The 144,179-nt window shown below is 32.3% G+C and overlaps 3 protein-coding genes across 3 annotated transcripts; 2 read left to right on the forward strand and 1 right to left on the reverse strand.

Annotated features, from left to right (window-relative positions):
- The first annotated feature begins 4,385 nt into the window (after nt 1–4,385).
- LOC127721270 (uncharacterized) lies at nt 4,386–33,302 on the forward strand. Its single transcript, XM_052227949.1, has 16 exons — nt 4,386–4,445; nt 8,068–8,144; nt 9,006–9,077; nt 12,212–12,311; nt 14,563–14,666; nt 15,658–15,729; nt 16,267–16,450; nt 18,267–18,352; nt 20,321–20,392; nt 21,630–21,726; nt 22,818–22,912; nt 25,045–25,116; nt 26,924–27,095; nt 28,626–28,699; nt 31,333–31,404; nt 33,201–33,302. Exons 4-16 carry the CDS (start codon nt 12,254–12,256, stop codon nt 33,282–33,284), a joined length of 1,242 nt encoding a protein of 413 aa, XP_052083909.1. The 5' UTR covers nt 4,386–4,445; nt 8,068–8,144; nt 9,006–9,077; nt 12,212–12,253; the 3' UTR covers nt 33,285–33,302.
- Nucleotides 33,303–40,243: 6,941 nt separating this feature from the next.
- On the reverse strand, nt 40,244–58,771 carry LOC127721282 (leucine-rich melanocyte differentiation-associated protein-like). Its single transcript, XM_052227966.1, has 7 exons — nt 58,666–58,771; nt 52,731–52,825; nt 49,733–49,812; nt 49,170–49,309; nt 46,144–46,264; nt 42,626–42,725; nt 40,244–41,357 (listed from the first exon to the last, which is right to left on the reverse strand). Exons 2-7 carry the CDS (start codon nt 52,767–52,769, stop codon nt 41,220–41,222), a joined length of 618 nt encoding a protein of 205 aa, XP_052083926.1. The 5' UTR covers nt 52,770–52,825; nt 58,666–58,771; the 3' UTR covers nt 40,244–41,219.
- Nucleotides 58,772–58,827: 56 nt separating this feature from the next.
- LOC127721261 (WD40 repeat-containing protein SMU1) lies at nt 58,828–84,000 on the forward strand. Its single transcript, XM_052227937.1, has 12 exons — nt 58,828–58,901; nt 64,842–65,052; nt 67,218–67,370; nt 67,775–67,925; nt 68,897–68,985; nt 70,861–71,001; nt 73,483–73,578; nt 73,981–74,108; nt 76,797–76,898; nt 77,425–77,617; nt 81,255–81,407; nt 82,830–84,000. The coding sequence occupies exons 1-12, from the start codon at nt 58,876–58,878 to the stop codon at nt 82,926–82,928; spliced, it is 1,542 nt and encodes a 513-aa protein (XP_052083897.1). The 5' UTR covers nt 58,828–58,875; the 3' UTR covers nt 82,929–84,000.
- Nucleotides 84,001–144,179: the final 60,179 nt, after the last annotated feature.

Below are 144,179 nucleotides of genomic sequence, written 5' to 3' on the forward strand. Positions count from 1 at the left end.
GATAAAAATAGATAAAGATTAAAGAAAAATGGTAAAAATAGATGAAGATTACAGAAATGAAAACCCTCCCATTCAGACCCTCATATATTGTACTGTTCCTTTGTATAGTGGCTTATGACCTAATGTTCTAAATGACCCTTTCTTATCAACTTGGAATAAATAATAGGTGTACATAACGTGGTAGGTCTTACGAAATTTTTGCACTCTTACATTAAAAATAGGCGTACATAATGTGGTAGGTCTTACGAATTTTTAGCGCTCTTACAATAATAATAATAAGAACAATTTTTTACTTATTTACTTATATTTATTACATATACGGAGTCTTTCTTGAATAAACATTTTCACTTTATATACTGAGCGTTGTTCATATCGCGGCATGTGTATATTTTTAGAGAAATTCTTTCGAATGTATTACGACTAATTAGATACATGCATGAACACACAAACTCGCGCGGTTATCGTTGATTTCACAGAGTTGCATATTAAAGACCAAACAGCCTATTCAGTTCTACCAGTGATTTTTCCTTAAAATTTTGTGTGAAGGTATTTCATGATTTAAGGAACAAAATATGATAAAAAAAATTGGGGGTCACCGACTTAGTTTTGTCACTATAGCAACCTCAGTTTCGTGTTTTTCCGAATATTAACAAAATATTTGCTTGTTATTTAAACTCTCAAAAAATCCCATTATATCAAACCTACAAGCATAATTCTTGTTTCATGATAAACAGTAGATTTGTGTCTATCAAATACAGGTTCAAGAGTTTAAGACTTTTATTGTTTTGATCTTTAAAAAAATGATTTATTTCATTCCCGCCAAAAATAAAACGCAAGAATGAAAAATGTTTCAAGTATTAAAAAATATCTACCAGTGATTTTTTCATAAAAATTTCAAGAAGGAAAGTGCCATGTGTACTCTTCAAAATAAAGCAAAAAAATGTATATGTCACCGACCTTTCAAAAAAGTTATTATTAATTTTCATGTTTTTTTCTCGTTCGTTTTGAAGAAAAGAGTTGTCTTTCTTCAGAACATTGAATCTGACGTCATAGTACAAGTTTACCTTGCTGGCGCACTGTTTGAAAAAAATTGCAAATTGGACGTTTGAAACCCACATTTTAATTTTCAAGAATCAAGAATAACAACTATATTCACCTACTTTATTATCCGGTAATACAAGAGATCACATGTATGTATCAGTATCAGATCTCATGATGTTGTTGCCGCACAAAATTAACCTTCAGAAACACCATCCGTCGGAATGAAAAATTGTTCGAAATAACCTTTTACGACGCTTAAGAAAGGAAAGTCTGTTTTTGTCCTCTCCCTCTCATTAGCAAATTCATTGAAAATAAAAAGAGAAATGAAAGATGACACTGGCTAACTTACAGACTATTTGACTATATTAGACTAGATGTGTGGGTTTTTTTGTCGCATCAATTTCAGAACTTCGCCCTAGCGCACTCTTTCGCTACTGTTGACAGACGGACAGACATTAGCACGGACGGACTTCTTTATACCATTATGTGTCCCGACTAAGACGAGCGTATACAAATTATTCCATCTAGTTTGTGGATTCATTATTTCTGCAAATTTAAAATATAAGAAAATTAAAATTATAAGTATAATATATGAATTAAAGTTTTACATCCATTTAACCTATCATAAAATACGATCCCCGTTATTACTACCTCACGTGTTTTGAATAAACGAGACAGTAAATATATAATACAAATAAGTTTTTAATTCAAAAAATGATTTAGAATTTAAGAAATAATTTTCCGTTGAAAACTATAAAGTATTTCTCAAAACAGGATGAAATATTATGAATCTAAATAGCTCGTTTTGGAAATTAAAACAAAGACAAGGTTGTATGTATAGATTGCCGGCCGAAACTTGTTTTCAATCTTTCCAGTCATTGTAGCTTTTTGAAAGTGAGAAATTTTATGTTGGATCTTATTCTTGAAGCAATTGTTTTTGTCATAAGTTAAATTTACAACAAGTTTAGTTTTAAAAACCGTAAATTTTTATTTTAATTCACATTCACTGAGTATATAAATTTCTTATATTTTTTGCCTTAAGCTTCTGTGAGATCAGGCGAAATCTTTATCATTTCTCCTTGAGACAATTTGAAATGAAACAAATGACAAAAGACAATGAACCTTTATCATTTTTATTTTTACTATAAGATTTTGTCAATTAAGCAGTATAGATAAAATTTAACTTCATTGCAAGATCACCATTATTTTACGAGAGTCTTAAAGGAATAAGTTAATCTCAACATGCATACGTTGCCAATATATAGAAACTTCTAGAAAGTATTGTTTATCGGCCTAACCTTCTGAAAACTCAGTTTTGAAAATCACATATTAAGTTAAAATTCTAAGCGTAAGTCATATAAATTTACCAGTGTAAAGTTACACGGGCGTACGAGATTTGCGCCAATTAAAAAAAAAATCGATCTTTAATTTGCGCCGATTTGATTCTTTGAATTTCATTAGCGCCTATTTTATTTTTTTTATCACTAGCCCCGATACTTTATTTGCTATACGAATAAATACATGTACATGTAGTAAACCTAGAATGTATATTGCATGGTAATATATGGATATAAATAGTGTTCCCTTATGTTTGAGATAATTTTGGTCATATTGTTCGAGAACTTCGTTTTGGCACGAGAAAGAAAAGATGGACTTCGTTATTGGCAAGTACAACAAGTATAGAAAAGATAAAATGACAAGAAAGGAATATATCAGATGTATGGCATATAAATTCTCGGCAAGATAATAATTCATTGTACTAGTATTACATTTTTATGGATTTTATTGTGGTGCTTTGAAATGCTGTAAATAGATTTTACTCCGTGATATTAGTGGATGTAAACAGAGTGCACAAATATCTTTTAAATTGACTTATCCTGCTCGACATTCTACTCCCACCTCCCCTTTGTGAGCAGGGGACAACAGTTATATACATGTTATAATTGACAATTCATAACATATGTACAAGTGGCTAACGGAAGAGGTTTATATGATAAATAAAAAAATAACTTTCACCTATAATTTACCTGTACACAATCGGCGCAAGTGAAAGAAAAAAAGTGAAATGCAGATCGGCGCAAATGCAAAAAAGCCGAGTTCAAAATTTATATTTTTATTATTATTTTTATTAGAACGGAGGTTACAGATAGTGTAGTATCTTTTGTGTCCATTTGTGTTTAATTTCCACTAGGTATCAGTACGACGCTTAATTCCACTTTTCTTGGAAGACGCAGTTTTAAGCGTACACCATGTTGGAGTCCGTGAAAAACGCGAAATAGGACGTTATAATTTGACGGTTTTTTTCATGGCTAGAAACAACGTCATAGAGCTTTTATGTCACTACCAAGTTGCGTTAGTTGATGCGCATCAACAATAGGCTGTTTGGTCTTTAAATGTTATCCCCTTGTTCAGAGTATTTATTTCACTAATTGCGAGACCTTCAATTAACCACGAGGTGCCCTAAGTCATTATTTAATTTCTTCATAAATATAAATAAAAGGTGATTTGGGTACACGTCAATGAGACAGCAACCCATAACAAAAAAATCATCAGACACTCGGCGGTCAAACTTATCAACATATGATCATGTGTTCACGCTTTGCATTGTAATCAAAGCTTTGGCATTACATGAATAACACATAGCTAAGAGGGTGATAGAGCAGATTGTTACCCCGAGAAAACATTGTCAACTGAGGCGAAGCCAAGGTTGACAACGTCTTTTCGAGGGGTAACAATCTGCTCTATCACACTCTCAGATATGTGTTATTTAATTTATTATACTGAAGGTTCTGTTATTACTGTCTATTAAATTTCAAATTCAAAGTAATAAAATTATGTCGTCTTGTACATAACCATCATCCGTATTTATTAAAGCGCACACTTGAGCAAGCGTCTCCGTGAAGGGCAATAGAGTATTTGCCATGGGATAAAGTAAATTGTCTCCCTCGTATTAACCAATCAAAATCTGGCATTTTGACATGATGTATGATAAAATCAATTGTCGATCGGTCTTCATATTCTTCTCTCAAACTGGTAATATCAAGTCACAAAACTCATTTGATGTATATCTACATATATAAGTATTTCCCAAATAAAATGACACATGTACAAGTCTTTGAATAAGGAACACAAAATGGTTATCGCTATGCAGGTTATTCAGTGTGCACCACATTTTTTTTATGTTATTACTTCATAGACAGAAAAAATATTACAGCCATTCCTTAGATGAGACGGCAACACAAAGTTTAAAATCAATGTTGTTTTACAAAAAAACCTAATGGTAATATTCTAAGTTTTTCGAACTGTCTTTTTTCTTTAATTAAAATTGATCTTTTGCAGGAAGTATAGTGAAGTCTCACGAATTTTGTTTTTCAACATTGTGTTCTTTTCGTTTGCATATTCAGGTGAGATATTCCTCTGAAATAAGGATAATGATTATTAACTAGATTATGGTATAAAAACATTTTGTATGCATTTTAGCTTACTTTAGATTATTCACAGGTAAAATACAGGCGATCAACAAGTAATAAGTCGGTATAGAAAAATAAATTGTTATTTGCAAGTGGGAATAGCCGGAATATGTATTTTCGAATAGTGTGAATAGGCAGAAGACACCGCATAAGGGAGATACCATTTGATTTTTATGGGGGGGGGGGGGGGGGGGGGGGGGGGGGGCTAGGATGAAATTTGAAAAAAATAGGCAGGACAGGAGTTTTGAGTAAAAAAAAAAAAGCAGGATGAGACACTTGCAAAAATAAAGTCAGGATGACAATTTAGGTTACAAAAAGTCAGGATAAACTTTAAAAAAAAGGCAGGACCGAATAGAGTGAAAAATAATAAGGCAGGACAGAGATTAAAACTAAAAAAAAATGCATGACAAAATTTTTCATCCTAGCCCCCCCATAAAAATCAAATGGTAGCTCCCTTAGCAACCTGACTATTAAAAAATATAAATTAAATTAATCCGCATCCTCATTGCTGATCTTCCCATACTAAATGAAGTGAATGTAAGCAATTATAGGCAACCGTACGGCCTTCAGCAATGAGAAAAACCCATACCATACGGTCGGCTATAGAGGTCCCGACATATCTATGATAAACAACTTATAATATCTACGCTTAACCGCAAATGATATCATTCTACGTTTGCTTTTTTTTTTTTTTTTTTTTACCCTTGCAACCCCCTTGCCCTACCCACCACACCCCTACAACCGATATCTTCTCTTCGTGTAATAATATGTAAAACTAAACTAGATTTAGGCTTTATACGTTATTCTCTATTCTTTATTTTGCTGGCCTATTTTTCATTATATTTTATGTTTTTACCATTTTTCTGCAATTCTCTATTCTGTTAACCCCATCTTAAGTTTGTCTCTTTTAATGTCAATTTGTAACTGAAATATCCATAATCAAGAAAACATGAAGAAAGACAATGATTGTTGTTCACATTAGATCTACAAGATATGATAAGATATTTTTATTCCAATTAAAGGGCCCATGAAGAGCAAAGTAATTTATTACAATGATTTTGATAATTGACACAATAATGTTGATATATAAATATGAATATTATCATCTCAACTCTAAGATGTTAAACCACAGCCAGATCAGAGCCATACACATATTAGTAAAAAAAAAGCATAACAATTATATCTAATATTAACAGGCAAATATTATCAACGGGTTACATAAAAACATATATGTACTATATTTATAGTTTTCTGAGTTCAAAACATTTATTAATATAAATTGCAATAATTTTAAATACCTCTAGGTTTTCTTGAATAAAAAGGCAATTAAATTTGGCACTTGTGCTTAACATTTCGAAATTTTTACAATTTATCAAAGTTTTATCATAAAATTCTTTTCTCAAGAGATTATAAAGGGGACATTGACATATAAAATGTTCTTCGTCTTCAACTTTATCCAAGGTGCATTTTTTACATAATCTACAAGTAAGTTCTTTTGGGGTAAATTTTTATAGTATTGATTTAAATTAATGATCATTTTAAAAAATGTATCATCAAAGTAACGGTATAGCGGTAAGTGTTTTTAAATTTTTTATATATGTAGGACTCAAATCCATGGTGGGTTCCAGATCTATGGCAGATCCCTAATCTATGGCAAATATGACGTCATGCCATCCCAAATCTATGGCAGATTTGTTACAATCCTAATCTATGGCAAGTTTTGTAATTTCCTAATCTATGGCGGATTTTTGTTGTTTCCAAATCTATGGCAAATTTTGTGCATATGGAAAACAAGGCAGTACATATACGATTGATTCCTTTTCTTAAACAAGTGAAAATGTATGAAAACGGAAGCATGTTTATAAACATTTTTGAAACAAACATTCCTATACCATAATACAGACCTCAGGATTAAAATGATGCGCCCCGGAAAAATAAGCGTCTGCTCTTTGGTCGGTTTGTTGTCTCTTTGACATATTCCCCATTTCCATTCTCAATTTTATTAATTTTATGGTACCTGTTTAGTCTATTTATTAAACCAACTAATAAAAATGGAAGTCCCATGACAAACAAGAAAGCAGTTTTTTTATGAAAAGAATCAAACAGTTTAATTTTTCATATAATATTTATTTGAGCGTTAATCAATTTTTTTTTAACTAATGACGATTTAAGTCAAAGTGGTATCCTGTAAATTTCATCTCTCACTTTATATACATTGCCAGGCGTAGATGCTAAAATATAAATTATAACTCCTTTCCTAAAATATCCACTACTAAAAACAGCCGTGCCTTTATTCATCGCGGGATTCGGACAGTACAGCACATCTTCCTTTAAACCATCGGCTAATTGTTTTTAGAGGGAGAGTGTTTCCCTGTGTTTTTGTTTGTAAAAATATGAAATCTGTGAGCCCCGTGTTAAATATTTGTTTTCGGTTTACATCATACAATTAAAAGAAAAAAATTATAAATGGTGTTCAAATCTATGCCGGTTCTGCCAACGTTAGCGCCGGCGACGACGACGTAATTATGGCGTTATTTAATTGTGACACTATATGTTACTCTTTTCCCCGGAAAATTACGCAATTTCAAGATCTGCCATAGATTTGGAGAAAACAAAAAACTGCCATAGATTTGATTTGTAACGTCATATTTGCCATTGATTAGGAATCTGCCATACATTTGGAACCCACCATAGATTTGAGTCCTACATATATAATTTCGACGGCTGTTTCCTTAGTAATTGTTGGTCATGAATTACGATTTATTAAATACTATAAAAAAATTAAGTCTGCTATTAAAGGGAATTATGAGGATCGTAATGGGGGTACCTTCATGACGAATAACGGTAAAAATTCTTGCCAAATGACGTTAACGGTAAATTTCACTTTCTTTTAGACGATAAAAAATCGACAGATTTTGACGAATCACGTTAATTTTTTTCCAAAAATAACGGTAATCATAACTATGTGACTGAAAATCACGATAAGGATATTTTGACGAATCACTGTAACATTTTAACCAATTTGACGCTAACGGTAGCCGAAAATGACGGTATAGAGGGCATTCCTACCCTCAATTATATTGGTGCCATATGAATACCTGCTTAGTATGGCATATTTTGGTATTAATATTGATTCACTCATAGGAATAAACGCATTTATTCTAAAACCAGTTGTTGGCAGGATGTGTTTGTTTATATTCTACATCCACTAGAGATATAGAATGAGGGTTAAGATCTCACAAAACATGATTAACCCCGCCGCATTTTTGCGCCTGTCCAAAGTCAGGAGCCTCTGGCCGTTGCTAGTCTTGTATGTGTTTTTTTAAAATTTTAGTTCATTTATATGCTTTGGAGTTAATTAGTGTGACGTCCATTGTCACTGAACTAGTATACATTTTGTTGAGGGTCCAACTGAAGCCCGCCTTTGGGTGTGGGATTTTCTCGCTGTGTTCAAGACCCACTAATGGCCTTCGGCTGTTTTCCGCTCTTTGGTCGGGTTAATGTCTCTTTGACACGTTCCCCTTTTCCATTCTCAATTTCACTTTCTTTTTTCAAGACAGATATTGTTTTAGCTGTCAGGACAACTCCAATCTAGCTTCTTGTACCAGAGTGATAACTTGTGGTCCACACGAGGTATGTACACGCAATTAAGAGGGTCTGGGTGGGTTAACAGAAAGAAGAATAATGAAGAAAAAGTGCAGAATAAAGGCAAAAAAAATACAAAGAATAGAGAAAAATCGGCCAAAAAAAAAAAAAAAAAAAAATACGGAATGGGGTAGTGCTAAAATATAAAGAATAGAGAATAATAGGCAAAAAATAAAAAGAATAGAGAAAAATGACATAAGAAATTAAAGAATCCAGACCCTCATTAAATATAACATGGGAAATGACTGATATATATTGGTCCAAAGTATTAACATGTATAACCTACCACTTTTATAAAACAGAGGCGAAAGTTACAAAAGGGATATTCAAACTCATAAGTCGATGAAAAACGAGCAACATGAACAGCCCCGAAAACTTGGGATGATTTCAGGTGCTCCGGAAGAGTAAGCAGATCCTGCTCCACAAGTGGCACCCATCCTGTTTATTTCTGTAAAGACAAAAAACTGACACAAAAATTAACCACAAACAATAAACTCCCACACCGTGAGCTTCTGTGTAAAACAATTAAAATTGAAGATGGCCGATTAACATCTCATCGAGACAAAAACAGGTGTATGTCACTTCAATGATCCTATTATTGACAAAAACTCACACCGTAGGTAAATTCCCGAGTCCTGTCAAGTTAATATTGATTTTATTTTGGATGTAACACGTGCGTCTTCAAAATGAAGCAAAGTTTTTGAACAAGCATACACCAAAACTTTTAGATTGGTTAACAAACTCTCAAACAATGAAAATTCAACCAATGACATGACGTTATCTTTATTGTTGAAATAGCATAGCATTAAGAGAGTTCTCGGATAATTAGGTTGATTTGTGTATTTGTAGGAATGTTATATAGATAAAATTATAGCTGATGATGGAGATGTATATTTCAACCAAGGCTGTAGAGACAGACAGGTATCATATGCCATATGAGTGTTGCTCATTGTTGAAGGCTGTATAGTGACCTATAGTTGCTTACAACCACATCCTTTTAGTCTCTGGTGTATAAATGGTCTCTTGTGGATAAATGGTCTCATTGGCAATCAAACCACATCGACCCCTTTTACATTTAATCATAAATTGAGCGTGTCAGATATGCAAGTGCACGTATACATGTACATTTATAAGACTTTGATTGATTTTGGAACATTTAAATTCGAAATGAAAGATGAATTTTGGTCGATGGTGTAGGGTTCTTAAATCAACTTAATTCTTCAAACAGTTACCGACTTTGCATAAAGATTTTTCAACCCGAAATACGTTAACAATTGTATAGGTATTCATTTGCATAAGGTCGATTTCTATCCGACGCAGCTCATATATTAAAACCGTATTATATATTACAAAATCGATAGTCTCAGTGGTCTTTTAAAATCAATTTTTCTATATTGCAAACGAGTGGCAACTGCAGTTAACTAATGTTAAAATTCAGAAAATCATTCTTTTCTAAATAGGAGTAAAACCACCATTGTTTTCCCCTATTAATCTTTGTTAAATTGGCACTCTTCAAAACATTGTGCAGAATTTGTCTTTGTTTCAAACTGGGACACAATATATTGACATGTAATAGTCCCTGCATGTTTCAAATAAAGAAAAACTTGGCATGAGTAAAGTTTTATCCTGTTCAGTACTACAGACAAAATTTCCCATAACATTTTATTGCATATAAGGTAATAACCAATCAAATTGTCACCCCCCTTTCTTTCCTGTTTGTAAACAAGCTTTTAGTAGCCATGTAACCTGAAGTTTCCAATATATATTATAGAAACACCAAATAAAAAAAGAATGGTGCTTTGCAACACCCAAGATATATATTTATGACTCAGAAGTTGGTTTTTTTTTGCAATATGCAGGCCGGGTAACTTCCTACAACTGTCAAATTGAAGGGACTATTTTTTTTCGACCTTTTATTTGTCCTGAAGTTATACTATTTGAGGTTATTATTCAATAATTATGACAAGAAGATGTGGTATGATTGCCAATGAGACAACTCTCCACAATAGACAAAATGACACAGAAATTAACAGCTATATGTCACCGTACGGCCTTCAACAATGAGCAAAGCCCATACCGCATAGTCAATATTTATCATTGGCCCTGTATCTATACGCAGCATATATACAAACCCTTCCGTTCTGGAATTAGTATTAGACATGTGACGTCAGTATTTTGTATCAATATTTTTACAGGAATTTCTTACTTTATGTCCTAGAGTTGTTGAATTTCTTACACTTATGGGTTATGAAAGCTTTTTGTAATTTGCCTCTCCCAACATTTCGTGAAAATGTATAGTAAATAGTCTTTTTTTAAATGCAAGTAAACGTTTTGATAGTTAGTGTTGTGTATTTTCTTCAAACTAAATGATAGTTAATGTTGTGTAGATTCTTCAAACTAAATGATAGTTAATGTTGTGTAGATTCTTCAAACTAAATGATAGTTAATGTTGTGTATATTCTTCAAACTAAATGATAGTTTATTAATGTTGTGTAGATTCTTCAAAGTAAATGATAATCAATTGTTGTGGTATTTACTGTTTTACGATTGTGACAGTTCGACCCATAGCTACCAGTTTAGTCGTCTGATTTGTAATTTTACCGATTGTGTCCTATTCCCGAGTGGGACATTTAGACTGGATGTGAATACACATTGCGGGTGACGCATGCTTAGCAGGAAACGCGTTCCCTGTCGACACATTCGGTTTTGGTCCTATTGGAGTACATGCGGTTTACGAGTTTTGAATATCGGTAAACACTGTCGCCTTAATTTGTCTGAGTGTGACTTCGCAAGGCGGGTGATGTATGCGTAGCAGGAGACGCTTAAAATGACGAATTATCTGGTCTCACTCATCTTTGAGTTCATGTGATTCCCTGAGTTTTGTTTTTTGCCTTGATTTATATTTTTTTCAATTGATTTATTCGATTTGAATATCGGTGAACTACTGTTGCCTTAGTGAGGCCCCTCATGGGGGTGTCCAAGTAATCACATAATCACAATTTTTTTGCCAATATAATCACATAATCATTACTTATTTTTTTAAACAAGATAATCAGATAATCAAAAATACAGTTCTAGATTATCAAATAATCAAATAATCATGAAATATTTGGTCTGGTGATCAAATAATCACTATAAAAACGGCTAAGTAATCACATAATCAAAAACCCCATAGCTCTTTAGTTTACCAATGATAGCTGGAGATAAAATCCTCGATTGTGGCACTAATATAAAGGAATTATATTAAATAGGGGATCAGATAAAAGATGGAACCCTTGTCTTCTGAAATATTTATGGACCATTTTTTTCTTATCCTCTGCTTTTATAAACTTAAAGTGAACTCAGTGCCTTTTTTGGTGGCATTAAAATTCATTTAAGCTCACAATAACTTTTTATGGTATGTAATCCGGTCAACTATACAATAATTTCCTCTGATAATTACTGGCTAGTGACTTGTGTTCTCTTTTAGCACAAATAGGACGAATGAACTTTGAAGTTGTCACTTAGTTGTAGTAGTTAAAGTGCAACCGTTATTTTAATTCCAGTTATATATCTATTGATGAAAATTTTCATAACAGGAAATCTAAATAAAGCTATATCCTTATTTTCATACCTGTACAGGAGTTCTGCCAACTGGGGTGGTGATAATTTTGGGTACGAACAGGCCACCATATAATAAAGGCGTCATACAGCAGTTTTTCCATACAAATTGAATTTGAAAACATTCGTTTGTTATTTGTCAAGTAGAAAGTTGGTAAACCTCAGTTGTAAAAATTAAAATAACAAAAATACCGGTCGCCAAGGAAAATTCAACATGTTCAAAACGGAAAGTTCCTTATCAAATGTCAAAATTAACAGCTCAAACACATCAAACGAATGGTAAACAACTGTCATATTCCTGACTTGGTACATGCATTTCCTTATGTAACAAATGGTGGATTAAATGGGTGTTATGGGGCAAAATATTTTACCCTGTATCGTAGAAAAAAAAGGAGTCATTTGACATAAATTCATAAACCTCACCTAAATACATCTTTAAATTCTAATTGATACAGGTATGTCAAACTACACCACTGGGTAAAAGAAGTGATACTGTAATGTGTGATCAATGTTGCGATTCAGACTTCTGTAATTTCAAAGGTTGTAATGAACAGGGTAAGTTTAAATTGACTACAAAATTAAGAGTAATACTGTTACCGTATTGGTTGATCAATGTTGCGATTCAGACTTCTGTAATTTCAAAGGTTGTAATGAACAGGGTAAATTAAAACTGACTAAATATTTAAATATATACTGTTACCGTATTGTGTGATCAATGTTGCGATTCAGACTTCTGTAATTTCAAAGGTTGTAACGAACAGGGTAAGTCAAAGCTGAGTACAAAATTAGAGTAATACTGTTACCATATCGTGTGATCAATGTTTCAATATTTCAAGGGATGGGAACAGACTAAGATAAAAAAATAAAACATATCATAGATACCCAGACGAGCGCGTGCGTTTTGTGAACATAAATCAGTGTTGCTCAAATCAAAATAGTTGGAGGGCCAAATCATATACGAAGTTTAAAAGCATTAAGGTGGTACCTAACACTACAGGGAGATAACTCTGTAAAAAACAGCTAAACGTTTTAATTACGTTGTATTGTTAAGGAAATATTAAGCTTCTCAATGATCAAAATCAGTGTTTGTCAAACTGCTATATAACCAACGAAATTTTTCTGATAAAGTGGTTGGTTCAAATTTTTTGAAATTTTTATATTTTTGTCAAAGGGTCAAAGTAAACATTTTGTCAAAATTTTATGAAAATTAAACGAGCCAAATTAATATTAGTCAAGGTGTTGGGTACCACCGTAAAACCAGAAATTCCGAAAAATTTGTGCCAAAAATATTTTAATATCGAATGCATAACTTAGATTGATACTGATATCTATGCTTTGATTGCAGCATTTTCAATAATTAAGGTCCCCAAGGGTGACTGGGGAATAGAAGTATGGTCACCATTGGTCTTCCTCCGACCGGCAGTAAAACCCGTGCTAAAGTGGGGCGTCCGTTTGGCTGTGCGGGATGTACAAATTTGCAGCCACGTCCGGTCAGAATGGGGACGTTAAATCCGATGCCTCGTGTAAAGAGAGTGCCACGCTCTTTGCACGTTAAGAACCCTTGCAACAACTCTTTGAGGGGTCCGTAGGTGACCTGTTGCAAGGCTAAATTTCTGTCCCTATCCAATATACCCTCATTTCCCGTGGCAGTCTAAATTTCTCCTACCTTAATCCCTTAATCTATTACAGAACCTACATATTGTATTTATTGTGAACTTGTTCTCGTCCTGAATATGCATGAAATATTTGCCACTGGACGTTAAGCAACCAACAATCAATCAATCAATCAATCAATAATTAAGATAGTTATCATCAAGTAATATACATATATTAACTGGATGTTTTTACTTGATCACAAGGTGTACATAGTAGAAATTGCAATCAAATTCAGTGCACAGAAGCACTTGATACCGGTAAAATAAACATTCACAACACCTGCCAAAGGAACTATACCACATTAAAGACAGTTCAGTGTTACTAATATCAAGCCCAACGAACTGTGGTAAAAACAGTAGGCTTATATACGGATGACGGTTTACCTGTAATTGATCTTATACCATACAGCTATTAGTATAAGGTTGTTTGTGATGTAGAATTATAATTGTAATGACAGTGTAGTTTCATTTACTAGTATATATACTAGTTATTTTTTGAAGAGTCAGACATTTCGAATTGAAATTTGGAGAAACTCCTTTGACATTTTTCCCCCTTTTTTGTTCTAATATATTTTGTATGAAATTCGTTTCCTTTTTAAATTGACAGGCCTGTACGGAATCGTGACTCTACATATATAAATGTTGACTATGTTTCATTAATGGTATCTGCGAAGTACCGTCCAATTTTTCTTATACTAGTACAATATGACAAAAAGGAGAAATTTGATAAACGTCGACGAATGTGGCAACCAACGAAACTAGAAACTAGAAGACACCAGGAGGACAACATATCGTTTTTAAACGAAGGTGTCGGACAGACCCTTAAAATGTTCAAACATTACAATTCATCACTATCAAGATCCCGATCAGTGTCAAACCATTATGTTTAGTATGGTCCGGAAAAATTGTAGAACATATTTGTTTGACCAACGGATGATGACTATAGTGTGGAATATAGAAATTAAAACCAGAACAGAAGCGTCAACAGATTAGATCGTCTAAACATTAACCATTAAGCACACGAAAATCATTACTAATGACATAGATCCATCTGTATTTAAAATCCACAGTTATGAATTTTTGACAAAATCTCTGTTTGTTCAAATCTATCTAGTAAATATTTAGTGATTAAACCATTTTCTTTATTATAGGAATAAACGCTGATCACTATAATCATCTATGTTTAAGTTGTGGGGACAGCAAGTTTGGCGCTGACAATTTGTGTCATAAAGTTGGCCTATGCGCAGTAGGGCAGGTAAATCATACCGCTGACATGTGTCGGCACAGTTCAGATGTTTCCCTCAAATAGTTTTAAAGAATGAAATGAAAACAACACGTTATAAATTTTATGCGTCCGAGGCGTTTTTCTAGTTTGCCTTCATCAGGAATGCTCAAAGTCGAATATTTGAAAGCCAAGGACGTATGAGAACCGAGACAGTTGAGCTATATGACCAACAAGAAGCTGAACTATAGCCAAATCAATCAAAGATCAACTTTGCCTGAGAGAGTTTCAACCTTAGTTTCTTTATAATTTAAAAATTGATAAACGGACAATTTTAGAAAGGTTTGTTATAAATGATGTCAGTTTCGAAGTGCTGACTACTGAACTGATGGTACCCTCGGGGACTGATAGTCCAACAGTAAAGGTATCGACCCATTTATAGTTATGTTTTTGTCATTAAGGACAGAGGTGTTAACTGTATATAAACAGTTGACTTTCGGGTCAAGTTGGAAAATAAATGACACCAAAGATCAATTTAGGAGTTGATTAAATGTTCAGGATATAATCATTCTGCAATTTGTAAGCATAGTCAAAATATGAATTTCTGTGCCAAAAACAAAAGAGTAAAAGATAGAGGTAATATTTCAGCAATGGTGAGAAATCACACTCAACGGTACAATGATGTCTGTAATACAAGCGAATTAACAGCCATGTTTTTAACTTCAAAATGCAAAAATAAGGCTGTGCCAAACCAATGATTATTCCAAGTATAATGACGACAAATATTTTATCTTATATATAATCTAGCTTTAAAAAACTCATTTGGTATTAACATGTAGACAAAATAGTTCTTTTGAATTAAAAATAAGTTTCCTATATAGTAATGTAGTGGGAAAATGACAATTGAAGGTATTTTTGTTCGGATCTTTCATTTTGCTTGTGATTTTAATTTGACTTATAAACATCAATTAATTCTTTAGAAAGACTTATAGTAACATTATGATGTTCTTTCATATTTTTACAGAAATGTAGTGTTGTACAAAAAAGTGATTTTAACGGACAGTTATTGTTCCAATTTGGATGTAAATCTGATTCAGTGAGTAGTGGTTTATTAACTATTTACAATATTGAAATTTTAGAGGCAAATTTCACCGTCGTGGTGAATTTAATGAATACTTGGTAAAAAGTTGTTATCCGGTTACGACACCAAAACTGCTTGATTCGAAAGATCAGATTTCTATATTTTAAAATTCTTCATAAATTGGCAGAAAACTTTAAAGATAAATTTGAAGTCTTAATTTTGAAATGTTATTTTGTTGTTGACAGCAACATTACGTTAATAGCCTTTCAAATAGGTTTTTAACTATTGATAATGAAAAATAGTCTAAATCCAAAGACTGTAAAAACTTGGATATTTTCGGATAAGATAAGAAAATGAGAAAATCGCGAAATCAAATAGCTGCGAAATCGGATGGAGAAGGCTAAACGAGAAATTAAGTCTCCGCTAAAATAAGTCGGTTTAAGATATATTATCAAAAGACTTTATTATAATAATTAGTTTTTGTTTAATTTCATTATCATATAATTAGGACATTTGAAATTTCCGCTCGTTTTTTTGTTTGTATGGTTTTAGGATTGCGCATCTATACAGAACCCGAATAACTGTAACAAATGCTGTACTGGTCCTTTCTGTAACTATAAATGTTCATCAGGAAATTCTAATATTGGCTCACTACAAACACCGAGTACAACACTGCAATGGAATGTTGTTCCAGTCATGCAGAAAACGACTCCTACATACTTAGAGCCCGCATATAGTACGTAATTAAGGTATCTCTAATTCATACCAGATTAATCCTGTTGCTGAACTGTTGATTATTTTTATTTAATCAACGTTTGTTTGATCTCAGTTTGTCATAGGTCAAAATTCTATTGTGACGTCAAATTTTCTTGCTTTTCTCTTAAATTTTGTGGCGTCATGAAAAAAGACGACCACATAGAAAGAACACATCCTTGTGTAAATCATTCGAAAAGAAGGATAATAACATATCGTCTTAAAATCATTAGAGAAACAGATTCCACCACCAAATCTCGTGCAATACGATATTAATCCTCGACAGTTAATTTTAAATATTCAATACGCTCGGCAAGCCTCGCGTTTTAAATTTGAAAATTTAACTGTCTCGAGTGAATAAATATCGTATCACAATCGATGCAGTGGTAGAATCTATATTTCTCTTTTGTCATCCTGTGGTTATATTTCTACCCATGTAACCAAGATACGAACGCAAAGAGGTGTAGGATATACTGTAAACCAATTAATTTTTGCGAGCGATTAATTTCGCGACTTTCGCGAAAAGAAAAATAACGCGAATATAAATCGCCGCGAATATGTTAAACTTGGAACTTTCCTTATTTAACTACACAAAGCAAGTTTGAAAATCGCGAAATTAAATCGCCGCGAAATGGGCTAGTAAAGACTAAACGCGAAATAAAGTATATATCCGAAAAATTAAGTTGGTTTACAGTACGTCAAGGAAAAGACAACTCAACAACATAATACTTAAATGACATATCGATTTCAACACACAGTCTTCAAATTAAGGCGACAGTAGTTTACCGATGTTGAAATCTCGTAAGGCTAGGATAGACTTAGGAGATAACTGTATTGTATTTTAAGCTTGGCCTTCGTAAAACGTAGATTTTACTGTCGCAAATTGAGTTTACGTAGCGACGCGTAGCAGAGCTAGGTAAACGGATATTTGCGACAGTAAAATCAGTTTGTCACATTGACCTATTATGTCTGTTTTGGTTGCTCACCGAACTAATGCATTTTAAAAAGGAACTATAATCATCTGGGATACAAGTGGGAGCATTAGATAGTTACAAACCTGGTTTAATCTACCATTTTCTTTGGATATTGCATGTACTAAGCCAGGAACATGACAGTCGTTTTCCATTCGTTCCGTAGGTTGATAAAGTCTAACGTTTGATTTTATCAGTAAACTGTTAGACTTTTCTTTTTTTTTAATTTAACATCATGGAGTTCGGTATTTTTGTAATACCTTCTGCAACCATACTAAATCTCCTCATTTTTATATTAGTTTGTATATTTTATGAAAAGGGATGGTGTGGTTTCCAAGGTGTATTTGAAGTAAATTAATGCTATTCTATTTAGCACCTAGTTGAAGATCTAAGACAATCAGCTTGTTTTCTCAATAATTGACGGACCTTATCGGCTGATTTAAACGGTTCTCTTTAATACTCACCCGTATTCATGGCAAAAAGTAAAATAACAAAAATACCGAACTCCGAGGAAAATTCAAAACGGAAAGTCCGTAATCAAATGGCAAAATCAAAAGCTCAAACACATCAAACGAATGGATAACAACTGTCATACTCCTGACTTGGTACAGGCATTTTCTTGTGTAGAAAATGTGCTTGAAAATCAATTTGCGGTAGTTAAATAAACAATAATAGACATGCATTTTAGTCTTAGAATTCATTTGTTCCCAGTTTCTTCACGAACAAAAACTATACTAGTTTGTTCCTGAAATGGCGTAGAGTCACCATGGAAAGTTTGCAATAAAAGATTTGTAGTACATATCATTTATCATTGATTATAATTTTCAGGTAAAAATATTACATCCTGTTTCTCATGTAAAGATATATCATCACCAGCTGACTGCACAGAATTTACTCATTGTGGTGAACACGAGGTAAGCATAAACATGTATACTTATATCAAACTTCATTAAAACATTGTGCCAAGCTAACTTTACTTATGGATTCTTGTGTAAAGTATATATTTTTAGCATAACTGACAGTACTACAATAATATGAACATATCTTCTAAACATCTGTTGTTGTATTGATAAACGACTTTACTGTATGTTTGGTACGATTGATACTTTATATAACGTCGTCATGAAAAAAGTAAAATAACAAAAATACCGAACTCCAAGGAAAATTCAAATCGGAAAGTCCTTTATCAAATAACAAAATCAAAAGCTTAAACACATCAAACGAATGGAAACTAATCAACGATGATTTAATGTTTTCTAACAAGTCATTATTGATGTGCCAAATATGCATCAGGGTATCATTTCCGATGGAATAAAGACACAGGATTTGAGAAGAAATACACTAGATTATACCGTGAATAGAACAGGGAAACAAAGATTAGCTATAAAAAAATATACGAAGAAAAATATTCCATTTTTGATAACAGGAAAAAGGAAAGTTACATAAATTGTTAATTGGTACAAATATATCAATAAGTAGACAAAAGATTGAAGATCAACTGAAATTGAAAAGAAAAATGGTAAAGCATCGTCTTGGGATCAGAGAATTAATGGGTACCGATTGGTTAATCATTGGACATATCTTAATGTAAGATAAGTGATAAGTGACATCAACACATTTTACCTTTACATTAAATGTGAAAGAGAAATGGTATGATAACTGCCGTTGACGAGTATTTGGTAGGAATTGGGTAAAAATACAGAATCTGTTCATATGATCATGCTTCGTTTACAATGCCTTTAAGATAAACCTGGGAAAAGGATTTACATTTCAATTGGATTGTATTTAAAACAATCGGCTACATATTTATTTTTACTGCCATGAAAAACGTTTCTTAAGCGTAGCCAATCAACACTGAGGTTGTGAGTTCGAATCCCGCACGGGGCAGGTCCACTCAACTCTAATCTTAATTGACTCGAATTGTCAGTTTTCCTACCGAAGGTCGGTGGTTCTATCCAGCCACTCTAGCTTCCTCCGCCAATAAAAACTTGACCGCCACGAAATAGTGCATTAGTGTTGAAATTGGCATTAAACACCAATCAATCAATCAGTCATAGCAAATTTGCAGCAGGCATACCTTTCCACAGGCTTTTTTGAATGTTCACATGTTTTCTTTTTTGTGTTTTGTATGATTAGAAGTTGTTTGTCTTAGTGTCGTATTTTGCTTTTTTGCCATGGCGTTGTTAGTTTATCATCGACTTATGAGTCCGATCATACCTCTGGTTTCTTTCGTCTAACTTTCACAGTCCTTACAAAAGAGATGATTACAGTTTCTAATTCTTCAATTATTATTTATATGTAGCAACATTCAAGCACACCTTCATACGGTGCATATGTATACGTGCTGATATTCCAGAGCTTGCGTTCTATCATGATTTCTTTGATAAAGAATAGCTGATAACATGAAAACGACTTAACCAAGGGTTTGAGCTGTAAAATTGAAGTTATCCCTGGGAAAGTTGAACAAAAACTGTCATTTGGTTGAACACTATAGAATATCTGTGTCACAGATGACCACGGATATGTCCCACTTGTCGTAGTGAAAATCTCGTCCTATTTTCCTCAAATACGACTTATATTTACTTGCCATGACAGATCACACTTGTGATGCAAGATATGTTTATCATTTCAGAGCAACTATGATCATCCCCTGTTTTGAATGTTTTGAAGGGCTTCATTCTACACAGGCTTTAGTTTTCAAAAATGTGTTTTGTTGACTGCTGTTTGTCTTTTCGTTAGTGGTATTGTCTGTCTCCGACTTGTGTTTTGCTTTATTTTTGGACTTTTAACGTTTTTCTAATTGAGGTTGATTGAGGTTGTCTGATCCTCACAACGTATTTTTCTAAAATCAGCTAAAGGGAAGTAATTTTTGTTTATTTCAGCAATGCTACATCCAGCAGTCAGTTACATCTGATGGTCATGTTTTTTTCTCTGGTGATTGTTCACCGAAAACAGTAAGTGAATTCTATTAATCTCGGTAGGTTATTCCTTACATCGGGAATAACATCATCTATGTTTTATATAAAAAGAAGATGTGGTATGATTGCCAATGAAATAACTCTCCACAAGAGACCAAATGAAACATAAACAAATATAGGTCACCGTACGGCCTTCAACAATGAGCAAAGTCCATACTGCATAGTCCGCTATAAACGGCCCCGAAATGACAAATGTAAAACATTTCAAAGGAGAAAACTTACGGCCTAATTAATGTACAAAATAAAAACGATAAACAAATAAGTAACACAGCAACAAACGACAACCACTGAATTACAGGGTCCTGACTTGGGACAGGCACATACAGAATGTGGCGGGGTTAAACATGTTAGCGGGCGCACAACCCTCCCCCTAACCTGGGACAGTGGTGTAACAGTACAACATAAGAACAAGCAATAGAAATTAGTTGAAAAGATGGATACAAATAGTATGTACGTCTTTTTTTAAATATAATAAATGAAGATTCAAGTAAAAAAAAAACCGGAAGTAGTTTTTGTTTACAAACTGAAGATACCTTGAATATGCACGAATAGAAGAAAGGGTAAAAGAGAGACGAAATATACCAGAGGGACACTCAAACTCATAAGTCGAAAATAAACTGACAACGCCATGGCTAAAACAGACAGACAAAAGTACACAAAACACAACATAGAAAACTAAAGACTGGGCAACACGAACCCCACAAAAAACTGGGGGTGATCATAAGATCTGTGATATTTGTGTTATTTCACATTTACAATTGGTTGCCCTTACTTAGATAGTGAAATTCCAGAATGACTGTATAAGTATGTCATGAATGACATAAATTCACATCTATTGTATGTTTCTACACAAACCTTGTCATTATTATTGCAGCAGACAATAGACTATTTTCATATTACTGACTTTTTACTCCGGATTATATAATGTTCCGACAGGTAACCTTATCTGTGGTAGGACATTCTAGTACTCGGTCAAGTGGGAACGTTTACTGTTTCCCGATGATTTTGTCGTCTAAAGAAAAAATAAACAGTAAATTTCCCCTCTAAATTGTACCGATTGCAAGCTTGATTTACTTCTCTAAGTTGCTTTTATTTGACCGAGTACCAGGATATCCAACCACAGAAAAGGTAACCTGTAGAAAAAATATAGACTCCGGAATCAAAAATCGGTAATAAGAAAAAAGTCTTTAAATTTTTCAATTATATGTTACAGTCGTGCTACCCACTTAATTCTAATCAACTGAGCACAGTCATTTGCCATGAATGCTGTAAAACTGATTTTTGTAATGTTAATAGATGTGGCCATACAGGTAATTGCATGTGTGCAATAAGCACTAACTTGCTACATGCTCTGCAAATCTTGATATTTCATTCCAATTTAATTCATTTTTACAATAATGAAGTAAGAAGATGTGGTATGATTGCCAATAAGACAACTCTTCACCAGAGACCAAGTGACATAGATGTTATCAACTTTTTGGTCACCGTACAGCCTTCAACTATGAGCAAAAAGCTTTCTTTGTGTATACACACTTTTGCGATTGCAATTAATATTCTAGTATTTTTTTATAATAATTGTCAATGATAACCATGTGTTTGCTATTTTGAGAAATTTACAATTGATTAGGCGTTTCACATTCGCGAGAACTAAGGGTTATTTCAATTATTGTACCCAAAACTTAAAATCATGCCAATTCATAGGTTGAATTTTTATTGTTTCAGTCCTTTTCAGGCAATGACAAACTTTTCGTGTAACTAATATCATGTTTACTTTATTTGACAAGGATAACTTAGGTGTTTTCGTATGTTTAACTGTACCACCTGTATTGTCACTGTCCTTGCAAGATTTGCCATCTATAAAAGTTTTAAAGGACAATTTATACATCAAGATAAGAAAGAATATATAGACATAAGTTTTTTTATAAGTGATATTTCATTACGAACAATAGTTGTAGGTTTCATTATAAAGTATAGTAACGAATATTGAATAGTTAATAAGACCTAACGTCTTATATGCAAATTATCTGATATTATATAATTTATACCCTCAGAGATATATTAATCGATATGCAATTGAAATTGACTGTATTCATTTGGCTATAGGATGTAAACTCTGTAGTTTGGCTACAGAGTATCCAACAACGTAAAACTTTACCAGAACAAAAACAGAAAAGAAATCGTCTTATTCTTAGTATTTGAATTACACCAAGATGCCATAAACAAATGATAAAATAAGATTAAATTGCCGAAAGACACTTTCCTTTGTTATTTATTATTTTTGCATTAACCCTAATATATTTGTGTAAACTATAAACACCTAACGCACTCATGGGTGTATCTAAAATACATACAAGTTCCCGTAAAAACCCATGCCTCATAATTTCTTTTCTCAATTCTTCAGTTTCTTTATCTGACGAATCTCATTTTTGTGTAACATGCCAGGGAGTTAAAAGACCAGAAGACTGCAAGAAAGTATCAAGATGTACAACTGATCAGGTACTCAAATACATTGGCTTATATTATTGAATACTTGTATTTCAAAGTGTTAGTACTAAATGGAATAAAATCAATCTAAATAAAAAAAAAGAATAAAAAACACTGAACTAAATTCAAAAAGGGGAAGTCTATAAAAACTGACAAAATCAAACGCTACCAATCAACGGAACAAGTGAAAAACAACTGCCACATTCCTGACTTGGTACAGGCATTTTCCGAATATTTTTTTATTCTTGTTAAACCTGGTTTTATAGCTAGCTAAATTTATAATAGTTGTTTATAGTTCCGTTATATTGACAAAATTAGGTAAGCCACCAAAACAGACATAATGAGGTTAATGTAACAAAAATTGGGATCCAGCAGTCAAAACTGTGTAAACATACATCACAGATATACAACACAACTGACTAAAAAAAATCAAACAAACATAAAATTAATCAAACAAAGACTCCAACAAAAGAGGTGTAGTAAATAGTCATAACTCATCATAGATGCCAAGACACAAATTTTGTATAAAGTCGTATATCCAGTGAATATCCATAAGATAATGACAAAATTGATTAATCGTTGTTTGCTTAACGTCCAGAAGCAAATATTTCATGCATGTTCAGGACGAGAAAAAGCAATAGGTAGGTCATGTATGTGATAGGGCTCGATCACGATGAAGGGCGTGCATTTTGGACTTCCCCTGGAAAATGGGGGTATCTTGGATATAGGGTCAGAAATTTAGCCTTGCAACAGGGCACCCAAGCATACTCCTCGTTGAGTTGTTGAAAGGTTTGGAACGACTTTTACGTGTAGAAATCGTTGCACTATTTCTTTACGAGGCATCGGATTTAAAGTCCCGAATCTTGAATGGACGTGGCTCTGAGTTTATACATCCTACACAGCCAAATTGACGTCCACTTTGGCAAGGATTTTACTGACGGTCGAGTGAAGACCATAAAAGACCAAATCTTTATTTCCACGTTAGCCTTGGGCTGGAAATGAAAAGAATAGTATTAGTTTATATATCATATCATATTAAAAACGCATTGCAAACCCAACAAGTAAAAAGCAAATGGAGTTCAAATTATTTATCCAAGTCAACAATCGCAACCGCTGGAACAAAGTTAGCAGAAACATTACATCTAATTGGAATGTTGGAGTACATAATGATTAAAACAGTCACTAAAATTTGCCGTTTCAGAATCTAATGCATTATGGGTAATCTTTTAAAAAGCGCGCACCACGCTGTTATCTAAATGCATAACCTTATTTTCATTTTGATGTACGTACAATTAAATTACATATTCCTCTAATCCGTAAGATTCTGAAACTGCGAATAACAGATTGAAACAGATTTTTAAAAGCAAAAGCAATTCACAAAACATACTCAATGGAAGACAAGTAACCAGTTTCAAATACATTTGTAAGCGGTTAGCCGCGATTTTCCTGTTCGTAAAATTTGATTGCCAACCATATACCTTCGAATCATAGGAGATACAGCAATGTCTACCCAGTATACTCTGTGTATTTGCATTTATTTGTGAAATATGCAATAAGAAATCCAATAACTTTGCTGGTTCACCTGAAATATACCCCAGTTTTTTGGTGGGGTTCGTGTTGCTCAGTCTTAAGTTTTATATGTTGTGCTTGTGTACTTTTGTTTGTCTTTTGGTCTTTTTCTTTTTTGGCAACGGTATTGCGAGTTTATTTTTTACTTATGAGTTTGAATCTTGCTTTGGTTCCTTAAGCTTTCGCCTCTCTTTTACATGGATATATTCATATATTTTCCAGCGACTGTCCTAAAAAATGTATTTCTTTGGAAAAATGTTTCGGAATTTTTCCTTCTCAATGCGCTTCAACTTCGTACAACTTTTAGCCTTTAAATTTATTTTGATTCGAGCGTCACTGATGAGTCTGTTGAAGAGGAAAATACCGTCTAGTGTTTCTTATCATAAGCCTGGTATCTTTGATGATTTTTTTTGTATGCTTCCTTTATTGTTTTAGATCTAATAGCTTGTTTTGATTTATGCATAGAACCTATGTATTTTGTTCAATAAGAGTCTTTTATTAATTGTTCGTTTATTATATACATTTAACAAAGTAATTGAATCCACCGTCTTGGTCATTACATTGTGTATTTATAGATATGCATGATTGAACAAAGTCACGATTTGAATGGCCAAATAACACTGAATATGGGATGTGTCAGAAAAGATGTAAGTTAAATGCTAATCGTTTGTTGATCTGTGAATGTCGTTTGGTGTTTACGCATCACTGTATTGCGGTCTTCGGTAGCCACTTACGAGGTCCGTTCTGAAGAATTATACGCGTCTTGCCGGATTTTTTTTTATGAATTAGAAGAATCAGTAGTCCACCGATATTCAAATATCCCTAATGTATGCAGAAGATACAAATCAATTTTAAAAAACAAAACACACATCGCCATTAAGTCATAATGTGTATACCACTGTATTAGATACGAAAAGGTAAAGTGCATGATTCACCCGTCAGTGGAAACTAAATCTAACTTGGTGTTATCTAAGACCGCGTTAACAAACATGTCTCTCGCACTAGCTATAGTGTTAGACTTGTAAAAATGTATATTTCTCATACAAGTATAAGAATAAGTATTAAAGAAGCATATCAATGTCATGAGGAATAAGAAAAAAATAGTACTTTTTTAAGGCTTATAACATGAAGGAACTAAAAACAATTCTAAAAAGGATCTTCGACAGAACGAACAGGGTTGATGTTTTATGTGCCGCTGACGGAACAAATTACTGATACCTAATTACAATCACAGTGCTTGTAAAGTGTTGGTTTCTGTAATGCTCGTTCACAACTTCATAACCCTGCTAATGCAATTTGTTTAGTTTAGATAAACTGAAAGAGATATTGGAGATTCCCAGATACGTCAATGAAAAAAATGTTAACTGTAGCTCTTGACATATTTTAAAAACGATTGACAATTGCCGGTTACTGTATACTTTCCTCGGATGCATTCTGATTTGTGTTGGTGTGTTGTTTTCTTTTGGGCTTAAAATCGACTTCACATTTCATTCATCCGACATTTATTCTCTTCTGTTTGGTGGTATGTATATTTGGATTTGAAAGTGTATATTAATGAATCGTAATAGTAATGTGACATCAGAAAAAAACATTCCCTTTTTATCAGTATTTTAAAACTCTTATTATCATTTCATATTCTTCCTTTTAACCTTTGTATTCGTTCAAATGTTGTTTTTGTGTGCGGTCTATTTTATTGAAGAATTGAATGGCTTTTTGCTTCTTTTTATAGATAATAACTGTTAAGTGTCTTTAATTATCAGCTGTATTTGTACGAGGCCAAGAAACAGTGCGAGCTTCAACGAGCTATTTCTCCTGTTTCTAGCCGATTACAAATACAGTTGATATTTAAAGACACTAAACAGTTATAGTCTTTATCCTGCAATTAATTTTGTACATTTTTTCCATCCCAATCGTTGAATTTGTTTTTGAAAGAAATCGACATGACTTAAACGCGGACCGCAATGAGGACCCCAAACTGAACTGTGATGTAAACAGTAATTTCACATAACCGTTCGCTCGCAACCGATGCAGGATACCAGGAGACTATATACGTCTAGTATACGTATTTCGCTTCATGTTATCTGTACACCTGTATTAGTATAGTAGAAAGGTCCAATGCAGGATAAATAACTTTATTGGCATGTAAAGGCGTTGACCGAAGCACATTTTGTATGAAGTGCTAAGGCGCTTCATATTAAAAATGTGCTCACGATCAACGCTTTTACAACCCTATAGACTGATTATAAAAAGAAGCATGAAATTCTTATTTTATTCTTGTTTGTTTTTCAATGCAGTATTTTTAATTTGTCATGGATAGCTCGTGCAGTCATAGCTTTTGTATTTGATACGGAAAAAAAATATGACATTGGAGTGCCTCACTGTTGTCGTCAGCCAATCAAAATTAAGGATTCTAATGAAATATACACGTAATGTAATTATTTTACGTTTTTGAAGATGTGTAGTAGTATACCCTCATCACAATGTAGCGGTTGTTGCAAAGGAGCATACTGCAATACAAATTGTCAAACATTTACTCAACATCGTAGTCAGCAGTTATTTACTCATCCGCCAACAAGTATCATGACACCACTTCCGGTACAGACAACAACACAAATTCGTTCTTTTGGTATGTGGTATGAATAGACCCCTTTTTTGTACATACGAACATTTCGGATAGGTCAAAGTGCTTGTGAGTACTAGAGGGTAACACTTGCCTTTATTATGGAATGTCAGCTTGAAATTAAACATTACATTGTATCAAATTATAGTCAGCTTTAGTTTATCGATGCTCAAATTTCACAAATCCGCTTAGAAGATACTTATTAAGGTAACAGAGAATCGCAAAAACTCCAAAACGAGCGAGACAGGGAGCATTTACAGGATAAGGATATGCTGCTATGCATGCATCTCCGCCATGCGAATCCGCTCTGAAAGGGGCACTAGCTGTCAAAATCATGTTCACCGATTTGACTCAAATTCTCATATTTCATTTATATCATACTAAAACACATATCCAAATTATAATAAGTCTTAAATAAACAGTTAACAATGCATATACTAGATAATATATATCAGAATTTCGTGTGTATTTTAGTCTAGACGCCATCTAATTAACTAATGAGATGACCTCCGAAAACTACCGACGGTCACATAACACGATATAAACATAAATATAAATAGATAGCGACCTCGTGCAATTGGATTGATCTATGTTTGTTTGATTAAAAAAAATAAGTTAATTTTCGATTTTACCTGTATAAGAATGATTTTTTGTGGATCGAATCAGTCAATCAAATGATTTACCTTTGTTTCACTTTCAATGTTGACATTCATTTCTTTTAATAACTGAACACGCATAAATCATGCGTAATCCATCTCTAGCTAAGGGGTTAAGTTGAAGTTCACATGAATACGGATTCAATGAGGTCGAATTATTCACTTGCAAGTGAATAATTCATCATCGATGTTATATAGCTTATTTTGACAAAATTGAACCATACTGGCTGCTAAAAGCGAAGTACTATTTCACTATTTCACTTTCATTAATGATTGAACAAAATAAATCATAATTTAATTTTTTATATATTTCGTAGCTAGTGCCCCTTTAATGAAAATGTCACAATCATAGAACACAATTGGTAAAATAACAGATTAGACTACTATCATAGTATCAAAAGATCTGAAACAGCGAAAACAGGTCGCTTGTGTGTTGAGTAACAGACACATTGTATCGATTAACCAATTCGTGATGGTGACCATATAATTTGTAGTCTCTATTTAAAGTATTTTTTCTCAACTCTGTTGGAGCAGTTTTTGTGAACTTTCAACTTTCAACCTATTGATCACTCAGACAAATTACATACGTGTAACAAGAGGAATACAGTATTTACATATACAAGGAGTTCACCCTGTATAATAAGATGAATTTGATTGATTAAAAAAGAAACTTGCACAAGTTGACATACATTATTATAGCGGTAAAGGGAAATTACTCTTAACACGATTTCTATCATTAAAAAAGTATCTCAAATTTTCTTTATTTCACTCCATAAATTTATATTTATTTACGAAGTTTATTGTGACGTTTACATATTAGCAAAAGTTTTAAAAAAAATAAATAAAACAGTGTCTAACGAGACTGTATTTCCTTTTTTAGTTAAATGTTATTCCTGTGAGTTTGTAATTCAATTGAGTGAATGTCAAACTATGATTAACTGCAATCCAGGGGAGGTAAGTATTACACTTTGGAGATAAGTAAAATGGCATGCGAGAGGTGAGTAAACAATCCTTGAGAGGTGAGGTTAAAAAACTTTGGTAAATCAAAGTGTAGATTGTGGCGACAAATCTGTTACCTATAAGAGATAAGAGAAAACAAAGCTACGTTCCATGTAGTTTATCAAAGATACCAGGCTTAAAATCAATTAGCTCTAACCATTTTTGAGACTATGAAAATAGCAGTAGATAACAATGTACGAAGAGTGAGAAACAGACAGCTAAAGAAGTTAAATACTATAAACTTTTTAAATGACTCACCAACGATACAAGGCGGCAGTTTCTCAGTTATTAAAATTTTCAGCATCTTTTCCTTGCTGATAGGAAAGATAAGAAGACATGAAAGATAAATAAGTATATGAAAGATAAGAAGACATGAAAGATAAGAAGTTTAGAATAACTATACCAAAAACACGCGTTTCATCTGCATCAGACTCATTGGGGCGCTAGAATCAAATCAGATGAAAGACCAAAATCAATTACGAAAACGAAAGCATCGAAAACACAGATTCCACAACAGGAGTAGGCCCGGTAAGACCCCTTTTTGGCCCCAAAATATAGCATTTTTACAAATTTGTTAAAATGTAAACTTTTAGCTATTTATTGGAAAGAAGAAGACTTCTGTTTCATAAATATGGGCTGTTTTTTTTACAATATAATGCACATCCATCAGGTAATAGCATCATAAATTCATGCAATATTACTGAAATCTTCACAATTTTAGCATTTGTGCTAATTTTAAGACGGTTTTTTTCTGAAATGGAAGTGGCCGCATTTGTGTTCAGTCTTAATATTTAAATATATGTTGTATTTGATGATAAAACATAACATATAATTATAAAGGTTGAGACTGAACACGAATGCGGCCACTTACATTTTAGACAAAAAACATCTGAAAAGTGACGTTTTATGGCATATTTGACAGATTTTTCATATTTAAGCTTAAACTTGAGCGTCTTTATAATGACCAAATCAGTCCAAATCTTTTACATACACTAATTGAATCGACTGAAGTAGAAACTTAAGTGTTTAAAAAAAGTCAAAAACTTCCATTAGATGTACTTCGAATATTAGGCCAAAACTAGCCTATCGGACCTTCTCCTTTGTTCCAAATCTGGCAATTGTCATCTTTGCCTGTGCATAAAAACTAAAAAAGAACCATAAAAAAGTCTGTATCACAAATAAAACCAAGGCGTCGATCTGTTAAATCGGTACTAACCAAAAGAATAAAAGTGAAACACAGCTGGATAACAACGACCGTAAGCGGAAAAATCCAGTACAATAACATGAAATCGACTGCAATATATACATTTGTACCAAGTTACCATGTTACATGGGGGTTAACGTAGATTAGCCAGCAACAAATTCAACAGCAGTACACAACCAGAGAATATGTCAATTTACATAAGACCTTTATTATAACAATATAACGTCACAGTACCCAAATTGCACCCATATAGCAAAAATAGCAGCGGAAATCTTACAAGTTTTCTGAAAGACTAAACAATTTGCAGTTTTATGATTTGACATTATGCACGTCTTTCAGCTAAATAGCTAAATATATTTCCACATGCAAAAAACGTTCATAGTATACATCAACACATTAAGTTTTCACCGGAAAAGGTAAAATCTACGAAAACGTCGCAATGCGACTCCCGCAAAAAGTCAACTTTTAAAAATTAGTAATTAAAATATGTTACAGGCATCTATTAAAAAAATTATAGTAAGCATGGAATATTGTCAAATTGTTTAAACATTTGGAGAAATAAAACAAGACATCAATTATTTGATTTTTACGGATGTGAATTTAAGCATGAATGCAATTTGGGTACTCCTCATTACAGAATCATGGATCGTTTAGAGGTCGATTCAATCCAATTTTTCTATGATTCAATATAGATTCAAAATTAAATTGGTAGAACTATTTAGTAAATAAGGATACATCTGCAAAATAAACACAGAATGGAAACTTTTGTCTGTATCATAAATGAACGTAGGTGTCACTTTATACGTAGTAAATTCAATATGTCAAACTCGTATTTGCTTAGTTTAAACAGTTGTGAAAGAAAGGTGAAAGATACCAGAGGGAAATTCAAACTCATAAGTCAAAAATAAACTTACAACGCCATGGCTAATAAGAAAAAGACCAACAGATAAACAATAGTACATAGAAAACTAAAGACTGAACAACAAAAACCCCACCAAATCTGGATTGAACTCAGGTGCTCCGGAAGGGTAAGCAGATCCTGAAACTCTTCAAAGATAAGACTTATAATTTATACGCCAGGCACACTTTTAGTCTACGTAAAATTCACAAGTGGCGCTCGATTTAGAAAAGTTGGAAAGCCAAACGAAAATAGAAGAGATGCGAAGGATACCAAAGGTACATTCAAACTCATAACTCGAAAATAAACTGACAACACCATGGCTAAAAAAGAAAGACTAATAAAAAGACAAACACATTGAAAAAACTGTGTTCCAATTAAGAAAGTGAATTCCAAATATTTAAGTTAAAAAAATCAGAACAAATTTCAAATTTAAGTGATTATGCAGAAATTGAAAGTATTATGATGTTATTATCTTCTATGCAGATTTGTCAGCTAAAGGAATTTACAGGTTCGAATGGATTGGTGGCATATCGCATGAAATGTGCTGACGAAAAGGTAAGTAAAGGTCACGTAAAGGTCATTTTCTTACTCTACAGTTAATTGTATATTATTCTGCTGTCAATAGATCTGCTTTTAAATAAATAAAATAGATCTGCCAATCCAGCAAATGAAAATACACTGATATTTAACTTGAATTTAATTCTTTCATTAAACTAAAGTAATTCTCATACTGTGGATTTATTTATTTTCGTTGATATTTGATTTCGTGATTTTGCTAATCTCTGCATACATAGCCTATTGAAAATATGTTATTCGTTGAACATTTGAATTCGTTGTTCACCTGTACCCACGAAAATTAGTATCCAACGAATTATTATGAATCCACAGTAAACGCCGACTTTGTTCGGTTTTTATCAGAAAAAGATCCACTATGATATAATATATCTGTTTGTTTTGTTCACACGTTGTTGTCAACAAAATGGAATATATGCGACTGTCAAACAAGTGAGAAATTTCGCTAGCTATAAAACCATGTGTAATCCACCATTGTCTACATCAGAAAATGCCTATACCAAGTCAGGAATACGACAGTTGTTTTCTATTCGTTTGATGTCTTTTAGCTTTTGATTTTGCCATTTGATAAGTTTTGAATTTACCTGGAGTTCGATATTTTTGTTAGTTTACTTTATAAACTGTTTCTTTATGAATAAACTTTTGTGAGTTTGTTTTTTCTACATTGGCTAGAGGTATAGGGGAGGGTTGAGATCTCAAAAAACATGTTTAACCCCGCCGCATTTTTGCGCATGACCCAAGTCAGGAGCCTCTGGCCTTTGTTAGTCTTGTATCATTTTTAATTTTAGTTTCTTGTGTATAATTTGGAGTTTAGTATGACGTCCATTATCACTGAACTAGTATACGTATTTGTTTAGGGGCCAGCTGAAGGAAGCCTCCGGGTGCGAGAGTTTCTCGCTGCATTGAAGACCCATTGGTGGCCTTCGGCTGTTGTCTGCTCTATGGTCGGGTTGTTGTCTCTTTGACACATTCCCCATTTCCATTCTCATTTTTATTTTGACACAGAAACGTGTTTCGCCTATATGTAATTTTGAATGTATAATGCAAATGTTGACACCAAATTGGCAATATTTGACCTTGTGAACTATGCAAAACATTCGAAGTCAATAAACCATGACTGAAGGTGCATGGTAAAAAAAACCTCCGTGCGAATTTTATTAAATCATATAAATACAAGTGCATTCCAAATATCATTGCCTAACATTTAGTGGTTAATCTGAAACTGATCTAATCACTTACTAACAAATTTTTACCGCGCCCGTCGACAACAACACGCCCAAGTCTTCTTTTTCTACTTTGTCGAGGTCAGACAACAATACTGAAGTGAAATAGAGATCTGTCAAACGGATTGTTGTAAATTTTGAAATAGAATCAAGGAAAAAATATATAGCTTATTCATACAACCAAAAATTCTGGAAAGTGAAGCAAATCATCTGGTGTTTTTTTCAAGAATATGGTGTGGGGTCATCAAACTCTCCAGTATGAGACGAGACGATTGTATATAGCATACACCGTATCCCTATTCCTATGTTTATATTATTCAACCTGTGATCAAAATATGTGATAATGAATGAGTTTATCGACTATATTCTAGAGTGTATCTTTTGAAAAATTCTGAAAAAGTGCGACATTTTTATCATACTTATGAGGGCCGGGAAAACACGCTGAATTTTCGAGTCTCACTGATCTGGGAACAGTATATCTAACGTATATATGTTCCTGCACTGATCAACATCATATCTTATTTATTACAACTATCTATTTTAATATTATTACAGACATGTTGGCAGGGAGGACAAAATACACGAGTTGGGTGTTGTAAATCTGAAGGATGTAATAACATTGCAGATATTTTACATTAAATTCGGTTTAATTGATAATTGATTTTGATTCTTTCTAGTTTATATCTAGTTACCAGTTACTCTCTCTCTCCTATAAAACCTTGACTGCAAATAAGCTTGTTTTGCCCATTCATCAAAGTGGACACTGGTGACAAAAAAATATCTCATTAGAAATAGAGTTTTTAAATATTTGCAAAAACGCTGCAAATTTTGCTCACTTATTATATTAACATTGTTGGAATAAAAAATTATTCATAGATGGTCAGCTACAGACAGAATTACTCTTTCCATGCAATGTTTAACAATTTCATACAGAAATTTTGTTCAGGGAGGGAATCAAGAAGTTTTTAAAATCCTTCTGATCACCAAGATTTTACAAAATATTTGATTTCTAGTAACTTTTTAGTCATCTGATTAATGTGTAGTTCATTGCGATTTGAAGTGAATAGACACTTGTCTATTGTTGAAGACTGGATGTTGACCTTAAGATGTTTATTTATTTTGAAAGTAGACCTAAAAGAAGACAACTAGTGAGTGAAAGTAATAGAATCAATTCTAATATGACGTGCTTCATTCGCTCTGTAAACAACAGCGAAATAAAATTCTCGATATATCTATACTTAGCGATTCAGCGATGTACATATTAATGGCTGTTACTATATACCTCCAACGTCAATCCACATGTATCGTAACTTATGTGCAAACACTATATGGATTTCGTTGTGTTCAAATTGAAATTGAAAAAGAAACTACAGAACCGTTATTCCTATTCTAATGCATTAAAAGAATTAATGCATAAGATCTAAAAATGTGTATAAAATTATAATAAAATAAAATTTCGCGAAATTTCATGAACGATCTTGGCACATTAACGTTATGTCAAAACATGACGTCATACGAATGAAAACTCTCAAGCTGAAGATTATTCCGTTACGTGTACGCTCTAAATTCGGATAATATCGCATTAAAATAGAGTTTTGAGGTAGGTGTTGTTTCATTTTCTATTCTATTGCATCATTCACACATTCATGGATTTCAGCAAGTCAAGATGGCGACTCTCTCCTTAGTTACGACATATCAACTGTGGATTTGACAGTAAAATCTTGAAATAAAAAGTATCAATAACCAGCAAACTACATTTGATAGTAAAAGCAAATACTGTAAATTCAGAAATTATTGCGATGTTTTTATTATTGCGAAAAATGCGACAGGGTTATAACCGCAATAATTTAAAATCGCATTTAGAAATTTGTTAAATGAATTAAACAGGATTTTTCTCAATATCACAAATCTTAAAATCGCATTTTAGTCTAAAATGACAAAATCGCAATAATAGATTTACGCAATAATTTCTGAATTTACAGTACTTCAAGGAAACACGCTCTACTGAAAAGCGTAACAACTGCGCATCACTTGTATTCAATTTCCTTAATACTTCTCAATCATATACTATACCATTTGATTGAATGGGCTCTTACCATATAATATCATTGTAACAATAAGATTTATTCAATGATTCTCTAAAAATAATTAAAGGATTCAAGATAAAGCTAATATAATAATTGGTAATATTTTCTGCAGAACCTGGTGTCTCCCATTTGATTGTTGCTGCTAGTGTAAAAATGAAATGTTGATTGCCCAAAACATAGTCCATTTAGAAGTACAATTACAGAAAAATAGATAATAATAATAAGAGAAGAGTTTCAATGTCCCCTGCGTTGCACATATTTTATCTATCCAAGGATCAAGGACAATAACTAAAAAATACACTTTTTTGTTCTTTAAAACTGCTCATAAATAAATGCTTCAGAGGAAATTCAATGTGATTTCCAATATAATTAATATTTCCAAGGGGGCATAACTTGTTAAAAATATTTGATCAGCACTTATTTTCGAAAGTATCAAAGACATTGCTGATATAAACCTATGATATAATTTCATAATATTCTGGCAAGAATTGTACACATGAGAGCACTAACGACGCAATTTTCTGTATAATTAATGTTTCCAAGGGGCATAACTCTTTTAAAAATAATTAATTGGCACTGATTTTCGAACTCGACCGAGACATTGCTGATATTAACCTATGATATAAGTTTCATAAAAATCTGGCAAAAATTGTTCAAATGTGAGCGTTAACAGGACCGGATAGACGGACGGACGAACGGAAAGAGCCCCCCCCCCCCCCACACTGTAACGCGTTGCGCGGGGGACAATGCAATTTTTTCTTGATCTCGAAGAAACTTATTGCAAACATTCCATGGATCAAATGGATCAAAATAAAGTCTTTATAATGTATACTTCGACTGCTGTAAATGTAAATTTCGAAAAAAAAAATAAGTGAACTTATAAGTAAAATAGGAATAAATGAAATATTTTTTTTAAATTTTGATTATTATCTCTTAATCATAAAAACGCTTTTGCCAAAGATTCATAAAATTCTTAAAGGATGGAAATGTTAGTGTTGTATAAAAAAACACGTTAAACCCAGACTGCAACTAATTGTTAACTGTACAAAAATGTAGTCATTTTACAAGAAAAATACGGAAAATTAATTTTACTCTGGATACTACCTTTTGTTAATAAAAAAGGTTCTGTCAAGTTGAATTAAGTTTCAGCGAAGTTTTGAACAACTTATTGATGTCTGTAAACTTGATATCTGAAGGTAAATCCAGAAAAGCGCTTCGGACGCAACAAATTATTAAACATGTTGTTTTCAATTTTTTACATCACTGGGTCAATACCTCTGCTGGTGGACTATTAGTCCCCGAGGGTATCATCAGCTCAGTAGTCAGTACCTCGGTACTGACATGATTTAACAAACTTTACTAAAATTGTCCGTTTATAAATTTTGAAATTATTAAGAAACTAAGGTTTCAACTCCCTCAGGCAAAGTTGGCTTTAGATGAATTTGGCTATTTATTTTGGGTATTTTTGACATATAGCTCTTCAACGGTTTCGGTACTTATACATCTTCGGATTTCAAATGTTTGACTTTGAGCGTTCCTGATGAAGGTAAATCCAGAAAAGCGCTTCGGACGCAACAAATTATTAAACGTGTTGTTTTCAATTTTTTAAGCGCAGAGTGAAAGAGAGGCGAAAGATATCAAAAGGGACATTTAAACTCATAAGTCGAAAATAAACTAACAACGCCATAGCGAAATAAGAAAAAGACCAACAGACAAACAATAGTACACAAAACACAACATAGAAAACTAAAGACTGAATAACACGAACCCAACCAAAATCTAGGGGTGATCTCAGGTGCTCCGGAAGGGTAAGCATGCAGATCATGTTCCACATGTGGCACCCGTCGTGTTGCTCTTGCCAGTACAAACCCGGTGAAAAGTCACATTCGGGGAAAAAGAGACGGGGTTGTAGTTATGAATATTGAAACATATCCGTCGTCATCTGTGAAACAGATATTCCATAATCATGGTCAACCAACTCGTGATGGCGTCCGTAAGATTTATGAAGGGGTGATTTCAACTTCACCACTTGGAACTCTTGGTTTAATAGCTTCCTTATGAGCAGCAACTCTCTATCAAGGAAATCATGATAGGAAATACGAGCTCTAGAATATCGTATCAACTGGGAAATATATACTCCGTATGCAGGCGCTGCTGGGATGTTGTACAAAGGAATGTTGAACCTAATCGTTGAAGGCACCAACACAGACGATGAAATGCATTATGTCTCACTTCCGCAACAAAATGTTACAGACTTGACAAAATTTCAAGAACCAATTCTTTCAAAAACATGAACAGGTAAGGGCTTATAGTTATACAGGAAAACATGTATGGAAAAGTTGGACACCATATTTTATATTTCTTTGGTAATAGGGGTGGAAGCAAATACAATTATATAACAAAGGAAAATAAAAAGTATGAGCATTTGGATTTTAAAAAAAGTGTTATCAAACTGCCTTTCCATTTTTTTCCTAGAATAGCTCTAATAGGAACTTCAAAATTCAAATAATAGTACCAAATGACAAATGGTTAACAAATAAAACAGAAGATTTCTTGTTTTATTGTCATGTAAAGCTAGTATATACAGATATCTTTCAAACATGTTGCTGTTGAATCCAAACAAACTAGTCATTAGCTTCATTACTACAATTAATAGCAGTGCAGAAAATAGTTTACATAGCTTTGTTGTTCATATCTTTATATTACATGTAGGAAAGCCTTGACCACTTTTATTCATAAATGGATAAGCAAATGGGGACACTATATCTCCAGTGAATAAATAACATTCATTTTTCCTTCTGAACTATAAGAAAGGCATTTTTAAATGAAATATCATTTTACAAATTACATAGGAAAAGGGGTCTCTGATATATAACTATTTGTAAAATATCTGCTAATTATATATGCAGAGGAATTAATTGAAAAGTGTAAAAAAATTATAATTATGAAACATTTCATTAAACACATGTTTTGAAAACATTAAAAGAAAGGTATAGGGGCTGGTAAAAATTGCTGGGCAATAAAAGATAATAAAATGCTCAGAAAAAGGTACAAATATTGCAATAAAATAATTGTGAATATCGTAATAATTCAAACTGAAAAGACTAGAATCTGCTTGATGCAATGCACCTAAGCCCTTCAAAACTATGAAGCACATGATAATTTCTAAACCATAACAAATAACAATAAATGAATAACAAATATGGACAAAACATCAAACATAACAGGATATTACACAATAAATTTTATCTGACTGGGACTGAAATTTACTCATTCTAAATAGCGGATATTCTTTTTAAAAATATTTCTAGAAATATCATTTTTTATATGAGCATTTATAAGAAATAATTAGTAAAGCCTTTTTAAATATGTAGCAACCCTGTGATTTTGTAAATATGAAATGTAACTTTAAAAGGAATCAGATCAAATTTATCATCTTACACTTCACAATAAAAGCATAAGCAGGTTAAAAAGAATAAACATTACCCTGATCTGTAAATTATTATTGTGTCTCTTTAATGACATTTTAACTCTGTCTGGACTTGCATGGCTGGTGATTCATGCATAGGGGACACACCAAGTTTCGTTTTGTGTGAAGTTCATGCAATTTTGTCGCATTTTTTTTTATTTATTTGTTTTTTAATATCAGTTGCTGATCCAACCATTTTCAAAAGAGGTTTCTAACACATGCAAGTCATATAAAGAGAAGGCGTTCCAACCATATGTCCCCATACAAAAGCGTTAGTTGTCACACAAAAAAGGGAGGGGGGTGTCCAACCCCCAAAACACCTCACTGGATCTGCCACTGAATATATTGAAAACAAAATTTGAACATTGGTAAACTGTTGTTGTCACTTATTTCCTGTTGACAAAAAAATATGAATAAAAATCTCTCATTTGTAGAAGAGTACCACTAAACTGTGTTTAATTAATGAATGATTGATTGTTGGTGTTTAACACCACTTTCATCACTATTGACTATATTGCAGCTGTCAGTTTTTATTGGTTGAAGAATCGGGAGTACCTGTAGTGAACCATGACCTTCAGCAGGAAAACGGACAATCCTAGTCAATTAAGATTGGAGTTCAACATACCTACCACATGCCAGGTTTGAACTCACAACCTCAATGTAGACAGGCTAGTGATACAATAGTTGAACTACAAAGACCACTCGGCCACCTTTGAGTTCATTCATAATTTGTATTCACAGTAACACTTGTATTTTGAAAATAGCTTTGAGACATTTGTTGATAATATAACGAATTTCGAAATGAAATGATATGAAAATAATACAAATAATGCAAAAACATGCACAGCACACATATATAAATGTCTTGTGTGACAAAAATGGCTACCATAAAAATTACTGTAAGTTCATTGCGATTGTTAAACAATGAACAAAAATGTGAGACCAACTGTTCGCGATGTCAGAAAATGCTACATTCAAATAATGCTATGAAAATTTCAAATGGAGTTTTTATTTTTACAAAACCTTTCCTTTGCAATTTACAACAAAAAACATAACAAATTTTTTGGAATTTACAGTCTAAAAAACCACACAGTGTGTTGATAAATTGTGTAATCAAATAAGCTTACAATAAAAATGTCAAAAATACATTTGATTAAATTAAATTTGCCCTTCCATGCATCTGAAGATAAGATCAATTAAGGTCATTTTCTTAGAACCATAAATCATCTTAATAGTGGTTCTAGGGAAATTAACTTTAAAAAAATATTCTCTTGATGTACATGGAAGAGTAAATTCCGTTTAATTTAATATATTTTACTAGCTGAAAGCTTGCATTTTGAGAATATTTGAAAATGTCACTTTCGGTCTCATGATTGAGTATATTTTGATATGTCAAAAATAAAATACTTCGCCAAGCGCAGCTGGATACGACCGCAGAGGTCCAACCCTGAACAGTTGGGGCAAAAATGGACGCAATATTCGCGCTTGATACAGGTCTGAATTTGGATTGTAATTAAATATTTGACACATAAAAGGTTTCTGACACAGAATAACTGTAGTCAAAGAAAGTAGAATTGGTTATATGATTTGAATTTATATTAAATTTTTTGCTTTTGTGCAATACACTTTGCTGTTGCGAATTGACCCCCCTCCCCCCACAAAAAAAATAAAAAATTTAACTCCTTTTTTTTTTGCTTTTGTGCAATACACTATGCTGTTGCGTATTAACCCCCCCCACCCACAAACACATTTTTTTTTGCAAAAAAAATAATATTTGAAGAATTTTTCTTTTTAATTTCTGAAATCTGTAATGGATTTTTTTGTAAAAAAAATAAATGATGCAATGTTTGCAGATATTTTTACTGATCTTCCTTTATAAATATGCATTTCTTTAAACATAACTTAAAAGCAGTGTGAGGGAGGAGATGAAAACGTTGTATTTGGATTACATCCCTTACACTGCTTTTAAATTGTCTTAATTGTTCATTAACCATTACTTTATACATAATTTAAAAGCAGTGTAAGGGAGGTAATTCAAAAACAACAAAAAGACAGAAAATTCAAGAAAAGAGTTTAAGTGCCAAGTTGCCTAAGAATCAGTCAGAGGTGAAAACATGAAAAACACAAACCCATTCCAGTTTACATTAATTTAAGTTTAGAATGTATAATGTTTCATGAATATATCATTCCTTTCCTTTTCCTGTTCTGGTATTTTAAGATTTAATTTGGTTGAAATGTACTAGAAATTAACAATTAAGGGGAGCTAAATCAAAAATTTGCTATCATTGTAACCAAAAGTTATCTAGGGATTTCTCAAATTACCAGACACCTAGAAAAGAAAGACCTACCTGTTATAGCTCATGATGAGAGTAAATTCAGAATAGAATGATTAGGTCAGCAGGTTATTTTCTGCAATGTTTTGAAATTTTCGAAATAATGTAAATTGCTTAAAAAGACTGGCACTAAACACAAATGCTTTGAACAGCTTTAGGGTGTATGTCAATATGACAGCATCATTAGGGCAAACAAAAGTATATGTGTGGTTCCAGGTACATCCCGGAAAAAAAAAAGGGTCGGTAGGTCGGCAATTTTTTTGAATTTGAATTTTTTTTTTGGATTGTCAAAATCCTGAAAAAAATTGTGTGATAGAGTCAGATTCCCTGTTGAAAGTTCGCCATTTTCCATATGTTTGGTTGAAAAATAAACAGATATGTTACATTTTTTGTTAATTTTGTTGCATTCCGTTAAGAATTTGCTGCATTTTAGCCATAGTGGATACTTCTAATGGAAACTCAGATGACAGAAGTCTTTGAATTTAATTATCTAAATTCACATTCCACAACATTTAATCGTTCAAAATAATTTTTCAGAAATGGAAAGAAAAGATTTAGGATCGGGGGTTTAAACTAAGGTCAGTTGGGTAACTGGAACCCCACATATACTTTTATTTGGCCTTAGACACAAAGATAAATTTGTTTACAAAAAACAAGACATATCACACAAATAAATAAAAACATGCTATTGAGTATCTTCCAAAGTATTCCTTTCTTCTACTCTATTCATGTTTGAATGTCCACCATTTTCAAGGTTTGATTGTCCAACATTTTCCATACTTGCTTTTTTCTTTAAAGATGTTTTCCTTTTTGGTTTTGAGACCTGGAAACAATGCAAAAGTTATATATAGATATGATCTGCTTTATCTTTTTGGGCAATAAAAGCTATAAAGATGGATGCCTAAATGTTTCAAATCTAATTCCCTGAAATGTCAATTTAATTATCTAGTTCATGATATACTGAAATCCTTTTAATGTACATTATTTTTGTACCCTTCAAGTGTTTTGTTTCACTGATCGTTATTTAAAAGGGAAGGATTGAGACTTTGATTACCTGTGTTAAGGGTGTTTGCTATTTCAAAATAACAAGCTTTTTTAAAAGACTGTTATAAATTGGTAGTTAATAAATACATGAAATAAGGGAACTAAAAAAAGCAGAAAAAAATGAAAGATCTGTTTCCTTGTTTTTGAGATATATATAAGCCATTGAAAATTAGGGGAGAAAAGATTCTCTTTAGATTTTGCATACATTGAACATTGCCACCTTTTTTCTTTCAAAAACTAAGAAAAAATAACAAGGATTTTATATAATTTTCAAAAATGGCTTTTAAAACTATATGTAAGAAAGTAATGATAATAAAAGTAAGGGTTAGCAGGCAAAATGTCTAATGGCACTACATGGATAAAGCCAAAGGATTCCAAATATTTGACAAAAATTCAAAAACAATATCAGAAAATATCCCTAAATTATTCACTACAGACACTTATCTACTGTTGAAGACAGTGGATCGCGGTGATCCATTTTCATTACTATTCAAATAAGACAAAGTATACTCATACCACATCTTCTTATATCTACTTAAATAAGATTCAATATATCACCACTTCATTTTAAATCATTTTGTGGACTGATTGTATCACCACAAAGTTTTACATATCTGTGAACTGACTGTACTCACAGCTTGTATTAGACAAAAGAGGGACGAAAGATACCAGAGTGACAGTCAAACTCACAGATCAAAAACAAACTGACAATGCCATGGCCAAAAATAAAAAGACAAACAGACAAATAATAGTACAGATGACACAACATAGAAAACTAAAGACTAAGCAACATGAACCCCACCAAAAACTGGGGTGATCTCAGGTGCTCCGGAAGGGTAAGCAGATATATGTCACCACAGAGTCCTAAATCATTTTGTGGATTGAATGTACTCAAAACTTATTTAACATACAACATGTCACCATTGAGTTATTTACCATTATGTGGACTATCAAGTTAGCACTGAATTTGAAATTATGTTATTGACTGATTGTACTCACAACTTATTTAATGAGTGTTCAATCATTTTGTTGACTGACTGTACTTACAGATCGCCTATATATTCTCACTGCCTCTTCTCTTTCATTTGGTTCTATTTTCTTGTCATCTAATATCTCTAACCTAGGCAGCTGGCTAATAACATAATATCTAAAAATAAAACAGGTTATTGAATGTCTATTAATAGAACAGACAATTTAGTTTCTAAAAATAAAACTGACGACTCTCTTACAATGTAATTTAAGGTGGAACATACTAAATGGATAGTTATTTTATTCATTACAATTTCAGTATATAGCATTTGACTTAACTGGCTTAAAACACAGTAATTAAAGATAAAGCATATGGATTTGATCTTTTATTTATTACATACATGTAATGTTTATTTATAAAACATGGTGTTTACGAACTCTAATGTTGACTGCTGTACCCCTATTTTTTGACATTTTTACCTATTATGTCTGTTTGTTTTATTCACACATTGTTGTCAATATAATGGAATTTTATGCAACTGTCATACAAGTGAGAGGTTTAACTAGCTATAAAATAAAACCAGGTTTAATCCACTATTTTCTACATAAGGAAATGCCTGTTCCAAGTCATGAATATGACAGTTGTTTTCCATTCATTAGATGTGTTTGAGCTTTTGATTTTGCAATTTGATAAGGGACTATCGGTTTTGAATTTTCCTTAGAGTTCAGTATTTTTGTTATTTTACTTTGTACTTTAAATATTTGATTATTTTTTTCTCAGAGTTGTGTTAGATTCATGTTTCAAAAGAAGAACCTCTGTCCCAGGTTAGGGGGAGGGTTGGGATCCCGCTAACATGTTTAACCCGCCACATTCTGTATGTATGTGCCTGTCCCAAGTCAGGAGCCTGTAATTCAGTGGTTGTCGTTTGTTTATGTGTTACATATTTGTTTTTTTCGTTCATTTTTTGTACATAAATTAGGCCGTTAGTTTTCTCGTTTGAATTGTTTTACATTGTCATTTCGGGGCCTTTTATAGCTGACTGTGCAGTATGGGCTTTGCTCATTGTTGAAGGCCGTACGGTGACCTATAGTTGTTAAATTCTGTGTCATTCTGTGAATTCATTTATTTTCGTGGGTATCAATTTTCGTGGATTCAGGAAAACTTGCACTTTCGTGGATATTTGAATTTGTGGTTTTGATAATCTCTGCATACAAAGCCTATAGAAAATTTGCAATTTGTTATACATTTGAATTCGTGGTTCAACTGTACCCACGAAACCCACGAAAATTGGTATCCAACGAATAATAATGAATCCACAGTATGTCTCTTGTGGAGAGTTGTCTCATTGGCAATCATACCACATCTTCTTTTTTATATAATATTGAATGAATCATTAGAATTGAGAATAGAAACAGGGAATGTGTCAAAGTGATCTAAGGACAGAAAAAACAGCCCAAGGTTACCAATGGGTCTTCAACGCAGCAAGAAAATCCCTCGCCTAGAGGCTTGATATAAAAACATTCCAATAGAAAACCTGGCTTTAGATTTAAGAATCACTGTAAATCCTAATTATTATTATTGTGATAAAAGTTATTTTGAAAGAGTTTATTGGTGTGTAAACTCAATCAACTACCTACACTGAATTAAGGTGGTACCAAACACCTTGACTAAAATTAATTCGGCTCGTTTGATTTTCATAAAATTTTGACAAAGTATTTACTTTGACCCTTTGACAAATATAAAAATTTCAAAAAACTTGAATCACACACTTTATCGGAAAAATTTCATTGGAAAAATAGCAGTTTGACAAACAACTAATTTTGATCATTGAGAAGCTTAATATTTCCTTAACAATAGAACGTGATTAAAACATTCAGCTGATTTTTACAGAGTTATCTCCCTGTAGTGTTATGTACCACCTTAAGTCCAAAAGAAAAATTTGTGAATTGGAACAGAAAAATGGTGTTGATTAAGAAAATTTGGGACAAAAAGTAATTGGGGGTAATAATTATAAAAAACATAAAATATTTTCAATAAATGTGATAATATCACCTTTATATGGAGTAAAACAAACAAAAGAAGTTAATTACCAGATCTTCAGAGAAGACGTTAATCTATATCTAATAACAATTGGGAGATAAATCCATTCACTACAAGGTCTTTAGAGAAGGTTAAAAAAATATCGAATGCCAGTGGGGAGATAACTCTATTCATTACGAGGTCTTCAGAGAAGATGTTAATCTATATCCAATGACAACTGGGAGATAACTCCATTCATCAGATGGTCTTCAGAGAGGACGAAAATATATATCCAATGTCTGTGGGGAGATAACTCTGTTCATTACAAGGTTTTCGAAGATGTTAATCTATATCAAATGTTAATGAGGCGATAACTCCTTTCTTTAAAAGGTCTTCACAGAAAAAAATATAAGTCCAAATGTCAATGAGGAGATAACACTATTCATTACATGGTCTTCACAGAGGACAAAAATATATATCCAATGTCTGTGGGGAGATAACTCTATTCATTACAAGGTTTCCACAAAAGATGTTAATCTATATAAAAGGTCAATGAGGAGATAACTTTATTCTTTAAAAGGTCTTCACAGAAAAAAATATATATCTAATAAAATTGAGAATGGAAATGGGGAATGTGTCAAAGAGACAACAACCCGACCATAGAACAGACAACAGCAGAAGGTCACTAACAGGTCTTCAATGCAGCGAGAAATTCCCGCACCCGGAGGCGTCCTTCAGCTGGCCCCTAAACAAATATATATACTAGTTCAGTGATAATGAACGCCATACTAAACTCCAAATTGTACACAAGAAACTAAAATTAAAAATAATGTCTGTTGTGGCATAACTCTATTCACTTCTAGGTCTTCCCAGAGGATGAAAATATATTTCAAATGTCAATGAGGAGATAAATCTATTCATTAAAAACAGAAAATCTTTATCCAATGTTAATGGGAAGATAACTCTATATATATAATGTAAATTTAATTTCATTATAAAAAATATACTACATTTGCAGTGAATAGCTTACTGTTCATGTTTTATTCAGGTTTTGATTCATTGGTTCCATTTTCAATATGAAACACAAATAAAATTTCTAAAGATTACCCTTGCATCTTATAACCCTTATATATTGCGGATTGATTGATTGATTGGTGTTAAACGCCACTTTCAACACTATTGTGCTATTTCGTGGTGGACAGTTTTTATTGGTGGAGGAAGCTGGAGTGCCCGGAGAGAACCACCAACCTTCGGTAGGAAAACTGATAATCCTAGTCAATTGAGATTAGGGTCTAGTGCACCTGCCCCGAGCAGGTTTCAAACTCACAACCTCAGTGTTGACTGGCTAGTGATACAGTAGTTCTACTGTTTAGACCACTAGGCCACCAAGGACCCTATATATTGCAAAATAACCTCATGTGATCCCTGTAAAAATGAAATATATCCTGTATTAATGAAATATAATCAAATATTGTGTCGAACTAATAACATAATTTATCTTGTAAATACCTCCACATGATCCCTGTCAAATGAAGTTATTTTAACTGATGGAAGATAACTCTATACATTATCTTACCTATAATCCATAAATTGTTGATATGTTCCACCATTGAAATAGCTTGGAGCTGCTTCATTATTCATCATGGATAAAATTTTCATTTTAGGACAGTTTTTACTAAGAGTTGATATAAATGTACCTGTAAATTAAACAAAATCATTATCAGTAACTTGATCTGGTCAATAAAGATTCATCTTTATAAGCTTCACAAATCAGAGGGATCTCCTGTAATTGAAAAATAAATTATTTCTTACTTCATAAATTTTTGTATTTTCTTTTTCAATAAACAAGATAAACATATCAGTAAATCTTTTGAATTGTATGTTTTATAGCTTAGTATAAGGTTTTGCTGACAGTTGACAGCCATACAGTTCCCTATAGTTGTTACCATACTCGTCATTTTGTCTCTGGTGGATAGTTATCTCATTGCAATCATACCACTTCTCCTTATGTTTATATAAAATTTAAATTCCAAAAGGCAAAGAAGACTTCAGTCAGTTTTGTAAACTGTATTCTTCTTGGGTTATTTTCAGCTAAATTGCTCCACACATATTTATATATATTTTCCTTTTAGATCTTTTGACTGACCTGGGACAAGAAATATGCAAATCCAGCAAATTATGCATGCATGTTTCAATGATGTTTACCCAATATATCTACACTTCCTATTATTTACCAGGTGTTACTTAAGGATGTTCGCTCCTCTTGTTTTTGAATTTTTGCCAGATATTCGGAATCCTCTAGTTTTACCCATGTAGTGCCAATAAAAGTTTTGCCCGCTAACCCAAACTTTTCTTTTCATAATTTTGTTACATATTGTTTAATAAGCCATTTTTGAAAATCTTATAAAATCCTTGTTAATTTTTCATAGTTTTTGAAAGAAAAAAGGTGCCAATGTTAAATATATGAAAAATCTAGAGAGCCTAGGTTCCCTTCATATTTTCAATGGCTTATATCTCCAAAACAAGAACACAGACCCTAAATTTTTTTCTGCTTTTTAAGTTCCTTTATTCATATCCTATCAATTCATAACAGTCTTTTAGAAAGCTTGTTTTTTTGTTACAGAGTAGCGGACATCCTTAAATAAAGTAAGTTCATAGCCTAGGTCCCTGTCATCTGCTATCATTGAGTTATTCTGTACTTTTTGTTAGTACAGCATTTAATTTATAAAGGAGGATAATAAAAAAAGATTGATTTTTTTTTCATTTGTTTTAAACTGATTTTTATGGTTTGTTCTTATGTTGTGCTGTTACACCACTGTCCAAGGTTAGGAGGAGAGTTGAGCACTCACAAACATGTTTAACCCCGCCACATTCTTTTTGCGCCTGCCCAAAGCCAGGCCTGTAGTTCAGTGGTTGTTGTTGGTTCATGTTTGCCATATTTATTTTTCGTAAATTGTTTTGTTATAAATTAGGCCGTTAGTTTTCTCAATTGAATTGTTTCATATTTCTCATGTCGGGGCGTTTTATAGCCGACTATACGATATGGATTTTTCTCATTGTTGAAGGGCATACGGTTGCCTATAATTGCTTTCATTCACTTAATTTGAACTTTGTTGGTGGATAGTTGTCTCATTGGCAATCATACCACATCTCCTTATACTCTGGGTAATTAAGATACTAACAGAACCAGTAATTCAGGCCTGATCACAAAGAACATACAAGAAAATAGTACCGGTACATATCATAAACAAAATAGTTCCTACACATAGTTGGTAACTTTGTCAAAAAGTAAATTATTCGGGTAGTTTTTTTTATCAAATGCAGGGGTTCAAATTTGCTTTGAATAATAAAAGGTCAAGGACCATTTAAAATTATCAGTGAAATGTCCTCCATATGAAATTCAATGGTTTTGTATAAAGCATAAGTGTAAAGAATGGTAGGTACTTGACTTTTGTAATTCAAAAATGAAAAGCCCCCTCCTAGAAAGACAGGTCCTGGACTTCGGACCCACACTAATTTGAATCCTTGAAATGAAAGCTAATGGACTTGGGATCATTGTAGAACCCTTGCTGAAAGTTTCTCTTGAATAATAAAATAAATACTAGTATATGAAATTATGATAGGAGGCCATATTTGCCCTGTTACTCAGATCAGAAGTACCCAACTTCCATGAACCAATGTGCTCTAATATGCAATTACAGCAGGTATGTTGAATTTTTCAGCACAAGTCAAGATAAGGTATAATTTTGCTATGAAATGACTGCCACTTCATTTGAACTTAAAACAAAATAGCTATAAATGTTTGAAATTGCATTTAATTAGACATTATTTAACATAGAAAGCAAAGGGGCTGTGAATTAGTGGTTTTATTCCTCATTCGTACTTGAAGACCAGATATGCTTTGTGGTGTCTCATTTATTTTACTTTTGCTGTTGTGCTGCTGTCTCATTGGTGTTTACTCCAAATCTCCTTGTATCCACAATGCCATGTATGATGACAAGAAATTTGTGTGTGGCTCTAAAACTTAACAGTTACCGTGGATTCGTTTATTTTCATGGGTACCACTTTTCATGGTTTGCAGAAAACTTTCATTCACATGGTTATTTGATTTCGTGGTTTTTCAAGTCTGCATACAGCTCTTTAGAAACGTTGTAATTCCTTGAACATTTAAATGTGTAGTTTACATGTACCTACGTAATATATGTATATGTAAATTAGTATCCCACACGTAATAATATCAATGAAATCAAAGTTGCTGCATTTGTGTGCACCTGTCCTAAGTCAGGAGCCTGTTGTTCAGTGGGTGTTCTTTGTTGATGTGGTGCATAAGTGTTTCTCGTTTCTCGTTTTTTATATAGATTAACCATTGGTTTTCCTGTTTGAATTGTTTTACACTAGTCATTTTGGGGCCCTTTATAACTTGCTGTTCAGTGTGAGCCAATGCTCCATGTTGAAGGCTGTTCTTTGACCTATAATTTTTTACTTTTTACATTGTGACTTGGATGGAGAGTTGTCTCATTGGCACTCATACCACATCTTCTTATTTCTAGTAAATACAACCTGTCAGGAACAACTTTTTTGTGATGATAAATTTAAACTTACCAAGATTTGATATTTTGTTATGATTGACCCATAATGTATGAAGGCAAGGCATCTTGGGTAATTTGACCTGTGAATTGATTCCATTGTGATCTAATATAAGCGTTGTCAAGTTTGGAAAATCTATCAGGAAGCGTAAGTCTGTACTGAAGGTCAAGGATCATAATACAACCAGTCATAAATGATAATTAATTTTCTAGTCATAAGTTAATTCAATATGCAGGAGATAAACACAGCTCATGTTGACCTGTCAATTGTGGGCAGCCCATTCCATCCATCTAAAATTTAACTGCAGATGCTCAGTCAATGTTTAAATATAGGTATATTGTCCAAAAAATTTGACATTTTAGGAAAAGAGTTTGCTTGTAGAATTCATAATTTGAAATATCTTTGTTAACATGGAAAAATTGCATGAATTCTCATCTGACTTGTAGTTTTTGGTTAAAATAAACATGGGAGGTAACTCATGACATCAAGTATTATAATATCCGTTAGTCAGAAAATTTTGATTTGTTTATGTCATAGTTGAATTATCAGTTTTTTTTTAGGTTTGCAGTAAAGGATATGAGATCTTGTTGTTTGTCAGATCAAGTTCCTCTATTTCAGATCCTTGTTTTATCAACTGTACTGGTATTTCTGTTAAACCCTGAAAAATAGTAAATTTGTTGGCATGCAGACATGTCTCTATGATATATGAATTTCTTATAAATACACGAAAACAAACCCATCTGATATCATTGCTTTTGAAGTTTATAGAATTTATTGAAAAATTAAATGCAAATATATGCAAATGTCACACCAAGATACTGCAAAAACTGATTTTCAGTTGAAACACTTTAAAAATTTGATTTCACACACAATTGTATCTTAATTTTTTTTTTTGTTATTTAAAAATTTGGTCTTGATGACAAATCTTTGATAGGCTAAATATTAAATTTATCACAACTTTTTCAGACTTTAATGTGCTTTTTCGAGCTGAACATAAATTTTTTTTTTTATTGCACTTTAAGGATGTACTTAGGTGAAATGAAAAAAAATCTAGAATTTAAAATTGATACTATAAGTCAGAAGAGCATTAGTTCAGGAACAAAATAAACTAAAAATAACTAAATTTAATTTTTAAAAAATGACGGGAAAAGGCTGACTAAGACTTTTACCTAATATATGCATTGGTATTATTTGGGTCTCAAATCCAAAGAAAAGAAATCTAGAATCTGCTTAAATTTTGGTAAATGACCTTTTATGAGCTATTTAAGTCTTATATGAACAGAAAAATGGGTGTTATAAAGCAAAATATTTTACCCTGTATCGTAGGAAAAAAACCAAGGAGTCCGAACATCTGACAAAAATTCCTAAATCTGACTTAAGTACATCCTTAATTCATTTCCTTGATATTCAATAAATCATTACAAAGATACCCAGAGTTATGTTGTAATCAGGGTAAGTAGTTTTATAGCAGTTGTGCCATAAAGTTGTGTTTCATCATGTTCATTGTACAAAAAAATAAAGAAAATTAATGATTGCTTATAAAAATAAAATGCTTCGCTGGGCACAGCTTGATACGACCGCAGAGGTCGAACCCTGAACAGTTGGGGCAAGTATGGACACAACATTCAAGCTTGATACAGCTCTGAATTTGGATTGTGATTAAATATTTGACACAGCATAGGTTTCTGACACAGAAAGAATGTGGTCTAAGAACTTCAATTTTTTTAATTTACCTATTATGGTCCAATGTCCAAAATCAAAATACATGGTTAGATTCAGTATATCAAAGAACCCCATATATTCAATTTTTGTTGAAATCAAACAAAGTTTAATTTTGGACCCCAACTTGGACTAACTTGAAAACTGGACCCATAATCAAAAATCTAAACACATGTTTAGATTCAGCATATCAAAGAACCCCAAGAATTCAATTTTTGTTAAAATCAAACTAAGTTTAATTTTGGACCCTTTGGACCTTCATGTAGACCAATTTAAAAAACGGGACCCAAAATTAAAAATCTAAATACACGGTTAGATTTGGCATATCAAAGAACCCCAATAATTCAATTTTTGATGAAATCAAACAAAGTTTAATTTTGGACCCTTTTGACCTCAATATGAACCAATTTGATAGTGGGGTCCACAAATAAAAAATCTAAATACATGGTTAGATTCAGCATATCAAAGAACCCCATATATTCAATTTTTGTTAAAATCAAACAAAGTTTAATTTTGGACCCTTTGGACCTTAATGTAGACCAATTTGAAAACTGGACCCAAAATTAAAAATCTAAATACACGGTTAGATTCGGCATAACAAATAAATAAATGTGGTCAAAGATTTTACAAATCTAATGTGCCATACTGGTCTTCCTTTATAAATATGCATTTCTTTAAACATAATTTAAAAGCAGTGTAAGGGAAGTAACCAAAACGTTGTATTTGGATTACCTCCCTTACACTGTTTTAAATTATCTTAATTGTTCATTAACCATTACTTTATACATAATTTAAAAGCAGTGTAAGGGAGATAATTTCAATGATGTATTTGATTTATCTCCCTTACACTGCTTTAAATTATGTTTTGTACTAAAGTATTTGTCCATTAATGAGGACAACCTTGTTTTTCCCCCTTTTTTGCCCCTAATTCTTAAACGGTTTGAGCAATAACCCCCCAAAGCAAATCCTAACCATCCCTTTGTGGTATGGAAACTTGTAGTATAATTTCAGAGAGATCCATACACCGTTACAGTTATTGTCTGGAAACTAGAAAATGCTTATTTTTGGCCCCTTTGTGGCCCCTAATTCCTTAACTGTTGGAACCATAACCCCCAAAATCAATCCCCACCTTCCTTTTGTGGTATTGAACCTTATGGTAAAATTTCATAGAGATCCATTCACTTAAACTAAAGTTAGAGTGCGAAAACTAATGCGTCTTCGGACGATGGCGCGGGACGACGACAACGACGACGACGACGACGCCAACGTCATACCAATATACGACCACAAAAATTTTTTTGCAGTCGTATAATAAGTTGGTTTTAGGCATTAGTATATTAACCTGAAAAAAAAAAAACATCAATCTGTATTTCATCTATATACAACTTCTAATTTAAAATCAGACCAATATCTATAAACACACCAAAATGTCTTGACAATTGCTTTATTGTTTATTTTTTTTTAAGATCAAAGACAAAGGAGAGGCGAAAGATACCAAAGGGACATTCAAACACATAAGTGGAAAATAAACTGACAACGCCATGGCTAAAAAAGAAAAAGACCAACAGACATATAATAGTACACAAAACACAACATAGTAAACTAAAGACTGAGCAACAGGAACCCTGGGGTGATCTCAGGTGCTCCAGAAGGGTAAGCAAATCGTACTGTCAAAAGAATATAAATAGGAAGGAAATGCCTGCTCAAACCTTTGTTCTTAAAAACCTTGTGTACAAACCTATGACTTATTTCAAGTCAATATCTGTAATGCTAAAGAAATAACCTGGAAAATTGATTTATAAATGTATTATAAGAATTACAAACAAACTTTAGACTGGTATCCATTAAAAAAAATACCTGGTAAGCTAAACTGGTTCTTTTTTCTGACATCTTCATTTTATTTAATCCATATGTTCATTCATCACAAAGATCACAAACATTTTCAATTTTATCTGAAAAAAAAAAAATAGGGAATAGGATCATAACCAAATCATTGTAGAATATAAAAAAAACTATAGACAAAGTATTATACTGTAATTAATTTGATATTGATTACAAAATCTCTATATTACTGTTTTTTTTTCGGTTTTCATTTGTTAATGCAGGATTTTGAAAAGGCTGGTTAAAGTCTTTGGCATTTTTTTATGATTTGACAAAAAACAGCTGATTCTAAGAAAACATGGAACATTTACTTCATAATGTTCAGAATTACATTACAATTTTTTAAAAATAGTCCATAATCCTTCCTAATTAATTTTCTATATGTATAAATATAATTTGGTTTCTTTTCTCTTTGGGTTACTGTCTCAGAAACTTGCAACCTATTGGTCGAAGACCAGTTACAGTCAGTTTCCAATTACCATTACCATGATTACCTGGCAATTTATGCAAATACGAATGTGTTGCATAAGTATGACATAGTGTTTGGAAATTATGAAAATTATAATCAATTAATCAGAGTACATGGACAGCAAGCTCAATAGATATAGGAAGATGTGGTATGAGTGCCAATGAGACAACTCTCCATCCAAGTTACATATCATAAAAGTAAACCATTGTAGGTCAAGGTACGGCCTTCAACACGGAGCATTGGCTTACACCGAACAGCAAGCTATAAAGGGCCCCAAAAAATTACTAGTGTAAAACCATTCAAACGGAAGAACCAACGGTCTAATCTATATAAAAACGAGAAACGAGAAACACGAATGAACTACATAAACAGACGACAACTACTGTAATCAGATTCCTGACTTAGGACAGGTGCAAACATTTGCAGCGGGATTTAACGTTTTAATGGTACCAAACCTTCTCCCTTTTCTGAAACAATAGTATAACATCACAACATAGAAAAACACACTATAAAATATCAATTGGAAGGCTCAAATTCATTTTTAATTTGGAATAATTTTTTTTTTAAATAAGTATGCAAATAATGTTGACATTTAATTTAGAAACAATAGTACTCATCCGTATGAATTTACAAGATGTGAATGAAACATTAATAAGACAGCATATGATACTTGTACATGTCATATTCAGAAATAAAATTACCCAACATGCAGGACGCAGGACTGTGGACATGAACCTTGCATTTTTTTCTGCTTTTTAAGTTCTGCTATATATTATGTATATACATGTACTATCAATTTATAACCGTCTTTTAAAAAGCTGGTTATTTTGAAACAGAAAAGCAAACATCCATTCCTTGTTAGAAAGATTGTTGCTTGACTTATGTCCAGTGGCAATTATTTCATATATATATATATATTAAGAAGAAAGAAACGTTAGACCTTCCCCATTAATGGCCAGAATGTTAATGACAAAATGTTTGGTTCATTTGAATACCTTCTTTTTTTCTGAACAACAACAACAATATACAACATTAATGTCCTGATTAAGTGGCAGCTATCATTTAGTGGCTAGATTCATAAGCGAGTAATAAACTGGTTCTCATATCCATAAAATACTGCATCAAAATGGCCAGACTAACAATCCTCCTTTATTTTCAAGGGAGACCAGTATTGTACTAGCTGAAGTTACCCTCTTTATATCATTATTATATATATAAATCAAATTATATCATTAGTATATATAAATCAAATTATATCATTAGTATATATAAATCAAATTATATCATTATAATATATAAATCAAATTACAAGTAGATCATTTATTGTTACTATGTTCCAAAGATCTCATAAACATGTTTAACCCCGCCGCATTTTTGCGCCTGTCCCAAGTCAGGAGCCTCTAGCCTTTGTTAGTCTTGTATTATTTTTAATTTTAGTTTCTTGTGTACAATTTGGAGTTTAGTATGGCGTTCATTATCACTGAACTAGTATATATATTTGTTTAGGGGCCAGCTGAAGGACGCCTCCGGGTGCGGGAATTTCTCGCTGCATTGAAGACCTGTTGGTGACCTTCTGCTGTTGTCTGTTCTATGGTCAGGTTGTTGTCTCTTTGAAACATTCCCCATTTCCATTCTCAATTTAACTGTTTACTTCTTCTTCTTCCGAATACGGGAGTAGACTCCTAGGTAGGAGTGTAAAACTTCCCGGAACTTGTGTGCTATGTACATATGGACTTAATTTAAAAATAATATGACAAAGAAAAATCATTAACAATAACATATATACATTATGTACAGTGGCTTTGTAGTTTAATAAGTTGTTGTGGATCCTTCAAATGTTAGAGTGGATATGCCACTTTTGAAGGATTCCAGGGTGTCAGACATACCTATTGCTTCAGGTAGTGAGTTCCAGTCCGAAATAGTGCGAGGATAAAAAGAAAATTTATAGAAATCTTTATTTGTTGATATTTGCCTACCGGTAAATTTATGTTTCCCCCTAGTACGTCTATCAGATATTGTTAAATTGTCCTGAGGAACTTCCACTAACCCCCAATTTATTTTATATAGCATAGTTAATCTAGCTTTTTTCCTTCTTATTTCTAAATTTTCCCATTCCAATGATTTAATTAAATTTGAAACTGCTCCAGGTGATCTGTCTTTATAATCATTGAAGACAAACCTGGCTGCCTTACGCTGTACCTGCTCAACCTGAGTGATGTGTTGCTTTTTGTACGGATCCCATACAGGGGAAGAGTATTCGACGACTGGACGGACAAGTGATGTGTACGTAAGGTTTTTAACCTTACATGTGCAGTTTTTTAAGTTCCTACGAAGAAAACCTAAGGTTTTATTTGCCTTACAGGTAATATTGTTTATATGTGTTCCCCAATCAAGATCATGGCTTATAGTTACACCTAAATATTTACTGTCTTTTACTGCTTCTAAAACATGATTGTGCAATATATAATCAAAAGTGGAAGGTTTACTTTTTTTAGAAATATGAATAACATAACACTTCTCAGGATTAAAATTCATTTGCCAGTCCTCTTCCCATTGTACTAAACTAGATAAATCTTTTTGAAGTAATTTGGCATCAGAACTATTATTAACATTTCTATACAATAAACAGTCATCTGCAAAAAGTCTTGCATTGCAAGTTACATGTTCGGGTAGGTCATTAATAAAGAGTAAAAATAATGTTGGGCCTAAAACTGTTCCCTGAGGGACACCAGAATCAACAGCTAATTTTGAAGATTTAACACCATTTATTAGTACCTGCTGTTGCCTGTCAGCTAAAAAGTCATTTATCCAATTTAAATTTTGATTCCTAATACCATAAAAGTTTAATTTCTGGGCTAATCTTTGATGGGGGACTTTATCGAAAGCTTTGGAAAAATCTAAAAGTATAACATCTATTTGGTTACCATGTCCCAATGATTTTGCAAGATCTTGTAAACTGATGATAAGTTGGGTCTCACAAGACCTTTTACTTCTAAACCCATGTTAACTATCATTTAATATGTTATTTATTGTAAGATGTTTCCTTATGTTGCTTGTTATAATGTGTTCTAGAATTTTGCAACATATTGCAGTTAATGAAACTGGTCTATAATTAATAGCGTTATGCTTGTCACCTTTTTTAAATATTGGTACAACATTAGCCTGCTTCCAATCAGTTGGGATTTTACCAGTATCAATAGATTTTTGGAAAAAGAATGTCAAAAATGGAGACAATTCTTCTGCAAAATTATGTAAAAAAATGCTGGCAGATTATCAGGGCCAGTGGCTTTGTGTGGATTTAAGTTTTTAAGTAACTTTAATAAGCCATTATTACTAATAAATATGTCTGGCATAGTGGGGTTGGGACTTGTACCTTTATTTAGCATAGAGGATGTATCTTCGGTAGTAAAAGCCTTTTTAAATTGTTCATTTAGGATGTTAGCTTGTGTATTCGGCTCACTATATAATAAGCCATCCTTTCCTCTTAATGGTGAAACACCAGATGTTTCTGTTTTTTTACTTTTTATAAATTGCCAGAAAGATTTAGGTTTTTCTTCTAACTGGGGGCTAATTATTTCTTGCATGTACGTGCTCTGGGCTCTTCTTATTTCTCTTTGAGCAGTAGCTTTTAACTTTTTATATTTATCTTTATGTTCTTGTTTACCAGTTTTTTTAGCTTTGTTGTAAGCTTTACGTTGTTTTTTACATAAATGGTCTATATTCCTATTTGCCCAAGGGTTGGTGTACTTAGATTTAGTTATTTTGCTTGGTACATTATCATCTATTATTTTATTACTACCTTCTTTGAATTTATTCCATAATTGGTCAATATTTAAATTTTCATTAGCCTGAGATATAAGTTCAGATATAAAATGAGATGTTATGTCTTTTATCTTTTTAAAATTAACCTTTTTCCATAAATAAATTTTATGTTGTGATTGTTTAGATCTTTGGGGCTTGCAGATTGCATCCACTAATACAATATCATGGTCAGATATACCTGGTATGGATTTTATTTTTGTTATCAATGCAGGTTGGTTTGTGCAGAAAAGGTCAAGGATATTATCTTTCCTAGCTGGAAAATCAACCATTTGTTCAATGCCTAAGTTGTTCAGCATATCTATAAATGCTTCATTCAGCTCCTTAGTATACAATGAGCCAAATATATTTTGCTCTGGCCATTTTATGTCTGGAAGGTTAAAGTCAGCACCAAGCCAGACATGCCAGAAGGTGGAATTTTTAAATTTTAATTTAAGTTCATTAATTTCAATGATCATTTGTTTGAGATAGTCTATATCATTTTTATTTGGTGGTCTATATGCAGAAATAATAACTAAGGATTTAGTATCAGTTATATTAATTTGGGCAGCAATAAGTTCTACATTTTTGCTTTTATATACTTCTTGGCAAATAATACCTTTTTAATGGCGATTTATACACCTCCACCTTCATTTCCGACCCGGTCGTTTCGGAATACATCTTCAAATAGTGTGTTTGGAAAAATTTCAGAAGATAATGCATCTTTGTTTAGCCAAGTTTCATTACCAATAATAATATCTGGTTTAGATGACGTTAATAAATTTTCAATTTGAGGAACTTTATTTTTACAACTTCTAAAATTGATCTGAAGAACTCTTAATGAGTTTTGTCTATTAATATTCTTATTTTTTAATTGCTGCGTTACTGGTGGTTTTGGTCATTTGTTGGTGATGATGTAGCAACTGGGTCTCCAAAATTTTCATGATTATCATTTATATTGAAGCTTAAGGAAAAAGCTGAACTATCAGAAAGTACTGAATATGAGTTAGGGTTCAAAATAGAATTACCTGATGAGAGGTATGATTGAAAAATGGTTCTAGAGTGATTAGGAGTATCACAAATCGGGCATATCCAAAGTGCTGTCTGTGATTATGAATTTCCAAACTTTTCATACATAGATGGACTTATATTTACACATCCAATATGACACCATTTATCGCAGTTATCACTAACAATAGCATCACTGTCCCAGGTACACTCATGCGAGCAAATAGAGCATGGATAACTGGAGTCATTCAAGTTTGATGGGCCAGGGTTGGTTTCAACCTGGTTGCTTAAAAGAATTCTAATCAAAAGATGAATGTGGCGATCTGATTTGCCAAAAACACATCTATTTTTAAAATTGGACACATGCAAGTGCCAGTAATAAATCTGGGTAGATACCTCAATTGTTGTGTCACATTGAAGGCTGATAGTGATACCCTCATATTTGTTGGATTCTAGTATATTATATATGATTTATAGCAAATCACGACTAAGCTATGTTTAAACATTTTGACAGAGTCTTAAGTGTCACAAAAATATAATCAGTGAAGAGAAGGATGGTGACTCTCATACACATTCATAACATGTTTAATGTTTACAATGCTTCTATTCAATTATTATCATAAAAGTAATATTTACGTAAGTTGTTGATTGTCGCCTAAACAATATTAAAGTCGAATTATTGTGTTAAGCAATTTAATTTCAGTGATGGCCTAAGTTGAACTGTCTACCATTTTGAACAAAATTAATGTCACATGATTTACGTTGTTTACATGTCGTACGTGCGTTTTAAAAAATGGACGTAAGAAAAGTTCTTTAATCTTTCTAGGAACATTGATCAAATTAAGCATGGCTGTCGAAATCGAGCAAAGAGAGTAAGAGATCACATTTGTTTGTTATTCCATCATTTTATTGATGCATGTCACTCTTAATTTGATGCACAGGAACCTGTGCATATCAAGCGATAACACTGCAGGACAGACTCCTCTTTATTCCGGTTTAGGCCTCCAATTTCGAGTAAAAAAACAACTTCAGCTTCAGTTGTTTACTCTTAAGCAGCACACATTGTTAAACATCTGCATTATTGTACAACAGCCTTAAGCTTCTCCACCATGGAAGTAAAGTAGTTTTTCTGCTTGTGTAACACATTTATTTTGGCGAAAATCAGAATGTTTTGATGTATGCTAATAGTCGCTATCAAGTAACAATATATCGTCTCGTATTGTGTTTTCGACCGTCTTACGTTTTCGACCTAATTCTACTTTCACTTCCTGTATGCTGCGCATGCCCGTGTGACGTCACATTTGGCTGCTATATTTAGTAACAATAGCAAATAATACCACGTGTGGTGAAGATGTTTCAAGTAAAGTTATTATAATTAAGTATTTACGTTATTTTATTTGATATCACATTTTTGTACCTTTTCGCTTATACTATTTTTACCTTCGACAAGAATCTATCAAAAATAAACAAATATTCTAGAAATATGGCCGAGGACTTTTAGCATACGAAGTTAACATCAAGGTCATTACGTCACATGACTGTCATGTGGTTAGGTGATATACTTAAAAGTTATTTTTAATACGGAAATGTGGATGATCCTTACAGCTTTTTGCTGAAAAAAATAAAATATCAATTAATTTTAATTCACAGAAACAGCAGTCTGTCAGGGGAGATTACAGACAATACTCACCAACCTCACTTCACAATGCCTTCACTAAAGTATATTGAACAGAAACATGACTGTATACAAGGTCCTACAAGGATCTACAAGGTTTCCAAAGTGCCTCATGTGAAATGTGTACAACTAGTCAAATAAAGATATCAAAATAATATTTTATATCTTATAGTTGTATCAGGCTGAGTTGTATATGTCACCATTTAATTCATTAAATCATAAGTTTGATCGATCTATAATGAACTGAAATAAAAAAAATATTTAAGATCAAAATATATTTTAGATACAATTATTTAATGTACAAGTATACTAGTGACTCTAAAAAATATTAGGCATGTATATGTTCAAACATATTAAAGGGGAAATATTGATAAATATGTAAGTAGGTCGAAAACACAATACACGAGGATACTGGAAGTGAAAGAATATATCCTCGTCTGATGGGTTTTCATGCTATTAAGAATGCATTATGACGTCACAATTTCCATTGAAAAAGCATGCATAGTACGAATTCATATGACGTACGAAAACATATGATCTGACCATACTACTTAAATGGTTTCTTTGAAATAACATACAACCAATCTGTGAAGTTCATGCTTTCACCACTTTTTATTATGCCCCCGCCGTAACGGAGGGGGCATTAAGTTTTACCCTTGTCTGTCTGTACATCCGTCCGTACGTCCCAAAGTTGGTTTCCTTTCTCTAACTTACAATGACTTAAGTTTGAATCAACCAAATTTTATGAACTTATACACAGGGTTCTCACTAAGGATTTTTAAAGGCGAGTCCAGGGACTCATCATTTTTGGCCATGGTGAGTCCAACAGTAAGAAGAAGATATTTTATTGCAATATGATTTACAAGTCCCCTACCGACGAAGTCGAAGGGGACTTTAGGTTTGCACTCTGTCCGTCTGTCCATCTGTCAGTCCGGCAACTCAGTTTTCCACACTTTTTTCTTCGTTCTTGAAGATATTGATTTGATATTTGGTATACATAGTTTTATCATGACAAGTTATAGATCAAGTTTGAATTTTATTCCAGTCTGATGATTTAGTCCAAAGTTATGGTCCAACATCTGCATTATTGTACAACAATACATAAAAAACTCCATATAAACTAATGTTAGAGTACTATGTTACAGCCCTCAATTTAGTCTACTGAAATGGTCGCCTGGGCGACTTTAAAAGCTGATTGGCGACCAAAAATTCATAACTGGTCGCCATTTAGGTTATTAGAATATTGAAAATCTGGCGACCGTAAATTTTTGGAAAGTTTGCCCTGATCAGAGTCAGATTTAAAAAAATCGTCTGAGCATTTGACAGTTACACAAATTTTAACTGTATTTCAAGCGCCTTTTGGATTTAAGCTTGATCTTGTCAGTGATTTATTGCATCAGGTAATTGTAGTTTATTTGTAAGCAATTTGTTGTCGTTGACTTACTAACAGGATTTATATATATCTGTCTTCGTATTTCGCACTCAGTCACAACTTGGACTATTACAAGCCGCTAAAAAGAAAACCATGGGCATTTATAGATTGTGTTTATTGAAAGCACATGGTCGAGCCTTGTTCTTGATTTCTTCAGTAAACAGATGGAAACAAGGTTGGCGACAATTTTGTAACTTGTTATCATACATGTAGATTCAATAAAATACTGGCCACAATTTTAATATATAGCAAACGATTTCAGATGTTCACTTGACCGATCGGGCAATCACCAGTGTTTCTGCACAAATTTGATGAGATTTTTACTATACTTGGGCTTTGGGCTACCGCTTAACGTCACAGACTGTTTTAAAACATGTACAATGTCAATGAATATAATATCAAATAAATATTGTGGTTTTAAACAGTTGATTTACAAAAACTATTTTTACACTCGTCAGCATAAAAACACAACAAAAACTTAATACTTTTATTTCAAAATGGTTGTTTAGCTATAAAAAAAATGTAGGCGACCTTAAATTATTTCCTGGCCACTGAAATTTTGAGTTGGCCACTAAATTTTTATGTCTGGTGGCCAATTGGCAACCTCATTTCAGAAGCTACTTTGAGGGCTGTCTTAAACCATACATGTATATCTGTACAAAAGGAGATAACTCATTTTTTAAAAGACATTCCTTGGTAAATTGTTTGAGGAATTTTGTGGCAGGTTTATATGTTATTTTGTCTAAACTAATTTTCTGAATGCTACATGTATATATATATATATTTTTATTAAGTGAAATCCTTTAGTTAGATACATTTGTAATAATCTATTTTTATTAAGGTATATACATGTATTTCATTACATTACATTGTGTAGATAAAAGTTGTTGACATTTTATAGATAAGTTACAAATCTTTATTAGTTTGTGACAAATGAAAGAAAAAATATTTGGAACTATTAATTATATTTGATTGTAATTTGAAAATAGATTTACATTGTAATTCATTCATTTTAGAGAACTATTAATCATATCTAATGTTAGAGTGTTATATGAATTTCAATCTTTATGCATTTTTGGACTCATCAGTTTTGAAAAATGGTGAGTCCAGACAGATTTTCATGAGTCCAGGACTCATAGACTCGCCTGAGTGAGAACCCTGTATACACAATGCTTATTACCACAAAACACAGATTAAGTTTAAATTTTGGTGGCGTCACTTTTACCGTTCTAGAGTTATGCCCCTTTTCAAATGGAAAAATTGCTGAATTTTTCGTTTCCATTCTCTAACTTTAGTTTGCCTTTATAACCAATTATTATGAAACTTATACACAATGCTGACTACCACAATATACAGATCAAATTTGAATTTTGGTAGTGTCATTTTTACCGTTCTAGAATTACAATGTATGCCCATTTACAAATGGAAAATCGCTGAATTTTTTCGTTTCCTTCCTTCATACCTGCCAACTTTTGAAAATCTCCATGGGGGTTTTAGTGCGTGACAACAATTTCAAAGGTTACAATTTTTTGCGGCGTTTTTGCGTGTGCTGTTTTGTGCTCTAGAAAAAATGCAATATCTTTTTATATGGTATACTGATGATGTCAGCTTATAAGCTTTTTTCTTCTTTTTATTTGCATGATTCTAGTCATTATATCAGTAGAAGAAATGAACATGTAGCTAGAATACATGTACCAGGATATATTTTCTTGTGAATGTATAAGAATATTAAATGATTGTTGACTTTTCCCAATTTAAAATTATGCACAAAGAAGGACATTTACTTGGTCCTTGTGAAAAAGCATGGTACATATTGTGCTTTCAATTATTTGGTAATTTAATCAGGTTGGAAACAACCCCTCAAATGAGGGGTAAGCCCTCAATGTAATGACTATCCCTTTTATGTGGGGTATATTTCAAGTGATAAAAAATATTTTTTTGTAAAAACCACTTCTTAGTACAAAAGAGCACATATTTATATTATTTGATGAAACTTTCCCCAAGGAACTATACATCTATCTGGAATTATATGGTCAAAACATGTCCTAGAATTTTGTAAAATACATGGACTTATATCTTCTTTATTTTTAAAAATAAGTGGATCCCTCTTTTAGAAAAGTTGTTCATTAATATAATTAATTCTCCCTCTTTTAAGTTAAAAATAGCTAAGTTTTTCTTTTTTCTTTTATACAACAACAAAAGTTACCCCCTATCTGGGGGACTGTCCCTCATTTAAGGGATATCCCTCATTTGGGAGGTTGTTCCCAACCTGTTAATTACAAGAATGATAACACTGTAGTGTAACTTACAGTAAGGGTAATGTCAATAAGCTACTATTTATTATGTTTATGGTAGTACTGCATCATTGAATTTTGTCAATCAGCCATGCTTTTACTCTTAAGCTGTGCAAGAACCTTCTTGAAGATGAAGATTCACCTGCCATATTCACGATTTTACAATTCTGACAAACACAGAGGAATCCAAACAAGTTCAAAATTTAGCATGTCCAAATAATCATGAGAGAGAACGATTTTGATTGGCTTATTAACTTGATCATGAGAAACACAGATTTTGATTGGCTGATCACATTTGTCTTCCCTTGGGAACAGTTCAAAATCGAGAACAATAATTTTTTCGTGTAGATTTTCACAAAATCGTGTTTTAGAGCTTTTTTCACGATCACGATCGTGCAATCGTGACAAGGGGTCAAAATCGTGTAGTACACGCCTAAATCGTGAAAGTTGGCAGGTATGTTCCTTTAACTTAAGTTAGCCTCAACCAAATGTTATGAAACTTATACACAATGCTTATTACCACAAAATACAGATCAAGCTTGAATTTTGGTGGTGTCACTTTTACTGTTCTAGAGTTATACCCCTTTACAAATGGAAAAATTGCTGAATTTTTCGTTTCTGTTCTCTAACTTAAGTTTGCCTCAACCAAATGTTATGAAACTTAAACACAATACTTATTACCACAAAACTCAGATCAAGTACAAATTTGGCTAGTGTCACTTTTACTGTTCCTCAGTTATGTCCCTTTATAACTTACTTTATATGATATGCAAGCAGGGGCATCATCTGTGTCCCAATGGCCAGCTTACAAAATGTACATGTATATAGTGTTCTCGATGCAACCTTATATACAAATGCCTTGACAGTTTCACAGTAAAAAAATTTTTTGAACAACTGTTGAAAGAACTTCTTGTTGAGAACGAGGGGAAACAATTCCAGACCGACTTTTATTTTTGGGCATGCAACTGAAAACACCTATTTTATATTTTTTTTCCTCAAGATTTAAGAAATTATCAATTTTCCACAAACAAAAAAAATTGGATGAAAACAGATTTTCTATGTATTGCGCAACAGCACAGTGTATTGCACAACAGCAAGAAATCTTCAATTGAATATAAATTCAAATCATATAACCAATTTCAAGTTCTTTGACTTATATTTATTTTGTGTCAGAACCCTATAATGTGTCAAATATTTAATTACAATCCAAATTCAGACCTGTATCAAGCTTGAATATTGTGTCCATTTTTGCCCCAACTGTTCAGGGTTGGACCTCTTTGGTCATATCCAGCTGCGCTCAGCGAAGCACATTTTTATTATATATTTGGATTGACTAGGTGAAAAAAATCACTGTGGGATCAAAACTGTATCACTATGGTCAGCACTTTACTTTATTTTGGATTTTTTTCAGTGTTGTTCGTCTGATTGAACAGTACTTGAAGGAAAATAATTTACTACGGACACTAACAGTTCTACAAGAAGAGAGCGGGACGTCACTGAATACTGTTGATTCTGTAGATGGATTCGTCTCCGACATCAACAGTGGTCACTGGGACAGTGTTCTCCAAGCCATACAGACACTTAAACTTCCTGATCAAAAACTCATAGATTTATATGAACAGGTGAGTTCAGAGTTCAAAACAATGGTACTGGGGCTAATGTGCCAAAAGGTATAAAGACACTTCAAGTACCTGATAAAAAACTCATAGATTATATATAAACAGACAAGATTGTAGGTCAAAATGTTCAGTGTGCTACAAGCTATGTAGGCACTTTTTTCGTTTCTCGTTTTTGTCGAGCCTTCGACTTTTGTCGAAAAAGCGAGACATAGCGATCCTACATTCCGTCGGCGTCGTCGTCGTCGGCGGCGTCCACAAATATTCACTCTGTGGTTAAAGTTTTTGAAATTTTAATAACTTTCTTAAACTATCCTGGATTTCTACCAAACTTGAACAGAAGCTTGTTTATGATCATAAGATTATATTCAAAAGTAAATTTTGTAAAAAAAAAAATCCATTTTTTCCGTATTTTACTGATAAATGGACTTAGTTTTTCTGCCAGGAAACATTACATTCACTCTGTGGTTAAAGTTTTTGAAATTTTAATAACTTTCTTAAACTATCCTGGATTTCTACCAAACTTGGACAGAAGCTTGTTTATGATCATAAGATTATATTCAAAAGCAAATTTTGTAAAAAAAAAATTCCATTATTTCCGTATTTTACTTATAAATGGACTTAGTTTTTCTGCCAGGAAACATTACATTCACTCTGTGGTTAAAGTTTTTGAAATTTTAATAACTTTCTTAAACTATCCTGGATTTCTACCAAACTTGGAAAGAAGCTTGTTTATGATCATAAGATAGTATCCAGAAGTAAATTTTGTAAAAAAAAAATTCTTTTTTTTCCGTATTTTACTTATAAATGAACTTAGTTTTTCTGCCAGTTAACATTACATTCACTCTGTGGTTAAAGTTTTTAGAATTTTAATAACTTTCTTAAACTATCCTGGATTTGTACCACACTTGGACAGAAGCTTGTTTATGATCAAAAGCTAGTATCTAGAAGGAAATTTTGATAAAATTTTGTTCCATTTTTTCCGTATTTTACTTATAAATGGACTTAGTTTTTCTTCCAGTCAACATTACATACAGTCTGCAGTTTAAGTTTTTAAAACATTTATAAGATTCATAAATTATCCTGGATTTTTACCAAACTTGGACAGAAGCTACTTACAATCAAAAGATAGTATAGAGAGGAATATTTTTAATTTTTTTTTCCTCATTTTTGTTGAGCCTGCGATTAACAGCAAAAGTAGGCGAGACACTGGGTTCCGCGGAACCCTTACGAATTTTTTATATAGATTAGACCGTTGGTTTTCCCGTTTGAATGGTTTTACACTAGTAATTTTTGGGGCCCTTTATACATGTAGCTTGCTGTTCGGTGTGAGCCAAGGCTCCGTGTTGAAGACCGTACTTTGACCTATAATGGTTTACTTTTATAAATTTTGACTTGGATGGAGAGTTGTCTCATTGGCACTCATACCACATCTTCTTATATCTACTAACATGTAAAATATCAGAAGTCAAGTTACAACCTATACAGTGACTAAATCATCAAACAAACGATCACGTCAAAAACTTTTGGAATTGTAAAACAAAACTAAAATTATTTCGTGATGGCAATGCAAGGTGCTGAAAAATATGTTGAAATGTTGAATAAATGTTCTAGAGCATATATTGTTACTGTTAGCAATAGTTTACAGATAATGTCATGGTAAGTCACAATAGATACATTTTCAGTTCATATATTACGAAATGACATATGTGACACAATTCAAACGAGTAAACTAAGTTGTCTGCTCTATGGTCAGGTTGTTGTCTCTTTGACACATTCCCCATTTCCATTCTCAATTTTAACAACCAGATTTATGTACAAAATAATGAATGAAAAACAAATATGATATACAGCAACAAATGAAAACCACTGAATTACATGCTCCTGACTTGGGACAGGCACATACAGAATGTGGCGGTATTAAACTAGTTTGAACATGTTGAAGGTGCCAACCCTTGAAGGTTATTTCAGAAACATTTGTGTTACACAGTCAGGGAAATCAGAATAAGTTGTTCACTAAGCACAGATACCTCTAAGACTAACAAGATTATTTTTGTAATGTTGGGTTGCAATGACGCATACCCCACATTTCCTTCCATTCATATAAAAAAGGGAGTACTACATTATTATGTGAAAATATTAAACATTCATGAAAATATTGTTATTTTTAGATTGTATTAGAGTTGGTAGAATTACGTGAGCTTGGTGCAGCAAAGACATTACTTCGTCAGACAGATCCCATGATCATGATGAAACACAACCAACCAGACAGATACATACATTTAGAAAACATGTTGGCTAGGTCATATTTTGATCCAAGGGAGGTAAGTACGACCAAACAAACAGATGCATGAATTAAAAAAAAAAACATGTTGGGCGATAAGTAAAACCAGACAGACAGATGCATACACATGATTCACTTAAAAAATCAAACAAGGGAGGTAATTATAAGTACATACAGTCAGAAAGATGTATTCATTTAGATAGCATCCTGTCTATGTCATACTTTGATCCAAGGGAGGTAATTATAAGAACAGACAGTCAGAAAGATGTATTCATTTAGAAAGCATGCCCCCTATGTCATACTTTGACACAAGGGAGGTAATTATAAGTACTGCCAGTCAGAAAGATGTATACATTTAGAAAGCATGCTGGCTATGTCATACTTGGATCCAAGGGAGGTAATTTTACCTACCAAAACACCCTTTGATATGCATATTTCTTGCAGGCATATCCTGAAGGCCAGACAAAGGAAAGAAGAAGACAAGCCATAGCCCAGGCCTTGTCAGGAGAAGTAAATGTTGTTCCACCATCTCGTTTGTTGGCTTTGCTGGGACAGTCATTGAAATGGCAGCAACATCAAGGATTATTACCTCCAGGTAAATCTACAGTTCACACAAATGTAATACCTTCACATGTGAAGCAGGATCTGCTTACCCTTCTGTAGCACCAGTCCTTGGATTTTGGTGGGGTGAAAAGGGGGGGGGGTCCTGTTGATCAGTCTTTTGTTTTCTATGTAGTGTTTGTAGATGGTTGGATGTCATTTTTTTTTTTTTTTTTTTTACCATGATTTCAAAGAATTCAATAGCTTATTTATTTTCACTATGTAATGAATGTTAAATTCTCATGATGATTAAAAAGAAATGTGATGTCCAATTTAAAGGATACATGTAGGTACAGGACACTTTTTCTAGAAGTTTGATCATCTCTGTGCCCACTCCCATAAACACACAGCTGTAGCGCACCAAGTAAAATTTAATTGGTTTGACCTGATTCAGGATCAAGATAAGTAATCTTAGGTAATTGAGACTATTGAGACTGTTTTGTTGTTAATTGTATCCATTGAAATTTAACTAGGTGAAACAGAAGGCTAGTCGGTCTTTTTTGGGTGTTTGCTTCATGTACCAAAAGAAGGAAAAATCATCTCATTTTGGTATCCAGTTTTTGCACTGAAAATTTTGAATACTCAGAATTGAACACTATTAAGCACCAACCAATTAGGGCTTTTCCATTGAATAATATATGGTACCCAGGGAAGGCACTTTGAAAAGGAGGTTACCCATCTATTGAGTCAATTTTAGAATTTCTTTTACTCTTTCACATGCAAAAACACCCACCCATAGATGAGATAAAGAAATGCTTTTCCTTGGTCTTGTGTATGTTTTTATTGAATAACTTAGTCAATCAAATTGAAGCATAGTCTGCTCTAAAGTGCATTTAGAACATAAATTCAGATTATAATACTAAACCTGTAGCAAAAAGTTAATTATTATTATTGCACTGTCAGCTTTGAAGAAAAATATTGCTAGTGAGCAACTTATTTCAATAACTTTCTTATTTAAATTTTAAGGAACCACAATAGATGTGTTCAGAGGAAAAGCTGCGGTAAAGGAACAAGAAGAGGAAAAATATCCAACACAGCTGAGCAAAACTATTAAGGTAAAGGAAAAATGCTATTATTGCATACAGGTACATATATGTGCTTCCAAAAAATTTTCCACTGAGAATTTCTTCTAGGTAACATATGCAACTAAATAAAACAGAGCTGATAAAGAACAAATGTAGTACACAACTGAGCAAAAGTTTACAACTTAGAAAAAATACTATTCACACCTGCCAGAACAAAACTGACAAAAGAAAAAATACTATACATAACTGAGCAAATCTAACAAGAAAGTCTGAAAACTTCACATCTGAGCAAAAACAGCAAGGTTAAACTTTTATACATTTACAACTATTTGAGATAAACTACTCAATTCATTTGTGTTTAAGGGATTTAAATTAAGTTTAACATATATAACCCACAATGTGGAGTCGATTTACAAAAGAGGTCACCACATTTTTGTCGAGCCTTCGACTTTAGTCGAAAAAGCGAGACATAGCGATCCTACATTCCGTCGGCGGCGTCGTCGTTGTCGTCGGCGGCGTCCACAAATATTCACTCTGTGGTTAAAGTTTTTGAAATTTTAATAACTTTCTTGAACTATCCTGGATTTCTACCAAACTTGGACAGAAGCTTGTTTATGGTCATAAGATAGTATCCAAAAGTAAATTTTGTAAAAATAAAATTCCATTTTTTCCGTATTTTACTTATAAATGGACTTAGTTTTTCTGCCGGTAAATATTACATTCACTCTGTGGTTAAAGTTTTTAAAATTTTAATAACTTTCTTAAACTATCCTGGGTTTGTACCAAACTTGGACAGAAGCTTGTTTATGATCATAAGATAGTATCTAGAAGTAAATTTTGTAAAAAAATAAATCCATTTTTTCCTTATTTTACTTTTAAATGGACTTAGATTTTCTGCCAGGAAACAACACATTCACTCTGTGGTTAAAGTTTTTAATATTTTAATAACTTTCTTATACTATTTTGGATTTGTACCAATCTTGGACAGAAGCTTGTTTATGATCAAAAGCTAGTATCTAGAAGGAAATTTTGTAAAAAAAATAAATAAATTTTTTCCGTATTTTACTTTTAAATGGACGTAAATTTATGCCAGGAAACAACATATTCACTCTGTGGTTAAAGTTTTTAAAATTTTAATAACTTTCTTATACTATTTTGGATTTGTACCAAACTTGGACAGAAGCTTGTTTATGATCAAATGCTAGTATCTAGAAGGAAATTTTGTTTTCTTCCAGTTAACATTACATTCAGTCTGCAGTTAAAGTTTTAAACAGTTATTTTAAATCATAAACTATCCTGGAATTTTACCAAACTTGGACAGAAGCTTCTTACAATCAAAAGATAGTATCAAGAGGAATATTTTTATTGATTTACTTCCTCATTTTTGTTGAGTCTGCGATTAACAGAAAAAGTAGGCGAGACACTGGGTTCCGCGGAACCCTTACGAATTTTTAACTTTTATTAAGGGTAAAAATAATTTATATTATGGAGCAAATCTGTAAAAGTAAAATTGTACTAACCTTGACAATGGAGCAGTTATTTGCTTTAAATACTATTACATCTATGACATAAAATGTTAAAGTATTGCACATTTAACATTCAAATATCACACATTTTCACATTCAAATATCACACATTTTCACATTCAAATATCACACATTTTCATATTCAAGTATCACACATTTTCATATTCAAGTATCACACATTTTCACATTCAAATATCACACTTTTTCACATTCAAATATCATACATTTTCACAATTCAAATATCACACATTTTCACATTCAAATATCACACATTTTCACATTCACATATCACACAAATGAGCAAAACATTCAGTAAAAATTATCCACATGACATGGTTATAAATTGTAATAATATCATCTAGTTTTCTTTTTGTTTCAGTTTGGTCAAAAAGCTCACATTGAATGTGCTAGATTTTCTCCTGATGGTCAATATCTGGTCACTGGGTCAGTAGATGGATTTATAGAAGTTTGGAATTTTACTACAGGCAAAATCAGAAAAGATTTGAGATACCAAGCACAAGTAAGTCTTTTATGAGGGCCTAGAAAGCTTTATCTTTCATGAGGGTCTAGAGATGTAATACCACCATTGATTTTCCCCTATTAGTCTTTGTTAAATTTGCACTTTTCAAAAAATTGTGCAAAATTTATCTTTGTTTCAAATAAAGAAATAATTGGCATGAGTAAAGTTTTATCCTGTCCAGTACTATAGACAAACTTTCACATCACATTTCATTGCATATAAGAAAATAATCATCACTGGAAGTTAACCAATCAAATTTTCACCCCTTTTTTTCCTGCGTAGAAGCTTTAGTAACCATGTAATCTCAAGTTTCCAAAATATTCTATAGAAACACCAATTAAAAAAATAATGGTGCTTTGAAACACCCAAGTTTATGACTCAGAAATTTTTTACTGCAATGAAATGAAAAATTAATTTCCTACAACTGTCAAATTCAAGGGAATATTTTTTTTCGACCCCTTTTCGTATGCAACCGATTGTGAAGTACTATGATTTGGTGGTACTACACCTAGACAGCTATATCTTTCATGAGGGTCTAGACATCTATATCTTTCTTGAGGGTCTAGACAGCTATATTTTTCTTGAGGGTCTTGAAAGCTATACATGTGCTAGATAAACTAAAACAGAAATAATCAGTGCTTTTATTGATGTATTTCATCCCTTAAGTCAGGGTGAGACTGTAGACATTGAGCAAAAGCTAACTTTTGACTGCAAATTTAAGACGGTCCTTCATGTCCTTAGCATAGATTTGAGCTGAATTCAATTATTGATTTTGAAGAAGATACCAGGGAGACAATAAAAAAAAACTATGAGTGGAAGAAACAATATAATGGCCAAAACTATGAGTGGAAGAAAAACAATATAATGGCCAAAACTATGAGTGGAAGAAACAATATAATGGCCAAAACTATGAGTGGAAGAAAAACAATATAATGGCCAAAACTATGAGTGGAAGAAACAATATAATGACCAAAACTATGAGTGGAAGAAAAACAATATAATGGCCAAAACTATGAGTGGAAGAAAAACAATATACAGATATAATGGCCAAAACTATGAGTAGAAGAAAAACAATACAATGGTAAAAACTATAAGTGGAAGAAAAACAAACAATATAATGGCCAAAACTATGAGTGGAAGAAAAACAAACAATATAATGGCCAAAACTATGAGTGGAAGAAAAACAAACAATATAATGGCCAAAACTATGAGTGGAAGAAAAACAATACAATGGTCAAAACTATGAGTGGAAGAAAAACAAACAATATAATGGCCAAAACTATGAGTGGAAGAAACAATAATGGCCAAAACTATGAGTGGAAGAAAAACAATATAATGGCCAAAACTATGAGTGGAAGAAACAATATAATGGCCAAAACTATGAGTGGAAGAAAAACAATATAATGGCCAAAACTATGAGTAGGAGAAAAACAATACAATGGTAAAAACTATAAGTGGAAGAAAAACAAACAATATAATGGCCAAAACTATGAGTGGAAGAAAAACAATACAATGGTCAAAACTATGAGTGGAAGAAAAACAAACAATATAATGGCCAAAACTATGAGTGGAAGAAAAACAATACAATGGTCAAAACTATGAGTGGAAGAAAAACAAACAATATAATGGCCAAACTATGAGTGGAAGAAAAACAAACAAAATAATGGCCAAAACTGAAAAAAAAGAAAAAGACAAACATCAGTTCACCAGACATTACACAGAAAACTAAATATTTAGCAATTTGAATCCATACTAAAAACCTAGGCTGATCTCTGAGGTGTTTTATTCTGCATTTGTGCAATTTGCACTTTAACCTTATAAATGTTTGTGATATACAGTAGTTAAATGTATAACACTTTGTGATAGAGAGGCAAAAAATACCATAGGGACATTTAAACTCAAAATCTTAAATAAATTGACAACGCCATGTCTAAAAAAGAAAAATACCAACAGATAAACAACAGTACACAAAACAAACACAACATAGAAAACTAAAGTCTGAGCAACACGAACCCTACAAAAAAACCAGGGATGATCTCAGGTGCTCCGGAAGGGGTAAGCAGATGTGGCGATCCAAATAAGATGTTTTTCAGAAGTAAAATGAATGCATGAGATTTAACAGTTGTGTAAGAAATTTATATAGATTCCTTATGAGGCCACCCTTAACAAATTCTTTGTTTGATGTTGCCTACCCATGCCTTGTAGCGTTGGGTAGGTAGGTTGGGATTTTATTTTTTTTTGCCAACAACATAATTTACATGTTTTGGACAAGAAAACAACGTTAGAGCAGGAAAAAATCTTTAAAAAAAAAATTTGAAACGATTTGTGTCATAAAATTTTTTGAGTAGGCTGCTTTTTAGGTGGGTAGGTAGGCAACATCAAACAATTTTTAATTTTATTTTTGACTCTCTTGTTTTCAAATTTCACCAGTTTTGTAGTTTTAAATATGTATCCTTTTATAGGTTTTTTTTTTAATTTCAGGATAATTTTATGATGATGGACGATGCTGTATTATGTATGTGTTTTAGTAGAGATGCTGAAATGTTAGCCACAGGAGCACAGGATGGTAAACTCAAGGTAATTTTTGTATTGGTTGATTTTGGAATTCACAATTTTTCATTGAAATTTTTCATTTATGATTTTCTGTATTTTCATTGATTTCAATTTGGTTATCTTTATTTCCATTGGTTCACAATTCAAATTTTAGTCATTTTATTGGGTTTTAAAAAAAAAAAATTATTTTCTGTCTTTTTGTTCTTCACATTCTTGTGTTTTGTAATTTCCTTCAGAAAACTAAAAGAAACCCATCAAAGATAGTTCAATATAATTCTAAAAAAAACCAAAGGAAAATGTTTTTTTTTTGTCTTGAGTTATGTTGAAATTGAGAATGAGACACCAATTAAAGATATGCATAACTCATTATTTAGAAAAATTATTTAGTATTCTTTTGTAGACGAACATGTATTTTACAAATTTCAGGTTTGGAAAATTTTGACAGGACAATGTCTACGAAAAATAGAACGATGTCACACAAAGGGAATAACATGTGTAAACTTCTCTAAAGACAACAGTCAAATACTGAGTTGTTCATTTGACCAGGCCATAAGGTAAGAAGTCACAGAGTTTCATTATGTTGTTAAAATCAAGATTTTCCATATAGTAAATACAGTACTTTCAAAGGGGAATAAGGGGGGGGGGGGGGGGGGGGGTGATCAGTATTAAACAAAAAAACAGGGAAATTAGATAAAAAGATAAATGGCGAGTGATCTATTTTTTAAAGGAATAATTGACAGTTCAAAAACCTTCTCCTATCCTGTCATTTTGGCTCTACATTCCTGGTTATGATAGTGTGCTTAACATGTTTTTCATTATTGTATTCATGAAAGTTATACTGTAAAATGCACTTTAAATGTTTGTATGTTTATTGTCCCCCATGTGACGCATTGCGGGGGACATAGAAATACCAGGCGTCTGTCCGTCCTTGCAACTGTCCATCCAGTCTTGTTCAGTGTTCTCCCCAGGGCCTTAAAGGACAGAGGGCCCGCGATGTATAATTTTTTACCGTGGTGGTATCGTTCTTACCGCGATGTATTATATTTCTCCGTGGTGCTAAAATTTTTAGTTAAAAAATCGAAAATCGGTAAAGTTTTAAACGACTTGTTAAATCTTTACCATGCTGTATAAAATTCCAGGTGAAATTTGACCAGTTCAAACCAGTTCAGATTGTTTACACCTCATGATCGATTTACCTTTATGAGGTTAACCTTTGTTGATTGGATTTAATCGATGTAATTAACACTTGTAAAATGATTCTTTTGTGTTTTAATTAAGAGATCATAACTTTATGATCGTAGATAACTTTTTTATGGCTTCACTCACCACCTGACAAGTCGGCAAATACTTTGTACACAAACTGTGTCGACCCGATAGTTGTACACACTATGGTACACATTTTGTACATTATAAAGTTGGCTCATTACGTATACTTGACCATTATACACTTCTCAATACTTATGTAATAGTATTATATGTCTCTGATTAAACCATGGCCAAATTATCTTTAATTTTGACATAGTTTATATTGTATGATATTCCGGTTTCAAACTATCATAGTATCTGTCAACAAGTAATTCAAAGGGGACAGATCACATGACCCAGTTAGTTCACATAGAATACCCAAGATTATTACAATTAACTGCAATCTATTCTATTTTATAAATAAAATTCATGACTGTACCTTCAAACTGGATATCTATATCCATATGATAATTAATGAATAACAGTAGTGATTTGCAAATTTTATCCATAAGCACATGTTAAATCTATTTATATCTACTTCCTGTCATTTAGGCGGGAAAATAGGGAGTCTTAGTTGTTGACATTGAATAGGGTTACTTATAGATCTATAGAACTAGGATAAATTTATAGATTTAGAAATTCTTTTTAAATGGATCATGACAAAAAAAGATTTAGATTTCAGTGCAGTATTAAGTCTGTATCTATGTTTGATTATCACTAAAGACAAGAAAAGTTAATATTTACATGAAATCTAAGGCAAAATGTTTTGAAATTTATGAAAAATTTCTTTTTATTAAAATTTAAGAAAGAAACTGGTTCAAATAATAATACAATATTTATTCTTGTTAATTTTATATCTCCTTATGACAGGAATCCTTTCACAATACAACATCTTTCATTCTAGAAATACGAAAGTTTTTTAAATTGAACATTTTTGTTCTCTTTTGAATGATATTTTATTCTTATTGATCATTGATTTTATAAAAGATTTAATAACTTTAAATTTAGATGAATATTTTGTAATGTATCATGTTTTATTTATTTTTAAAAAATATTAAAGTATACATGTCAAACTGTTTATTGATTTACTTCTTTTTTACCAATAATTTTCAATGTCTACATAACACAGTACCACAGCATTGAAACAAAACAGGAGACATAAAAACTACAGTTACTAGAAATATAGCTAAGCGACGCGACGCGACACAACTTATTGTATGAATCATTTCACCAAGCAGTCCACACGCGTTACCCTGGTGCTATCCAAAAATCCTGGGGAGAACACTGTTGTTAGCGCTTTCACATGTACAATTCTTGCCAGATTTATATAAAACTTATATCATAGCTTTATATCAGTAATATCTTGGACAAGTTCGAAAGTCAGTGCCAATCAACTATTTTTAAAAGAGTTATGCCCCTTGGAAATATTAATTATATGGAAAGTTTCATTGTTAGTGCTCTCATGTGTACAATTCTTGCCAGATGTTTAGGAAACTTATATCATAGGTTTAATCAGCAATGTTTTGGACAATTTTGAAAATCGGTGCGGATCAATTATTTTTAAAACAGTTATGACCCTTGGAAGTATTAAGTGTTTGGAAAATTGCATTATAAGAACTCTCATGTGTACAATTTTTGCCAGATTTTTATCAAATTTATATCTAAGGTGTAAATAAGCAATGCCTTAGACAAGTTTGAAAATCAGTGCTGATCAATTTTTTTTTCAAGTAGTTATGCCCCTTGGAAATATTAATAAAATTGGAAATTGCATTGTTTTTGTTCTCAAGCCTTTATTTCTTTAAGACATTTGTAAAAAGTTTTAAAGATAAAAAAAAGAGTTTTTTTTATAGTTATTGCCCCTGGATACATAATATATGTGCAACCCAGGGGACATTGGAACTTTCATTCAAAGTTATTTTGTTTAGAAGTTTCAATAGAGACTGGTTATTGTGATACAATTCAGTAAACATGTTTCTAAACAGTGCTATCTATTTCAGAATCCATGGTTTGAAATCTGGCAAACTGCTGAAGGAGTTTAGAGGTCACACATCATTTGTAAACGATGCAGTGTTTACACAAGACAACCATCACATACTGAGGTGAGTCAAAAGTCAAATGTAAAGAGTGCAAAGGTCACACATCATTGTAAATTAAATAATGCTGTGTTTCCCAAAGAAAGTCATCACCAAAATGACATACTGAGGCATGACAGAAGATAAAAATATAAGATCAAGGGTCACATTATTTAATGATTCAAATGGCTGAAAAAGATTGAAGTCTTTATATGACCATTAATGGCCAATTTTAAAAGTTTGGTACCATTCCTATATATAGATTTAATTTCTATTTTGAGTGACTCTAAGCTTAAAAACTATTGAAAATAGTTCTAGTAGATGATTCTTTTTCTTATATCAAAAACAATATTAAATAATTAAATAAGTTGAATAAAAGGAGAAAACTACCATTTGAAACCATTTGTAATTGACTTCCTATTGGTAAATTTACAACTTACAGAACTTTATGATCCCAATTTAACTATTTTTTACAAATAACTGAACTTTGAGATGACCCCCTTTAATTTTGCATCAGACATTTTGAAACATCCCGAATGTAATTATTTTTCAGTGCCAGTTCAGATGGAACAATAAAAGTATGGAATCTCAAAACAACGGAATGTTCCAACACATTTAAATCTCTTGGCGGTACAGCAGGAAGTGACACCACGGTTCATAGTGTACATCCGTTGCCAAGGAATGCAGAACAGTTTGTCGTCTGCAACAGATCTAATACAGTTGTTATTATGAATATGCAAGGCCAGGTATGTCACATGATGTCATACTGTGGATTTATTTATTTTTTTTCGTGGATAGAAGAAAAAAGGAATTTTCATAGATGTTTGATTTCGTGGTAATGATAAATATAAAAAAGAAGATGTGGTATGATTGCCAATGAGACAACTCTCTACAAGAGACCAAATGACACAGAAATTAACAACTATAGGTCACCGTACGGCCTTCAACAATGAGCAAAGCCCATACCGCACAGTCAGCTATAAAAGGCCCTGAAATGACAATGTAAAACAATTCAAACGAGACAACTAACGGCCTAATTTATGTACAAAAAATGAACGAAAAACAATTATGTAACACATAAACAAATGACAACAACTGAATTACAGGCTCCTTACTTGGGACAGGCACATACATACAGAATGTGGCGGGCTTAAACATGTTAGCGGGATCCCAACCCTCACCCTAACCTGGGACAGTGGTGTAACAGTACAACATAAGAACGATCTATAAAAATCAGTTGAAAGAGGCTTAACTCATCAGATGGATAAAAATACAAATAATACAAATACAAGTCTGCATACACACCTATAGAAAATTTGTATTTCGTTGAACATTTAAATTCATGGTTCGCCTTTACCCATGAAATCCACGAAAATTGGTATCCAACGAATAATAATGAATCCACTGTATGATGTTTTTCTTTATTTCATTGTTAATTGAATTTTATACACTAGATCAGAAGTAGAGAGTATACCGTTTAACCTCTGTTTGTCTGTTCATGTGTATATCCATCACATGAATTTTCGTAGCAATTTTCTCAGGAACTGCTAATTACAGCACCATGAACTTAAAAATTGTGACGTGATAGGTTTCACAAAAGTAAAACCTTGTATTTTAATATCATTTGTATGCAGCATTTTCTGAAATTGCAAAAATTATGTCACATTTTTGTCCAATCACTACAATAATTGCTGGAAAATATTTTGAATTTACAGTAATCATAAATCAATGATTCATATATAAGATACTGGCACTGTTTATTTATCATTGCCAGAAAAGATTTATTTTAGTAAACTTTTTCTCCAATAATATAAGGCACATCTTATTCAGAGTAGTTCTGATTTTGACTGTTTTGTTTAAACCTGTATTTGTTTTACTAGTAATGCTCCCGTTGATTTATGGTGTTTGAGCCCTTCCAATTTTTTTGGCTTCTGTGTGTTTGGCAATCATACCACATCTTCTTTTTAGCTCACCTGACCTGAAAGGTCAAGTGAGCTTTTCTCATCACTTTGCGTCCGTCGTCCGTCGTCCTGCGTCCGTCGTCCGTCAACCGTCGTCCGTAAACTTTTACAAAAATCTTCTCCTCTGAAACTACTGGGCCAAATTTAACCAAACTTGGCCACAATCATCATTGGGGTATCTAGTTTTAAAAATGTGTGGCGTGACCCTGTCAACCAACCAAGATGGCCGCCACGGCTAAAAATAGAACATAGGGGTAAAATGCAGTTTTTAGCTTAAAACTCAAAAACCAAAGCATTAAGAGCAAATCTGACATGGGGTAAAATTGTTCATCAGGTCAAGATCTATCTGCCCTGAAATTTTCAGATGAATCGGACAACCCGTTATTGGGTTGCTGCCCCTGAATTGGTAATTTTAAGGAAATTTTGCTGTTTTTGGTTATTATCTTGAATATTATTATAGATAGAGATAAACTGTAAACAGCAATAATGTTCAGCAAAGTAAGATTTACAAATAAGTCAATATAACCGAAATGGTCAGTTGACCCCTTTAGGAGAAATTGCCCTTTATAGTCAATTTTTAACAATTTTTCGTAAATCTTAGTAATCTTTTACAAAAATCTTCTCCTCTGAAACAACTGGGCCAAATTAAACCAAACTTTGCCACAATCATCATTGGGGTATCTAGTTTAAAAAATGTGTGGCGTGACCCGGCCAACCAACCAAGATGGCCGCCACAGCTAAAAATAAAACATAGGGGTAAAATGCAGTTTTTGGCTTATAACTCAAAAACCAAAGCATTTAGAGCAAATCTGACATGAAGTAAAATTGTTTATCAGGTCAAGATCTATCTGCCCTAAAATTTTCAGATGAATCGAACAACCTGTTGTTGGGTTGCTGCCCCTGAATTGGTAATTTTAAGGAAATTTTGCTGTTTTTGGTTATTATCTTGAATATTATTATAGATAGAGATAAACTGTAAACAGCAATAATGTTCAGCAAAGTAAGATTAACAAATAAGTCAACATGACTGAAATGGTCAGTTGACCCCTTTAGGAGTAATTGCCCTTTATAGTCAATTTTTAACAATTTTTCGTAAATCTTAGTAATCTTTTACAAAAATCTTCTCCTCTGAAACTATGTGGCCAAATTAAACCAAACTTGGCAACAATCATCATTTGGTTATCTAGTTTTAAAAATGTGTGGCGTGACCTGGTCAACCAACCAAGATGGCCGCCACGGCTAAAAATAGAACATAGGGGTAAAATTCAGTTTTTGGCTTTTAACTCAAAAACCAAAGCATTTAAAGCAAATCTGACATTGGGTAAAATTGTTCATCAGGTCAAGATCTATCTGCCCTGAAATTTTCAGATGAATCGGACAACCCGTTATTGGGTTGCTGCCCCTGAATTGGTAATTTTAAGGAAATTTTGCTGTTTTTGGTTATTATCTTGAATATTATTATAGATAGAGATAAACTGTAAACAGCAATAATGTTCAGCAAAGTAAGATTTACAAATAAGTCAATATAACCGAAATGGTCAGTTGACCCCTTTAGGAGTAATTGCCCTTTATAGTCAATTTTTAACCATTTTTCGTAAATCTTAGTAATCTTTTACAAAAATCTTCTCCTCTGAAACAACTGGGCCAAATTAAACCAAACTTGGCCACAATCATCATTTGGTTATTTAGTTTTAAAAATGTGTGGCGTGACCTGGTCAACCAACCAAGATGGCCGCCACGGCTAAAAATAGAACATAGGGGTAAAATTCAGTTTTTGGCTTTTAACTCAAAAACCAAAGCATTTAAAGCAAATCTGACATGAAGTAAAATTGTTTATCAGGTCAAGATCTATCTGCCCTGAAATTTTCAGATGAATCGGACAACCCGTTGTTGGGTTGCTGCCCCTGAATTGGTAATTTTAAGGTAATTTTGCTGTTTTTGGTTATTATCTTGAATATTATTATAGATAGAGATAAACTGTAAAAAACGATAAATGTCGGCAAAGTAAGATCAACAAATAAGTCAACATGACCGAAATTGTCAGTTGACCCCTTTAGGAGTTATTGCCCTTTATAGTCAATTTTAACCATTTTTTCGTAAATCTTAGTAATCTTTTACAAAAATCTTCTCCTCTGAAACTACTGGGCCAAGTTAATTATAGATAGAGATAATTGTAAGCAGGAAAAATGTTCAGTAAATTAAGATGTACAAACACATCACCATCACCAAAACACAATTTTGTCATGAATCCATCTGCGTCCTTTGTTTAATATTCACATAGACCAAGGTGAGCGACACAGGCTCTTTAGAGCCTCTAGTTTATATGTTCTTATATTGATTATTAATTTTTAAAATTTTATGATTTTAACCATATAAGCTAACCTTAATTAATCAAATTCAAATGTGTGGTTTTTAATTCCAGATTGTAAGAAGTTTTTCCAGTGGTAAGAGAGAAGGAGGAGATTTTGTTTGTTGTACGTTATCTCCAAGAGGAGAATGGATCTATTGTGTTGGAGAAGATATGGTGTTATATTGTTTCTGTATTAGTACAGGCAAACTAGAGAGAACTTTAACTGTAAGTAGTCACTACATCCCTCCCCTTTAGTTTGTATGTTAGAAATCAAATGGACATAACTTTGTGAGAGAAGACTTTGGTCATGTATAAATTTATTACCTTGTTTAGAGAAGGGAGGACATTTTGTAATCACATTGTTGTCTGTTCTTCCATCTGTTCATCCAACAAATAATTTCGTCACACATTTCTAAGATACTACTGAAAAGAATGACTTCATATTTTGTCAGCATCTAGACAGCAATGAGTTAAAACGTGTGAGGACTTTTTGGATCTGTCAGACACCTATAGCCTATTAGCTGATTCTTTTGATTTTTGTTTTCAATATATTTAAAGATCTTTATATTTTTATCTCTAGTACTACTGTAAATTCAGAAATTATTGCGAGGTTTTTATTATTGCGACAAATGCGACAGAGTTGTTAACGCAATAATTTAAACTCGCATTTTGAAATATTTTATATGAACTAAACAGGATTTTTCTCAAAATCGTAAAAATTAAAATCGCATTTAAATCTAAAATGACAAAATCGCAATAATAAATGCATGCAATAATTTCTGAATTTACAGTACTTAAACAAAACCACTTCATATATGGTCTGGTTACTGTGAGGATTTGAAAGTAAACACTTATCATGACTGTATAAAAGATTTGATAGAGGTTGATTTTGATAGCATTAGATAGTAAAAATATAGAGGAGTTAGAAAAAGGGAAAGGTGAATACAGATTGATTTTTGATTTTGATTTTTGGTGTTTTAACGCCACTTTTAAGCACCGCTTTTGGGCTATTTCGTGGCAGCCAGTTTTTATTGGTGGAGGAAGTGCCCGGAGAAAACCACCCACCTTCGATAGGAAAACTGACAATCCTAGTCAATTAAGATTGGAGTCGAGTGCACCCTCACGAGCGGGGTTCGAACTCACAACCTCAGTGTTGAATGGCTAGTGATTACAGTAGTAACTACTTAGACCACTCAGCCACCGAGGCCCCTAGGTGAATACAGAATATTATCAATTAGCCAATTGGAAAAAAAAAAGAACTATGAACCAACTAACGTTCATGACTTTCGGAAGTAAAAATTATGTGAACATAAATCTTATGAAAAACTTGGATTTTCTTTATAAAAAAAACATTCAGAAAATCCAAAAATTGCAAAAACGAATTACAGTGAACTGATAGAAAAAAAGTAAAAGAACAAAAATACAGAACTCCAAGGAAAATTCAAAACGAAAGTCCCCAATCAAATGAAAAAGTCTAAAGGGGAAATAAAATTTCTGGGAAAATTAGTTGGTTTTCAGTATATGGGGTTGATGTTTTTTTAAGACAACAATCCCAAATACTCAAAATACACAAAATATCGATAATTTTTAAGGGAGTACACAATAAATTGCATGACAAATTATTCAAATTTTTGTCTTTCTTTACAGGTACATGAAAAAGACGTAATAGGAATAACACATCATCCACATCAGAATTTACTGGGGACTTACTCAGAAGATGGACTATTAAAAATATGGAAACCTTGATCAAAACATTTATTAATTAATGTGACTTTTGTTTGAATGACTAAGTGAAGAAAATGTGTTTGAGATGGTCCCTGTAGTGTTTAAAATGTGGATGATTTATTTTGATTTAAGATGTAGAATGGACAAGAAAATATTTTAAGATTTTCTATGATACATGTATGTTTAGAATATTGAAAATCTTACTAATATGTTTTAATTACATGTACATGTACTATGAAATATTTGTAATATTCATTAAAAACAATTTGAGAAGGTGAAGGTAAGGTGGTTAACAATTGTCATATTTGGAAAAATTCTGATTATTTTATATTTGCTGGCATGGTGTGAAAGTTGGTAAAGAATTTTTTTGTTGGAGTTTTGGAACAATTTTTGTAAGAATCAGAAAACATTGCTTTTTCACATAGTATGGTTCTGTCACAAAATTTGAACTGAAATTAAGATCAGGGAAATCCTATAATTTTTTTTTGCACATTCATCAGAATGGAATGGATGGATTATAAGAGCTAATTAGGTATATTAAAAAAAAATAATGAGTTCAGAACTAACTGTTGTGTTTTTATAATTGCAAAAATTGTGAAAGGATACTTTTAACAAAAGCAAAAAAAAAATGGAATTTCCTTAATCTTGCATTTTTGTCCATTGTTCAACATTTGCAATATTAAAAAAAACCCAACTGAAAATGAAAGAAAAAAAGAGAATTTTTGCCAACTTGAGGTTTATCAGTCTGAAGTAATTAAATCATTTTCTGTAAATTCAGAAATTAATGTGCGGTTTTTATTTATGTGAATAAATATATAAATAAATATATGGGTGAGTATTGCAATAATAAGACCTGGCATTCTGAAATCTAGCACATATATCTGTTACAGATTTTTCTGAAATCGCAACAATTTATCTCACATTTTTGTCCATTCCTCAAAAATCACAATAATAAATGCACGCAATAATTTCTGAATTTACAGTACTTGATTTGAAGGATTTTATCATTTTTGTTGTCACTGTAAATATTCATTATGTATAAACAAATATAAAGAGTCGTATAAAATGTCAATAAAAATAGTGGATATTTGTAGTGTGCTTGATTTTTTTTTTTTCTCGCCTTGAAGAAGTTAACAAAAAATTGAAACGTAGGCGCGCTGTTTCTGGTGGCAGCAGCAACAATGTATAAGTTTGTGATTAGGTCAGTTTCAGGGGAACCATTAGTTGTAAGTCAATGAAATGTGGAATGGATTTGTATTAACATGGAAAAATCTAGTTTCCATGCAGATTATATGGCCCGCCCCTCAGTCATGGTCAATTGACTTTGAAATTTTGCTTAGTTTACTTTTAATTTTTCTCCTGATACAAGGGATTGATATTTGGCACAACTTTTTAAAATTTTAGGTTTATAATGCTACTCAACTTCGTATTTGAAATGCCCTTCCAACCTTTTTTAACATGAGCACCATGATGAGCCTTATGTAGACTAAACGTGCATCTGGCGTACCAATTATAATATAAATAAGAAGATGTGGTATGAGTGCCAATGAGACAACTCTCCATCCAAGTCACAATATATAAAAAGCTAACAATTATAGGTCAAAGTATGGCCTTAAACACGGAGCATTGGCTCACACAGAACAGCAAGCTATAAAGGGCCCCATAATGACAGGTGTAAAACAATTCAAACAGGAAAACCAACAGTCAATCTATATAAAACATGAGGAACAAGAAACATCTATGAACTACAACAAACGACAACCACTGAACAACAGGCTCCTGACTTAGGACAGGTGCATACAAATGCAGCGGGTTTAAACGTTTTAACCACAAGGGGGTACACATTAAAACAGTGAGAAGAGATATTACACAAAATAAGTAAACATTGAATTACAGAAATGCATTACAAATTGTGTCAATAGGTCAAATTAACATGAAAGTACGATTTGAGAGTACTCGCAATTACTAAAAGCCAAAAACAATTAAGAATAAAAAATCATGCATCAGAGACTAAAATCAATTAAAACACATCCCAGGGATTTAGTGTTTTAAATCCATGGTCAGTAAAAGAAGACATGACTTGTGCAATGCCAAAATAAAAGTATCGACAGGCAGTAGGATCGTTAGCATTTAACCTTATAATAAATATTTATCATGTTATATATAAATACAGCAATCTCTAAATAGAAAATTGACGTTGATGTGTATTTATATATATCAAAAACCATTCTAAAAGAATACAAATTTAGTTCTGTTTTAATTTGTTGATGACTAAATCGATGTTAGTGCCAATGTAAACAATATTCAAAGATCTTATTACAACATTAATAAGATAACCTTTACTAATAAGTTTGTTTAAGGGTTCGATGAGTTTACACGGATCACATAGTGATTTACGAATTTTAAGTACAAGCCTGGAATCTTTGATGAATTTTTACAATGTCTGGTGATCATAGATAACAAAAACAAATTCATTTCTATGTTTCTGAGATTTTCTATCTGACCTCAGGCTGATCTTTATCTGACGAGAGCATGGACATCAAATTGTCAGACACCTACTTCCAGCTTGTTAACAACATTAATTTGAGAAATGAAACTGATATTTATTGTCATTTTGGAAATTGGTGTTGTTGTTAGATTATTGAAAATCTGTTAAATTTCATTCGCATCTTTCCTAAAATCTTGGTAGCAATATGACAAATAACCAATGAGAATAACATAAACATATTGGGGAAACTGCTGACTGCTACCTGAAATAGAAAAACAATATCTATATCTTTACTTCATTTCAACAAGATTTTCTTCCTTAAATGAAGATTTAAATAATTCTATGAAAAATAGCAGTCGTTGTATTGATCTTTCTTTCTCCCAGGAGAAGTTGACCTTAACCGGTTTGTTTAAAACTTTTTAGGTAACAACCATTTAAATTTGAGTGGGGAGTGTATATGTTCCTGTTTTATTTTGACCTTTGTGTTCGTAACACGCAATCATCAAATTTGTTTTTCTAAGAACTTAATATTCATTAAATGTTAAAAACTCTCATCGAATTTTGTTTTCTTCAATTTTTTAAACACACCCCCTTCAGAATTTAATGGCCGTTCCCTTATGCTCTGAAAAGTTTTGTACATTTTGCTTTCCAAACGTTTGATCTCGAGTGAACCTGATGAAGGTTATGCCAGAAACACGTGTTGTGTGCAAGGAAATGATTTTATAGCACACGTATCTGTAAATGCCCAACAAACAACGTTCATCGCAGTACGTTATTTTAAGCCTCTTGTTCGTATATCTATGTTCCATATCTTTCGGGTCAAATCTGCATTTAAGTCATTCTGAAAAAAGTACTTCAAATTAGGATCCATATACTCAGTATAATCTAAACGCCCTCATTCCTTTAGTTTAATTTACCTACGTTTTTTATTCAACTCGCTAAAGTTTTTATTTACTACATCAGCCATTTTGGTTGATTTACAGCATTTTTAAACACAATCCAATTGTAAAAAGAATTTACTACTGTCAATAATATCAATTATTAGTTTTTTGTCTCGCCTTTTGTGTTTCGTATTTCATGTATTTATGAGTTCTTAATGCGAGTATGCGAGACTTAGGTATTGCTATCTGGCGGCAGCGACGTAAACTATTTGTTTGAAGCTATATATTTTAGAAGGTAGAAGACCTGGATGCTTCATATCTTGTATGCAGATACCTTATGTTACGAAGTTTCTGTCTGTAATATGTCCAATGTCTTTGACTTCATTTTCATGTTTCAGCGACTACATGAAAAAAAATCTTGAGTTTTTTTGTCATGTGAATTTCTCACTTATTATGAGTAATAGGATAACCATATTTGGCATATGGGTTCATTGCAATGTCTACATGTCCGTCAGACAGGGTTCACCTGACCTCGACCTCATGTCATGGATCAGTGATCAAGGATAAAGTTACGTGGTTAGGTCCGCTTCTCAAATACTATAAGCAGTTGGTCAGCTATATGTGGTGTATGGAATGACTGTAATGGGTATATGTCTGTCTGGCAGGTTTTATCTGACCTTGACCTCATTTTCATGGTGAATTGGTCAATGTTAAGTTTTTGAGGTTTGGTCTGTTTTTAAAGTACTATAAGCAATAGGTCAACTATATTTGGTGTATGGAATGGTTGTAAGGTGTATATGTCTGTCTGGCAGGTACCATCTGACCTTGACCTCTTTTTCATGGTTCATTGGTCAATGTTAAGTTTTTGTTTTTTGGTCTGTTTTTCAAGTACTTTTAGCAAAAGGTCAACTATATTTGGTGTTTGGAATTGTTTTAAGGTGTATATGTCTGTCTGGCAGGTATCATCTGACCTTGACCTCATTTTCATGGTTCATTGGTCAATGTTCAGTTTTTTTTGGTTTTGGTCATTTTTTCAATTATCATAAGCAATAGGTCAACTATATATGGTATATAGAAAAAATGTAAGGTGTATATGTCTGCCTGACAGCATTTATCTGACCTGAATTTCTGTGATGTTTTTAATTAAAGCTTTATCTTTAAGACTTTCAACATAAAATCAATGGTCAGTAAAGCAGGCGAGACATTTCAGCGTGTGCACTCTTGTTTTAATTTTCGGTCAACTATTTTCATAACGCATATGATTTTATTTGTGTTTCGTATTTCATGTATTTATGAGTTCTTAATAAGGATTGATAAAATTGTTTTTGCATATACCGATCTACTTCGCCAATTACCTTAAATCTTCCCCTTAATCTAGCTGTGAATTCTGGTCAACTAATATAGAATTTGATATGCTTCAAATAGTTTATATTTCTTCCTGTTTCCGATGTCTCTTCTAATGCTCGCGTGTGTTATTAAACTTTCCGCGTACATGGAATTGTTTTATATGACAGTGAAAGACCTTAGTAGAACTGGTAAAAACTCAATTAATTAAAAACCTCACCTGACGTTAAAACTGATTGTTTTGTCATTGATGAGGAAGTAGTATCCATCAGTTCTGAAGTTAAAAAATGTAAACAGTCACTACATGTTGTCTGATATAAATATTCTTGCATGTGCATTTTCGCGTATTATGGAAACCTCAAGTGCAAATTTTTTGAATGGTTTCTGTAATGAACTACTGACTATACGGTATAGATTTTCTCATAGTTTAAGGCCATACAGTGACCTATAGTTAGTAATAACCACATCATTTGGACTTTGATGGACAGTTGTATCATGGGCAATCATACCGCATCACCTTATTTTTATCTGATGTCTAACTTTTCTATTGGGTCTTATGCATTTGTTCTTGATCATAATGTCACATGGATTTTTTTATTTGCAGATCTCACACTATCGCTCGCGTTGAACCCTTTTTTCTGAATTTTACATGTTCCGACAAGGCTTCGAAATGTTCTTAAAAGTGTGTCCTAGTCTTTCTGACTTGTAAATTGAATCATATTTGTGTAACATTCATCGTTATACAACAAATACATACATAGGGGGTTATAAAGAGGGAAAGGAAATACCAAGTGGGAATAAAAAAAAACCATGTCACGTCGAAGATAAACAGAAAACATCATGGTTAAAAGAATAAAAGACAACTGACAAGGAATACACCATAACCCCTACACAAACAATTTAAGAGAAAACAAGAAAAACGTACCACTGCTACTAATCTTAAGGAATAACTTAATCTCGTCGTTGTTGTTTCGAGCTGTCAGAGAAATATCAGCCTCTTTTTCATGAATGATGTAAGTTTTCATAACTTCCTGCTGGTCACAAATTTCATCATTGTTGGAAATTTCCAGTGTTAAGCCATCACATCTGTTAGTCACGTGGTTACATTGGCCAGTCACATGATCACATCTACTCAAATTTGATTGAGGAAATTGAACGTCAATAACATGTAAAAGAAAACTGAAATGTGAGGTCACGTGCCATTTGCAGAAAGCATCACGTGGTCGCCATTTCCCATAGAATGGCGTGATGATAAAAGAGGATGTGTTAGACAGATTTATATTTTCACCACAACCTGAAGAAAAAAAAATATAATTAAAACACCTATGACTTGTATAACTGCTGTTTTTGTACTTTTTTGTAGAGACAGATCAGATTAGTAGATCACTGTCTTTGGTATTCGAAGACCAATTATCTAATTCCCGGTATGTCATTGACGAAATGAGCACGCCTGTTTTGAGATAAAGCAGATGGTTAATCAAAATTGAGAGTAATATACATACATATAACATTCAAAATGGTTCTTGTTTATATGTACTGAATTTGTCAAATTTTTGTTGATTTTATCAGAGTATTAAAAATTTCAAGGCTCTATAATACATGCAACTATAAAGATAGACCAGCCGTTTACCAGAATATGCAAACATGTGACCTGTTTCCGAACTGGTACCACCATCTCCATTGCAGCTCATCCAAACTTCAAACCTGGTACCTGGATATTTTGTTGTATCAATTACATAAGAGAACTGCTGTTTTGATAACAGTATTTTGACTGGTTTCGATGTGTATTCATTCTCATAAAACAAACTGTAGCTTTGTATGAAATCTGTTTTGTATAAAGGTTGTTCCCAGGTGACCATCATACCGTAAGTGGCTGGTTTTATGGATATATTTCGTGGTTTGTCTGGGGGTGTTCCTTAAATTAAAATTGAAAGCATTATGGACTAACGTAGGAGAGGATTCGTCTTTTTTTTTTTAACTATCTGGTTTAAAAAATTTTGATTTAAATATGAGCTATATACACCTTGTAGAACATGAATTGTGAGAAAATATTTGGCAAAGCTTGTTTTGCTCAGTCCCCACTTCTCTGTTTAGTACGTGTTGTTTGTCTGTGCGCCTTTTTGGCCATGGTATTGATTGTCTGGTTTTCTACTAGATATGATTGCCTTCTTCGTATCGTCTTATATTTTGAGAATTCTCAAAACAGCCAATTTATATGAAAAAATCTTTCTCTAAAAAATTACCGCAAACGCTACTGATGTGCGTAAAGAAAAGAATATGAATTAACCAATATCATGATTGATGACGAAAATCGACTATAAGATGGCTGAGACGGTAAAGTAATGTTCATAAATCATTCTTATCGTGGGATAGGGTTCTTAAAAGTGCAATTTGTTTCTCATTTGATCTTTTATCAGATTATGAATGCCATATCTCTTCTGTTTGTTTTTTTCATGATTTTTTATGATTTTATGAGTTAAAATAATATTACTATTACCTACAGCAGACACACTTAGTATAAATCCAATTCCACCAATATCGCCATCACTAACAAACATTATTTTGACAGTATTACTTCGCTGAACTATTTCTTTATTATATAAACTTCCGCAAAATGTAGAATTTCCCACCTGGAGATAATCTTTTTTACATCCATCAGAATGTTCTAAACTCAGGGTATCTATGTTAATCTTAAACCAAAGAGAGGCGCCCGTGTTGAAAGACCATGTGCATTGGACATTCGGAAGATATGAAGCCTGGCTATGTCCAGGGAATATAATAATCTTCGACTGTCTTGGTAAGATGAATTTAGACACACCACAAGCTGAAACAATCACAAAAAATATATCAAATCTGCACAAGAATGAAAATTACACTTTATAAATTTGCGCTTTTCCGAATTTACTTAGATCATGAACGATCAAACCAGCAAATAGAAAGTCATGATTAAACGGAATATAAATCAGAATAGCAAACTCAACTTAATACAGCGTTGCCTGATAGAGTTGGAACCTTAGTTTCCCTTTTTATCAACGAAGAATATACGAAAAGTGTGCTATAAGTTATGTCAGTACCGAATTCCTCTTCATGAAGCAATAGAACAGCCTTTCATCGAATCACTCATCTTCATTTGCATAGTGTTTTGCTGACCATCAAATCAAACCTAACTTCACTTAAAGTAAATAAGATATAAGTATAACCTGTTTGACTGAAAGATAATTTCTTTATTTATAATAACTAACTAATTTAGATGTATAATTGTATCTATTATGTAAATTAGTTTTAATTTAATGGCATTATAAAGTTTTTAAATTGTTATTTCAACTTTTTCAATATATTAATATTTTTATAACAGGTTTTTTATTAGTTGTCAGAAAAATATCATTTGCTGTTGTCTATCCATAAAAGAGGGACGAAAGATACCAGAGGGACAGTCAAACTCACAGATCGAAAACAAACCTTGGCCAAAAATAAAAAGACAAACAGACAAATAATACTACAGATGACACAACATAGAAAACTAAAGACTAAGCAACACGAACCCCACCAAAAACTGGGGGTGATCTCAGGTGCTCCGGAAGGGTAAGCAGATCCTGCTCCACATGTGGCACCCATCGTGTTGCTTATGTTATTACAAATCCGGTAAATAGTCTAATTCGGAAGGTCACATTCGTGAAAAGGGAAGGGTATTGTAGTTACGACATAAGGAACATATCCGATATCATCTGTGAAACGGTTATTCCATAATGGTCAACCAACTCGTGATGGCGTCCGTAAAACTTACGAAGGGATGATTTCAACTTCACCATTTGGAACTCTTGGTTTAATAGCTTCCTTGTGAGTAGCAAACCTCTATCAATGAAATCATGATAGGAAATACAAGCCCTGGAATATCGTATCAATTGGGATATATATACTCGTATGCAGGCGCTGCTGGAATGTTGCTATATAGAAATGGAAAGTTCACAATTGGGAAGCTGAAATCATCTCTTTTGTCGTTTTGTCTTTTGGTTCTCATTGGAATTCCGACAGTCTGTTGAAAAACACGTCCTCCAAACGTAACAAACATAAGCTATTTGGTCGAAATTTTTTACCTAAATTTACGTATTATTCAAAGGTCAAGACGACAACAAAATTAGATTTTTGAGAATTAAGATGCAATGGGCTACGTAATATTCATTTCGCAATAGACTATTTTCATATTACCGACTTTTGACTCCGGATTATATAATTTGTCGACTGGTTACCTTGGACATCATGGTACGCGGTCAAGTAAGAGCAACCAAAATAAGTAAAATCAAACATATAATCGGTGTAATTTGAGGGGAAAGTTTACTGTTTTCCGACGATTTTGTAGTGAAAAAAAAAAAGTTGTACCGATTGAACGCTTGGTTTAACTTCTTTAGCTTGCTCTTACCTGACTTGGTACCATGATGTCCAAGGTAACCAGTCGACAAATTATATAATCCGGAGTCAAAAGTCGGTAATATGAAAATAGTCTATTACACATTAACATTGTACCGAAAATTTTGAATCCAAACTTGTAAAGGATCTTACTTTGCTAAAAAATATTAGAATCAAAAGAGAAAGAATAAGGAAACCGATCACAATAAATGTACATAAATGTTATAACTGATATCGATAGCACCTTTAACCATAACTGCCATAAAGTTTTTTTTTTTCAAAACGCAAAGTCTCTCGGTGCGTCAACTGATTATTAGCTAATTTATATGTCGATACTGCTCCAGCGCATATTATAATGGTCCGTATGTATAAGTGAACTAACCTGCGCGAATAAAAACTGCCATTGAAAAGTGACCAACTCCGCCGTTCGTTTCTGATGCTATCTTGAAGGCAAACATCTGACCTTGACTTTCAGCTGTAGCTATGTTAAGATAAGTTTTGTTGGGGCTTATTTTCATCATATGATCGGCCGAATAGCTACCTATCTGGTATTTAACTATGTAGTGTTGAATAATCCCCGGGCGGTCAATTGGACGCTTCCATGATAAACTAATTGAAGAACTTCTTGTTATTACATCTATACCGTGTGGTGGATTCGTTGGTTTATCTGAGAAAAATAAATATACATAAGAATATGACCAAATATCGAAACTCCTGAAAAAATGTTAGTTTTACCAGAAGTCGGATGAAGTATAGTTCGACATTTTGATATTATCTAATGTTTGTTTTCCAGCTCAATGTGCATCTACTTTGTGAGTACAGACAAATCAAAGATGCAGGGCATATGAATTTTGACATAAGATATGGAAATATTGGAACTTCCGAAGGTTTAAATCAAACACGAAATTGTGCCAAATACGACTAAGGCCATGCATGCCTGTGAGTAGATAAACTTGAGTGTTTCAAATAATTCAAAATTTACGTCAGATGAATATAGGAATGAAATATTTAATCTCAACACAAAGTGCTGACCGCTTGGCTGGTGCAAACTTTATTTACAAATTGTTTTAACCTTTACCTACCAACAGTTGATACCATAAAGCTAATTCCACTGCCATCAATTGCTGTGCCAGATTTATGATCAATTTTTAGCTTTGCTGTCTCTTCTATCCACGAAAAGTATCTAGATTGTTTGCATGTCACATTCCGGTTAGCTGTTATCAGGGTACTATCTGTGCAATCATTATGATTTGTTGTTATTTTTAGCCAGTGAACGTTAGATTCCACTTCTACATTCCATTGACAAAACGTGTCTTGATCATTGTGTTTAGACTCCAAAACAAAACTTTCTTGTGGTTTCAAAGTAACGTTGTTTACGCATGCTGTGAAAACAAAAGATATGAGTACAACACGTTCTATTTCAAAACCGCCATCATGTCCGCTTGTATATAACAAAGGTTTGAGGAAAAACAAAACCAAACGTCCAAACAGTGTAATTTAACATTGCCTAAAGTAATAGAATAACAGGAGGCAGAAAATACCAAAAGGGCGACCAAACTCGAAAGTCAAAGATAGACCGATAAAACCGTTACAAAAGACGAGAAGACAAGCAATAGTTTATAAAACACTACATAGAAAATTATAGAATCAGCAAAACGAACCTTACTGGGAGATCTCCGGTGTCCCGGAATGTCAGCAGATCTTGCTGTACGTGATATAATTTTAGTATAGCACAATTACATAATTTTATTAGTGTTGAATGAAAATGACTGAACTTAAATCCAATTTTAAGCTTCAGTTGGCATTTAATTAATTTGACATAAAAAATAGGGTTTTACTATTCATTATGACAGATGAGGAATAACGAAAGAAATAAGAAATAGAATTACAAATTACAAACAATATTTACTAAACATTGCATAACATTCAAAGAAAACACGCCAAGTATTTCAATATGTATGACAAAATAGTGCAGAAGAAACCAAAAGGGCAAATAAAGAAAAATAAGTCGTGGAAACAGATGACGAACAGAAATAAGACAAAGAATCAAGTAGCAATCAACAAAATCCTACACAAAACAACTGAAATTTTAGCAACTCAAACTCAACCAAAAACCGGGAGTGTTGGCAGTTAATACTCCACTAGGTAATGCTTGTATTGTAAATCAACAAATTGTCACAAGCGATTTATTTTCCCGACTTTCGCGAGTTAAAAATAACGCGATAATAAATAGTCGCGAATATATAGAACTTGGGTCTTCTCTCATATAATTACATCAAGAAAATGAGTAAACCGCGAAAATAAATCGTCGCGAATATGTAGCACTTGGGTCTTCTCTCATATAATTACAACAAGAAAATAAGTAAACCGCGAAAATGAATCACCGAGAAGTCGGCTGAAAATTGCTAAACGCGAAATAAAGTATCCTCGAAAATAAGTTGGTTTACAGTATATAGCAAGAGATGATCAACACATCGAGACAATTGGCCTCACTTGGACGTTATGCCTTTTTCTTTTTTTGTCACTCCCGTCTTAGTCTATCTACATATAGACCTTTTTATAGTTATAAACAACACGACGGATAGCACGAAAGTAATAAGAACTGCTTTCCATTTCAAGCCCTGAGTTTAACCGTTCCCGATTCTTTGTTCAGGTCTTTTGGTAAATGTTTTGATTTATGTGTAGTATTTTCTGATATTTCGTCTCTAACTATCTATTTTTCTTACCAGATCGAGCATCAATTATCTCTGTGTGTGTACTTTCACCATACTGCGATCTCAAAAACAATGTAATTCCATATTTCTGGCCCCTGTTTTTCGATGTATCTATCACGTGAACAGTTGTATTAGATTCAAGGATCACTTCCGTCCACGTGCCATTGAACGGATAAGTGAAATATGACATAACTACTGTGAAATCAAAGAAATCTGTAGACTGTAGATCCCATGAAATGTGAAAAACTTTGTTTGATGTTAGAATGGATATGTTTTGCGGAGGATGAAGAGCTGGCACAACTGAAATAAAAGGATTTATATTGAAATTTTTCTTTCAAACTGAATATACAGGACAATACCGTCACTAGATAGAAACAAGTGTGAATAAATTTCAAATAACATTGAATAGAAAATAAGGTAAACATACGTCACAGAATGTTTTTATTAAGGAAAAGAAACCACGGAATAAGTGTAAAATATATATGCACTTCTCTCCAAATAACGGTAACTTTATTATTCTATTTGGTTAACTTGCAAATTTTATGATTGAATGGATGTTGCTCGCTATGATTCTATAATTACAGGATCATCTTCATGCAAAAAAAAAAAAACAAGACAAAAATGCAGAGTGGATGCTTTATTTTGTCTGACCTTTATTTATCCCACATGATCATATTGCTCGATTTTAAGAGATAACACATTTGATGAATATAGAAAAAAAAAACATAAAAATCTAGGCGACCATGACAATAAAAACATAAGTTAACCAAGAAGCACATCTAAAGGTCACCTTAACGTTCTTCAATGATGGAAAATAATCGTAAGTATGTTCGCTCCTCTGTTTCAAAATAACAAGCATTTCAAAAGACTGTTATAAATTGATAGAATATATATAACGGAACTTAAAAAGTAGAAAAAAATAAAAGGTTCGTGTCCTAGTTTTTGAGATATCATTAATTGAAAATTTGGCTGGAAATGATTCTCTCTAGATTTTTCATACATATAATATTGGCGCCTTTTTTCTTTCAAAAGCTTTGAAAAAATAATAATGGTTTTATAAGATTTTCAAATGTGGCTTTTTAAACTATTTGTAATAAAACAATGAAAAGAAAAGTAGGGGTTAGTGGCCAAAATCTTTAATGACACTAAATGGATAAAACCAGAGGATTCCGAATATCTGACAAAAATTCAAAAACAAGAGAAGCGAACATCCTTTATTGAATAGTATTATATTCACACACAATGTTTGAGAATTTTGACCCATGTTCAGATATCCTATTTAGTTATTTACCGTTTTACTTGTAAGATGGTGGATCTAAAAAAAGGAAGCCAAGTTCATTGAGTGAGTTCCTTACCTTCTACAGAAATGTTATAACTTTTCATTTCTTGTCGGTTTTGATGAAGTATCTGCATTGAGCTGTTGTAAACTGTCAAATATTCATTCCAACAAATATTTCTACGATTTACAGTAAGAACACTACTACATACAGAGGTTAGATTGTGTGTTACCGCTAAAATTTTGTACCAGACATCTGAATGGCTGCTAACGTGCCATATACATACAACTCGAGGTAAAATATCTTCCGAGTTACCTGGTGAATTAAATGATATCACGTCCCCTACTGTGGTGTTTCCATAGGATTGACTGCACACTGAAATAATAAAATAGCTACATAATTGCAAAAAAAAAGCACCTTGATTACTTCCAAACTATGCCTTTCTTTTCCAATTTCGGTATTTGTTTTCTGTTTATTGACTACAATTCTTAATTAGGATAATCGATCACATGACGAGGAGAAGGCTACTAAGTATCCAAATGAATGTGGTAAAATTTGGCAATACTTGTTGTAACTTTTCACAATAGAAAACCCTGCAATTGCTAAGAGAGTAGTTATGACGTATGTAAACTTTCATAAAACATTTCTACTAAACTAATACAATGTATAAGTTTGTTGAATTTTCTATTTTGTCAATTGAAAATTTAAAAATACTAGTATATCAGTAACGTTTATCTTTTTTCAGACGTCACCGACTGTCCTAGACACACTAGAAATGCTATAGCCCATAGTAACACCAACGCTTTTTAATGGGCTACCAGACTATCAAAGACAATTGCACTTGAATTTTTTCAGATAAGCATCGTACCTTTATATCAACATTTAATTGATGACAACCTCATTCAGGAATCAGGTAAAACAATTCCAGTTTAAATATTTTTATGATATATATCAAAATGCTAATACTAAGTTACATTTCAAGGAAATGAAATTAAAAAAAAATGTAATTCTAGTAAATTTAATTTAATATTATTTTTTTTTCATTTCCCATTAAACCTGACATGTTTATAGAAAGTTACCCTATTCGAGGGTCATAAAATTTACTGGAAATCGCGCTTCCAAACTCCAAAACGGTGGCGAAGTCTTTTTCCTACAATCACACTTTTTCGGAGTTTGTCGCGTTACCACAGTCAGAAACGAGTGATAAAGTCTTGTCTTACTCACTTGTCCTTAGAAAACTCAGCCCAATCACATTTTCTCGTCCGTTGCGTGTTCGTTCAACTAATGATAACTTGTACATCGATCCAGGGTGTTCCGAAGTGATTGTTGTTTTCGTGTCTCCTTTGTCCACATCGATGACACGATGTAAATGTGTACCCATGATATCAAAAACAAGATAAAATGTCGAGTTTGGTCGGTTTTGGCTTGGCCAGGAAACGGAAATGAATCCCGGATGTAGTTGTGTAATAAGCGGAAATATGGACTCTGCAGAACAAAAATATGATGAGAACTGGAACTTGTATTGTAAGCTGGGTCATTGTTTTAAGAGAGCATAAAAGGAAATCAAGCTAAAGATGACTTTTGAGTTATTTCCTTACTAGGTTAACACAAATAGAACAACTCTGGTTTACAATTTGTATTTTATAGATGCAGTTTTACAGTCAGTTATACATGAGTGGTCCTTAACCTGCCATAAAAAAGGAATAATAAAAAACACAGGAAAAAGTAAAGAAAAAGGATCAAACTGAACTTGTTGATATATCTTTAAAAAGTCATGTTTAGAGATTATCAAATAACACCCAATAGTGTCGTTTAACGGAATTTACCTTGGTTAAAAACTATAACTCTATAGCTCAGTTATGTGTTTGCAATAATCAATTCCATCAGTGGTTTGCAAGTATTCATTTGAAACCGAACAATATATTAAATGTCACTAAAGATTAGAATATACTTTGATAAATGTATAATATGAACATACAAGTGATCTAGTTGTAACTTCTGAGCATTGAGTTTATCTTTACAACATTTTAACAATGTCAAGATGAATAACAGCAATAATAGCGCTATATTTCCTAGTAATCTATCCTTTAGTACTTCAAAATCCATTCACTCCGGTATAAATCTTTTGACATTTGACTTTCTTCATTTTCTGACCTTTTAAAAGAGTGACAGCTGTCGTCCACCAGCTACATTGGAAAGCTGTCATGTCTTTACTACAAAAATTTTCATTTTATATACATAATAGACCATATGACGAGGATGAAAGCAACTATATAAGTTACTGTGTGAGCATAACCCATACCGTGTAGTAAGACTTAAAAGGCCCCGACATGACAAAATGTAAAATAATTTAAACAAGAAAAACAATGACCGGATATACTTTTGACAATAGACTATTTTCATATTACCGACTTTTGACTCCGGATTATATAATTTGTCGACTGGTTACCTTGGACATCATGGTACCAAGTCAGGTAAGAGCAAGCTAAAGAAGTAAAACCAAGCCTTCAATCGGTAAATTTTGGGGGAAAATTACCTGGTTAATATTTTTTTTTCACTACAAAATCATCGGAAAACAGTAAACTTTCCCCTCAAATTACACCGATTATATGTTTGATTTTACTTATTTTGGTTGCTCTTACTTGACCGAGTACCATGATGTCCAAGGTAACCAGTCGACAAATTATATAATCCGGAGTCAAAAGTCGGTAATATGATTGATTGATTGTTGGTTGCTTTACGTCCAGTGGCAAATATTTCATGCATATTCAGGACGAGAACAAATTAACAATAAATATAAAAGGTAGGTTCTGTAATAGGGGCGTCCGGGATTAAGGTCGGAGAAATTTAGACTGCCACGGGAAAGTAAATTGGATAGGGACAGAAATTTAGCCTTGCAACAGGTCCCTGCGGACCCCTCAAAGAGTTGTTGCAAGGGTTCTTAACGTGCAAAGAGCATGGCACTCTCTTTACACAAGGCATCGGATTTAACGTCCCCATTCTGACCGGACGTGGCTGCAAATTTGTACATCCCGCACAGCCAAACGGACGCCCCACTTTAGCAAGGGTTTTACTGCCGGTCGGAGGAAGACCAATGACGACCATACTTCTATTCCCCAGTCACCCTTGGGGAATCGGTAATATGAAGATAGTCTATTAAATAAGGTTTGTTCCGTTGGTACATTGAAATATAATTTTCAAAACGATAAACATTTTTTTCATATTTTTGATTGCCTAAATAGTGCAATAGCGCTTATTACTAGTATCCGAAATATGTGTTCTTAACACTGAAACTCGAATTATACGATCACATTGATATTGCTCCGTCTGCTGCACAAGAAGGAAAATGATTGCCTACCGAAGTAAGAATTTCAGAGAGACAAAGGCCGCATCACACTGTTCATGCGAAACATCTATTGTGTACTCAAGTTTTATCGTTGACATCTTTGAAATAAAACTAATCGATTATTTAACATGCAGTAAATTCTAATCAGTAGTTAATTAACAGCCTCAAGTATTCGCAAAATAAACGCATTGATATTTTCATAATTAGTGTTCAAAAACGTAATTAAACTTGTTTCAAATTTGTTTATGCCTCAGTGCAATAACGGCCTTATTTGAGAATTAAACTTTAGAACAACACAGTTCAGTATTTACTATATGATTTAGTTTTATGAATAATGCTTCAATATCGATGATGAGTTTAATTTTCACCTAATGTTGCCAATGTAACGGAACTAAAAACAACTGTCATATAAATGGGAGGTTTAGCAAGCTATATAATCAGGTTTAACCCACCATTTGCTTGTTAAAATGTCTGATCTAAGTCAGGATTATGACAGCTGTTTTCAATCGTTCCGTTGGTTGATAAACTTAAACGTTCGATTTTGTCATTTTTTATTGTCTTCCCCCTTTTTGAATTTACATCGGAGTTCCGTATTAATGTTTTTTTTTCTTCTCCCTTTTTTTGTTTTATCATGATGTTGTTTATTTTACTTTGATACTTTTACACTACATTCTTACTTTTGCGCATTTTTATTTAGTTTTTAATTATAAAAGAAATGTTACTTGTAAAACATTAATGTGACAAAGCCCCAACAAGACATATTGTTAGAATCTGTTTTTCATATTTGACTTTTTAAATACAATTCCACTTGTGTTTATGTATTTTGGGCTCTAAGTGTTCTTGAAAAAATCAATTCATAGATGCGCAGCAAAGTTGATATTCATTTTCACCTGTTTCTAGGCTGGCTCACTTATTTTGATTATGTACAATATAATTTCCTGATTTTGGCGCAACAGAATATTCATTTTCATCCTATTTAAGGTCATATCATTTATTTTGAGTACTTACCTGGCAAGTACATTAGTTTACAAAACCCTCCTGACCCCCTAAGAAAATTAAATAAAATCGTTCCTTAATTGTTTTTTGTTTCACAAGCCACAGAACATGTAGAATGGAAGAGCATAAACAGTATTGTCTTTCAAATACTTACTATTAGTACTAAAATGGCTGTCTTTAGAACTGATTTTTTCCCCCAAGTAAACTCCTCATTATTTACTTCGAAAATACTTCAGCAGTATTATGTGTTTCGTTTAAAAAAATGTATAGTTTTACTTATAAAATTCCAGTGAGATGAATTTTGCTTACCAGTATATGAAATGAATATTAGCAATGTATCTATAACAAAAAATATCCGTATGAAACTATCCATTTCCAAATTTATTTCAAATTTTATCTACAACACATACGACCGTCATTTGGCGTTTTTATCAACAACGTATACAGCAGGTGTTTTAACATTTTCTTAGTGAAGATACACTTGCATACAAACTAGTATCTTAAATATTAGGTCAAATAAAACAATTCAATTTTGATATACACAACAAAATTAATGCTTTTAGAAAATAATCCAAAATTTTGATAGCAGAAACATATCTTAGTCGCCTCGTTCTAAAAATCATTGGTATGTTTATGTTTTCCAATTTAATATATGTATGAAAGGCTCAAAAATAACACAGACAGTTGTAAATGCATACAATGATAACAAACGTATTACTGATTTAAAAAAAAGTATAACATAAAATACCGAACTCCAAGATAAATTAAAATAAAAGAAGTCCATACAAATTGACAAAATCAAACGTTATCAATCAACGGAATGAGTTAAAACAACTGTAATATTCCTGACTTGGTACAGGCATTTTCCGAAGAAAATGGTGGGTTAAACCTGGTTTTATTGCTGCTAAACCTCACACTTGAATGACAGTTGTTTATAGTTCCGTTATATTGACAAAATTGATTGAGCAACCCTAAAAAACATAATAGGTAAATATGACTAGAATTGGGATCTAGCAGCAAAATCACAATTGACTTAAACATTCAAACAAACTAATCTAACCAAGATTCTGCTTCATTAAATAAGCTGAAAATATACACAGTAAATATCAATGATTTTAGGGACTTATTATTAGAGTTAACCATGTCGTCAGTATTATTATAAAACTAACAATATGTATCTTCATGAAGGCATACATCATAGAGTCTCTATGAAAGAAATCTCAAAGTAAGACAAAAGCTTGTTTGTGGGGTTAAAACAGATTCGAATGAATAGAATAATCATAGACTGTTAGTACTAAAAAGTAAAATCCCAATAATGTCATTTTAGTTCTTAACCGACTTTTAATATTGTATGCAGCAGAGGTAACTAAATTGTTTCCGAAGTTCATTCATTCTAAGTTTAATGGGTTTAGATATGGATTAAAGTCATTAATACAGTAATATCTTTTTGTTACTTCATTGATAAGAGGCAGCAGTAGTTTACAGTAATATCTTTGTGTTACGTCATTGATAAGAGGCAACAGTAGTTTACAGTAATATCTTTTTGTTACGTCATTGATAAGAGGCAACAGTAGTTTACAGTAATATCTTTTTGTTACGTCATTGATAAGAGACAACAGTAGTTTACTGATGTTCACATCTCGTAAATCTATTTTGATTATAAACATCAACTGAAAACTGAATCCCTGCTAGAAGAGTTTTTGCGTTTCCAGCAAAAAGCGTTCTACCTTTAATGGATTGAGAATGTGTTCGTCGTCAGGATAAGCAACGCATATTATGATAGACTTATTACCGGGTTTGTACTAGCTTGAGCAACACGACGGGTGCCGCATGTGGAGCAGGATCTGCTTACCCTTCCGGTGCACCTGAGATCACCCCAAGCTTGGTGGGATTCGTGTTACTCAGTCTTCAGTTTTCTATGTTGTGTTTTGTGTACTATTGTTTGTCTGTTGGTCGTTTAGCCATGACGTTGTCAGTTTAATTTCGAATTATGAGTTTGAATGTCCCTCTTGTATCTTTCGCCTCTTATATGGATGCTGGCAAAATATAAACAGAGTTACATGGAGTAATGTTATAATAATGTAAACATGCAGGCGTTGAACTGAGATAAGTAAACGGCATCTGATAGAAAAGATGAGAAATGGGAAGTGATGGGGAAACTGAAATCGTCATGTTTGTCATAAATCCTAGTTTTAAGTTGTCCTTCTGTGTCAATTTCAAGAAGTAGAAAAAGACCTATTACATTTTCCACGCAATAAAAAGAATTTCGTAACATTCTGTTTATCTGAGAGTAAAATATTAATCCATTTCGGTATATAGATTTTGCTGTCGTGTTTTCTGTTTTTCTTATGTTTAATTTTTAATCAAAAGAAGAGAAGTTGCAACCAAAACAAAGGTATACTCACAAATCGACAACACCAATTGATTCCAAACTATTTTATGCATGATTACTAAAAAAAGACAATGCATTATTAAATTCGTACTTCAATGCATGTTCAAAGTAATCTAAATCTTGATTTAAAATAATGTACAATAGAACGCCTTATGTCGTTTTAACACTTGATATATCAATCAATTTCGCTTTTAAGTATTATCAATTCAGTTTCAGTGCTTCTGTACTGGCAGGATTTATGACGTAATCATCTATTATTCTCCGTTGATATATTTGGAAGATATAAACAAGTAAAGTTCCAATTCTCTCAAGCAAAGTTGACCATAGACGATTTTGGCTATTCCTTTGAGGCCATATAACTCATAAAGTTTCTATGTATCTACACATCATTGGTTATTAAATTCTTAGGTTTCAGCATTTCTGATAAAGTTAAATCCGGAAAAGCGCTTCGCACGCATGAAATGTATGAGATGTAATTTCCATTGATAAGATAAATGAATTGAATGTAAGCTTGACCTTCGTCAAACACAATTTTACATTAGTCAAGTATAAAATAGAGTCTGGATGGGGTTTCTTCAATTCTGTTTTCTTTATTTTTTAAGGCAATTTTTTTCTTTTCTCTAGTTTTTGTACACCAATCTCTATTCTTTATATTTTAGTAACCCATTATTCTCTATTCTTTAAATTTGTTGCACATCATTTTGCATTTTTTGCCCATTACTATCTATATCTTATAAACCCAATATAGACCCTCATGGAAGAAAATACATCTATTTTCGTTTTCAAAGCAAAATAACCAAAACATTATATGTTATTTATTTCAACCATTTTTATAATGTAAAATCACAAATTGTATATTGCAGACAGGTAAACCGTGAATAACATATGTTGCAAACTAAATAGTCGTTTAAAACAATTTCTATAAGAACAACTAATCACTTGATATACTTTCTATGCATTCGATAACTTGCTTTGAGTTTTCAATGTTGATGTAGAATATCGCTGCTGAGTAAATATATGTCGTCTAAATGTTTGTTTGGTTTAGTAGTTTACAGAGAGATTATCTTGGAAAGTATTTATGAGATTTGTTTGCTCGTTATAGTATATTTTCGTTCTGTATTCTTAAATATACCGAATAATTAACGTCTTATCTTTCAGCCTCGAGCATCACTGAAGAGACATTTATTGTCGAAATGCAAATCTGATTCAGAAAAATTGGTACCTATAAAGTTATTACTATTAAAAGCACTAAAACTAGTCATGCTGTACGTCTTACATACATATATTAACTACAGTTGTTTGTTATCTTCTGTTCAAAGCAAGAAGAAGCTGTTCTGGGTAACCTATTAAGTATGAAAAATTGCAGTTTTATATTTTTCGACGTCAGTTCCACAGTCCTGAAATACACAGTTTTTAAACCACAAACAATAACAGAGTTTAAATGTACAGTTTTATTTCTATAATGGACTAACTGCTCTTCTATTATAGAATTTCAAATATTAAAATCTAACATACGACACGAACGACTGTCATTTGGCGTTTTTATCAACAACGTTTACTTATGGTGTTTTTACATTTTCTTATTCAAGATACACTTGCATACAAACTATCATCATAAAGATCGAGTAAAATAAAACAAGTTCAATGTTGATAAACACAACAAAATTAATGCTTTAAGAAAATAATCCAAAATTTTGTTAGCAGAAAAATATCTTAATCGCCTCGTTTTAAAAATCATTGGTATGTTTATGTTTTCTAATTTGATAATTTTATGAAAGTCTCAAAAATAACACAGACAGTTATAAATGCATACAATGATAACAAACGTATTACTGATTAAAAAAGTATAACATGAATACCGAACTCCAAGATGAATTCAAATAATATGAAGTCCATAAAAACTGACAATATCAAACGTTATCAATCAACGGAAACAACTGTAATATACCTGATTTGGTACAGACATTTTCCGAAGTAAATAGTCGGTCAAATCTGGTTTTATTGCTGCTAAACCTCACACTTGTATGACAGTTGTTTATAGTTCCGTTATATTGACAAAATTGGTTGAGCAACTCAAACATACCTAATAGGTAAATGTGACTAAAATTGGGATCTAGCAATCAAAATTGTATAAACATATATCACAACTGACTAAAAAATTCAAACAAACATACAAATTAATCTAACCAAGATTCTCCATCATTTAATAAGCTGAAAATATACACAGTGAATATCAATGATCTTAGGGACGTATTATCAGTGTAAACCGTGTCAGTGTTAAAATTTAATTTACAATATGTTTCTTCATGAAGGCATACAACATAGAGTCTCTATGAAAGGAACCTTAAAAAATAAAATGACAAAAATACCGAACTTCAAGGAAAATTCAAATCGGAAAGTCCCTTATCAGATGGCAAAATTAAAAGCTCAAACACATCAAAAGAATGGAAAACAACTGTCATATTCCTGGCTTGGAAGAGACATTTCCTTATGTAGAAAATGGTGGGTTAAACCTGGTTTTATAGCTAGCTTCAATAGTTATCAATGCATCATTTGTAAATTATTAAGTCAGGTATTTCGTTACAATAAATTACTTAAAACATTTACTAAATTCTTTCATAGATACAAAGATTTGATTTGTGAATTTCGCTGTACCTGTAGAAAACTTATTTAAAACGGTATTTCACATCCTAAATTTTACGGTAATATTGTACTAAAAGCGCGGACATCACTATGTGATCCGTGTAAACTCATCAAACATTTAAACAAACTTATCAGTAAAGGTTATCTTATTAATGTTGTAATAAGATCTTTGAATATTGTTTACATTGGCACTAACATTGATTTTGTCATCAACAAATTATAACATAACTAAATTGGTATTCTTTTCAAATGGTTTTTTGGGATGTATAAATACACATCCACGTTTATTTTCTATATAGAGAATGCTTTATCTATATATAACAAGTTACATATTTATTATAAGGTTAAATCCTAACTATCCTACTGCCTGTCGATACTTTTATTTTGGCATTGCACAAGTCATGTCTTTTTTGACTGTCCATGACGTTAAAACATCCCAGGGATGTGTTTCAATTGATTTTAGTCTCTGATGCATGATTTTTTTATTATTAACTGTTTTTGGCTTTTAACTAGCTTTCAGTAACCGCGAGTACTCTCAAATCGTACTTTCGTGTTAATTTGACCTGTTGACACAATTTGTAATGCATTTCTGTTATTCAATGTTTCCTTATTTTGTGTTATATGTCGTCTCCACATTTTTAATATGTAACACCTTTGATAAGTATTTAGTATGACGATAAATTTTCGCTTCCGTACTCGTACTGTAAACTACAAATTTATTTATTTTGTAAAAAAATGTTTCAGTACTCCTTATGTCGTAACTACAATACCCTTCCCTTTTCACGAATGTGACCTACCGAATTAGACTATTTACCAGATTTGTAATAACATAAGCAACACGACGGGTGCCACATGTGGAGCAGGATCTGCTTACCCTTCCGGAGCACCTGAGATCACCCCCAGTTTTTGGTGGGGTTCGTGTTGCTTAGTCTTTAGTTTTCTATGTTCTGTCATCTGTACTATTATTTGTCTGTTTGTCTTTTTATTTTTGGCCATGGCGTTGTCAGTTTGTTTTCGATCAATGAGTTTGACTGTCCCTCTGTTATCTTTCGTCCCCCTTTTCCTTCTTATTTATATTAGATACGGATTAAAGTCATTATTACAGTAACATACTTTTGTTACGTCATTGATAAGAGGCAACATTACCGATGTTCAAATCTCGTAAAACCATTTAGAATATAAACAACAAGTGAAAACAGAATCCCTGCTGAAAGAGTTTTTGTGTTCATCGTCAGTCTAAGCAACGCATATTATGGATGCAGACAAATTTTATAGAGAAATAGATGGAATAATGTTATATTAATGTGAACATGCACGCGTTGCACTGAGATAAGTAAACGGCATATGAAAGGACAGATGAGAAATGGAAGGTGATGGGGAAACTGAAATCGTCATGTTTGTCATAAATCCTAATTTTTAGTCGTCCTTCTGTGTGAATTTCAAGAAAAAAAGACCCATTATATTTTCCACGAAATAAAAAGAATTTCGTTAAAATTCTGTTTATCTGAGAGTAAAATATTAATCCCTTTCGGTATATAGATTTTGCTGTCGTGTTTTCTGTTTTTCTTATGTTTAATTTTTAATCAAAAGAAGAGATGTTGCAACCAAAACAAAGGTATACTCACAAATCGACAAGACCAATTGATTGCAAACTATTATATAATTACTAAAAATCGAAAATATATCATTGAATTCGTACTTCGATGCATGTTCAAAGTAATCTTAATCTTCATTAAAACTATTAAAAATAGAACACCTATTGTCATTTTAACACTTGATTTATTAAACTCAGTGTCAGTGCTTTTGTATTGACAGGATTTATAACGTTATTTTCCATTATTCTCCGTTGATATAATTGGAAGATATTAAAAAGTAAGGTTCAAATTCTCTCAAGCAAAGTTGACCGTAGACGATTGTGGCTATTCCTTTCAGACCATATAACTCATAACGTTTCTACCTATCCACACATCATTGGTTATTAAATGCTAAGGTTTCCGCATTTCTGATAAAGTTAAATCCGGAAAAGCGCTTCGGCGCACGAAAATTATGAAGTGTAATTTACATTGTTAAGATAAATGAATTGAATGTAAGCTTGGCCTTCGCAAATCATAATTTTATATTGGCAAAGTATTAAAGAGAGTCTGGAGGGGGTTTCTTCATTTCTGTTTTCTTTATTTTTAATGCCATTTTCCTATTCTCTATTTTTTGTCCATTAATCTCTATTTTTTATATTTTAGCAACCCATAATTCTCTATTCTTTTTATTTTTGAAACCAATTATTCTCTATTCTTCATTTTTTGCCATATTTTTCTCTATTCCTTAAATTTGTTGCCCATTATTCTGCATTTTTTTGGCCATAACTATCTATATTCTATAAACCCCATATTGACCCCCAATGCAAGAAAATACAGCTATTTCAATTTTCAATGCAAACTAATCAAAAAATTATATGTTTTTGATTTCAATCATTATTTTGATGTAAAATCACCAATTGTTTATTCCGCATAACACACAAAAAAACACTATGAATCATAAATACTCTACATGACGGGAATAAATTTTAAGCGAAAAGGAAATTTTTTTTATAATTGGAGACCAATATAATCCAATTTTCAAAATGGTGGATGGCCATGATTGCAGACAGGTAAACTGTGAATACTATATGTTGCAAACAAAACAGTCGTTTAAAACAATTTCCATTAGAACAACTAATCACTTAATATACTTTCTATGCATTCGATAACTTGCTTTGAGTTTTCAATGTTGATGTAGAATATCGCTGCTGAGTAAATATATGCCGTCTAAATGTTTGTTTGGTTTAGTAGTTTACAGAGAGATTATCTGGGAAAGTATTTATAAGATTTGTTTGCTCGTTATAGTATATTTTCGTTGATATAAACCCGATCTGTATTCTGAAATATACCGAATAATTACGTCTTATCTTTCAGCCTCGAGCATCACTGAAGAGACATTTATTGTCCAAATGCAAATCTGATGCAGAAAAATTGGTACCTATCAAGTTATTACTATCAAAAGCACTAAAACTAGTCATGCTGTACGTCTTACATACGAATATTAACTAAAGTTCACACTGTGTACATAAATTGTTTGTTATCTTCTGTTCAAAGCCAGAAGAAGCTGTTCTGGGTGACCTATGATGTAAGAAAAATTGCAGTTTTTATATTTTTCGACGTCAGAACCACAGTCCTGAAATACACAGTTTTTAAACCACAAACAATGGCAGAGTTTAAATGTACAGTTTTATTTCCATAATGGACTAACTGCTCTTCAATTATAGAATTTCAAATATTCAATTTTAACCTACAACACGTATGACCGTCATTTGTCATTTTTATCAACAACGTTTACTTATGGTGTTTTTACATTTTCTTAGTGAAGATACATTTGCATACAAACTATTTTCTTAAATATCAGGTATAATAAAACAAGTTCAATTTTGATAAACACAACAAAATTAACGCTTTTACAAAATAATCCTAAATTTTGTTAGCAGAAAAATATAAATTGATTGAGCAACTCAAACAGACATAATAGGTAAATGTGACTAGAGTTGGGATCTAGCAGTCAAAATTGTATAAACATATATCACAACTGACTAAAAAATTCAAACAAACATTTATCAGTGTAAACCGTGTCGTCAGTGTTAAAATTTAATTTACAATATGTTTCTTCATGAAGACATACAACATAGAGTCTCTATGAATGGAACCTAAAAAATAATAAAATAACAAAAATACCGAACTTCAAGGAAAATTCAAATCGGAAAGTCCCTTATCAAATGGCAAAATTAAAAGCTCAAACACACCAAACGAATAGAAAACAACTGTCATATTCCTGGCTTTGTAGAGGCATTTCCTTATGTAGAAAATGGTGGGTTAAACCTGGTTTTATAGCTAGCTGCAATCGTAATCAATGCATCATTTCTAAATTATTAAGTCAGGGATTTCGTTACCATAAATTACTTAAAACATTTAGTAAATTCTTTCATAGATACAAAGATTGTTTTTGATTAGTAAATTTTGCTGTACCTGTAGAAAACTTATTTAAAACGGTATTTCATATCCTAAATTTCACTGTTATATTGTACTAAAAGCGCGGACATCACTATGTGATCCGTGTAAACTCATCCAACATTTAAACAAACTTCTCAGTAAAGGTTATCTTATTAATCTTGTAATAAGATCTTTGAATATTGTTTACATTTGCACTAACATCGATTTTGTCATAAACAAATTAAAACATAACTAAATTGGTATTCTTTTCAAATGGTTGTTTGGGATGAATAAATACACATCCACGTTTATTTTTTATTTAGAGATTGCTTCATCTATATATAACATGATACATATTTATTATAAGGTTAAATCCTAACTATCCTACTGCCTGTCGATACTTTTATTTTGGCATTGCACAAGTCATGTCTTCTTTGACTGTCCATGACGTCAAAACAGTAAATCCCAGGGAAGTGTTTTAATTGATTTAAGTCTCTGATGCATAATTTTTTATTATTAATTGTTTTTGGCTTTTAACTAGCTTTCAGTAACCGCAAGTACTCTCAAATCGTACTTTCGTGTTAATTTGACCGGTTGACCCAATTTGTAATGCATTTCTGTTATTCCATGTTTACTTATTTTGTGTTATATCTCGTCTCACTATTTTTAATGTACCACCTTTGACTTATCTCTTCATTTTCTTTACGACAAATAAGTTTTTCTTCTGGCAGACAAACCTCTAAAATATTGTTATTTGGATGTATGACCTAAGAACTCGGAATTTATTGCAAAACTGGGATTTCAATGTAAAGCCTGACACAATTCACGAAAGAGGAGATTTTTCAAATCATAAACAATCCTTCTCTCCTTTGGTATTAATATAGAATCTTCAATCTCAATACTGGATACTCAAATAAACAAAAATCCTTATAAAGAACTATGTATAGCAGAGTCGTTAAGATGTTTCAATCATTCTTTTTGCAGTAAAAGATGGCATTAAGAAATATTGCGAGGAGGTATATTCAACAAGCGGTGTCAATCAGAAGTGGATTCTTAAAATTCTCAAGATCTGCTGAAAATCTTTAATCCAATTCTAAACAACTTTGAAGTAATATTAAAAGCGTATAATTTTTCTTAAGCTTGCTATACCCCATGTACAATTGAAAGATGAAAAACTTATCAATTCATTGAATAAAGATTTTCTACACATGGGAATCGTATTTAAAAACTTTTCGTTAAAGGCCATAAAACATTTTGCGAAGAACCGCACGGATTGCAAAAACCCAACCAATTACACCGAAGATGATATCATCAAAATGTCCAACTTTTTGATCGGCAACATGTTTGTTGAGTTATAAATAGATTGATATTTCAACAGACAGTCGACGGTATTACAATGGGTAATAATTGCACGTGCAATCGACTGACATATTTGTTTTTATACTCATATGAAGCAGGTTTCATATGAAACATTCTTCGAAAAAAACACCTAGCAAAAATTATAATTTTCTATTTGTCAACTTCCCATTTCTTAGCAGTAGCATACCCTCCTTTTGATCCTTTTACTTTTACATATTTCACGTTACGCCACTGTATGTGCATGCATATGGAGCTTCATTAGCAACAGTTTGCTCCTTACACAAAACCTGTTCCAACAGAGTTATGAGGAAAAAACGAGACTTAAATCGACAGTGCATAAGTTTTAAAGTCTTCTCTTGAATTTGCTGACCAATATGTTATTATACCAGTTTCTCAATTCACTAGGGAAATGTTTTCGCAGTCTTATTTTATATCTATATTCTAGAATGAAAGATTAAAGGTAAAAACGTAGACCAAGGGTGTAATTATCTGAAAATGAAGCATTTAATCTCAAATAAGGATAAAATAAAATCACAAAAAAACTGAACTCCGAGGAAAATTCAAAAAGGAAAGTCCCTAATCAAATGGCAAAATCAAAAGCTCAAACACATCAAACGAATGGATAACAACTGTCATATTCCTGACTTGGTACAGGCATTTTCGTATGTGAAAAATGGTGGATTAAACCTCAAATCAAATTCCATTATATTGACAACGATGTATGAACAAAACAAACAGACACAATAGGTAAAAATGTCACAAATAGGGGTACAACAGCAGCACGAACCCCACCAAACTGTGGGTAATCAACCGCATTGCTCTTAAATTCTAGGGCACCAAACATTCATCCCTTTTGTTGGACAACCATACCGTGGAATTTGATTGAAAACAAACAATTTTTTTCAATTACTTACAGACACAGCATTTTGTTTGAAACTCAGTTTTCTCTCAACTTCTCAATTAATTTCTGAAACTTTTTTTTTCTCAAAAAAAAATCAGAATGAAATATTTTATGATATAAACATGACCTTCCTCTCAACCAACCAACAACACAAAAAAAAATGAATGGTCGGGTTCCAAAGTTCAGCTTAAGATACCTCATTCAGTAGACAAAATGCAATTCTAGACACGCGATAAAAGTTTTTGATAGCATCATACCAAACAAATTATATAAACGGTCGATTTCCTATCAAGATTGAAAAATGTTGAAATATAGTAAAACAGTTTACACATAGATTAGTAAATTCAATTAAACAGTTTTTGATATAATGATTACTACGGATCATACCATTTGCTATATTCTACGCCCATTCTTATAAATACCAAGTACTAGTATTATTTCATTGGTAAATCTAATCAATAGAAAAGAGCCAAATTATTATTCTGACAATTTATCACCGTGTCATTCAGATAAAAATGAGACAATAGACAGCGACTTTTAGCCGGTTTGTAGCCTACAGAAACGCAGAATGTGGTTTGCATACAGTATACAAAACAATCAATCATTGCAGTTACAATAATATCATGTGCACTGAAATCCCGCAAAATCTTACATCTAGAAATATGACCGTCAAAGAGTTTTTCCTTTATGTTACAATGTATAATCATTGCTGTAAAGATCAAAACAATTCCAAGTATGCGATTTATTTTTGAATTACATGCTTGTTCCATGGCAGCGTATTTGTATCTAACTGATGATTTCTACAATTTCATGCGAATTAAGGTGGTACCAAACACCTTGTCTAAAATTAATTTGGCTCGTTTAATTTTCATAAAATGTTGACAAAATATTTTCTTTGACACTTTGACAAAAAATATAAAATTTCAAAAAACTTGAACAACACACTTTATCGGAAAAATTTCATTGGACATATAACAGTTTGACAAACACTAATGTTGATCATTGAGAAGCTTTAATATTTCCTTAACAATAGAAAGTGATTAAAATGTTCAGCTGATTTTTACAGAGTTATCTCCCTTTAGTGTTATATACCACCTTAAGACAGCTTTCCTATTTACACACAAATCTCGAAGCATGAGACTAAGAAGCTCTTTATCTTTCCTGAATAAATACTAAATAGATAGTTTTCCAAAATTTTTATATACGAGAAACATTTGTATATCATCTGAGCTTTGAGAAGTTTTCAGATATGGGAAAAATAGTAAATTCTGTAAATAATACGTCGCATGGTCACCATTTTTAAATTCTATGCTAATTCAGGGCAACATCAAACAAAAAAATCCTCAAATAATTAATTGCAGATCGGCATTACGTTGCGTTAAATCATGAAATGGTTTATGAAGTGCTGTTAGTGAAATCCTTTCAAGATACAATTACAAATTTGCATTTTAAAAAAGATTTCATTAAGTCCGTTTTGCAGAATAGTATCTAGTGTTGAAAACAAATTAAACATGTAAGAAAGATTGCATCTAGGAATCCAATTTACTTAAGAATAGATATTCTACTTGGTCTTTAATATACTGTAAAATGTAATGATTTATTAAAAAAATGTAGAAAAAACAACTTTATTTATTTTATGCGTCCTAAGCGTTGTATCTGTTCCCTGTCTTACATTTTATATTTGAGAAATAAAACTATAGTTAATTTCATCACTCGCTAACGTTCGGGATGCAACCCATGTGAAAATATCAAACAAATCTATAAGTTGTATGTATTATTTCTAAATAAGTCTTTCAGGAGATTACTGTATTGCATTTTAAGCTTGGCCTTCATAAAACGTAGATACTGTCGCAAATTGTGTTTACTTAACGATGCGAAGCGGAGCTATGTAGACGGATATTTGCGACAGTAAAATCTTTACGAAGGCCAAGCTTAAAATACAATACAGTTATCTCCGTTCGTATGCCACATATTGAAATAAATTCCATTTGAATAAATATTTTGGCTTAAAAATGCCATAAATGAAAAAGTCCGCTAAACTGTTACATCGTCTAAGGTATCTTAACAATGTTACGTCATAAGTATACTCTCGATGTCAAACATAAACATTAGTCTAAGACGTATTTATACTTTTCGTACGCTTCTGAATGGTTTAAATATTGACTTGAAGAATTTGAGGCACAACATGTGTCTTTTTGTATATTTTTTGAGAAATTACATACCAAAAAATATTTGGAATTCAAAACGGTGGTTTTTTCTCAGTCACCAATAGGGATGGAGAATGTTATCCTATCCTATTATATTTTTTGTTGTTGTCATAAGTAATCAATACTTGAAAAATAGATGAATTCGTTTATCTTTGAAATATAAAAATAAGATTAAGACTATTTCTTTAGATTATAATTACTAGTATGTTTTTTTTGTCAGATTAAAAATATTTTCCAGCACTCCCCTTTCACGTTTTTTAATTTTTTTGTCATATGAAAAATATTAGCAATCACTACCCTTTCACCCAATTTACAATATAAACTCATCCATAATCTGTATGGGAACTCATCTGTTAAGCTATTTAAAAAGTAATAAAAATCTATATAGACAAAAGTATGGCTAGTCCACCAAAAAAAGAAAACGAACCCCAAGTTTTAAAATAGAGTTTTCTGGAAGTAATGAAAAGAAGGCCGAGATTCTTGAAAAAATACTGGACATTAGGAATATATTGACTCAAAGGTTAAACAAACCTACAGGACATTTGCAAGTTTTAGAAACTTTATTCGAGATGTGGTGTAGTCAGGAAGTAGGAAATGCATCTGATGAACAATTAATACATGTACCAGATCCTTTACTAAGTACCTACGTTAAAGCTAGGAAAAAAGATGTTAACCAAAAAATATTCCGTTGTGCTGAGGACTCACTTAACGTTACAAAGAAGAAGTGGAAAGTCATACCAGATACTGCAAAGACAACCTAAATATAGAGAAATGGACAACAAGAGGACATGTAATTATGACAAGAATGAAATTTGAATCCTCTCACACTTTTTTGTGGTCTTCTTTGCCATACATGCAAAACAAGGGGTACTTGGTGAATAACAGAGTCCAACATGGTCTGATCTGTAGTGGAATGTTGCCATCACATTATAAAAAGTTTGTAGATGGTGCAGGAATTGGGAAAATTAATAAGAAAAAACTAAATAAGTTCTTCAACTCATATGACAACCACATCCAAACAGAATACCACAAGTATACAACAACAGCCTTGCTTGAAGATTCAGTCTCGTATGATGATGACAAATTTGAAGAAATAGATATAGTCTAACTGACGCAATGCATGACTGGCGTAAAAACGCTAAAGATGCAAGTATTGTTGCGATTGGTGAGAAAACCCACAAAGTTTTATCTTGTCAACAAGTTACAAAAGCTGACGATGTTGTGTCTCAAAGACATGAACGTATCAGTACCGTTAGCGTTAGCATATTTGGTCCTTTCAACTAAGTGACAAAGTGAAACCTGTCTCAACTCATGTTCATTGGGCAATCAGAAGTTGTAACAATGATCCAGAGAAAGTAAGGCAAAAACAGGCATTTGTTGTGTGATACTTCTTCTAGATGTAGAAATGATAAAAAATATGAACCATCAAGGATAGTTTTGAATAATCCATTAGTCGAAATTTGTTACTTGGAGTACTTTTAAATTCCAACTTTTTTAAGTATCCTCAGGATTGTGTTTTAGGAAAAGACACATTTTATGTTGAAAGTTTCAACAACGTTATAAACATATATCAGGATAAGCGTATTACGTTTGGTGACAAACAGTACAATTCACGTTCAAAATTGACAGTTTATCAATGGAATGACTCCTGAATTCATATGTTTCTACGACTCTATCATTGAAATTCTTCTGATTGTTAACTTTCTATTTTATCAAATATAACGTATAAAAAGATACAATTTTAGAATGGTTTATACCTCTCCAAAGTTTGAATCTCAGTGAAATAGAATCCAATTATTCCTCTGACGTAATTTTACATCCGGGTCATTAGGATGTAACGTCGAAAGTTGGCAGAGCTTCCTGTTGGGTTTGTAATTAACAGAAACACATAATGATGTTTTCATACAGTTGATAAAACAATCATTCATATAGGATACAAATATATCATGTGTTGTCATATTACGCTGAATTCTATAACCAGAAATTCCGCTGAATATTTTCTCTTTCATTTCACAACGTGACATCATTATAATAATTCCGAATATTAGTAATGTTCCCAACATGAATTTCATGTTTGTTGTTAGATTCTTAATACTGCATTTTTAACATGTTTAATAAGCACTGAATATCCGTTCACTTGTATTTTTAAGGATGTATATACAATTATTTTAAGAGAACTTAACTCTGATGAAAATCACTGGTACATTTGTTCCAACCATTTTTCATAAATCAATTTATATTTGAACCTTTTACCCTCAGTATTCGTTTCGCCTAAATTTAAAGGTTTGATAATTCTTTCAGATTAATAAAGCGCCTCTGTTGCACTAATCCTTGCCAGTTAAAAAAATCATTTTTTGTGAAAATATGTTGATTAGAATTCAATAGCACAACCTTCATGCCATCCATGTAAAACATCTTATTACAACATATTTTCCTTTAGAATCAATTCAACTTCATTTCAATCTTCTATTTTCTTAATTAGTATTTACGGAATCAGTTCAGTGATCAAACTGCGGTATTGTAAGAATTTACACTAATAAACAATGTAGCGTTGTTTTTCTTTTTATGCTTTTTCAAAACAATACAAAGCTACGTGCCGGGAAAAATCCCGTCAAGTGTAAACTAGTTAGTAGTTAGTAGTTAATGCATGTATAATAAACGCATCCTTTAAGCGTAAAAACATTGGGTGAGTTCAATTTTTCTTATATAACTTATCAGTCCGTATAAATTTGACATGCAAAATAATCACCTCCTGCCATACACTCATTCTCCAATGTATAATTGCCACTTCCCTACATAGACCCTGTAATAAGAAATCCATTTTTTAGTTGTCTCCTTTAAGAGGAATATAAATTTTTATTGACAATGGAGGGCAAATGGAAAGAAATAATTTATCTGTGAGTAATATGTGTAACCTTTAATGTTTTCAAATCTTTCAATAACATTAAATTTTTTGATAATCTGAAAACTTCTGATACCAGTAGTTATTTTCCTTAAATATTGGTTAAAACGCCAATACATGTATTTCACTTTCGAGTTATTATGCAATGCGTGGGCTGAAGCCATTTTTGTCCGGTATAGAACAAATCTTCGATTGATGTTAAGATTGTGTAATAACAGAACCAAATCAGTAATCTGATGAAGACTCTGATGGATAGTTGTTTCCTTGGCAAGCATAACATGTCCATTCATTCTCTCATATTTAGACTTGGTAAAATGATTTCTTTCATTTATAATTCCATATGTCGACATATAAACATCTTCAGCTATGTATTCATTTTTTAATGTGTGGTCAGATATAAAATGTATTACTTATCCTGATTCACCCCATATGTCGACTGTGTAAATATCGCCTGCTTAAGCATGTATAGGGGAAGCGTAAGTATTTATTCTTGCATAGGCGACAATACTAACATTTTCTTAAGTTACCACTTTTTATAATAAAAACCTGGATAAACAGTTATGTGTGATATTAGTACTTTATTATTCAGTTTTGGATGGTATTTTTACCATCTTCGAACGGAGCTTGTTTATGGTATCCATGCCTACGGTCATTTTACATCAAATTTGTGTAATTTGGAAGCCTTTTCGAATAATTATCAACAAAATATTTCGATATGTTTCAAAAATTATATTTCAAATATAAACACTGCAGTTATTCATAAATAAATACAAAAAATGTATTGTAACCTTACATCCAAAAACAGTGCTCCTACATTGACTTCCTTTGCCTTGGGTATACGAAAGGCCAACCTAAAGCCGAGAAAATGTAGTACTACTTTTTTCCCTATACTGTGACATAAAAAATATAAAGAATTCTTATGATACCATCAATGCAAAACTGATTTATTGTGAAACTATTTGCCATGAGAAATACTTGCCTGTCCCTATTACTTATAGAAACATGGATCATTTTATGTCCCCATCCCTACATTCTGGTTTAACTCTTTCTGTACTTCTTTCAGATAAAGCATGATAAAATACCTGTATCCAATCCCATCTGTTCTTATTTAAAAAGAATAGTTAACAGTACTTTTAAACATATAAAAATAACTGTTCCATTCAATTTATATCCATTTAATCCAAAAAATCACAGCATAACACAAAATCAAGATTGGTCATACTTATCTCCATGCCATGCTTTAGTATATGCCATATTGTGGTCCAAAATTTCAGAGCTTGTTATGTCCATTATTCTGTCTTGATATGATAAAGACAAAGATGTTGGACACTAAAAACATTAAATATGCAAAAAACACAGCTGTAAAATTGCATTTTTTGGCTGTATTTATCTACAAAAAACTGAATTATGTCACATGGGAGTATTCATTACCAAAACATAAATCTTTTCATTACATGTGACTTATTCTTTTCGTATATGTAAGACTTGTGATATCCCTCCTTAGAACACACTATACCCTTATGTGAGAGTAAAAATCGTCCTTCGTAGACATTATACGTGTATGTGAACCTTATTTCCCTTTGAACACACTTAACATGGACGTGAGGCTTATCTCCCTTTATTCACATACCGATTATGAAAACTTAAAGAGCTTTTGGGACTGCCAATGAAATTACTTTCTCAACTCTTTAAGTTTAAGTACCCCAAAGACCAATAGACACTGATTTGAATAACTTGAGAAAAACCATACCGTACAGTAAGCTAAAGAGGTCATGTGATGATAATATTTGAAACAATTCAAGGGTGAAAACCAATAGCATGATTTAATCTTAGAACAATAAACCTTTAAATATTGTAGCAGAAAAAAGTAAAATCACAAAAATACTGAACTCCAAGGAAAATTCAAAAAGGAAAGTCCCTAATCAAATGGCAAAATCAAAAGCTCAAACACATCAAACGAATGAATAACAACTGTCATATTCCTAAATTGGTACAGGCATTTTCTTATGTAGAAAATGGTGGATTGAACCTGGTTTTATAGCTAGCTAAACCTCTCGTTCTATGACAGTCGCATACAATTCCATTATATTGACAACGATGCGTGAACAAAACAAACAGACACAATAGGTAAAAATGTCAAAAATAGGGATACAGCAGTCAATATTGTGTTATCATGTTAATTACAATAAAACAAACAAATGTAACAAAGAAGCACAAAAAGGCATACATCAAATTTAAAATCCTCAGTTTGCATTTTTTATTATACGATTTTATTTATCTATGTAAAATCCATCCATAAAGGATGGAAGGTTTTAAGTACTGGCGTAGAATCGCGCGTTTGACGTCACACAGGTAGATATAAAATAATTTTGTCGTTCAAAGTATGACGGGATACATATAAGTACAGAGTCACGTCAAATGGATATCACAAAAAACAGACTTAACAGTAAAAGTAATATTAATAAAATAAAATAATTTTGTCGTTCAAAGTATGACGAGATACATAAGTACAGAGTCACGTCGAATGGATATCACAAAAAACAGACTTAACAGTAAAAGTAATATTAATAAAGACAAATAAAAGAATACTATAACACGTTATCAAGATGATAAACAACGTCAGTACGCAGAATCTATACTTCAAGACCATCGTGTATTATTTGTGAAGTTGATACGGAATATTTATCAACAAGGTCTTAATTGGTACCTTCCGATGAACTTTTTTAGAAAAATGACGAAACGTTCTTTGACATACCCCTGGTTCATCAACTTTCTGCTCAGACACTGGTGACGTTTTACAAAGTCTGAGTAGAAGCTGCAAGCTCTTGAATACCGAATAAGTTGGGAAATAGGCAGCAATCATCGATAATCACCTGATTACAGGCTCTTTACTTGTGAAGTTTAAGGCTCGGGCTAAACATGTCTCTAACTTAACCTAGAATAGTGGTATAACAGCATGAAGAGTATAACAACAGAATAAACTGTAGAAATCAGTTAAAAATTTGCAGGATTCATCGATACTAAACAAAAAACAATTAATAAACAATAGAAAGAACTGACCTAAGAGAAATCAGTTTCCGAATTTAGTTAAAAGTCCAATTTCAACTTGTTAAAACAAATAAAAAAAAAAAACAACGCACCTCCATGTTCTTCAATGAAACAAACTTCTATCTAATACCAACCGAAAATTTCAGACAACGTTACACAAGGTCCTTGAATGAAAAAACAATGTATCTATCACATGACTAGTTGTATTAGATTCGAGGCTCACTTCCGTCCGCGTGCCATTGAACGGATAAATGAAATATGACATAACTTCTGTGAAATCAAGGAAATCTTTAAACTGTAGATCCCATGAAATATGACAACAACAACACATATTAAGTGCAAGTCTTTGTAAGAACCAGGCAATTAAAAAAAAAAAATCAAAACATGGCCGAAAACAAACCACCGACCTAACCATCCTATTTTGAAGCTACCTTCATCCGGAGTTAGAAATGGCAGGTCTTTTATTTCTGCGGGTCTGGTAATTCGAGAAATCTCTAGATAACTTTTGGCAAATTGCGGAGTTAGCTCCCCTTAATTGTTAATTTCTAGGGCATTTCAAACAAATCATATCTTGAATTACCAGAACAGGAAAAGGAAACAAATGTTATATTCGTGCACCATTATACATTTTGAACATAAATTAATGTAAACTTGAGTGGGTTTTTGATTGTCATGTTTCACCACTTCCTGATTCTTAGGCAGTTTGGCACTTAACCAAGAAGTACATCTATAGGTCATCACAGTTACGTTCTTTAACGATCGAAAACAATCATTATTGAATATTATTATATTCTTCACACGCCGTGTTTGAGAATGTTGACCCATGTTTGATATCATATTTTGTTGCTTACCGTTTAACTTTCAATTGTTAGGTAGTGGGTCTGAATAAAGGGAAGTCAAATTAATTTATTTGAGTTTCTTTCCTTCAACAGAAATGTTTTAACTTTTTATTTCCTGACGGTTAAGTATCTACATTTAGCTGTTGTAAACTGTCAAAGATTCATTTCAGCATATTTTCCTATACTTTTATTATAAAAACTGGATTTTGATTATTATATATATCAATTGTTATTTATGTTGTGTACTTATTCTGATTTTAACTTGAAACTGACTGTTTAAAGATAATATGTCAATCAGCATTTGATTTGATTTGATAATAAATCACGTAACGAGTAGTATCTAAATGTATTTTGTAAAATTTGATAATACTCGTTTTAACATTTCACAATAGAACTGAAAAACCTGCAATTGCTTAGAAAGAACTGTTTTGATTTGGGTAAACTTTCATTTAACATTTCCACTGAACTGACATAATAATTCAATTCAATTTGGTAAATTTTGTTAAATTGTCTAGTTTTAAAAACCGGATATATCAGATACATGTATCTTTCTGCAGGCGTCCCTAACTTCCCTTACACTATATATATATATATGTTTGTAAACCCCGTGTATCACCAACGACTTTCATTGGACTGCCAGTTGCATAATATTTCAAAGCCAATTACATTCGAATTTCTTCAGGTATAGCATACGACTATACTATCTATAATTAATTCTGGACAATTTCATGCAAGAGTCAGGTATGAATTGAAAAACATCCCAGTTTTAATACTTTCATGATTTGCATATATCAAAATTAATTGTCATTGCTACATTACATTGTTCATTGACATAAAATGAACAAAATATAATTATTTTTTATTCAATTTTGTTTTAAGATAAAAGTTCATTCCCTATGAAACCTGACATTTTTTTGGAAAGTTTTTACCATTCAAAGGTTAAAACATTTACTGAGAACTGTGTTTCATAGCTGCGAAACAGTGGTGACGTTTTCCTACAAACAAGTGTTTCCGAATTTGCTGTGTTACCACCGTCAGAGTTTAGTTAAAGAGCCTTACTCACTTGCCATTAGAAAACTAAGCCCAAACACATGCGTGTTTGTTCAACTAGTGATAACATGTACATTGATCCAGGGTTTCCGCAGTTATGGTGGTATTGGGAGATGGGCCACTGTGAATAGAGAGTATAAAGGGAACTCAAACTAAATATGACGATGTCGACTGTCATTTTTTTCTAAAGTATTTCTAAAAAAAATTCATAACTATAATTTCCGACCGTGCGAGACCCTCATGGGAACCAAGGTCGTTAAACACCCCCATAGTAGTAGTTACTATGTTTAGAACAGGCTTTGTTTACAATATTTTGTAGGTTATAAATGCAGGTGTACCGTCGCTCATGCATAACAGGTCCTTAGTCTGCTTTAAAAAGAAACAATCAAAAGCAGAACACCCTTTGAATACAATAAATTTTGTTAAATATACAGTTGTACCAGCGCTCATGCATTACAAAAACTGTGTTGGGAAAGGGTTGGACGCCCCCTTAAATGTCCAACCCGACCACAATCTGTATGTGCCTGTACCAAGTCGGGAACCTGTAACTCACTGGTTGGTCGATTGTTGCTCTATAGCATATTTGCTTTTTCGTTTATTGTTTTGTACACAAATCAGGCCGTTAGTTTTCTTGTTTGATATTCCTTACATTTGTCATTTCGGGGCCTTTTGTAGCTTGCTGTGCTGTTAGGCCGTACTTTTACTTACCATAGCTGACCTCAACGTCATTTGGTGGTCTCTGATGGAGATTTGTCAAATTATACCACAACTTATTATTTTCATATCAGTTTGTGATAACTATTAACATGTGGATATACCTTTTAAAAAAGACAAGTTTACTGGTTATCGAATAATATCAAAAAGTGTCTCTTAGCGGAATGGACTTTGTGTAAAGATGATAGCTCTAGAAACTTATATTATTTCTCACTACGGCTAGAACAAAATTTTTTAAAATTTAGAACACTAACATACAAGTGATCAAGTTTTAACATGTGAGCAAGTCAGTTTATCTTAACACCATTTTAACAATTGTCAATTTGAATAACAGCAATAATAGTGCTATATTTCCTGGTAATGTAGCATCTAGTACATCAAAATCCATTCATCCGTTATAAATCTCTTGGCATTTGACTTTATTCATTCTCTGAACTTCCGAAAGAGTGGCTGTTGTCGACCTCCAACTACATTTGCAAATCAGTCATTTCTTTACTACAGAAATGTTCAATTTATATCCACGAGAGACAAAGGCCGCGTTCACACTGCGAATGCGAAACATATCTGTTGTATACTCAAGTTTTATTGTTGACATCTTTGAAAAAAAAATAATAACATTTTGAAATTGTTTTACGTCCATTCAATTCTATATTCATATGTCAATTAACATCATCAACTATTTGCAAAATAAACGCATTGATACTTCATTATCAATGTTCAAACGCTCAATTAAACCTGTTTTAAACTTGTTTAGGCCTCAGTGTAAATACCTCCTAAAAGAGGGACGAAAGATACTAGAGGGACAGTCAAACTCATAGATCGAAAACAAACTGACAACGCCATGGCCAAAAATAAAAGACAAAAAGACAAATAATAGTACAGATGACACAACATAGAAAACTAAATTCTAAGCAACACGAACCCCACCAAAAACTGGGGGTTATCTCAGGTGCTCCGGAAGGGTAAGCAGATCCTGCTCCACATGTGGCACCAGTCGTGTTGCTTATGTTATTACAAATCCGGTAAATAGCCTAAATTGAGAATCAAACGTTAGGACAACACAGTTCAGTATTTACTTTGTGATTAAGTTTAATAAATAATGCTTCAATATCTATGATGAGTTTGCTTTTCAAGTTATATTGCTAATATAACGGAACTATAACCATCTATCATACAATTGGGACGTTTAGCAAGTTATATAACCAGGTTTTACCAACCATTTTTTTGTTGTAATGCTTGTAAATGTCACGGACGCAATCACGAGTTGATTGACCGTTATGGAATATCCGTTTCAAAGAAGATAAAGGATATGTTCTAAATGTATATAAATTGGATATAATTCCTCTTATGTTTATGTATTTTAAACTCTGAGCGTTCTTAAATAAAGTTGAATTCATTGATGCGCAACAAAATTGGTATTTTTTTTCACCTTTTTCTAAGCTCGCATACTTATTTATATTTATCTTTATTTCATAAGCCACAGAACATGTAGAATGGAAGAGCATACACAGTATTGTCTATCAAATGGATGTATGAAACCTGGACCCGGAATACATAAAGTCACTTCCAGATTATGAGTAAAAGTATTAAATTTTGAAGAATCGATGAATCGTATGGGACAAACGAGCAGTACATCATTAATGGCTGTCATTTCAACTGAATTCTTTCCGGAATAAAACCTTTATGCTTTACTTAACGGAAATACTTCAACAGTATTATGTGTTAATTTTAAATAAAACGTATAGGTTTCCTTATAAAATTTCAGAAAATAATCATAAATTTTGATAGCACAAAAATATCTTAGTTGACTTGTTCTAAAAATCACTGATCTAATAGTTTTATAAACTTTTTTTTAAGGCTCCTAAATAGCACAGACATTAATGAATGTATACGATGTTAACAAACGTAAAACTGATTAAAAAAGTATAACAAAAGTACCAAACTCCAAGGTAAATTCAAAATGGGGAGTCCGTAAAACTGACAAAATCAAACACTATCAATCAACAGAACGAGTTAAAAACATGTCATATTCCTGACTTGGTACAGGCATTTTCGGAAGAAAATGACGGGTTGTTTAGCCTGGTTTTATTGCTGCTAAACCTCACACTTGTATGACAGTTGTTTATAGTTCCGTTTTATTGAATAAATTGGGTGAAATAATAGGTAAATGTGACTAGAATGGGGATCTAGCAGCCAACATTGTACATCACAGCTGCCTAAAAAATTCTGAAAAACATACAAATTAATCTAATCAAGATTCTTCTTTATTGCATCAGCTGAAATTATACACATTATATATCAACGATCTCAGTGACTTGTTATCATAGTTAACCATGTCGTCAGTATTATGAGATAAAAGGCCTTTTGTTTGATTTAAATGATGGAAATGAACTGAATATTCATAGAACTTTAGTACTTAAAAGTAAAATTTCGATGATGTCATTTTAGTTCGTAACTGACCTTCAATAAAGTGTGCAGCAGAGGTTAGTAAACTGTTTCTGAAGTTCATTTATTATAAGTTTGATGGGTTTAGATGCGGATTAAATTCATTATTATAGTAATATCTTTTTGTTACGTCACTGATTATTGACAACAGTAGTTTACTGATGTTCAAATCTCGTAAATCCATTTTGAATATAAACATCAAGTGAAATCAGAATCCCTGCTGGAAGAGTTTTTGCGTTTTCAGCAGAAAGCGTTATACCTCTAATGGATTGAGAATGTGTTCGTCGGTAGGATAAACAACGCATATTATTAATGCTGGCAAAATATATAGAGAAATAGATGAAATAATGGTATATTATTAGAACATGCACGCGTTGAACTGAGATAAGTAAACGGCATGTGATGGGACATATGAGAAATGGGAAGTGTTGGGGAAGCTGAAATTGTCATGTTTGTCATAAATCCTAGTTCTTAAGTTGTCCTGTGTCAATTTCAAGAAAAAAAAAAGACCCATTACATTTTCCACGTAATAAAAAGAATTTCGTATTTTTTTATTTATCGGAGAGTAAAATATTATTCCATTTCAGGTTATAGATTTTGCTGTCGTGTTTTCTGTTTTTCCTATGTTTAATTTTTTAATTAATAGAAGAGAAGTTGTAACGAAAACAAAAGTATACGCAAAAATCAATAAGACCTATTGATTCCAAACTATTATGTAATTACTAAAAATAGACAATGTATTATTGAATTCGTACTTCAATGCATGTTCAAAGTAATCTAAATCTTGATCTAAGACAATATACAATAGAACGCCTAATGTCGTTTTAACACTTGATTTATCAATCAATTTCGCTTTTAAGTATTATCAATTGAGTTTCAGTGCTTCTGTACTGGCAGGATTTATGACGTAATTTTCTATTATTCTCCGTTGATATATTTGGAAGATATAAAAAAGTAAAGTTCCAACTCTCTCAAGCAAAGTTGACCATAGACGATTTTGGCTATTCCTTTCAGGCCATATAACTCATAACGTTTCTACCTATCCACACATCATTGGTTATTAATGCTTAGGTTTCCGCATTTCTGATAAAGTTAAATCCGGAAAAGCACTTCGACGCACGAAAATTATATAGTGTAATTTTCATCATAAAGATAAATGAATTGAATGTAAGCTTGGCCTTTGCCAATCATAATCTTATATTGGCAAGGTATTAAAGAGAGTCTGGAGGGGGTTTCTTCATTTCTGTCTTCTTTATTTTTAATGCCATTTTCCTATTCTCTATTTTTTGTCAATTAATCTCTATTTTTTATATTTTAGCAACCCATAATTCTCTATTCTTTTTATTTAGAAACCAATTATTCTCTATTCTTCATTTTTTTCCACATTTTTCTCTATTCCTGAAATTTGTTGCACATTATATTGCATTATTTGCCCATTATTCTGCATATTTTGGCCATTACTATCTATATTCTATAAACCCCATATTGACCCCCCATGCAAGAAAATACAGCTATTTCCATTTTCAATGCAAACTAATCAAAAAATTATATGTTTTTGATTTCAACCATTATGTTGATGTAAAATCACCAATTGTATATTCCGCATAACACATAAAAAACACCATGAATCATAAATACTCTACATGAAGGGAATAAATTTTTAGCTAAAAGGAAATTTTCAGATGAAAATGTACCGTTTTTTTTATGATTGGAGACCAATAATATGAGGCCGGCGTTACCTGTGAAAGGGGACGAAGTCTGTATGAATTATTTTTTTTTAATTCAAACATATTTCAACTTCAAAATCTGTTCAAAAAAGAAACGGAAATACCCTTACGTTTCCGATTTCGGTTCTGTTGTTCGGAATTTTAGTTGTGACGTTATTTATGTTATGACGTCATATTCAATGTAAACAAAGAAACGCTATCAGGGTTGCGTTCAATATCGTAGCGGCTACATAGGGCTACGTAGATTTATGACTATTGAACGTGTAGCTAGCCTAGCTGCTACATAGATATCAATAGCAGCTAGGCTAGCTACTCGTTCAGTAGACAAAAATCTACGTAGCACTACGTAGCCGCTACGATATTGAACGCAACCCAGGTAACGTTTTTTCATATCAAGCCATTCAAGGAATTATTGAAAATGGAATTGGTATTGCGTTCCTTCCTATATTTTACTAGACTGATAAATATATATATTACTCAAAGACTCATGCAAACGAGACCGGAAAAAGGAAGTAGATTTCTGCGCAAATGCGGGAAAATAAAAAAGTCTGAAAATTAAAAAGTTAACGATTTTGAGTTCATTAGTAGAACGAAAATTTCGGGAAATTTTCCCGATTTTTTTTTTTTTTTTTTTTTTTTTTATTGATTTTTCTACCGTAATAGGGGACTTCGTCCCCTTATAATCCAATTTTCAAAATGGCGGTTGCCCTAGATTGCAGACTGGTAAACTGTGAATAATATTTGTTGCAAACAAAACAGTCGTTTAAAACAATTTCCATTAGAACAACTAATCACTGTATATACTTTCTATGCATTCGATAACTTGCTTTGAGTTTTCATTGTTGATGTAGTATTTCACTGCTGAGTAAATATATGTCGTCTAAATGTTTGTTTGGTTAAGCATTTTACCGAGAGATAATCGGGAAAAGTATTTATGAGATTTGTTTGCTCGTGATAGTATATGTTGGTTGATCTAAACCCCGATCTGTATTCTCAAATATACCGGATAAGCTTAATTCACTGTTGCACGAGACCCATAACACTTCCGTTATTGGTTCAAATCCAGCTAAGTTCAGATGGGTTGCAATTATTTTGCACAGTGCTAGCCATAGGCTATTCAAAACCGTGACAACTTATCCAAAGATGGGGAAAACGTACCATTTAAATGTATTATATGCTAATAAGGGTTTGGATGCTATTAATATTAGAACATCTTTTTTCACAACAAATCTGTGCAGAAAACGACTTGAAAATAAAACTACACTAAACTTATTGTATCTAAAATTTTCAATCACAAAAAAGGTATTAGAGATCGTTACCCCCAAGGATGAAAAACCCTAGTCTTTCATTCTTTTTCATTGTTTCCATACATATATAGTCATCTGGTCATGTTATTACTGGAAACTTTGGCAGCGATAACAATGAACAAGTAAGAGAATTAACAGCAAAGACCCGAAATATTGAATTCCCCAATCTATCAACTGGAACAAGAACTTCAGTTACTAATGATGCAGTTGGGGACTATCCCAAAAAATTACCAAGGCACGAGCCATATGAACTAAACCTGAACACTTGTGTTATACGTTCAAAAGCGTATTCCAATTCTACGACGTACAATGAGACAACGGGTTTATATTCCTTTCAAGAAGTCAGAGGTTGTTGATGCTTTATCTCTTAATTTTCTTTACGACAAATAAGTTTTTTTTCTAGCAGACAAAGCCTCTAAAAATATTGTTATTTGGATGTATAACTTAAGAACTCGGAATTCATTGCAAAACTGGGATTTCAATGTAAAGCCTGACACTATTCACGAAAGAGGAGATTTTTCAAATCATAAACAATCCTTCTCTCATTTGGTATTAACATAGAATCTTCAACCTCAATACTGGATAGCTAATTACACAAACATCTTTATAAAGAACTATCTATAGAAGAGTCGTCAAGATGTTGCAATCATTCTTTTTGCAGTAAAAGATTGCTCTAAGAAATATTGCGATGAGGTATATTCAACAAGCGGTGTCAATCAGAAGTGGATTCTTAAAATTCTAAAGATCTACTGAAAATCTTTTATCCAATTCTAAACAACTTTGAAGTAATATTAAAAGCGTATAATTTTTCTATGCTTAAGGTTACTATTCCCCATGCACAATTAAAAGATGAAAAACATATCATCTCATTGAAATAAGAGTTTTCTACACATGGAAATCGTATTAAATAATTTCTTGTTAAAGGTCATAAACAATCTTTGCGAAGGATCGCACGGATTGAAAAACCCAACCTATACACCGAAGATGATATCATCAAAATGTCGAACGTTTTGATCGGCAACATGTTTGTTGAGTTAAATGGATTAATATTTCAACAGACAGTCGACGGTATTACAATAGTTAATAATTGTGCAATCGACTGACATATTTGTTTTTATACTCATATGAAGCAGGTTTCAGGAATATGACAGTTGTTATCTATTCGTTTGATGTGTTTGAGCTTTCGGTTTTGCCATTTGATTAGGGACTTTCCGTTTTGATTTTCCTCGGAGTTCGGTATTTTTGTGATTTTACTTTTTTCATACAAAACATTCTTCGAAAATCAGCATCTAGCAAAGATTCAGATAAATTGATGATGTCCTATTACTCAATAAGATACATTTCAGTGGGTGCTTGCATCTTATATATCCAAATGAACTTGAAATTAAGGATACAACTGCTACAAGAAGGTCTACAGCATATCTTGACCAGTGATATTGACACAAATCGACGATTTCCAACTAGAATATATTACAAACGGCATGATATAACTTTCTATTTGTCAACTTCTCATTTCTTATCAATAGCATACCCTCCTTTTGATCTATTAGTGTTTACACATTTAACGTTACGCCCCTGTATGTTCATGCTATATGGAGCTTTATTAGCAACAGTTTGCTCCTTACACAAAACCTGTTCCAAAAGAGTTATGAGGGAAAAAAAAAGACAATGCATAAGTTTTAAAGTCGCCTCATGACCAATATGCTATACCAGTTTCTCAATTCACTAGCGATATATTTTCGTAGTCTTATTTTATATCTATATTTATATATAATTTCTTAGTAAGGACAATCCATCGCATTGCTAATTGAATTTTATATTAAGGGCACTCAACATTCATCTTTTGTGTGGACAAACAAAATTCTGGACTTTGATCGAAAACAAACAATTCTTTTCAATAACTTACAGACACAAGATTTTTTTAACTCAGTTTTTTCCCAAATTCTCACTTACCTTCTGAAACTATTTTTTTCAATTAAATTCAGAATGAGATATATTATGATTTAGACATTACACCCCTCCACCTCACCAAACCAATAACGCAAAAAAAAAAAAAACAACACATGAATGGTCGGGGCCAAAGTAAAGTTAAGCTTAAGATGCCTCATTCAGTAGACAAAATGCATTACTAGGCACGCTATAAAAGTTTTTGTTAACATAATACCAAAACAGTAAAATAGTAGGTTCTCATCCTGATTGCAAAATGTTGAAACATAGTTAACAGTTAACACATAAATCAGTAAATAAAACATTTTTTGAGATAATGATTAATACGTATCATACCAGTTGTTATATTCCACGTTCATTCTTATGAAAAAGAGTACCAAATACTAAGTAATAGTATTCATTTTATTAATAAATTTAATCAATAGAAAAGATCCCAATTATTATTCTGACAATTTATCACCGTGTCATTCGGATAAAAATGAGACAACCGACAGCGACTTTTAGCCGGTTTGTAGCCTACAGAAACACAGGATGTCGTCTGCATACATAATACAAAACAATCCACCATTGCAGTAACAATAATATCATGTGCACTGAAATCCTGCAAAATCTTACATCTAGAAATATGACCGTCAAAGAGTTTTTCTTTTATGTTACCATGTATAGTCATTGCTGTAAAAATCAAAACAATTCCAAGTATGCGATTTATTTTTGAATAATATGCTTGTTCCATGGCAATATCTTTGTATCACACTGATGATTTCTGCAATTTCATGCGAATTAAGACAGCTTTCATATTTACACATACATCTCGAAAAATGAAACTTAGCTCTTGATCTTTCCCGAATAAATACTAAATATAGAGTTTTTCAATACGAGAAACATTAGTATTCCATCTGAGCGTTGAAAAGTTTTCAGATATGAGAAAAATAGTAACTTCTGTAAATAATACGCCGCATTTTCACCATTCTTTAATTCTAATGTGTTTTTTTTAACATAATAATAAATTTGATACCATCAGCAAATATTAGACTAAGTGATCATTGTTGGTTAACATGGCAAATATTTCATGCAAATTCAGGACAACATCAAACAAATAGTCCTCAAATTAATTAAATGCAGATCGGCATTACGTTGCATTAAATTACGAAATTTTAATTGAAGTCCATTATCAGGAAATTCTTTGAAGATATAATTACACATTTGCATTTTTAGATGATTTCATTAAGACTGTTCTGGCAATTAATATCTATTGTTGTAACTAAATAAGTGTCGTCAATATTTTAGAAAGGTTTCATCTAGAGATCTAATTTACTAAAGAATAAATGTTCTTCTTGGTCGTTGGTGTGAATGCTAAATATAATCGTTTTTCAATTTATGAGTTCTATTAAAGCTTTGTATCTTTTACCCTTTTTAGGATTTCAAATCTAAAAAAAAAAAATGGAGTTAATTTTATCCCTCTATAACATTTGGGATAGAGCTCGAATATAACGGCACAGCCCATGTAAAAATTTCAAACAAATGCATAAATTATCTCTAAATGAGCCATTCAGTTATATAATGTCAAGAGTCTAAAAATTGCTATGCAAAATTAATTATCCGAGGCTCTGACCTTATGTCTTCTATCTTTCTTTAAGAAGATATTGACCAAACAGCTTGTGTTGGAGGAGCTGGATATCGTTGTAAAGTACTTGATTCGTGGTTATACGAGACTCCCCGAGAATCGTTTCGGGTTTAAAATACACAATTAATACTTTCTCACTACTCTTCCACTGAAACTGCGTATAATGGCTAACTTTTGTTTTATTCAAATATAACATATAGAAAGGTAGAATATTAAAATAGTGTATGCCTCTCTAATGTTTGAATCTTAGTAAAAACTAATCCAGTTAATCCTCTGACGTAATTTTACATCCGGGTCATTAGGATGGAACGTCGAAAGTTGACAGCGCTTCCTGTTTGGTTTGTAGTTAACAGAAACACAAGAGGATGTTTGCATACAGTAAATGAAACAATCATTCATATAGGATACAAATATTTTATGTGTTGTCATATTATTCCGTATTTTGTAACCAGAAATTCCGCTGAATATTTTCTCTTTCATTTCACAACTTGACATTGGTATAGTTATCCCGAATATCAGTATCGTTCCCAACATCAACTTCATATTTTTAGGTTCATAATACTTCATCATTTATAAGCACTAAATATCCGTTCACTTGTACTTTTAAGGGAGTACATACACTTATACTAAGGAACTTGACTGATAAAAATCACTGATCAAGAAATATGTGCGTCAACCATTTAAAATCAATTTAAAGTTACTAATTTCAAAGTTACACAACTTGTTTAAATCATGCTTTTTATTAATACTTAAAAAGATACTGAGTAAAACAAATGTCGTCTTACCGATTCACGGTAAACGTTGTTCATGCAATACAAAAAACATCCATTGAACACTTTAAATTGATTTGAACAATGCTATATATTTGAACCATTTACCCTTAGTATTCGTTTCGCGTATATTTGAAAGTTTAATAAATCCCGCCTGTATCAGACGCTTCTTTTACATTCATAGTTAATGTAGCGTAAATCCTTCCGAGTAAAAAACAATTTGTGTGAATATATGTTCATTGGAATTCAATAGCACGACCTTGGTGCCATCCATGTAAATACATCTTATTACAACATATTTTCATTAAGAATCAATTAAACTTCATCTTAATCTTATATTTTCTTAATTGATATTTACGGAATCAATTCAATGTTCAAACTGCAGTATTATAAGAATTTACACTAATACGCAACGTACGGTTGGTTTTCTTTTATGTTATTTAATACAATACAAAACTACTTACCCGGAAAAACACCGTCAAGTGTAAACTCAAGGGGTAGTAAATGCATGTATAATAGAATCATCATTTCAATGAAGATACATTGGGTGAGTGGGATTATTCAAATATATAATATAAGTCATTAGTCGGTATAAATTTGATATGCAAAATAATCATCTCCTGCCATACATTCATTCATTTATTCACCCTGTAATTATAGATCCATTTTTAGTTGACTCCCTTAAAAGGGAGATAACTTTTTATTGACAATGGAGAACAAGCGGAAAGAGCAAAGTTATGTGTGCGTACTTATATTTAAAGTTTTGTTAATCTGAAAACTTACGATATCAGTAGTTATTTTTCACTAAAAATTGGTAAAAACGCCGATAAATCACTTTCGAGTAATCATGCTTTGCGTGGACATAGGCACATTTTTCCGTTGTAAAACCAGTCTTCGATTACCAAAGAGGAAGTAATTGGTGTAAAGATTGTGTATCGGTATTTGGCAAATTGACTATTGTGCATTAAAGTTGCTTTAACCATGTCTTTTAGACTCTGTTGAATAGTTGTCTCATTGACATATATTCATTCTTCCATATTTAGACAGATTAATATTGTCTTCTTTCTATTCATTATCCCATATGTCGACGTAGAAACATCTTCGGCTATGTATATATTCTCCAATGTGTGATCAAGGTTAACATCTTTTACTTATCCTGAATCATCCAATGTGTCGATTGGGTAAGACTCCTGCCTGCTATACATCTTTAAGGAATTGAATGGGGGATCCTTTAATTCTGTATTATTTATTTTAAGCCATTCTCTATTGTTTTATACAATTTGCTCATTATTCTCTATTCTTTACATTTTAGCACCCCATAATACTCTACTCTCTATTTGTTTGCCTCTTTTCATATATTTACTAATCTTTTTTGTCCATTTTTTGTATAGTATTAGCATTTTATTCGCCATTCTGTAAACCCCATTCAGACCCTCGTCTATCATATAAAGGATGAATTTAATATATCACATTAAAAAACGCTATTCTTATTCATTACTGAATCGATCTAATGAGTGTAAGGAAGACCGATCTTTTTTCATATTTACTAACAAACGTGTGTGTAAGACTTGTAATATTGTTGCGCTCTGGTCATTGGCCTCATGTCAAGAACTAAAACTGGTAAAAAGTGTATTTTTCTAGTTGTGGCCTCCGTTCCACACTTCTCCATGCAGATGTCTCTGGATACACCTCGTACTGTATTTTTATTAAAGGAATGGTTTACCTGAACTTAAATCTATTAAAAGATGCTATTTAATCGATGTATCATCTTCTTTTACATGCGCATTTTTTCAAATTTGTCTTTGTTCATCGCTACTTTCACTTTTTGGCGCCATTTTTTATGTTGTGTATTTCTTGTGTACTACGTCGTTTGTGGGCGGAGCCAAAAGTATAAATAGCAAGTTTGCATGCACCGAGTAGGCTTTTCATCTCACATGCAGAACGTTCGCTGTTTCTAAATATTAGAAAACAATAATATTGCACCAAGCAAAATATTGTAAATGCTGTAAAATGACGCAGAAACATATTAGTTTTGGACAGAAATTGGTAAATGTCTATTCCGAGACTTTATTAAAAAATTTTGATTCATTAATCGAAGGCTACTATAAAACTCCGTCGTCTGCCGTTTTGCACCAATCTGCGTTGTCGGTGTTTCTTTTTTGGCTAGCACCAATCATATTTGCTCGGTGCTACACCAAGTGAAATTAATTTGTGAAAAAGTATTTTTATTCAAGAGAAAGCACCTAAATATTTACTTATTAGTCTTATATTTACCCTTATGAAATTATGAGGTCAACTATATATATAACCTGGACCAAGCAGGGTCCCAAATTATTTGCTGTGCACCAACTAGATTTGTTTGCACCGAGTGCTAACATGAACTACTTCTAAGCCTTTAGGGACAAATGCATCTATATTTATTATAATATATATCTCTTTTCATGTGTATTATGAACCACTGTTTTTGTTGTATTGCATATTACTGAAGCAGAAAATAATACAATTTTTGAACTTCCATTATGATTTTTATTTTTACTTCCTTCACCAGAGGCCCACATAAGTGACATGGGTATCCTGACTCGAAAACCCCGGAACGTTATAATATCTCCCTTGATACATTCTATACACTCTTTTACCTAATGTAAGGGTTAATGTCATTCACCGTACGCATTATATGTGTATGTGAGCGTTATGTCCGTTAAAGCGCACACAACATGAACGTACGACTTATCTCCTCTTGTACACAAACCAAGTATGAAATACTCATCTCTATTCTTACATAAGAGAATTGAGTCAAGTGTTATATCCCTTCATATTCATTATACTACATGTAAAATTTATATCACTTTGCGTATATCTAAATACGCCGTTGTACATGCAACTCTGTATGTAAGAGTTGTATCTTTTTTCGGTACTAGTAATATATCATATAGTAAATCATAAACATTCCAAACAATAATGCATTACAAAATCTGCAATGATGTATACGAAGGCAGGTAAGTCCTAAATATACTAATTCTTAATGGTTACTAATTTAACACTGTAATTAGATCTTTGAATATTGTTTTTTTCTTGTATACATATTGCATGTATTGATTATGTTTTCAGTCAATTAAAACCATACTTAATAGTATTGTTATAGACCTATGCACTTTCACGGTACTACAATTTGTCGATACTTATATTTCGGCATTGCACAAGGTCATATTTTTCTCTGACTCTTAATGACGTTTTTACACTAAATCCATTTGATGTTTGATATGTACTGACTGATATATTAGTCTTATATACATGATTTTTATTATTAGTTGTTATTGGCTATGACTAGCTGTCAGTAACTGCGAGTACTCTCGGATCTGTACTTTGTGTCTTTTTTGTTGTTTGGGATGTATAAATACCCGTCCACGTCTGGTCTGTGTTTTTGTTAGATGTTTCTTTTTCATCGATCTGATGAGTTAAGCCTTTTTCAACTGATTTTTATAGTATGTTCTTATGTTGTGCTTTCAAAGGTTAGAGGATGGTTTGAGCGCTAACAAACATGTTTAACTCCGCCACATTTTTTATGTGCCTGTACCAAGTAAGGAGCCTGTAGTTCAGTGGTTGTCGTTGGTTCATGTCTGTCATACTTGTTTTTCGTAAATTGTTTTGTTATAAATTATGCTGTTAGTTTTCTCAATTTTATAGCCGACTATACGATATGGGTTTTCCCAATTCTTGAAGACCTTTCAATGGCCTATTGTTGCTTACATCCACCTCACTTGGGTGGATAGTTATCATATTGGTAATCATACCACATCTCCTTATTTTTATATAAGTTAATTAAAGGTGAACACCAAGAAAGACAAGTTTCATATACGCGTAAACACAGAACGAAGAGGCATATGGCTGACATATACACACCAAGTTAATGAGTCAGGAATTTCGTTAACATACATTACTAAAAAAATGTTTACAATTTAAAGTTTGACGTTTTCTTACTTGACATTACTCCCCCATTTTACTAAGATATTGTTTATAAAACTCGTAATTAAGATATAATTGTCATAAAGTTATAAGTCTTTTGAATAGACTTCTTTTCAAATCTAATCAACGCAAACCTGTAGTATGATCTCTGAATATTGCATTTTTTGGTACCAACATTAATTTTATTTACCAAAGTAAATACACAACTAACATATATTTCCAACACCTTAAATCCTGCATCCTGTCGATACAAATATTGTCAATGCACTAGATCATGATGTTCGTAGACGGTTCATTACAACGTTACGCTAAATCCATTGGAGGTGTACTGATTGATGTTTTTTTTTCTTCTGCAAATACTAAATCTTATTTCAAGTGGGCACATTGTGATGCATTATAAAATTGAGAATGGAAATGGGGAATGTGTCAAAGAGACAACAACCCGACCATAGAACAGACAACAGCAGAAGGTTGGATATACAACATAAATCCAAATCAGATGACGAGATGGACATTCATGAATTATTCTCTTTTTCCAAATAATTCCTTAGATAATCAAAACAACAAAAAAAACATGAAAAGTAAGGATAACAAAATACACTGTGGATACTTCTTACAGTCACACTGATTTATTGGATCTATAGTAGACAGAGAAGAGACTTTATCAAGCACGGCACACATTCAAGATTCTATAAACATCACTCCATACGAAATTTTAGTAGTAAATAGTCCATTTGTGTTTCTGATTTAATATGAATCCCGGGTCATAAGAATGGAACGTTGATCATTCACAGCGATTATTGAAAGGTTGGTAATTAACAGAAACACATGATGTTGTCTGCATACAATAAACTAAACAATCCTCTATCATAGATACATCTGGTTCATTTATTGTTAAAACGCCCGAATTTTAAAATCAGAATCAAAACTTTTGAATATTTTCTCTTTTGTTTCACAACAAGCCATCATGAGGATAGTCCAAAAAATCATTATAGTTCCGAATATCAAGTTCATATTGGTTAACTTGTAGTTTATCTAATTCAATAAAATCACAAATCTTAAAACAAATTTATAATATTTTCTTACAGTATTCCTTTTACCTACTTTTGATTATTCTTTCCTATAATTTCACATGCACCTGGCCTACAACGTTTTAATCCTGGTATCTATGGTGAGTTTTCTCTATATGACCTTCGTCACATATATGTCAACATGATAAAACAACATATTTTCACATTGAGGCAATTAGATTAAATTTCAATTCAATATAATATTAAAGTCTTAATTAATATTTTCTGAAAAAATTAATATTTGAATAGTCTACATTTAAAATCAAGGGTGCTTTGTTTTTTCGTTTTGTTTGGTTTTAGACAAGTAAATATATACAGGATCATACAGGTCGACAAAATCAATTAAGGATAAGCTAAATAGAAAATTAACGCATAACTCACGTACTCGTGCTTCAAAAGAAGGTCAAAAGTTCGAATATAATATAAGCTGAAAGCCATTTATTAATTAGATATCTTTTTTATTTCATAAATTTTCCATTCTGACACTTGTCTTGCCGGAGTCTTTGCATTCTATCATAAGAATTCATATTAGGAATTTTCAATAAGAATGAAATAAAGAGCACCTAAATAAAGAGGCAAATTATACCAATATGGACAATGCAAACTGTTTTATTGATGAGAAACCAATAAAACCAAGGCGAATGACCACCAATGAAGCATCCTTCGGGCGCCTAGGGGAGCGGGAACTACTATCCATTGTGAGCATCTGTGTATCCCCTGTTTTATAAGTGATGTTGCTCAGACAGTTTTTTTCGTGAATTTTTTGGAATTTTGCCATAAGAATGATTTCTAGGGCCCTTGAAAAAAAGAGGAGGAAGATACCAAATTTGTTTGTCAAAGAGAAACCGGTAAAATCAAAGGAAAAACTAGAAATTGCTGCTCGGACTTTTTTGTTGTGGACTGTTTAGTTGACAGTTATTTGACTGTTCGTCTTTTTTTTGTCTGTTATGGTGTATTTGTCATTCTTTAACTTTTTTGATCAATAGTTTTTGATTGATGCTATAACAGCATGAGTTCTTTCTCTTTTGTCCCAAGTTGGAGGTCAACGTGCTCAAATCCATTAGAAATTCACCGCTAGAAAAAGTTGTTTCTTGAACAATTTTAAATTCTTTAAGTCTTAATTAATTCATCAAAACGATCAACAAATGATCAAGTATTACTATCGATCTTATCGGACTTTTGTTAGTCAAATAGGAAAATCAATCAGTTAAACCTCAAACATAACGACCAAGGGAAATACCTCAAACTAAACTTACATCATAACTTAAATCTATATAGTGCCTTTAAAAACAGTACACCGTGTTCAGTGATGCAACCCATGATATACAGTAGTGAGCAATTTAGTTGTGTTTGGGAGAGAGGATCAATGAATATTTTTAACTGAAATCTATGATTAAAAAAGGTTGCATAACATTAACATGATTAATTTGTTACTTGATAGATCTTCAAACAGCAAAAGGAATATCATGAAAAAAGAGCATATATGTCGTATATAAAAAGGGAAAATTGACCTACAGACTGCAACCGAGCAAGAAATAAAAAATCAATAAAAAAAAAGTCAATAGCAGTTTCCCTACAAAATACTAAATTACTCTTGAATGTTTCATTGGACGAACGTTGTAATAAGAAAATTGCATACCTTTGTCTTTCTTCTACGCATGAATATCAAAACGGGTCTTGCTACCAGAAAGTTAATCTTCCCCCCAAGCAACAAGCACAATGCTACAAATAAGGAGCTTTAGGTAATTAGGTACTGTAATTCAGTCACGGACCCGCGATGTCGCGTTTGTGTTCTAGTATCTATCATATAAAGATGGATTTGAAATAAAATTTCCGAAAACAATGCAATAACGGTTTTGATCCCTTCCAACCATACCTGTTAAGTAGCGAATTAGTAAAAAAAGAGGAAGTAAGAAGTTTCCTTTTCGTACATGCTATACATATTTGTAAGAATTGTGATATATCGTTGAGACAGCATTATACCCTTATGTAAGAGTAAATATCGTCCTTTGTAAACATTAAACGTGTATGTGAACATTATCTCTCTTTGAACACACTAAACATGAGCGTAAGACTTTTGTTTTCTTTGGTCACTTACCGAATATGGAAAACTTAGAGAGTTGTAATGGGACTGCTGATGAAATAACTTTTTCAACTCTTTAAGTTTTAAAACTCCAAAGACTAATAGACACTGATATGAAAATACAGGTTGAGCAATACCATATCGTAAGCTAAAGCGGTCATTTGATGATAACATTTGAAACAATTAAAAAATAAAAAACCGATTGCATGAGTTAAGCTAAAAACAATAAACCCTAACAGGTAGCAATCATCAATAATCACTTGATTACGTTCTCTTTACTTGTGAATGATGCAAAAGAACATTACTGGGCTAAACATGTCTGTGTCTTAACCCTAGGATAGTGGTATTCCAGTATAGCAACAGCATAAACTGTAAAAATCAGTTAACAATTGACAAGTCTCATCAGATCGATACTAAGCCAAAAACAAATTATACAAAGAACAAAAATTGTATAAAGAACAAAAAGAAAGAGTTTTCGAACGCTAGGAAAAAGCCCAACTTATAGATAGTTAAAAACATGACACAACAACGAACTCCAATGTTCTTCAATGAAGCAAGCTTTGATCTTATACCAACCGAAAATTTCACACAACGCAATACAAGGTCCTTAAATGAAAAAAAAAAAATTATCAAACTTGAAAAAAACTTTAAAAAAGCTATTGACTGACAAAACAATATTTCACTTACTTCTTTCAACTTTTTTTTAATTTACTAAGAGAAGGTTCGTTCTCATATATACGTATAGAAGGGTTGGGTTGCGGTCTTTTATTTCTATTCTTTAATTGTTTTTCTCTATTTTTTTTAATTTATTTTGTCCATTATTCTTTCTTTTTTATTTAGTTTGTCCATTATTCTCTTTTATTGTTTTTTTTTTTATTTTGTCCATTATTTTCTATTTTTCGTTATTTTTTCCTATTTTTCTTTATTCATAATTCTATATTACCCTTATTCTGCACTTTTTGTCCATTATTCTCTATTCTATAAACCCCATCCATACCCTCGTAACGAAGGCATATAAGTCTTACATACAGGTCATGTTTGTACGAAGGGAGATGAGTCTTACATACGCTCGCTTATTATGTGTACAATGAGGACAAGTCTTACACTATGGTGTATACAAAGGGAATTAAGTCTTACATATACTAACTTGACGGTGAATACCAAGATAATTGAGTTGTAAAAACACATAAAGTCTTAACGAAGAGACATATGGCTTATATTCCCACTGAATTATTTAGTCAAAAATTTCGTTAACTTACATTTCTAAAAACATTTTAATCCTTCTTTTCATAGATACAAAGATGTGGTTTTAAAGTTTGGCTGATCCTAATTTGACATTACACAAAACAATTACTGGGATGTAGACCTCGTAATTGGGATACAATCTTTATGAAATTATTTGACTTTTGATTCGATTTGTTTTTAAATGTTATCAAGACAAATTGTAGTGAGATCTTGAAAATGGCCTTTATCGATATTACCAAAGTTAATACATAACTAGATAACAGACATTGCCAACACCTATGTTCATGCATCCTGTTGATACTTATATTGGTAATGCAAAAAATGATGATGTTTATAGACGGTTTATTGCGTCATTACGCTAAATACATTAAAGTTGTAATGATTGGTGTTTTTTTCCTGTGAATACATTGCTTTTTATGTCAAATCTTGTTTTTTGTGGGCACATTGTTATGCATTATTATTTGCATATACTTTAGAACGGAATTTATTATCAAAAATTCCAATTCAGATGACGGGATGGACATTCTTTAATCGTTTCCTTTTTCAAATTATTCCTTAGATAATCAAACCAAAAAGGGAAAAGTGAATTCAGCAAAATACACTGTGGAAACTTGCCTCAGTCACACTGATTTATAGAATGTATAGTAGACAGAGAAGAGACTTTATTAAAAAAGGCACAAATTCAAGATTCTATAAACATTCTTGGATATAAAGTCTTAATAGAAAATATTCCATTTTGGTCTCTGATTTATTATGACTCCCGGGTCATTAGGATGGAACGCTGATAGTTGACAGCGATTTTTGTCAGGTTGGTAACTAACAGAAACACATAATGTTGTCTGCATACAATAAGCAAAACAATCATCCATAATGGATACCACTCTTTCGTGTGTTGTATAAACCTCGCGAATTTTTGAACCAGACATTCTGCTGAAAATTTTCTCTTTTGTTTCATAACGAGACGTCATCAGGATAATCCAAAAAATCATTATAGTTCCGAACATCATATATCTATAATGTTTTCAGCTTTATAGTTCAATCAAATAAAAACTACTTCAAACAAATTTGAAATTTTTACCCTCAGTATTCGTTTTCCGCTGCATTCTAGGTAGACGAAAAAAAAAATCTGTGATTATTTTCCCCTAAAATTCGATTTGTTCCTCGTCTCATCTATATAGACACCATGAAATAATATATTCTTACATCAAATCAATTGAATTTAATACATTAATATAGTCTCAATAAGTATTTTCTGAAATACATGAATGATCAATCAGTATTTTGATAGTCTACTTTTATAATCAATGGTGCTTGGTTTTGTCTTTTTGTTTTATTTTAAATAAGTAAACATACCCATGCTGACAAACCCAATTATAAGTATACACTTAAGTATGGGTAAACATGATATATTTATTAATTATTATTGGCTTTGAACTAGCTTTCAGTAACTGCGAATAAACTGCGGTGATTTGTGTCTATTGTTTTTTTAATGTTGGTTTATTTTTTACTTCGTACCATTTTATTGAGTTCAGCCATTTGCTACTGATCTTTACAGTTTGTTCTTGTGTTGTGTTGTGACACCGTAATCCCAGGTTGTTATAAAATTTTCAACTGAAAGTCTACCAAGTTTCAATCTTACACCTTTATATGATGAGGTCTTTTTGGTTCAAAGAAGGTATTTACAAAAAGTAAGATGTATTTTTTAAAAGGGTGTTTTGTCAATAAATTTTTAATATACAATACAATATGCTTTATTTAAAAACACTCTGTCCCATTCACATGTGAAACAAGAGGTAAACATATACAAAATACAATCACATACAATCATAGAAAGAAATAAAACAACTTTAAAATGGAATATATTAATAATTACTATACTTTATAATACTTTAAGTTGAGATGGTCAATGTCACCATTTCTTTGTGTGGCTCTGTGCTTGCCCAATGTTACAGAAGAAAATAATTCACAAAGAAAATTTTGAAGTTGTAAGTTAAAATAGGTATGACAAATTTATCAAAGCGATTACCTTAAACCAACTTATTTCGCGGATACTTTTTTTCGCGTTTAGCCCATTGTAGTTCACTTAGCGGCGATTAAATTTCTCGATTTTCAGATTATTTGACGTAATTTAATATGGGAAGATCCTAGTTTTATACATTCGCGGCGATTTATATTCGCGTTATATTTCTACGCAAGAAAGTCGCGCAAATTAGTTGGTTGACAATTATCGACACCGAAATAGGTAAAATGCCCAAAGAAGCTGTCTTTGCTCGAAAGGAAAACAAATTAACATGATTGTAAGACTAATCTCCATTTGTTCACATACATAATATGGAAATTTTATGGAGGTGTGGTGTGACCGTCAATGAAATAACTTTACACCAAAGATCAATGGACATTGTTTTGAATAGCTACAGGTTGACCAAAACCATACCGTATAGTAAGCTATCAAAGGACCTGTGATGATATTTTTTGAAGCATTTTAATAGAGAAAACCATTAGCATGAGTTACGTTTAAATCAATAAACCCTAAAAAATTGTAGCAGGCAGCAATCATCAGCAATTACTTTATTACAGATTCTTCACATGTGAAAGGGGCATAAATAATTTGAAGGGCTAGACATGACTGTGAATTAACCCATGATAGTGTTATAACAGTATAGCATTAGCATAACCTGTAAAAATCAGTTGAAAATTGGCAAGACTCATCAAATCGATGCTAAGCCCAATGCCATTAATAAACCGTAATAAAGTATAAAAAGAACTGACAGAAGGGAAAGAGTTTCCAACCGCCAGTTAAAAACAAAATTTCAACTCATAAATAGATAAAAAAAAAATTTGAAACAACAAAGCACTACAATGTTCTTTAATGAAAGAAGCTTTTATGAAGCAGGATCTGTTTACCCTTCCGGAGCACATGAGATCACCCCAGTTGTTGGTGGGGTTTGTGTTGCTCAGTCTTTAGTTTTCTATGTTGTGTTTTGTGTACTATTGTTTTGTACACAATGTTGACTGCTGTACCCCTATTTTTGACAATTTTACCTATTATGTCTGTTTGTTTTTTTTACACATCGTTGTCAATATAATGGAATTTCATGCGGCTGTCTTACAAGTGAGAGCTTTAGCTAGCTATAAAACCAGGTTTAATCCACCATTTTCTACTTAAAAAATGCCTGTACTAAGTCAGGAATATGACAGTTGTTATCCATTCGTTTGATGTGTTTGAGCTTTGGATTTCGCCATTTGCTTAGGGACTTTCCGTTTTGATTTTCCTCGGAGTTCGATATTTCTGTTATTTTACTTTTTGACATTGCATCCTAATTTTACTGGGATGTAGTTTTTGGACGTTGTTATTATGATACAATCTATATGAACTTTTTTAATAGGCTTTTTTTCAAATGTAACCGAAACAACATGGTAGTAACATCTTTATCTTTATCGATATCAACATTAATTTTATTTGCCAAATTTGAGTGTATAACTTAACATATAATGCAACCACCTATAATCCTGTATCTTGTCGATGCTTATATAAATAAAGGCAACAGTCGTAACCGCTGTTCGAAACTCATA

Source organism: Mytilus californianus, unplaced genomic scaffold, assembly GCF_021869535.1.
Source record: "Mytilus californianus isolate M0D057914Y unplaced genomic scaffold, xbMytCali1.0.p SCAF_12, whole genome shotgun sequence".
NCBI lineage: Eukaryota > Metazoa > Mollusca > Bivalvia > Mytilida > Mytilidae > Mytilus > Mytilus californianus.

Coding starts and splice junctions, on each gene's coding strand:
- LOC127721270 (XM_052227949.1), top strand. CDS start 12,254: ATGTGTGATCAATGTTGCGATTCAGACTTCTGTAATTTCAAAGGTTGT. Junction 21,727..22,817: donor TAATAGATGTGGCCATACAG/GTAATTGCATGT, acceptor TCAATTCTTCAG/TTTCTTTATCTGACGAATCT. Junction 27,096..28,625: donor AACACAAATTCGTTCTTTTG/GTATGTGGTATG, acceptor TTCCTTTTTTAG/TTAAATGTTATTCCTGTGAG.
- LOC127721282 (XM_052227966.1), bottom strand. CDS start 52,769: ATGAAGATGTCAGAAAAAAGAACCAGTTTAGCTTACCAG. Junction 46,265..49,169: donor TAACAAAATATCAAATCTTG/GTAAGTTTAAAT, acceptor TTTAATTTACAG/GTACATTTATATCAACTCTT. Junction 41,358..42,625: donor TGAGAATATATAGGCGATCT/GTAAGTACAGTC, acceptor CATTGTTTCCAG/GTCTCAAAACCAAAAAGGAA.
- LOC127721261 (XM_052227937.1), top strand. CDS start 58,876: ATGGCTGTCGAAATCGAGCAAAGAGA. Junction 68,986..70,860: donor AGCTGAGCAAAACTATTAAG/GTAAAGGAAAAA, acceptor TTTTTGTTTCAG/TTTGGTCAAAAAGCTCACAT. Junction 71,002..73,482: donor ATTTGAGATACCAAGCACAA/GTAAGTCTTTTA, acceptor TTTTAATTTCAG/GATAATTTTATGATGATGGA.